Source organism: Podarcis gaigeae (genome assembly GCF_964106915.1).
Source record: "Podarcis gaigeae genome assembly, chromosome: 6".
Lineage (NCBI taxonomy): Eukaryota > Metazoa > Chordata > Lepidosauria > Squamata > Lacertidae > Podarcis > Podarcis gaigeae.
The window spans coordinates 14,562,675-14,706,853 of record NC_139682.1 but is presented as its reverse complement, the minus strand read 5'-3'; the positions used below and the strand labels follow the sequence as shown (position 1 = coordinate 14,706,853).

The 144,179-nt window shown below is 45.8% G+C and overlaps 1 protein-coding gene and 1 long non-coding RNA gene across 7 annotated transcripts; one reads left to right on the top strand and one right to left on the bottom strand.

Annotated features, from left to right (window-relative positions):
* Positions 1 to 34,157: 34,157 nt before the first annotated feature.
* On the bottom strand, positions 34,158 to 116,230 carry PMEPA1 (prostate transmembrane protein, androgen induced 1). Of its 6 annotated transcripts, none has more exons than XM_083744659.1 (4): positions 115,995 to 116,230; positions 43,269 to 43,423; positions 36,989 to 37,042; positions 34,158 to 36,127 (listed from the first exon to the last, which is right to left on the bottom strand). In XM_083744659.1, exons 2-4 carry the CDS (start codon positions 43,380 to 43,382, stop codon positions 35,576 to 35,578), a joined length of 720 nt encoding a protein of 239 aa, XP_083600785.1. In that variant the 5' UTR covers positions 43,383 to 43,423; positions 115,995 to 116,230; the 3' UTR covers positions 34,158 to 35,575. The 6 variants fall into 6 exon arrangements, with proteins under 6 accessions (XP_083600785.1, XP_083600783.1, XP_083600782.1 ...); XM_083744657.1 differs by lacking the exon at positions 115,995 to 116,230 and adding an exon at positions 107,212 to 107,781 and having other exon boundaries at positions 34,158 to 36,124; XM_083744656.1 differs by lacking the exon at positions 115,995 to 116,230 and adding an exon at positions 107,212 to 107,780.
* Positions 50,522 to 56,031, top strand: LOC310847244. The gene is made up of 3 exons (XR_014565718.1): positions 50,522 to 50,625; positions 53,286 to 53,345; positions 55,790 to 56,031. It is a non-coding gene; the product is annotated as an uncharacterized lncRNA (long non-coding RNA).
* Positions 116,231 to 144,179: the final 27,949 nt, after the last annotated feature.

Below are 144,179 nucleotides of genomic sequence, written 5' to 3'. Positions count from 1 at the left end.
ATTCCCCCAGGAAAGCCTCTCAAAACTGCCCTGGCAGTGCCAAAAGCTTTGCCATGCCTTTGACACTACCCCAGCCTGCACAATATTTGCCTAGATTCCCAACTCATTTCTCGTAGTGAATATGGATTGTATCCAATGATAGCCCTACTCAGCATAGACCCAGTGGGTGGAATTCTGCCTAATGCTAAATGGGGTTTGTGCACAGGGAACAAGTATGCACATGCAGTGACAGAACTAGAGGGTAGCTCAGATGGTAGAGCATGAGACTCTTAATCACAAGGTCATGGGTTTGAGCCCCATGTTGGAAAAAGTTTCCTTCATTGCAGGGGGTTGGTGTAGATGACTTATGAGGTCCCTTTCAACCTTATAGTTCTATGACTTTCCCCTATCTCCTCCCTCCGTGTGCCCCCTAAAGTTGTTCTGTGGGTTTCCTCAGCCCCCCAGAGCAGATTTAAGTGGTCCATGAGTGGAGTGAGAGGAAAGCCCTGTTAGAATCATACATTGTAGAATTGGAAGGGTCGTGTAGGAATTAGAATTGGTCATGCAGGCCAACCCACTGCAAATTGACCTCGTTTTGTGCCTGCAAGAACTTAGTTGAATCCTGTCCACCGCAATGAATGAACATGACTAACTTAGGTTCATTAGTTTCAGTGGATCTTTTCCGATTAGGGCTAACATCAAATACATCCCTGCGTGTGCATATCTGTATATCTATATCTCCTTTTTATTTTTGCACTTTATCGGCAAGTGTTCCCTTTTTGAGGGGGCGGTGGAGGAAGAAACGCTGAGTCTGCTGTTTCTCTTGGAGTTCAGATGAAAAGCTTTTCAATGAACCATCATTGATTGGAGCAACTTCTGTTGCCTTCGGTTTGGCCAGATGTTTCCTAATTAACTATCTGTCATGTTTTTTAAGAACAGACATTTCCTACTAAATGAAAAGTAGTGTGTGTTTCTTGTCTCTCCCCCCCCCCCCTGGGTGAAATAGGCCAAACGACTTCGCTCTGGCACTGAGGCTCCCCCCCCCCCTCTCCCACCCCCGCTGGAAGATGGAAGTTAACATCAAAAGCTTGATCCTTTTTTATTATTCAGTGCAACCTCTTAAGGCCAACTTTAACAAGTTGCAAATGGCCCATTTAAAAGTTGGTGTTCAAAACTTTGGGGATGAGCGAGGAGAAATATTAGCAATATGTTGCTCGGGTTACTGCAGAGGCCGTTTTCTGCAGCAACTCCAAATAATAAAGCACACTGCTTGTATTCACAAGAAGGAAAGCCTGTGTTTCCCCATGAAAAGACAGAGCTGTTCGCTCTACTCTTTTACTGGTGCAGAACCAGTGAGATTTGCAAGTAGTCGATGAATAACTCCATGCATGTATTGCTGTGACATTTCTTCAATACCTTCATCCCCTTCTGAAAAAGCTTTCTTTCCAAGGTGGTAAGTTCTGGTGCGGGGTGCAAATTTTACATGGAGGTGCTTTCAAAGAACGCAAGAATCTGCCTTATACTGAGTCAGACCATTGGCTCATCTTGCTCATTATTGTCTACACCAATTGGCAGCTGCTCTTCGGGGTTTCAGGCAATGGTCTCTCCCTGTCCAACCAGGATATGCCACAGATTGAATTTAATACCTTCTGCATGCAAACCAGATGCTCTACCTCTAAGCTATGACCATTCCCTATACAGTGGTACCTCTGGTTGCAAACAGGATCCGTTCCGGAGGCCCGTTCGCAACATGAAAAGCCCGCAACCTGAAGCGCCATATCTGTGCAGGTGTGCGGCATGATTTGGAGCTTCTGTGCATGCGCAAAGCATGATTTAGCGCTTCTGCGCCTGCGTGAGCAGCGAGACCCGGAAGTAACCCTTTCCGGTACTCCCGGGTCGCCGTGGGACGCAACCTGAAGAAACGTAACATGAAGCAAACATAACATGAGGTATGACTGTAGAAGCAACTTGCCTTCTGGGAACCGAGGCAAAGGACTTTAATACTAGTGAAAATGCAGCTCCACTTGACAACAGAGGGAGGATATTTCTGGTAGTGGGCAGTTTGTTGTTTTGAGAGATGCAGCTCTCCCTCTGAGAACTGAGGTAGTACCTTCCCAGAAGAGGGCTATACCACCTTGGACAGTGAAGGTGCATTGCACTTTGGCACATATTGGTGACTTTCCATATGAGGACTGAAGTTGTGTGTTCCTGGGAGAGCAATCAGGCTGCATAAGGACTTTGGTTGTTCCGTAATGGGCAGGGGATGAGGCCATTAATGCTTTTGGTTGCTTAAAGCTTGACAGCTTTGTTATTTTCTTCTTCTTCGGCAGGCACTAAGTAAACCTTTGCTTCTAGCCTCTGTCAAACAGAAGAACTGCTTTGTCAGTGGATTCGTGACAAGCTAATTACAGAGATAATAAATCTCAACAGAAATGAATATTCAAATATACACGCCGTGCCCCCCCCCCCAAGTGTACATTTCAGGGAACACATTCCAATTCTGGAAGCTGTTTTCTTTATATTACACACATTCACCCGCACAGAAATCCTTTCAGTTTTCTTTGTGCCCTGTTAGGATGAAGGTAGGGTTGTTCCGAACCCCTCCAGACATAAATCCCATCAGCGGAGACCCCACTTAAGAATATCTGCGAGTTCAGTGAAATGCCAGGAAGGGAATCCTACACAAAAGGCGTTCTCAACTAAGTGGAGAGCCTAAGCCAGGGGTCCCCAAACTAAGGCCCGCGGGCCGGATAAGGCCCGCGGGACTCGTTTATCAGGCCTGCGGCAACCCCCGCCGCTCGCTCTTACCAGTGCTGCGCTGCATGGCTGCCCACTTCCGGGTCGGAGGAGCACTGGAAATAGCTTGTGCACATATGCAAGCATTATTTGCACATGTGACAGCATTATTTGTGCATGCGCAAGCGTTATTTCCAGTGCACATCCGGGTCGGATGTGCACATGTATACAAGCTATTTCCGATGCTCCTCTGACCCGGAAGTGCACCGGAAACAGCGTGTGTGCACACGTATGGGCACACACTCTCCTGCCCTCCGGCCCGCCGCAGGATTAGCACTGGAGACACCAGTCCGAGGCACGGTAAGTTTGTTGACCCCTGGCCTAAGCACATACTGCTGGGTGTGCAGACACGCCCCTTTCAAGATGTCACACACAATTGGGCGTTACTGTTAAATGTTAAGATACCCCTCACCACCCTCCAACTTAGGAATGGTCATCTTGTAAAGTGGGTAGCCTTTTGTATTTGTTGTGGGACGTTTTTGCAGTCAAACCAACAATTCATGCTTTGCCAGATGGGCACTGAAGCTCACAGAGCTTTCCTGTACAGATTGCTGGAGAGAGAACTCTGTGAGATCACTTCCCTTTGTCTATCCTGGCAGGAAGTTGCAACATGACTTCCTTCCTTCCTTCCTTCCTTCCTGCCTCTCTCTCTTTCTTCATCATGCTTCCAATTTGAGCTCTGCAGCTCAGACACCATTTTTGAACTTACATTTTGTACTTTTGTAACTTGGATAGTAGTTACAGACTGGCCTTTATTTTACTAATGTCACTCCTGCTTTGAGACCTAGATTATTTAAGTAAACACCTCTTTTATTTCTTTACAAAACAATGTCTGTGTGATTGTTGTTTTAAGCCTTAAGGGGAGAAGGTGGGTAATACTAGGGAAAATCTAGTCTGCCTTAAAGCATCCTGGATTATTGTTTCTAGAAGGTTAAATCAACCTTGTCTTAGCTTCCACGTTTAAGCTGCTAAGGATGATATTTTGCTGATAACACTAATGTGAGCAAAGAAGGATAATAACTAATCAATATATCCTCTTCTAGTGTCTAAACTCATTCCTATGCTTGTGAAAGCTCTTCATCATTTTACAACCCCGGGTGCAACAGAGCAGCTTAATGGTGCATGGGGTACATGTAGCTGATAGCCCAGTTCTCCAACACTACACTGCCTTTCCCCACCTCAGCCCCTGCTGCCTGAGGCAGCTGCCTCACTCTACCTAATGGTAGAACCGGCACCGTGTGCCCTGACACTACAGTGGTGCCTTGCAAGACGAAAAGAATCCATTCCGCGAGTCTCTTCGTCTAGTGGTTTTTTCGTCTTGCGAAGCAAGCCCATTAGCGGCTTAGCGGCTTTTAGCGGCTTAGTGGATAAGCAGATAAGTGGCTTAGTGGCTTAGAAAAGGGGGGGGGAGGGGGAAAAAGTCGGAAAAACTCGCAAGACATTTTCGTCTTGCGAAGCAAGCCCATAGGGAAATTTGTCTTGCGAAGCGCCTCCAAAACGGAAAACCCTTCGTCTAGCGGGTTTTTCGTCTTGCAAGGCATTCGTCTTGCGGGGCACCACTGTATTGTATCCCTTTCCTGTGTGCATCTCGCCTGTGGCAGTAGATTGCAAATGGGAGATAAGGTCTTTGTGTATTGCATAACATTCAGAAAAGCATCCCTGTATTCTTTTATACATCAATAGGTGGGATACAGGTCACAACTAGAGCATTGAGATTTTTGCTCGTTTTCATCTTATTATCATTACCACCACCTGTTCAATGAGCTTTGTTTGGGTTATTTTGCTTTATGTGGTTGCAGATACAATCAGCCAGCTTCTTTAAAAGCCCAGCTGCAGAGTTTATTGTACTTTTCATATTTATATAAGACGCCTCTCATTCTCTTCCGTTAGGCACCTGAGCAATTAACCGAAAAACAAAACATCAACAATAATTATCTTACTTAGCCTAATGCCAGGGAGACAAGATATAGGGAAGGAACAACTGGGGCAGGCCAGACATGCCATACTCTGCCTTAATTTTCAGGAGCTGGACTGGGCAGTGCTAACATTTCAGGGGGAAAGAAAGGTGGCCTGTGATTAGGGCTGGATACACACCAGACCTTTGAAAGAACATTTGATGCACATTGTTTCTGCTCAAAGAATTCTGGGCACTGTAGTTCACCCCTCACAGTTATAATTCCCAGCAACCCTTAACAAACTACAGTCCCCAGAATTCTTTCAGGGGTTGGGAGGATGTGCTGTGAGTGTATATACGTTTCCGAGCACAATTCAAAGTGTTGGTGCTGACCTTTAAAGCCCTAAATGGCCTTGGTCCAGTATACCTGAAGGAGCCTCTCCACCCCAATCGTTCTGCCTGGACACTGAGGTCCAGTGCTGAAGGCCTTCTGGTGGTTCCCTCACTGTGAGAAGCCAAGTTACAGGGAACCAGGCAGAGGGCCTTCTCGGTAGTGGCGCCCGCCCTGTGGAACGCCCTCCCACCAGATGTCAAAGAGAAGAACGACTACCAAACTTTTAGAAGACATCTGAAGGCAGCCCTGTTTAGGGAAGCTTTTAATGTTTAACAGACTACTGTATTTTAATACTTTGTTGGAAGCCGCCCAGAGTGGCTGGGGAAACCCAGCCAGATGGGTGGGGTATAAATAATAAATTATTCTTATTCTTATTCTTATTATAATACATAGTTTGTATGCAGCTTCAGCTTGTGTACACACAACTCATTTAAAGCCCATGACTTGCCCGATAGTCCTGAACTTGTAATTTATCCCTCACAGAGCTACATTTCCCAGAACCCTTAACAAAGTACAGTTTTCAGGATTCTTTGAGGGGAAAATGTGCCTTAAAGGTCAAGTGCGTACCCAGTCCAAATCCAGCAAGCTGATACCTCAGGAGTTTTAGCCACACTTTGGGCCCCTTTCATGGCCTCCTGAAAACAACAGCTATGGGGATCACCACAAAAGATGTGGGAAGGTCCAACCCCACACCATCCCCCCTGTTGTTTGCGGGCTGGGACTGGGGAGCTACTTGGTTTTCCTCTGTGATTTCTGTAGAGAGTACTGTAGTGGGAAACATTCCCATTTGGTGAACTTAAATGCTACCTAACGGTTCCCCTGGGGTGAGAGCAGCACATTGCAGCCGTGACTAAGTACAAGTACCGTAATGCATCTTAAGGTGCTCTTGCCTGGGGCAAGCTGACCCGGACTGCAACATAGTGAGCTTACAATGGAGAGCTAATAATACCACACTCCCACTGTGTGCCCCTGTCAGTGTGTTGACAACATGGCCTGTCAACACCACGATTGTGTTGCCTCTTTGGAGTTAGCCTCGGAAAGACCTTGGTGAGACAGCCCACTAAAAAACAGAATCTGCAGGGGCTTCCTGGGGACACTTCCTCAGCATGTTGTGTAGAAGCTCACAACAGCATGTTGTGAATATGGCACGAGGCACAAGACCTTTAAAGCACAATCAAAGCACATTTCCCGCCCTCACAGAATTCTGGGTACTGTAGTTTACCCCTCATGGAGTTAACAATTCCCAGTAATCCTTAACAGTCCCCAGAATTCTTTAAGGGACTAAATGTGTTTTAAATGTGCTTTATAGTCTGTGGGTGAATTCAGACGGTTGCCAAAGACTTCATAAGTTATGAATACAGAATTGATGCAAGGTTTCTCCTAGGCCGAGGGGAAGACTCAGATAGTGCTCAGTGACCTCCACTGTGCTGGAACACAACAGAACCATCAACCCAAGAGCATGAAGAAGGACCATTGAAATGGCTCCAGATTTTTGGCAAGCCTAGGTGCTCCCCAGTGATTATTTGGAGGACTGTCAGTGGATGCTCTGGTGATCACACAGGGTCCCCGGATGTTTCACCACTTTATTTCTCGCTGCCACCACCCAGGCCCTACCTGGGACAATACTGAGTCCAGTCAGGGTTAAATTGAAACATAAACTTTTGATTATTTATTGCAGTTTAAGAAGCGTGTGGTTTCATGAAGAGTATCAGTCAATTACATTCATGGGGTGCCTATCCAGACCTATAACTTCCGCTACCTGCTCTCACTCACTAACCTGCCTCTCAGATATTTACTTGTCTGCCTAGCCCCTAACTGTTCCTGACTCAGCCTATTTCGCTACACTAACTCAACCTACCCACAAACTCTATCCCAATTCACTCCCACTCCAACCAACCACCCAACTCCCAATGAAATCCTCACAAACTCCTCCCAGAGCTGGTTTTATAGTCCCTCTGACTCCACCCCCCTGGGTCCTGACTGGGTAACCTGTTTAACTATTTCACCTCCAGCACTCTCAAGTTAACGTCACAGGTGCTCTCTCCACGTTGGGGCTATCTTGGAATTTAGAAGTACAATCGACTTGGAGATTCCAGAGTACTAGACTGATTTTATTTCAGGGCTTTTACAATGGGGCATATTTTGACACAAGAGTATTCTTGAGATTTGTTAACCCCTGAAAAAAGGACCTATAACTGACAGCTCCATCCCACCCACCACCCACCAATATGCAAGCTATTATATTGCTAGGACCCTTTCAGCCCTTTAGACACTACAGGTAAAGTCAGTGTTCTTTGCATTGTGCCATTTCATCTCTTTGATACTCAGCCCCTTTTCTTCTCCACCACTCATCTGTTAGGCTGAGTGGGGCACTGTCCCACCAAGCTCAGTCTGTCCTTAGCCAGCCCTCACCTGCTTGCCATCTTACTTACAAGCATAGAGGAGAAGTGAGGCAAAACTAGAATGAATTGGCTCTGCCTCTCATCAGCGCCATCTTCTTGCTGTTGGGCTCCCAAACCAGCCTCCACTGGACCTATTACAACTTCTGCTTAAATCGTTTTCTATTTCCATTGCTCACCCTTTGCCACACACATATGGTTCTTTCCTTTACCTAAACATGGGTTGAAGGGTGGTGCACTTGTGTAGGCTCTGTGCAAGTGTGATGTGTGAACGTATGTTGGTTTGGGGCAGAGCCTGGGGGCACGGCCCCAGTGCGCCCCTCCGCATGCTCACATCTGCTTACACTGGAATATGGCTCACAAGCACCAGAAGCCATGCACCTATGAATGTCATGCTAATTAAAAGCAACAAATGCATTAGGTAAAGGTAAAGGGATCCCTGACCATTAGGTCCAGTCATGACCGACTCTGGGGTTGCGGCGCTCATCTCGCTTTATTGGCTCATCTCGCTTTATACTCTCCTTTATAGGGAGCCGGCGTACAGCTTCCGGGTCATGTGGCCAGCATGACTAAGCCGCTTCTGGCGAACCAGAGCAGTGCATGGAAATGCCATTTACCTTCCCGCCAGAGCAGTACCTATTTATCTACTTGCACTTAGATGTGCTTTCAAACTGCTAGGTGGGCAGGAGCAGGGACCGAGCAATGGGAGCTCACCCCGTTGTGGGGATTTGAACCGCCGACCTTCTGATCGGCAAGTTCTAGGCTCTGTGGTTTAACCCACAGCACCACCCGCGTTCCTTAAATGCATTAATCAAATGCATTAACCCATGCATAAAGCACTACTTTGTGGAACAATACCCATAGAGATCAAGATATGGGGAAGGGTTTAATATCTGTCCCTGACAGAAGCTGTTCAGCTCAAATATGGTGGCTGAGGAACACATAGGCTAAAGCCAACCTTCTGCTAAAACCTTCAGCTATTTCCCCCTGCTGCCTCCCCCCAGCCCCAATCCTTCCCCCACTCTCTGTATGCAACAACGGCAGCAAGGATACTCATCGCTAAGAATTGGAAAACCCAAGAACTACCCACACTGGAAGAGTGGCAGATGCAACTGATGGACTATATGGAACTAGCTGAGATGACTGGCAGAATCCGAGACCTGGGAGAGGAGAGGGTCGAAGAAGATTGGAAGAAATTCAAGATTTATTTAAAAAAACACTGTAATTTGGTTGAATGTTAAGAAAGGATGCTAGATCATAAATAATTGTGCACCACTAAATTAGAAGGAATTAAGATGATAAGTAAATTTGAGGAAAAATTATAAACCTATTGGAGAATTTATAGATTATATTTAAATGAATTTGACACAAGAGTGTAAACAAGATGATAAATTGCTGGCAAGAATTGACAATGATGCGAATGGGAGCGGGAGGCGTGAGGGAGTCCAAAGATGTCAAGAAAAGATGTTATGATATATGTTATACTGTTTTTATTTTTGCATTTATGTTTAAAAACCCAAATAAAATATTTTTTTAAAAAAAAATCCTTCCCCCACTCTCAAGTGGCCTGCACCAGCTTCTGATTGCCTTTCCTCCTCACCGGACTAAGCAGAAAAGTTCTCAAAATAATTGAGGTCAAAGAGCCAGCAGTCTCTGAAGCCATTAGAGGGTAGTGTAGCTGCGACCTGGAAAATAAATCCATTTCCAAATGCTCGCGGTATTAAAGGTTGCAGATGGAGTTTATGTGTTTGCGTAAACATTTATCCACTCCCGGCTCGGCTGATTTGCAGGGATATTCTACCTTTATGTGATCTGCACGGGTGATCCATTCACCGATGCCTTGTTCTTCCACTTCGCCTCTTTTCCGTGTGTAGTTCTTACAGGTCTCTAGGTGTTCGATTATGGCAGGGTGCACAGGTTTTGGGGGCCCTTGGGCACATTTGCAGACTGGAGAAACTGCCATGGGCGCATCTCATAAGCACAGGCGCATGTGCTGGAACGATGCAGGTGCCCACTCATCCCCCCCAGGGGGATATGCCTGAAAAGAAGTGTTTTTGCACCACCACCTGACCTAATCATGGGCAGGGGGTTGGACTTTATGGAAAGTGTAGCTGGGGAAGACAGAGTTAACCTTCCCTTCCTAGCCCACATCTGAAGTCTCTAGGAAAATCAACACACACACACTAGACAATAATTAGGCTTTGAAAAAATCCTTCTATTGCCTATAATAGGAGGCTTCATTCAAGCCTAATTCCAATGCAGGGAGAAAGGGGAGCTTGCAGGTGTGAGGAAAGGCCTCTTTGGGTGCATGTTGGTCACTCATGTATGCCGTGTTGGTCACTCATGTGTGCCATGTTGGTCACATTTTATGGGATGGAATCTCTCTCTGGTTTCATTTTTGGATTGTGATGGCCTTCTAAAGTCCAAGGTCTAAGGTCCAGCTATCTTGATGTGGCTCTGTAGAATATCAAATATAATTAATATTCAATCTTAATATGTAATAATTAATATATCCTCATATTAATACCCATCAACATGGTTGCCCAATCTGTAACTAATTACAGTTTCAAGAAAATGCATTTCTTCCCCTTTGGGAGGGGGAATAAAAGTTACCTGGAACTGTTTGTAACATGTAGCTTGGCCTTTACTCATCTCTTTGTGTAGAACCCAACACAAAGCTGAATACCAAACTAAGAATCTGCCATGCCAGATATCTGGACACAAAGTTTCTTGGCTTCCTTCAAAATGCTGAAGTTGTGAAACACTATTAGGAGCAGAAAGTCCCTTTGGTGCAGGGTAATGTAATCAAGAAATCGAAATGTATCAGGCAGAAGAATTTTTGCTGTCATTTAGCTCTATAAGCATGATGTGCAGCCCAGCGATACTATCCAAGAGGAACTTCAATCATCTCTTTAGCAATAGCATTAATTACTGCAAGCACTTGACAGTCAATATCACTGATATGTAGGCTGAGGGGAGAGAAGAGAAAAACCAATTTCCCATGCAGACATTTTTAAAAGTCACCCAAAAAGACTCTTATGAACAATTTAACGTTGCACATTATGTCTTCACCAGAGTAGAAAGAAATATCAGGGTAGACTGGATGTTTTTGGAGTCTGTAATCATTGCTTGGTTTTCATTTAAATTGGGAATAGGAAACCCATTGCCAACCAGTTGTTTCTGAACTACAGCTCCCATCATCCCTTGTCACTGGCCACAATGGCTGGGTCTGGTGGGATTTGGAGTCTGTCAGTATCTAGAGGGCCCCAGGTTCCCCATGTCCTATAATATTTGTAAATGTACAGGTTGAGTCTCCATGACAGGTACAGAGACATAAACACTTGGTTAGATCCTGCAAATTCCAAGGCAACAGCATTCCTTCCCCTGAAACCCCCCAAATCCAAATCAACTGGTCTCTCAGACAAATCTAAACTGCTGCGTATTGCACACCCCATGCAAAACTGGTTTGGAATCTCACCTTGCTGTAGAGTGGCTGCTCACTCATCACCTAGAAAGAGGAAAGACATCACCAGAAAAGGAGACGAAAGAAAATGGAGCGTTGCATAAATGTACATAAGCAAATTTAGAAAAAGTGCTAATTTTTTTAATAGAAATACAAATCTCACCATGGTTTAGAATACATTGAGTCAGTGATAAATATCTATATATCTTTATCTAATCCATATCCACATGTGGTAGCTCCATGGAGCTGTTCTTGGCTGTCACTATGACAGAGAATGGTCCAGCCAAAGTTAAGTGCTTTAAAGTGTTCAGAATTCACGGATGGATGGTTGGCTGCATTATGTAGCAACATTTAGGGCCTCAGGTGCCATGAAGTCCTTCAGTGCCATGAGTAGAACCTCAGGCTTCTAGGATACAATACATAAAGTATTTGGGGCAATGGGCAACATGAATGTGAACACATTTGTGGTATGAAAGTTGCAACAGGGTCTGAAGTTTCTGTGTTCCACATGTGCCGAATATTGTAAACTGCTTTGATATCTGTTCCTTTACTTATTATTCTAAACAGCTCTGATGTTCTTGATGATGAAGTGTCACGGTCTGGTTGGAGGCAGAGGAATAGTGGGAGGAACCAGCTGAGCAACCCCCAAGGGAAGAAGGCTCAGAGCCCAGTAGTGGTGGTGGGACAACAATGAATGGTCACAGGGAAAAGACTGGGAAGAGGAGGTGTCAGAATCTGAAGAGGTAACAGGCCTAAGTGAGTGGGGAGAGTCTGTGGCAGAGAGAAGTCCAGAATCGGAGGCAGAAGCTGAAGTAGGAGAGGACGAAGGCCAAGAGGCAGAGATGGCTCAGGCTGGTGAAGAAGCACAGGCGTCTTCGCCTCCTGCTGTGACACGCTCCCCTTCCTGCTGGTCTCCTAGAACCAGGAGAGGCATGAAGAGGGCAGAGAAGTTAGCTTCACATAGGCGCAGTCTCAGATTGCTTGGGGGGAAACCCTGGAGACGAGGGGACTTAGGCAGTCTCAGCAACTGTTTCATGGGGGCAAGACCTGGCGGAGCTGAGTTGCTGTGCTCATTAGACCCGACACTCCTGTGCAGAGTCTGTTTTTGCTAATAAAGAGTTAACTCCAACTTGCTCAGTGTGATTTACTGCTGGCTCTCTCCTGTCATATAGTGGTATATGAAAATTTTTATTATTAAATACAGTTGACTTGTACCAAGACCCTGCATGCAGAACCACTACTGAAGAGTCTGATATTAATTCATTTCAGACCGGACATGCCCTCTGTATGGTCTGATGTCCAGCCCAAATAAAATCCCATGGGGTTAGAGATGTCCCTACCTGGGACATTCAACAGGGAAAGGAGATGCTCTTCTACTGAGCTACTTCCCTAATTAATGCCCACAGTCTGCTTAAGTAAAAGGCTCCCTTGTTGCAAATCAGAAATCCGTCAGGACACTCTAGAATCATCCCAAACGAGGAAGCGCCAGGCCAGCTGCCCATTTCAATGCTGATGCCCTTACCTGATGCCAAAGGAGGATTTGTAATCATTTGCGTGTGACTTTTGAACATGTACATCTCTTGTTATTGCAAAAATCAGCTAGGAAGAGCCATTAGTTTCTGAGAGCATTGGTTGAGAAGAGCAACATTAGTTCAGAAACATTAATTTTGGACAAATGTTTACAATTAACACATAATTTCGTTTCTAATCGAGTTTGGAATGAATACATACCACATCCCGTCCAATCCAGAGCATAAGAGAAATGATGCTAGAAATTCAAATCAGGCTACAGAAGGAAATGTCTCCCAGATGACTAGTTTATGGTTTTCATCTTTCCAGGAGTGGAATTAAATCCCTTTTGCAGGTGGAGAGTGGGCAAAGGTGGTGGTGCTAACTTGCGTAAGACCTCCAAAACTGTTATGCAACACACCTGGCTGGAGAGATGAGGGAGAAATTTGATCCTGTTCACATTTAAAGGCAAACCTACCAAAACACTACGCGAACCCAAACCCAGCCACACTTTGAAATTCACATTTCTCTGAATTTTGCAGTGCCGTTCTCCAGCCATGTAATGTGTAAAGAAAAAAAAGTGGTACCTCGGGTTACATACGCTTCAGGTTACATACACTTCAGGTTACAGACTCTGTTAACCCAGAAATATTACCTCAGGTTAAGAACTTTGCTTTAGGATAAGAACAGAAATCAGGCTCCAGCGGCGCAGCGGCAGCAGGAGACCCCATTAGCTAAAGGGGTGCTTCAGGTTAAGAACAGTTTCAGGTTAAGAACGGACCTCCTGAACGAATTAATTACTTAACCTGAGGTAACACTGTACTTAAGTGTGCAGAAATATGTCTCTATTAGTCAAAATGACATACAAAAATGCATTACATTCGGGAAAATATAAATATTAGGGAAAACAAGTTCTACTGAATCCATAGGTTTATTTCACACACCCTTCTCCCCCACCCCACCCCTCCTCCCACTAATTTGGCCACACCTGCTGGGGGGGGCAGGGAAACATTCCTAAGAGATGTGTGCTCACATGTGTTCTCCAGGATCAGCGGGAGCTGATACCAGGTCCTGAGCTGGCATGTATTTTGCTGTAGCTCCTGGGCTTCACATGGGCATCTGGCTGGCTACTGTGGGAAAACAGGATGCTGGACAAAATAAGCCTCTGGTCTGATCCGGCAGATCTCATTCTCTTACGAATTGTCCCTTCCTATACAAGCACCTCGGAGGGAGGCAGGTGGCGCTGTGGGTTAAACCACAGAGCCTAGGACTTGCCGATCAGAAGGTCGGCGGTTCGAATCCCCATGACGGGTGAGCTCCCGTTGCTCAGTCCCTGCTCCTGCCAACCTAGCAGTTCGAAAGCACGTCAAAGTGCAAGTAGATAAATAGGTACCGCTCCGGCGGGAAGGTAAATGGCGTTTCCATGCGCTGCTCTGGTTTGCCAGAAGCGGCTTAGTCATGCTGGCCCTATGACTTGGAAGCTGTACGCCAGCTCCCTTGGCCAATAAAGCAATAAAGCGAGATGAGCGCCACAACCCAGTCAGCCATGACTGGACCTAATGGTCAGGGGTCCCTTTACAGTGGTACCTCTGGTTACGTACTTAATTCTTTCCGCAGGTCCGTTCTTAACCTGAAACTGTTCTTAACCTGAAGCATCACTTTAGCTAATGGGGCCTCCCGCTGCTCCACCGCCGCACGATTTCTGTTCTCATCCTGAAGCAAAGTTCTTAACTCGAGGTACTATTTCTGGGTTAGCAGAGTCTGTAACCTGAAGCATCTGTAAACTGAAGCTTATATAACCCAAGGTACCACTGTACCTTTATACAAGCACCTTAAGAACTTTACTCAGACTCCAGGGCCAAACTTCATCTATCTCCTGTTAGATCTAGCTATCTTCTGAGGGTGAGGGTAAGAAAAGAAGCATTTCCCACCATGGTGCCCAAACCATAGTATGATTTTGCCAGAAATGCATACCTGCTCCCCCCCCCCTCTTTGCCAACATTGAAGCAGGCTTTGAAAACTTTATTTCTAGAAGGGCTAGAGCAGGCTTTCTCAAACTTGGGTCTCCAGCTGTTTTTGGAATACAAGTCCCATCATCCTTGATCCCTGGTCCTGCTAGCTAGGGATGATGGGAGTTGTAGTCCAACAACAGCTTGATACCCAAGATTGGGAAACCCTGGGCTAGAGACTTGCTTTATTTTTATTTTATTTTATTTGAAAGCTTAGAATCTGGCTTCCCTGTTCAAGGGTACCAGTGAAGCCCTCCATGGGCATTTGGCTGGTGATCCCCCCAACCTAATGGAGCAGTCTCCCCTGAATTGGATCAGGTATTGAGAGAAATGAAGTCTAGAAACAGTGAAAGGGACTAAAATACTAGAATTCAACAATTCATTGTTTGTAGCCACATTTCAAAGATAATCTCTCGGTGAAAAATGGATAGCAATAATTTGAGGAGGCCCTCAGATGCATTGGGCCCTAATTCTGTGCATACCTATGACTCTACCACTGCCCTGAGCAGGAGCCCAGGCTGCCTCTGTTACACAATTGGTCTAAAGTGATTCTCTCTGCATCGGAGAGGGTCCCTTTTCTCACATCTCCTGAATGTCACTCTAATTTTGCTCTCCCTCAGTGGCTGACAGAGAACTTACACTCTCTGTTGGCAGAAACACATCGATTCTGTCACTTGGTACAAGGAGCATCATCCTTTTTCTGACGGTGTAAACATCTTTTTGTCCCCCGAAGGGACCAAAACTCTTCTGCAATCCAACTTGACTGACAACGTGACCTGGATCCGAAGGATTTTCTTCTGAGGAAAATCCACAGGGATGCTGTGCGAGGAGTGCTGAGGCAGAGGCTCTGTTTAATTCTTTGCTCACCTCAGCAGAAGTGCAGAGTGTCTGAGGAAAATCCTTGTGCCCCAGGAGAAACTCTTGTTAATCATGACCAGACTGGAGAAACACTGCCTTTAGAGGAAAAGAGCAACGGATAAGGCTCCTGGGTGCTTTGGTGGAAAAGACAGAGCGGAATAGACATGATGGGTGCTTCCAGGTGACCTGTTTATTGAGCATTCATCCTGATTTGTTTGCAGGTTAGATGTTGTTGGCTAGTTAATGATCACTCATTCTGATTTGTTTGTTGGGAGGTCAAATGAGGTTGCATCAAGCAAGTGTTACATCCCACTTTCCAGAGCATTTTCCAATCACGCTCCTTATTGCAAAAAGTCTTATGTTTTAGGGAAGCAGGTTTATTGCACAAGACCTCCAAACCAATGGTAATTGCACAACCTGACTTATACTGGATGCAAAAATTAGAGGCTGACCATGGTAAAAAGCCTCCTAGTAAGTGTTTTGCTTGAGATATGTCTATATATTAAGTCGCTTCAGAAGAACACTGCTAGAATATGCAGGTTTACCTAATCAAGCATCCTTGTCCCTATAACCAGGTGTATTCCAACCATAACGTTGGAATAGGAAGGGCTGGGGGAGAAATTAGGTTTATTTGGTGTTAAAGGTGAGCCTACATAATTGACCCTTTCCGAGGTGGAGCTTGGGGGGACGGACACACAAACCAAAACACAGTCATCCTTTGAAATGTGCAGTTCTCTGAATTTTGCAATGCAGTTCTCCAGTGAAGAAATGTGTACAAAATTGCTGCATTATATTAGGGGAAATTGCATGCAATGGTGTCTATATTAGGAGAAATTCACAGTAAGATGTTGAAGAATTTTCACAAGGACTTTTTTTTTTTACAAAATCACAAACTTGATGTAGAAATGTGCAAACTGAATTTTAGATTGCAAAAGTGAGTAATGAAGAGAAACAGAAATTGATTCATCCAACCATACGAGCACGATGTAAAGCCTTCCTATCCTGACCCCTGACCCCCTACAAGTGGCATTCAGAGCTACACTGCCTCTGAACATGCAGGTTCCATTTAGCAAATAGCTCCCTGGAGGCCTTATTATCCATGCAGTTGCCTGATCCCCTTTTAAACCCATCCCTGGGCTCAAGATCACTCAGTGAGCTTGGCTGAGTGAGAAAATGAACCTAGGTCTTCCCAGTTCTAGTCTGACACTGCAACCACCACACCATTCTGGCTCCAATGTGTGGGATATTTAATGAAGTCAAACCAACAATTCATGTTTTGCCAGATAGGTGCTGATGCTCATGGAGCTTTCCTGGAAACTTGCTAGAGAGAACTCTGTGAGATCACTTCCCTTTGTGCCCTGACAGGAAGATGGCATAGCTATATATGCCTGCCTGGACACACTTCTCTTTTCGCCACCATGCATACAATGTGAAAACACCCCTAGACTAAGTAACCGAATTACTATTTTAAGCCTGTTCGGACAAAACTGCTGTATTTGCAGTATACAAGAAGTATACTAAATGAGTAAATGTTATTTTTAGCTTTTTCAAGACTTTTTGTGTGTGACTGTTATTTTAATGAGGATAAAATAGAGTAATACCAGGAAGATCCAGTCTGTCTTAAAGCATTCTAGATTACTAAAACTAAAAGGCTAATACTAGCCTATCTAAGGTTCCCTTTTAAGCGACAAAGGAGTGGCACCTTGCTGATCCCACAAACGTGAGGAAGGAAAGATAATATCTATAAATATGTTGTCTCTTGGCATATAGTCACATCCCAAAAGAATGCAGAGGAAGACCAGACAGCCACAACTACTCACAGCCCTTTCCTCTCTCATCCTATCACAACCTATGTTGTCGCTCATCAGCAAACCTGCAAAGCAGGTGAAGAAAGAGGTGGGGCAACAGATCAGTGATTAGCAGCACGGCCCTATCATTAGGCAGAGTGGAGGGGCCACCTCAGTGGCAGATAATTGGGAACAGCAACAGCACCCCAGTTCCAGTTACAGATAGGTAGCCATGTTGGTCTGCCATAGTCAAAACAAAAAAAATTCCTTCCAGTAGCACCTTAAAGACCAACTAAGTCAGTTCTTGGTATGAGCTTTCGTGTGCATGCACACTTCTTCAGATAGAATTCTTTCGTGAATTCTTCAGATAGATTCTTTCGTGTGCATGCACACTTCTTCAGCACCCCAGTTGTTCCTCCTGAGCCCCCTCAGCCATTTCGCTCTATGGCCTCACCTGGAATTGATACACCGCCCTATACCCAGAGGTCTCAGGGCGGTTCACAGTCTCAGTAATAATAATAATAATAATAATAATAATAATAATAATAATAATAATAATAATAATTTGTACCCCGCCTATCTGGCTGGGTTTCTCCAGCCACTCTGGGTGGCTTCCAACAAAGATGAAAGATACACTAAAATGTCACATATTAAAAACTTCCCTGAACAGGGCTGCCTTCAGATGTCTTCTGAATGTCAGGTAGATGTTTATCGCTTTGACATCTGATGGGAGGGCGTTCCACAGGGCGGGCGCCACTACTGAGAAGGCCCTCTGCCTGGTTCCCTGTAACTTGGCCTCTTGCAGTGAGGGAATCGCCAGAAGGCCCTCGGAGCTGGACCTCAGTGTCCGGGCAGAACGATGGGGGTGGAGACGCTCCTTCAGATATACTGGACCAAGGCCGTTTAGGGCTTTAAAGGTCAGCATCAATACTTTGGTGGCTTCTATATGTGGGATGGAGAGGGAGAACACCTTGTCCTTTGCCACAGGTGGCAAAATGTCTTGGACTAGCCAATGGTTGGACGCGGTATAAGGCAGATTCCTACCTTCCTGTGCACTGGTGGATTGAGAGGTATGCATCTCTTTAAACATTCTGTCTGGTTTCAGTTAAATTAAAGGGGGAGGAAAGTGATTCCTGGGGAGGGAGGGAGGGAGGGAGGGAGGGAGGGAGGGAGGGGGAGTTAGATAAACTTTGAGCTGAAAACCTCATGAAGTAGGCCATGCGAGCAGAGGAGTCAGCAAAGAGCTTCTTAAATCCGGATAGCAGAAACTTCTTTCCCCCTTGCCTGAAGCCAGGAAGCCTCCAGGAATCAGAGGTGATTAAATACAGGCGAAGACAGCTGTGCAGAGAGAAAGTGAATCATAAAGAGATCTGTCAAGAAGCTGTGGGAACGAGGATTAAGCCCAGGCCTGAGGAGAAAGCTACAGAATTGGAAACTCTGCCCAACAACAGCAGCGGCGGCGGCGGAAAAAAGTTTGGGTTTGTGAGAAGGAGAGAAAGGAAAACACACACTTTGAAAAGACCAAAAGGAAATTCTAAGTAAGAGTCAAGAGGCTGAAGTGTAGCTGCTTTCAAGTCAAAGTATGCACCTTCCAGCAAGTGCCAACTGGTGGGGAAGAGAGGAGAAACTCATTAAACTATAAAGAGTCCTGTGGCACCTTAAAGACTTGCACAACTTTATCTTGGCCTGAGCTTTCGTTGGAAAGCACCAACTTCATTATTTCCTGCAACTGTCAAGCCTTTCAGAATTCTTCTCCTCCTCCTTCATTAAATGGTAATTATCCACACCAGGCAGTTGTCAGTCATACTAAACCTCGCTGTTTATATTTCATATGCATCTCTCACATTTTTTTTTAAGGAAAGAAAGCAGTCAACACAAGCAGCAGCAGATGCAATTGTTCTCTTCAATTGGCTCTTCGTCTGCTACCAGTGGAGTCCTGGGTGATGCCCAACTTTTCAGCCAGCCTCTGTAGCAGTGGCTCCGTGGAGTTAGGGTAGCCACGTGCCCTCAGCGTCTGCAGACAAATGATCTTTAGAAAAAGTACTTAAATGGAGGAGGACCCCCATAATGGCCCAGTGGCTGAGTATACAGTGGTACCTCAGGTTAAGTACTTACTTCGTTCCGGAGGTCTGTACTTAACCTGAAACTGTTCTTAACCTGAAGCACCACTTTAGCTAATGGGGCCTCCTGCTGCTGCCACGCTGCCGGAGCCCGATTTCTGTTCTCATCCTGAAGCAAAGTTCTTAACCCGAAGCACTCTTTCTGGGTTAGCGGAGTCTTTAACCTGAAGCGTATGTAACCTGAGGTACCACTGTACTCATTGGCCACATAATTCTGACTAACTGTTGGCTGATGGGAAATAGAAAACAGGAGAGAGTAATGGAATGAAGTCTCCTAAGCAGGAGCACTCCATACTGGAACAGGCACTGTTTGTCATGACTAGAAGGCACTGATGATTTCATCCTTCCTAAATTTGTCTAATCCCCCTTTAAAGCCATCTAAGCTAGCAGACATCACCATCTCTTCTGGCAACAAATGCCATAAGTGCTGTGTTGTGCAAAGCGGTGCCTCCTTTTGCCAACCCGGAATGTGATTCTTCTTCAGCAAGGCTTGTTCTTCCATATGACTCATAATCCTATAACAATGCTTTCCATCAAAGTATCTGGAAAGAGGTGTTGAACTCAATGGGCTATTAATTTCCTGGGCCTCCTCCCGTCTCGAATCTCCCTCCACCTTTAAAAAAAACAAATGTTACATTGTCCACACGTTGTTTATTTTCATGTTTTGAAAAGCTCTGCCTGTAAATTCTTGCATATCAAGCAGCTGTTACACAAGAGCTGCAAACTGGGAACAGTTGTGTTCGTGTCATTCAGCAAATCCTCATTCCATCATTCAAATAAAGCATGTCACATCTACTGATTTCCAGTACGGATGGACCAGTTTTCCCATATGTGGTCACAAAGTGGTTCACACAACAATCAACAAAATAATCTAGCAATCAAAATGCATTTAAAAACAACAACAGCACAGGTAAAAACTGTTATGTACTGAAGTTCTCACCCTGGGCCAGCAGGGGGATACTGTAGATAGTTATGCAAATGAAGGATCGAAAGTGACGTTCAGTGATTGGATAGTTTTATAAAGTTGTTACAGTAACGTGGTACTGGAGCTCTATATAAGCAGGCTGACTGAGCCCTTCAGCTCAGTTCTGTTCTGGCCTCTGAATAAACAAGAGCTGTTTGAAGAATCGCTTTGTCGTCCGATATGTTCACCCACAACTTAACAAAAAGATAAGATGAAAACATAGGAATCTGCTTTATACTTTGGTCCATCTTGCCATGTATTGTCAACATTCACAGGCAGGGTTCTCTCCCAGACCTATCTGGAGATGATGGGGATTGAGTTACAGATAGGTAGCCGTGTTGGTCTGCCATAGTCAAAACAAAAAAAATTCCTTCCAGTAGCACCTTAAAGACCAACACCTCTACTGGAAGGTGTGTTTTTTTGTTTTGACTATGGCAGACCAACATGGCTACCTATCTGTAACTGGAACTATGGAAGGCACCACATTGAGCTGCATGAAATGGAAGTCCATCAACCTCACCAAGAAACTTGCACAGGTACCGACTGATATCTTTTTTCTTACTAAATGCAAGAACCTGGACATTATACCCAAGGGTCTTAGAATTAAGAACCCTCTACAATCCACGTATCCCACTGAATATGCAAGAAAACTATGCAACACTTTCTCTAAGAAGCTGCTCAAACATCTGATCAGCGTTCTCTACTCTAAACAGAAGCTAATAAAGGAGGAACTCAGTTGGTCTTTAAGGTGCTACTGGAAGGAATTTTTTTTTGTTTTGATGGGGATTGAGTTAGGGACTTTGTGGTTGCAAAGCAGATATCCTAGCAGTGAGCCACAGCCCTCCCCTCCAGTTCAATAAATAGGGACCACACTGCAGCAAGAATGCAACCCTCTGATCCAGAGCAGACTAAGAAAATCCACCAGAAGTCTGGGTGACATTTGTCTTGAGTTGGTCACAGAAACTCATCAAAGAGAGAGCCAGCCATTCAAACCTCGGGGGGGGGGGAAATGTTCCATAGCTTTGTGTTTGGTGCATGCACAATCACCAATAAGGTCCCCACATGGCCAACACTACTCTCAGTATGATATGCCCTCTCTGCTGGTATGGTGTTGTAAACAAAAATTGCCCTTTTCCCTTATGGGGTATCTAAGAGCCCATATAGAGTCCTTACATAGGTTCCCTATTGGTAGGAGAGAATAACAGAGGCTAACCAGAGAATATTGAGAAGCAAAGCAGCTAGTAAGCTTGTTCTTTATTGATCTGTTACAACAGGGTGCTCCCCTCATCCGCAGGAGAGTGGAGGAACCCCGAAAAATGGCGTGCAAGGCCTTATAAAGACTTTTGAAATTGCCACACTGTAGATCAACACCACCCCCAGAAACATCATACATACATCACAGAAGGGGTGTAACCCAAGACCTCAGATACATCACACCTACATCACAAAAAAGGCGGTCTAAAACAGAAATTCGAATATTGTTTTTCTCCTGTTGTTGTTTATCTCCTGTCTGGCAGGTTACTTGATTGGATTGCCTGGGGAACCTGGCCATTCTTTTGTAGTGATAAATACCTAGTTCCTGGGCCAGGTCACAGGCTCACACCCTATTCATATCTTAAATGTGTCCTTTAGACAGGATTTTTGAGGAAAGAGACAATGGGGAGGCTTCCCACTTTGACCTTGCAGAGAAAACAGTTGGTCAGTTAAGGAATCAAAATGGTTCCAGGTTGGCCTTCCTGTGCTGATCTATGTACGTGCTTGGTTGGTACACTTATGAACATTACCATATATCTAAAACCACAAAATCCCTATCACAATGGGTAGAGGCGTTACATCAGACACATAGGTTCCAAGTCATTAACTCCTTAAATTGGGCCCAGTAATATATAAGTAGCGAGTTCGGATCCTACAGGACTGTTGTAATATGGCTCCACAACTGACAGTCAGCATTGTAGAAGTTGCATTCTGCACTAGCTACAGAGTCTGGACCCTCATCAAGAGTAGCTCTGCACAGGGTGAGTTGCAGTAGTAAAGATAATTATCTCAATTATCCCCGCAGCTCTGTAAGACAGAATGATTATTCCCATATTTGAGATGCAGGGGTTGACTGAGAGTGAAGGCTAGCGACTTTATAGAAATGATACGAGACTTGAATTGGGGTTTTCACAAATACTCATGGCTACATCACTTTGAGGAACTGCACTCTCTGTGTCATGATAGTGTTCTGAAGTTATATTTCTAGCATTGCAGAACAGCACAGGAAGGGAGCAACTGGAATGTGTGAAGGGAGAAACAGGAAATTTTGAAGGCAGAAAATGCAACAATTGACCAGAATAAAGAAGGAACTCTCCAAACAAAATACTACCTGGCTGGGCAATTGGATCACACAGTTCACTGCCATCAACAAGAACTTTGTTGGGAATAAGGGGCTAACATGGAAGAACTGAAGTACAGTGGTACCTTGGGTTACATAAGCTTCAGGTTACAGACCTCGGGTATAGTACCTCGGGTTATGAACTTGGGTTAAGAACAGATATAGTACCTCGGGATAAGAACTTTGCTTCAGGATGAGAACAGAATTTGTGCTCTGGCGGCACGGCAGCAGCAGGAGGCCCCATTAGCTAAAGTGGTGCTTCAGGTTAAGAACAGTTTCGGGTTAAGAACGGACCTCCGGAACGAATTAAGTACTTAACCTGAGGTACCACTGTACGTGCAATGCACCTGAAAAAGCAGGATAAACGATCAGCTGGAACAAAGAGGCAATGCAGAAGCAGAAACTCTTTTTACAGTCTGAGCCGGAGAAGAATTTCTGGGGGAAAGGGTGCTCAGTTCATAATTCATCCGAGCATTATGAGTTTGTATTTTGAACTGGGTCATTGTGAATGGCAGCTGCATCTTGACTTATTCCTCATCACAAAATCTAGCCTTTCACCACCTTTCCACAATATCAAAACAAACTTTGCCACAATGCTTCATTTTGTCTCTCCCTTTCTCTCTGTGCATGTATATGTGCAAAATGAAACTATCGGTCCGAATATAAGACGCACCCGCAAATGAGCCGCACCTTCAAAATTCAAGGCTTATTTGCGGGTGCGGCCTGCCTCCCAGCTCTACCACCCTAAATGGGGGGGGGGGGAGACCGGCACTGGGGGAGGCTTGGGAGTGGCTGGTGGGCTGTGCGCTGTTGCCCCGCGCTCCCGGGCTGCTTCCTGGGGGGGGGGGGAGCCCGACCACTTTGCTAGTGGCCCTCCTCTCCCTTCCTTACAGCAGCAGAGGGGAGCCTTGGGAGACATGGTTGGGACAGATGCCGCTATTCTGCACCCCCGAACTGCTCTCATGGTCAGCTGTTTCAGCAGTGATACCGTAAGGTCATGAATATAAGCCACACTTTAACTTTTCGCAACCATAATTTTTTTGGGGGGGAGCGTGGCTTATATTCGGGCCAATACGGTACATGTCTATAAAGTGTTCTGAAAACCCACAGGGTTAGGTAAATAAACACCATAGGGATAATTATGACGCGTAAAAAAATAATTATGATGGGAAACCTAAAAAGTATAACTAGGGGACCCTGTAATTCCTACATTCCCTCCTTCCCTAAAAACAACAACTTGTTCTCGTGGACTAATTGGATGTGCTCTGAATGTGAAACAGAAAAGCATATACCCAAATATGAGAATTTTAGCACCTCCCATCTTTCCTGATTTAATGCAGCCCAAGGGATGTTCTTTTGCTTCTTTATTAGTGCTGTAAATCTAAAGGACACAAGACTATAGCAGGACATACCATCCCTACTTCCCTCTATAAACTTTTATAGTTTTATATTATAGAATAAAAAATGGATCACAGTCACTCAGTCGCTTCGTTTCTCAACCTTTTGCCTTTTTGGCCTGCAAGCCAATCCCAGGCATGTGGGGATTCCTCAGGAGTAGCACCCATTATTGTGTTATCAAAGATCATCTCATCCCATAAAGGCCCAACTGATCCTTGCGTTCCACAGGAAAGAGCCTCCCGCAGATACTACCCCAATCTGAATTCCTAGTTATCTCCTTAAAAGATATTACAAGGGATAGATATCAGGAAACAGGGAGTGACACTACCACTGTTGAGGGGAATTTTTTAAAAAAAACTATGGTGGTGAGAGAGGATGGTGTCATAGGCTGGTGCCTGGAACACTTTGTGCTGCAACACTTTGTTGCTCCGCTTGCCTCTCCCAATGCTGAGTGCGTTGGGAGAGTGCATGAACAGTTGCACCTCCTCTGTGTTCTTGTTGCATGTGGCACACTCAGCAAACGCTGGGTGTCCCGTAAATAATGTCAGTGTTAGCCTGACCCACATACTCAGCTGTTAAGTCACTGTGACCCAGAGAAACACTCGGGCTCAAAATACGAGAGTCTTTTAGGCACCCAGATATGGTTTGTGTTCCTCAAAATAGCTCTTGATGGGGTTCAGACTGTGGAATCGGAGTCAAGGGTTGAGAAGTTATTATTTAAGGGATTTGGAGCAGCATAAATCGAGTATATAATAATTGTGTGTGTGTGTGTGTGTTTACAGTGGACCCTCTGGATACGAATTTAATTCATTCCGGGGGTCCATGCGCACCCTGAAAAATCGGTATCCAGAGGCGCCGCTTCTGCACATGCAGTGGGGGGAAACCCAGAAAAATACTTCTGGGTTTGCTGCTTTCGCAACCCGAAGTCTACGTTACTTGAGAGTAATGTAACCCGAAGGTCTACTGTGTGTGTGTATAATCAGCGGTTGATTCCTATTTTAAACAACCAGAGGCAGGAGTTTTGTGCCTGGCTGTTTGAAAGCTTAGGTCTCTCAGTGGTTGCTCAAAAATGGGTAGGGGCAGCACTGAGGGCACTGGGGTGTCCAAGGTGCCATGTTGGGGACCCCAGAACCAGAATTTGAATTATTTATCAGATACAGTTTAATAACGATCCTCTCTTTGGTTTGTAGAACCTCTGGTTTCATCGTGCTTTTACTAAATTGATTTACAGTGGTACCTCGGGTTACAGACACTTCAGGTTACAGACTCTGCTAACCCAGATATAGTACCTTGGGTTAAGAACTTTGCTTCAGGATGAGAACAGAAATTGTGCAGCGGCAGCGGGAGGCCCCATTAACTAAAGTGGTACCTCAGGTTAAGAACAGTTTCAGGTTAAGAACAGACCTCCAGGACGAATTAAGTTCTTAACCTGAGGTACCACTGTATATTTCTTGCATTTCTTGCTTATTGTAACCTGCTTTGAGGGCCCCTTAAGTGGTAGGGAAACGGCGTATAAAATAATGCTGCGATGGTGCTGGTAACCAAAAACTGAGAAGCAGAAGAAAACCAACCATAATGTTCGGTTGCGTTTATTTCTTTCATCCGTACACCCTCTTGAAATCATGTAGGATATTCTTTTAATTGCTTTCATATATGAAACTGTTTGGAAGTGTTTCGTTTTAACTGCTGGCATTTGTATTGCTAAGTTGCTTCAGGCGATTGGGTCCATCAATCTCAATCTCAATTGGGTCCATCAATCTCAATACTGTCTACACGGGCTGGCAGTGGCTCTCCTGTTTTCCAGACAAGGAGTCTCTTCCAGACTGCCACTACTTTCAGGATGGCAATTTGAGGTTGCCTGCTTTAGGATTGCTTTGGTGGTCTTGTGCAACAAACCCGCTGCCCCAAACGTTCATACTTTTTCATGGGGAAATGCACAGGGAAATTGTGGGGTAAGAACACTTGTTTTGACACAGAAGCACTGGAGTCCTGTGGATTGTGGGAGTTTTAGTCCAAAGGAGGGGACCAGATTGAGCCCCATGTTGACACCAAGACAGGAGGAGGAATCTGAGGCCTATGGCACAATGCAGAGATATGGGAGATTGGGAGAGGCTCTGGAAAATAGATTTAAAACTTATAGCATGTTGTACGCTGAAAGAAAATGATATGAAAACGATGTATCGGTGGTACTTGACTCCTACTAAACTATCTAAAATGTATAGTTCAAATATTTGTTGGAAGTGTAAAGAAAAGGAAGGTACTTTTTCACATGTGGTGGACATGTAAGATAACAAAATCATTTTGGGAAATGGTATATAATAAACTTTTGAAAAATGTTTAAAATAACTTTTGTTTAAAAAAAAACCAGAAGCTTTTTAAATTGGGAATTACAGGTAAAGAAAAAGAAGGTACTTTTTTCATATGTGGTGGACTTGTAAAATAACAAAATCATTTTGGGAAATGGTATATAATAAAGTTTTGGGGAAAAAATAAAATAACTTTTGATTAAAAAAAAACCCAGAAGCTTTTAAAATTGGGAATTACAGGTACTGAGATTCCAAAAGACCAGAAAAGACTTTTCATGTATGCGACAACAGCTGCATGGATGCTACTAGGCCCAAAATGGAAAGGAGCAATAACTCTGACGAGGGAAGAATGGCAATCCAAACTGCAGGACTATGCCGAAATGGCAAAACTAACGTGGAGACTCAGGAACCAAGAATACAAGGACTTTGAATAGGAAAAAAATATATAATTTACTTAGGAGACCATTGTAAGCAAATCAAAACTTTAGCTGGACTATAAGAATCACTTGTAAAGTAACGGAGATTATGGATAATTTGGAAAAATGAAAATAGTGGAGAACGTATTGATACGTAGTCTTAATTATGGTAATAAAAAGCCATGTAGGGGATAGGGGGGAAGTCACGAGATTCAGAGAATCTCAGAAAATGATTACACAAATTGTTCAATTGTAAATTTCTACTGATAAAACTAAATTATTATTATTATTATTATTTAAATGCAGCCTCAGCTTGGAAAAAGTTTTGCAGTTTGAACTGATGTAGCTAAAAAGCTAACAGCCAAAACAGAGTCACTTGGGGAATGTGGAGCTCTTGAGGAATGCACTGTGCTCTGCTTATATACTTGTAAACAAATCAGAGACACCATGGATTGGATCTACATTTAGAGGAGACCTATGGCAAGCCACAGATCTACTCTAAGAATGGATGTACTCCCACAAGTCTCCAATGCCCTCTTACCCAATGTAAGTACAGTAATTTTTCATGCTGCTTTTCGGGACCAAAATGCTTCCTAAGGGCTGTATCCAAGCAAGTTCAACTGAGAGTAGATCCACTCAAATTAATGTACCCAAGCAAGTCATGCCCATTAATTTTAAATGGTTCTACTCCTGAGTAGAACTAACATTGGTGACAACCATCAGTGGCTCAAAAACAGCAATAAAAGTAAACATTACCAATCCAGTCATTAAAACCACGAGCACATTATACATGTTTGAAAGCAGTACAAAAACAAAAACAGCCTATATCGTAATTACATTCAAGCTATGCATCATCTGCTACCATTATGCTAACAGTGAAAGAAGTTTAAGACCATACCAACCACCAAAGAAAGATTGCAGAAAGAAATCTAAGTGAAAGAGAACCAAATGAAGCTTAATAAGAAGGGAGCCACCACTAAAAAGCTCCTTGTTCCCACCGGCCGCCATACCTACTGCAGATGCACAAGGCAGGTCTCTCAGGCCAGTCTTAGGTATTTCAGCACCGACCCTAGAACTACTCAGTGTGAACAGTATGCATACAGAGTGGGAGGCATGTCCAGGTGGTCTGAGAAAATCCAAAAGGACATTCAAGAAAACCCTGCAAACAGTTGAGTTTTTCAATCATAACTTTAATGTGATCACTGCAATTCGACCACAGCTTCAGAGAGGAAAAGAAAGTCTCGGGTGATCTGTGCTTAGGACTTCAGTCAATCTGAAACTGTTATTTGAGGCAGGGTTGTGACATGTATACATTTGATGCAATAACGCAAATCAGGAATATTTCTTTTGTTCAAAAGAAAATAAATACTTCATCTGCATGTGTGTGCAAAAGCACACACACACACACAAATATTCCAGGAATGAGATTAATTTACTTGAAGAAGAAAAACCCACACACTTTGTCATAAATTGTTAATTTTTGAGAAGGCTTCGCTTTTTAAAAAATGAATGACCCAAATAGAGGGTTTCCCCCTTCCTTTTTCAAAATCTGAGTGTTGCGTTTCCAAGACATAATATATTCGTGTTAAACAAAGCAAGAAGGTGAAAACAAGCAATCCAAAGTATTGTAAAATTTATTAAGTATTGCAGCTTTTAAAGAATAGAATGACATATCATTGCCACCATCAGTTACTGTTACACAAGAAGCGTTTTACAACGGAGTTGTGGAAATTGGCATCAGAGTACATATTCATACTAAAACAGCAAAATATAGATAAGTACTGCATTGCATGTGCTGTCTATAGTTTACATAAGTTTTTTTTTTATCTGAAGAAAAAAAAAATCAGGATACAGGACTGCCTATAACAAACTCCAAAGCCAAAAGCAATCCAACTGGAAATTGAAGAAAATATTAAAATACAATGAAATGTGACTATAAGGCAGGCAAATTAGGACTTTTAATGTAGTCCTTCATGAGCTTCTATATTACAGCAAAAAATTGAAAAAAGCAGTTTATGGAAATTTTTGTTTTTTCCTCTCCAAACCCTTTTGTTTCGTGTAGTACACGGGAGAAGTACAGGTCTATATATATATCTGAGTGCCACACAGATCAAACAAGAGAATACAAATTAAGTCTGTTCTTGGCTAGTATGTTTATGCTACAATTCTGGCTTCTTTAATTCAAGAGAGAAAAAAGGGTGGTTTTTTTTCTTTCCGTTAAACATAGCATTTAGTGCAATTTTGTAGAGAGATTCAGAAAGAACCATGTTCTCAGAACAATATTGATTTTATTATTATTATTCTTACCTATGACCATCCTTAGTCTTAAGTGAATTGTGGATCAGATTTCTAAACCCAATGCTTACAAGAGTTGAAAGCAAGAATCATGAAAAAGAAACTGGACTACCTAAGGACCACTTGTAACCTGCCATTATTATTTTCAAATACGAATTCATACCTCAGTACATAATATTTTGGTGGAACTGGTTTTTAAGAATTCTCTTTGTTCTACTGTAAAAGTACAGCACAAAAAACCCCCTCCAGATCTACTGGCTCTTCACACTTCTAGCAGTTAGAAAGGAGTTTGTCAACTATAAGTTTTGCCTTGTTTTCTCCCCATAATTTTTGTTTTTTTAAGGTCTTTTCTGGGGCTTGTATCTTCACTCATTTAGTCAGGCACAAAAACGTAGCTTTCATCAATGAAGGTCTGTCCTTCCATCTATTTTTTATCAATGAAGGTCTGTCACTCTGTTTTTATGAAGGCCCACAGATCTCCCTTTGAGTTATGGGGGCGAGAATGGAATTATGATTAATACTGACTACATACAATCCGCTCTGCACAAGTGTGTCATCAATGCTAGCAAGATTCCTAGCAGAATTTCTGTAAAACTGGCAAATGGTAAAGCCAGGTTTGCCATTCAGAAACCATCTAAGAACTTGGCTCATTTAAACAGCCAGCGTGACAGCGTACACATGTTGCAGCTCTGATTGCAAAACTATTACTGGGGGGTAAGGGGGACGGCATATTTCTCACTGCAAACACTTAAGCAAGTGTGAACAAGCTACCTGAGAAACCCCAACGGCGGAATGACTCCTTGATCAGTCCAGTGTTCCTATTGGCACAATTCACTTAAGGTTGCCACTTTTTCCTCCTGGAAGGGCTCCTGGGTCTGTAACAAGTTTACGTCTGGCAGAAGCTCAACAAGCACACCTTTCTCCTGGGATGGAAGTGCTATCAGGGGAAAAACGTTTGCTTGCGGGTCTTTCTGCCTTCCACCCAGGCTGAAAAGGCACAGGAGCCCTGGTAAGTAAAAGGTGGCAACATTAGATCAAAGTTGATGAGTTGTCAACATCATTGATGTCCGCTATGTATCTGAATGCCTGGAGGCTTGGGATAAGGGAGTTCTCCCAGTGGCTCCTGCTTAGACCAATACTATCTTTGATAACTACAACTGGCCATTCAACAAGTTGAGTAGCAAAGCTTAAGAAGGATGATTGCATTAAACACACACACACACACACACACACACACACGGCTATTTTGGTCAGGCAGAGACTCTGGTGGAAAGAGGGATGGGAGTGGACAACAGAAGTGTTATGTTGTGAGTTAAGAAAGGCAGGGAAGAGGGTGGAGCATTGTGGGAAAGCCTCTCCTTTTGTGGATGCACGCCAGCCTTTTGTTAAAAGCAGAGGAGCAAAGCCAGGAACAAAGTTGGCAGCCCAGTGCCAGCTCTAGCGTTTTTGTTGGTTTGTTTTGGTGGGGCGGAACAGAGGATTGGGGGCAGTGGGCCTCCCCCAACAGGGGTCTCCTCCTCACCAATGTCACTGCTGACCCTGTTTGTCTTCTTCCTTTGGGACCGGACCACCCGGCCGCTCGGAGGGAGAGGGGCAAGGCTAGTGGGGCAGGTGCAACTCGTCCCTACTGCTCCTACATGGTCAGGTGTAGGACAGTTACACGGCAAGGAGTAACAGCAGCAAGAGCCAAGCAGCTGAAGGTGGGGGTCAGCAGTGGGCCTCCTGACCCCCTACCCACCATCACACCCCCTCTGATAGCAGACTCCTCCCAATTTATACAAGGCACTCGGAGGACATTTAACAACCACCAACCCCGGTGATGGTTTCGCAACGACAGTAAAGAGTTTTCAGATATGTGATGCACATTCACCCAAAAGCTATTGAGGTAAGCGTTTTTTTGTTTTTGTTTTGTTATCTCTCTCTCTTTTTCTTTCTTTCTGTAGCAAACACACTAGTTAAGACCATAGAACGGAGAAGAAAAAATAATGACGATGACCAACAAACAATTAAAAGACAGAGAACGTTACTAATCACTCGTTTTGGCTCAAGAGGGCGGCAGATATATATATATATTTCGGTTTCGTCTTTTGGTTGGTATTCTCGGTTTGCAATATCCACCACAGTTTTAATACCTACTGGAGTAGGATATGTGCATACAATGTATTTCAAGTTACCTCACAAACAGTCCCAAGAAAAGAGGCGGCAGAAGACGGCAGGAAGGGAGCACCTTAAGCAGCTAGGCACATCAGACTGGGTCTAGAGGGGGCGTCACGGGTACAAGTTCAAAGAAGTGGTACCCCCACCCTTTCAGAAAAAACAAGTAACTAGGGAAACCAGGGATCTAAAAAAGGGAAAAGTGACCAAACCCTGGAAGTTTCCTATCACTAGCAATGATTGGATTCCTCCCCCCCCCCTTTTCTAATTTATTTCTTCAGAAAGGGAGGTTTACTGTTTCTTTTTAATAAGGCACTAAATAGACATGTTACATAAAGGAAAGATACTTTTTTTTCTTTTTTAAAAAAGAACTTCTATAAATTCATATACTTTGTACCTTTCGTAGGAAGCGATATTTATTCCTTTTAGTTCACTTTAAAAAAAAAAAGGTAAATCGCAGGTGTCGTAAAGCTATCGTCAAGGAGCTATGGGTGGGAAAGGCAGGTTACGATGCTGTAAATAATAATAATAATAATAATAATAATAATAATAATAATGGACCAGGAACCTATCGCTAGGCAAAAACAAAAAAAAGCACAAAAATTCCTTAAAAATGGTGAAAACTTCAAGTTCATCTCTTAGTTGTCTCTATTGTCCTTTTTAAAATATATATAAATAGTGTTGCAAATGGTCAGAACTTTAAAAACTGTTCTCTGGTTGGCTGCAGGATTGCTGTTTCCTCCCCCCCTTCTTTCTTCTTCTTCTTCAAGTAATAGAAAAGTCGCATAAAAACAAGGGTTATTGCCTTTATATCTTTCATTTATGTTACCTTACTAGTTAGCATCTGGCAGAAAGCAAAATTACACCTCCTTGTAAAAAATAAAACAAAAAATGGTCACTTGGTACAGTTCCCTCTTCTAACCATTCCCTATTGCTCCAACATGGAGCTCTTGCATCCCCCCAGCTTGGTGGAACTGTGTAGGCGTGAAGGTTGCCAACTTTTCAACTGGCCATTGCAGCTGTGCCTTTATCAGCAGCTAAGAACACGAGACCAAAAGAGCAGAACCTGTTCCACCTCGTCCAGCTTCCCAAAGTGACCAAATTAGATGCCTCCAAGAATCCCACAAGCAGGGGATTCCTATCAACTGGTATTTAGTAGCGTAATGCGTGTCGTGCCTAATAGCCACTGCTAAACCTGTCCTCCATCGTCTGTGCAGGCATGACATGCACACACCAGCAGGCGATCATGTTTGTGTCTCCGTAGAGTTTGGGGGCGGGGAGGAAAGCTCCACTTGCTAATTTCTCACCATCGTGCTACTGTTAAAGACAGAAGAACAGGCCAGGCTGGTTTGTTTCTGTAGAGTTGGCAACCTTTGCAGCAACAGATTAAAATCTACACACAAGATAGGAAAAAAGCGTTCCGTTCCCTTAGACATGCATCTATTCCTTCCTCTTTCTCTCCATAATTTACGTCTCTCACTCTCACTCTCTCGCACAGTCAACGTACAAATTCACCATGAAGGTTAAAGCAACTGATCAGGTCTTTTTTTATATACAATATAAAAAAATGTAAACAATAGCGTTGTAAGACAAAATGCTTTATGAAACAAGAGAACGAGACAACACTCGAAAAGAAAAGATAACAATGACATGAGCTTTTCGAAGGAGGATTAGCGAGCAGAACCTCGACACAGAAGGATGTTGCAATGGTTAGGTTTTGAGCGAAGGCCAACTTTTGGAAGAGGTAAAGGTTTTGCTTCTCAAGCATTAAGCACAACTCTTTAGCCTTTAATACATCACAGGAGTCAACATGTTTCCATCTACATTTGTCCACGACCCACTCCCAGCCCCGCCCCAAATCAGAACCAATTTATCTAGAATAAATACAACACAGTTAATGACCAGAGGAAGCTGAGCAAGGCCTGCCAAAATGGTTGCCCTCATCTTTCAGTCTGCAGGATGGGGCATATGGATGGATTGAATCCCAAGACCAGGGGTCAGCAAACTTTTCCAGCAGAGGGCCAGTCCACTGTCCCTCAGACCTTGTGGGGGGGCTCGACTATATATATATATTTTTTTTGGGGGGGGGGGTTGAACGAATTCAACAAATAACGCAGAGATGCCTTTTAAATAAAAGCACACATTCTACTCATGTAAAAACACACTGATTCCTGGACCGTCCGCAGACTGGATTTAGAAGGCGATTGGGCCGGATCCGGGAGTGGCATTTGGCATGGGGCGAGTGGGTGGTTCTGCAGGCCCCCAAAACTGGGAGCAAAGGAAGACAAGACTCTTGCAATGTTAATACTTGTGTAAACACAAGAGATGTCAATGGACCCATATTCTTGCCCCGACAGAGCAAACTGCACCTGTTTGGCCCTCCTCTTCATTTACACAAGTATTAAGTGCACAGGGACCTTATCCTACCCCATCTGCTCAACCTTCTTTTAAGAGTTTATTCAAAAACTTTATGGAAAATGGAGCTGTCCCAAACCAGGTTTCTACAGAAACATCCATAAGGCAGGTTTGTGGGATCTCCCTGCTTTTATTGCCTTAACTGACAAAAGAGAGCCAGATTGGTTTGGGGTGGAGGTGGGGGAAATAACCCCAACAATTAGAAGTCATCACCTGATCATTAAAAAGAAGGCATTTTAACGACCACTTATGCTTTTATAGTCATCCTGAAGTTAGTGAGACGGTAGCAGCAGAAGGGGCCGTTTAAATTGTTCTCTCAGGGTCTTGGCTTTGCAAAACTCTGTTTAAAGAACACGATGTCTGTGCTCTTCTTAGCTTTGCTCAAAGCAGCAGTTCCCCACCCATTTAAATTTCAGCCATAGTTCTGCATTTTGCCAGCAGGGTCTGTACAATATGCATAGCTATCTCCATATCGATGAGAGCCAGACAAATCTTGTACCAGGGCAACTGTGAAATCATGCAGGGCTAACGCTTTGTCAGGGCAAGCTCCAAACTTTGCTTTTTAAAATATATATATATATATATATATTGCCATGCTTCCAATAACCATAAATGGCCAAACAAATGCACAGTCAATATTTTATTTGTTGATTTTTTTTCTTAAAAAAAAGTCTTTATTTCCAAGGGAATGTACAAGAGTGGAATCTTGCGCTGACTTAACATCCCTGGGAACAGACACCTGAGTGCAAAAAGAAGGGAAACTGTGTCCAATTTTAAAAGGTGTATGCACAAATATATAAATGACCTCTTTCATCTTTAAGTTGAAATCATACCATACCAGAAAAGAAAGAGGGTAGTTTATACACATGCATTAAACACCCTTCAGGACAGATACAGTTCCGTGTACATTCTGCAGTCAGGTATCTTGAGAACACCTGTAGTCAGGCGTCATAGATGTGATGATCAGGTTTGAGACATGGTCGAGTGACTATGGAGAGCAAAAATAGGAAAGTAGGAAAATGTACAAGATGCAGTCTTCACATGATGTTCCTTACTGGTCTGTGGCTATAGTTTTACAGGCATTCCCTCCCTCAATTTCTCTTTTTTAGTCCTTACTTCCACTGCAACCCTATACACATTTACCTGGGAGTAAGTCCCATTCAACTCAGTGGAGCTTACTTCTGAGTAGAAGCATACAGAATTGCCCTGTTATAAACATGTTTCCGTTAACAGTTTTGTGGTAGATGTGATAAGAGGCTTTAGACCAACACAAGCACTGACACATTTATATTAAAAAATAGTGCAAAATTTCAACATTTATATAAATAACTCTAAACCCCTGCTTTTTTTGTTTGTTTTTTTTGTTTCGCTTTTTTTTACAATGTAATACATGCTCTTTTGAGTTGCCTCACAAAAATTGCCATTTTTTTTAAATTCTAGTTCAGAAAAAAACACAACAAAAACTTTTCTTCTTCTTTCCCCCCTCATCAATAGTCTCTTCTAATATAAAAATACCTGCTTCCCCAACACACATACAGTATCTCTTATTTTTTTTAATATATATTTATATTTATATTTATATATATATATATATATTGCAGATCTTTAAACAAATGTTTTTGTGCAAATATTTTTGTCTTTTAAAGTTAAGTGAAATAAACAACAACAACAAAAATATTGTAGCGCCGACACACGCAGCTCAACTAGAAACAAAAAAGGGGGCCGGGGGAGGCGCAAAAGGTGGCAGGTGGGGTGCGGGGAGGGGCAGAGAAAAAGGATTGGGTATTTTTCTCTTAAAAAAACAAAACAGAACACATAACCCCCCCCCAAAAAAACCCACAGAACTCAACAAAGAAATGTTTTGCAAGCTTGGTTGGCTTGTGCATTGAGACCAAACATAAACATGTAAATATTTATACGGAGACGGGCGTTGCGTTTCATACACAGCGCCTCCGCCTCTCGATATCTTCCCCCCCCGACCCCCCACCCCACCCCGGTTAACAAGTGCAGAGTGTTTAATATCATTCTCTTTCTCTCGCTCTTTTTTAAAAGGGATGCCCTTTCTGCTTCTCTTTCTCTTTGTTCCACACTGTTGTGCTCTCAAGGCTGCCAAACTGTGACGAAGGGTGGAGCCTGCCCCCCTCCAGTATGGCGGTCACCCCGCCGCTGTTCTGTTGGTGCTGGTAAAAGGTCGAGCCGGGGAAGTGACCGATCACCTCGCTGTACGTGGGGGGCGGCCCTTCCATCCGGCCGCTGCTCCCGTAGCAGGTGGCGCTGATGCCAGAGTTGCTGCTGGGGGGCCGGGGCCCCCCGTAAACCGAGCTGTCTATCAGGTCGCTGTCAAAGATGGTTCGGTTGGGAGGTGCCCGGACAGACTCCCTGTTGAGTTCCATTTGCTGCTCCGGGTCTCGGAGCTGCAGTGTGCACGGCCCCTGGTAAGGCGGGGGCTCCTCCCCGTCCGACAGAGAGATGGTGGGCGGCAGGTCGATCTCGTGCTGCATGTAAGGGTACGTCGGCTGGAATCTGTTGAAGCGGTCCCTTTGCAAGAAGGACGGGACGGCAAGCCGGTCCGTAGGCCTCGGCGTGTAGACTTGCTGCTGGAGACAAGAAGGGAGACGGGTGTAAGCGGCGCGTTCCATGTGCGAGCCCACGAAATCTGGCCTCTGCTAAGTTTCGACTGTGTGTCGGGCACAGGCTGGGTAAAGAGGAGTAGTGGGAAGCCCCACGGGAAGCCCCAGAGGGGGAAAGCTCAGAGCCAGGTGGTTGGTGGTAGGACAATGAGGAGAGATCAGAGGGAGAGGGTTGGGAGGAGGGGTTGGGTGCTGAAGGGGCAACAGGGTTTAGTGAGCAGGGAGAGCCAGTGACAGGTAGCAGTTCAGACTCCGAGGCTGAAGCAGAGGAGACAGATAAAGAGGCTGCTGCAGAACCCAAGGACTCCCTCTCCTACTGGTCTCAAAGAACATCATGGGGAACAAGAAGGGCAGAACAGAGACCAGAGGTGCACAGACACAGTTTGAGGCTGCTTGGGAAACATCTGGGAAATGTGGAGCCTTAGAAAGGGTAGAAGGGGGGGACCTTCAGTCTTGGCAACTGCAAGAAAGTGGTGTTGGGAATTGTGAAGGGTTGCTGAGCTAGCTATACAGTGGTACAGTACCTCGGGTTACATACGCTTCAGGTTACAGACTCTGCTAACCCAGATATAGTACCTCGGGTTAAGAGCTTTGCTTCAGGATGAGAACAGAAATTGCGGGCTGGCGGTGCAGCGGCAGCAGGAGGCCCCATTAGCTAAAGTGGTGCTTCAGGTTAAGAACAGTTTCAGGTTAAAAACGGACCTCCGGAACAGATTAAGTTCTTAACCCGAGGTACCACTGTACGCAATTTCCTTGCATAAAGAGTAAACTTCACTGGCAACTGTGCTGACTTGCCTCTGACTCCAGCCCTGACACCGTGCTACTTACCTCTGTTACTCCATTTCCCGACACTGTGCTTTCTGAAGGCCACAAGCTTCCTTCCTAAAATGGGAGACAACAGGAAAAGGTTGGATAATTCCTACTGAGCAATGCTGCTCCCCCACCCTGCTCAAACTTATTAGCGACTGCTAGTAACAACGGCAACTTCCAAAGAGCCTAACAGTTTCGAAGAGCTGCACATGTATGATCTGAAGGAGCGTCTCCACCCTCATCGTTCAGCTCTGCAGACAAGGCATGCTGCACCCAGAAGAGGAGGCCAGAAGTGATTTATAGGGAAATGAGATGTTGCTCCAGATGCTTCCCCCTTCCTTCTGTTTTCATAGGAAATCTTGTCTCAATAATGTCACACATAAGATACGAGGCTACTCTGGAGTGAAAGATAACCAATGCCGGTTTCATATGGAATATTAATTGACTTGCACCGTTTGGGTGATGTAACTAATAAACCGGCCATATTTCAGGAGGCTGCTGTGTGTAGTTAGGGAACTTGTCGAGTACTCCTGTGTCAGGGAACTGCCATCGGAGAGTCAGGTGGTGGAAGGGCTCAAGGAGGTTAGGAGACCCTCGGATGCTGAGGAAGGAACCAGCAGGGGGAGAGAGAGAGTTCCCGCAGAAACTCAGTCGGAGGGATGGCTCCAAGATACTTCCAGTGAGAACAGCGGAGAGGTTTCTGGACCTCCGCTGGGGACGCCCACTCCGCGCAGGAAACTGTCACGCAGAGATTCCAAAAGGAGGGGTTCCGTTAAGGAACTCCTATGTTGGCGTAAATTCCGGAAGCGCCCACTGACGGATTCTGCCAGCGATTGAGGCAGCCATGCACCCATGGCTCCGCGGACGGGGAGAGTTTAGAAACTGATTGCAGGAGTTAAGAACTCAGCCATTTACGCACAAGCAGCCCCTTAACCCATCACACCCTGGATCTTACGGTCTACTTTTAAGTCAGAAAGCACAAAAACCACACGAAAGAAAAATTAGAGGCACACGTATAAATGTATCTCCAGATGGTAGCAACAGAGATAAATTCAAAAGGGCATTGTTAAGCTTCCAGGGAAATGTTATTCTGTTGTGTTCTTTCTCTCTCGCTCGCTTCCTTGGTAAGGTTTCATTTAAAGAACAAACAACCATGGCAGAATTATAGATCCACATTTTTTAAAAAACCTTGTGGTGAGATTTCCCAGTTTTTTAAAAAAAAGACGGTGCAAACCTCAACCCACCTAGATTGCAACTTCCCTTGCCAGGGGCAGCGGTTGCATAAGGAAACTTGGAATTAAGAAAAGGCTTTACAAAGCACTTAATATGCACTTCCAGCAGAGCTTCCAAAGACAGGGTAGTGCTGTTATCTCCACAGTGAGTTCCATGGCAGAGATAAGAGCTGAAAAGGGGACTTCCTGCTTCCTCACTTGGTCTCTAAAGTTGCAGGTCTATTGAACCCTTAAAAAGGTAAAGGTGCCCCTGACCATTAAGTCCAGTCGTGACTAACTTTGGGGTTGTGGTGCTCATCTTGCTTTATTGGCCGAGGGAGCCGGCGCACAGCTTCCGGGTCATGTGGCCAGCATGACTAAGCCGCTTCTGGAGAACCAGAGCAGCGCACGGAAACACTGTTTACCTTCCTGCCGGAGCGGTACCTATTTATCTACTTGCACTTTGAGGTGCTTTTGAACTGCTAGGTTGGCAGGAGCAGGGACTGAGCAACGGGAGCTCATCCCGTCGCGGGGATTTGAACCGCCGACCTTCTGATCGGCAAGCCCTAGGCTCTGTGGTTTAACCCACAGTGCCACCCACATCTCTAATTGCACCCTTACTTGAGAGCAAATTCTGCTGAAGCCAGTGGGGGCTTGTTTCTGAGTAATTAGCCACACTCCATGTAATTTGCATAGAATGGTTAGGTCGGAGATGGGGGACCGGTTGACTACAGTCCCTGGCTGGGGTCTTTGGGTTAGATGGGAGCTGAGGCCAGCAACATTTTGGGAGGCCAGAGGTTCCCCACTCTTATATAGTAGTAGTAACTGCAGGACATCTTCGGGAGAAGAAAAGGTTAATGAGCAGACCCTACACTAATCTGGAGTGCAGCCCCTAAGACGGTTGGATGGCGCCTTGTACGCCTCCTTCCAACAACTCCTGCAGCCAAGCTGGTGCCAGACGTCTTGCTCTGCTTTCCATTGGACCACATCAACGAGGCCAAGAGAGGAGTCTTGTCTGGGCAGCCCAGGACCTCCATACACACTGTCCAGGCTTGTGCCCCCAGAGAGGTCACTTTGGTGTTGCTAACACAGCAAAAGCAATGAGGGAGGAGCAAGTTACTGGTCTTTGCAACCACGGCAGGCGCATTTGACTTGTCCCCCGGGAGGTACACTTTGTTGTCTCTCGAGATAAACCGATGCTAACAACTGTGGTTTTATGGTTGCATCTTTTAATGCTCAAGGATTAGCTTGCCCTACGAAGTGGCCACAAGCCCTGGACTTTGGGCTTGCACCTGGGTTGGCAACTGGTCCCGAACGGCAACACCTAATTTTCATACAAGATGGAAGGGTGGGACCCGTTGCTCAGAAGGGGGCAAGGAACTGCTGCAAACAGCCATTTGGAGCAGTCGTCCTTAATCTTTGCAAACAGATTTCATCCGCATATGCCGTTGCGGGAACCCACTAATTTATTTATTTACCCTATATTTGTATGGTGGTTGAGCTGCTGTGGTGACCCACCTTAGGTCAGGCTGTGTCCCAGCAGCAGATCCCAAACCACCAGTTGAGGACAAATGCTTGAGAGCAGCATCTTTGTGCTATGCGCAAGGGCAGCGCTGCACACATGGGATTCCACTTGGCTTGGAGGTCTGCTTGATAACAGTTTACAACACTGGGCAGAGGAGCGAATCACTCCGAGACATACAAATGCTTATTTTTTCATCATCCCATAGGGCATATTTACTAAGTGGTGAGTGTATCATCACCTTATGCTCACTGGTTTATATTTAATTTAGCAGTGGGCAATGCCATTGCATTATGCCATCTGCCGCTCCAAAGTCTTCAGGCTGATGTCTGAACACTACTGCGGGGAAAGAGGTAGATGGAGGCAAGCTGTCCTGCAGCCCCAAGGCCGATGCTTTGAAACATCTACTCCCATCACTCTTAAGATAATCATATGCCTTCTACTGCATACAACAACCTTACATTGTTTTTATTCTGGACAAACGGATCCAGATTAAAATGTCCAGAGCCAGCCTTAAACTCTTCACAGCTGAAAAGCAAAAGGTCAAGAGAATACCTCTTCGTTTATTAATGGATTTTTAGTCTCGTCTATCAAATAAAATTACGCCCAGATATCAAGATTGGGGGCTGGAAAAAAAATAATGGCCCTCCTAGGCCCATCTGTGCTCAAAGCAACTGGTTGCCTCGTTTTCTTTCTTTAGCCAACATGGTGCCCTGCAGACGATATTTGAAGGCTGCCTAAAATCATACTTCCAGGGCATTTGTCCCCCTGCTACTGGTTGCAGATCTCAGTTGCCACCACCCCCAGGACCACCCCAAGATACGCTGCTGCAATGCAAGGCGGTCTCCCCCACCTTCCATGTACAAAAGGCAAGCCACCTTGCAGGTGAAGATTTCTTCAGCAATGGCAACAAGGCAGCTGAGAATACCAGGATAAACTCAGTGGGTGCCACACACAGCCCTGTCCCTCAGCATCTACCTCTCTTGACTAATGGGAGGGCCGGCCCTGCTGCTCCACTTCCCAGTCAGCTATGGTGCTAGACTCCTAAGACCCTAGTAGTCCATCTGGATGCCATGCTCATTTTCATTGTTAAATACCCCACACTTGAGAAGAGATAAGGATGTGAGGCTCCTAAATGCAATACGGCAGCAGCAGCAGCTAAGCTTTGGACCTCTAGATGCTAATGGACTACAACTCCCATCATCCCAAACTTACTGGCCATGCCAACAGGAGCTGATGGGACTTGGAGTCCAATAACAGCTAAAGGGACACAGCTCCCTGCTGAAACATTTGTTCAGAGGGGCACAGCACACATTACACAGAGGCAAACATATGCTCGGGAGGGAGTTGCAGCCGGTCATGTCTCCCTGACAAGCGTGTTTGAATGGTGCATTCACACTTCACAGCTCCTTCACACTTTAGGCTTATATAAAGGTAAAGGGACCCCTGACCATTAGGTCCAGTTGTGACCGACTCTGGGGTTGCGGCGCTCATCTCGCTTTATTGGCCGAGGGAGCCGGCGTACAGCTTCCGAGTCATGTGGCCAGCAAGACTAAGTCGCTTCTGGCAAACCAGAGCAGCACACGGAAGCGCCATTTACCTTCCTGCTGGAGCGGTACCTATTTATCTACTTGCACTCTGACAGGCTTTCGAACTGCTAGGTTGGCAGGAGCAGGGACCGAGCAACGGGAGCTCACCCCATCACGGGGATTCGAACCGCCAACCTTCTGATCAGCAAGTCCTAGGCTCTGTGGTTTAACCCACAGCACCACCCGCGTCACATTAGGTTTATATACGTCCACCTAAATAAAATAATGTGAGCTGCAAAGCCATATGTGCTCTTGGTTTTACCCACTAGGGGGAGCTTTGCTGCCCCTTATAGGACTGCACCCAACATAAGAAGGCACTGCCTTTATTTAACGGAGAGAGACTGAAACCAAGTCACAACTCCTTCATTACTTTCAGATTTTGCACTTTGGAGTGACACATGACAAATAAGCTCCTTCAGTTTCATATTCTGTGGCTAGATCTGCGTATGCTGAAAAACCATGTGTGTGTCAGGGGGAAGCTTTCCCACACAGCTGGGTGTGGAGTAGACTAGTATTTTTGTTCCCTGATGTGCTTGGTTTGATCTTGCAGAGTAATTGTTGGTGAGCTTTCAAAAATGGTAATCCCTGTTTGCTGTTTGGAATGCAGCAGGCCACAGTATCGCCCCAGTCTACAGCCTCCATTTGCAGCAAGGTCAGGTAAAAGGTAAAGGACCCCTGGACGGTTAAGTCCTGTCAAAGGCGACTATGGGGTTGTGGCACTCATCTCACTTTCAGGCAGAGGGAGTCGGCGTTTGTCCAGAGACAGCTTTCTGGGACACCATGAGAGAAACCAGAGCACATGGAAACGTCGTTTACCTTCCCGCCACAGTGGTACTTATTTATCTATTTGCACTGGTGTGCTTTCGAACTGCTAGGTTAGCAGAAGCTGGGACAGAGCAACGGGAGCTCAGCCCGTCACGGGGATTCAAACCAATGACCTTCCAATTGGCAAGCCCAAGAGGCTCAGTGGTTTAGACCACAGCACCACCTCCGACCCATTGCACAGGCTAGACTAGGTGGTTTCACCTAGTCTAGCCTGCTGTAAAGTAACAAAATATTGCCTTAGCCAGGAATGCACAGCTTTGCAGGCACATTTCAGCACCAGGTTTGCCCACAGCAGGGGTGGGGAGCCTCTTGAGATGACACATCCATTGCTCTGAATATTCATATTGGTTTTTAATTGTATTTTTATGGCTTCTTTTGTTTCTTATGTCCGCCATATAGTCTCCTATTTCAGTTTGAATTCCGTAGACTTGCAATTGCTACCACAGGTCGAAAAATCATTAAGCAGACGGCCAAAACCCTCAGCAATGTTCAACCAGTCTGTGGCAGAAAACATTTGGGAACCGCTGACCTTATGTGCTGCTGCTATCTGTATATTTATCGTTTTAAAAAGAATTATACTGTGGAGTATGATTTTCAGCTGTTATCTTAATGCATTGTTGCTTTGGATTTTGTTACCTATCTAACTTGGGGGGCTTTCCTATAGAACAGTGGGATAAAAATATTATTATTATTATTATTATTATTATTATTATACAGGAGTGGGGTAGGGGGAAGTGCCGCAACTTCCCTAGTGTACAGTATAGTACAGTTTTGCCTCTACTCTACTAAGCTGGGGAACAGACAACAAAGCATCATGGGAGGAGGGCCACAGGCCTGATCTTAGGCCACAGACAAGCCCATGGGCCCTAAAAATTTCTAGGAGTATCACAGGTCCCTGCTGCACATGACACCATTGCCAGATAGATTAGCCACACTGGTGGACATTAGAAAAGTTTGCAAGACTACCAGCCCACGTATTTTTATATATGGACCGCTCCAAGTGAGATTGGGAGGGATATAAAAACCAGGTCGAAGTCCTCCCACCATGGCTGTTCCGAAAGCACTCAGGGTCAGCTGGTGAGCACAGCAAACAACGTGAACCAGGCAGAGAAGCAGGAAAGAGTTCGGGGAGGCAGAAACAGGCTACTTACTGATGATAGGTTCTCTTCTCTCCTCCGTCCTTGACTGTGCCGATTGATGAAGGACCGTGCAGAGAGCTTGTAGTGATTCAGCAGACACGTGATGACGACCACCATGACCATCATCACCACCACGATTATGATTATCTGTACAAACTCCAACTCCGCTGCAGGAAAAGGAGACAAGAAGAAAAACAAACACTTATTTTGAAAGGTCCTGAGAGGAAAAGGCACCAAATCAAGAAAAAGCTACTAAGTGATGCTGTGTCACAAAACAAGAGGAGAAGTGCAGGTGCCACTAACATTTGCGGCAGGGCCGTAGCTCCGTGGCAGAGCAAATGCTTTTGCACACACAAGGTCTCAGGTTCGATCCCTGCCTTTTCTAGGCACGGCTGGGGAACACCCCTGTGCAAAACTCTGATGACCCACTGCCAGTTACTGCAAGGTGGAAATGAGCTAAGTGGACCAGTGTCTGGACTTGGCACAAGGAAGCATCTTATGGTTCTAATGGTGGATTTGGCATTTGTCAATGCCTAGGCATCTGCTTAAAGGAAAAGAGATGCAATGCAAAAGGGATAGAAACACCAGCCAAGAAGTCCCATGAGTGAGCAGAACAGTCCAAAAGTAAGAGAAAGATGGAGCATCCATCTCTCCCAACCCAAAAACAGGTGTGCGAATCTTTGCCCATTTGCTCATTCATTTAAAACATGGGCTAAAACTCAAGTGGAGCTTAAAAATAAGAGCAGGTTGCAAATCAAGACTGGGGTGGGTGGTGGTGGTTCATACTAACCATGTTACAACCTGGTTCCAAGAAGGTCCAATCAGTTCAGTTTTGGTACAGTTATTCCGTAGCCAGGCAAAAGAAAACTGAACACTTAAAACTAAATATGCCACAAACAAAAATTGCCCAAAACACGTCAGCTGCACACTCCATGCCATCTCTAAAGTCAGCAGACTTATAAGCCAGTTTCTCTACAACACTCAATAACCACTGTGACTAAGCAATGGGCATCTAGTATGATGCACACTGTGTTCTATGGTACCCTAACTATTCTTCATAAGCTGCAACAATCTAGGCTGCCGAAAGCAGTGTTGGCATAGTACATGGCTTGTTAGTGCCCTACAGAGACTTGCCCTGGGCTCAATGGGGCAGTAGCAATCATTCAGCCAAACTGGTCTTGCATAGGCTCCTGCCTGCCAACATGTAATTAATTTCTGTCAAAGGAAATGCATGGATTCGCATCATAAGCGAGGACTCTAAAGAGCTCTGCTGGAGAGTGTTATTTGTATGGAAGGTATGTGGAGGTCTCACACTGAGTCATGGGTACTCCAGTGCAAGAGAAAGCACCACAGAGCTGCTGCCTAGATTGCAATAACAGGTGGGTGTCACTCTTGTCTTCTGAAACAACCAGGAATCAAGGCAGGTGAGGAAGCAGGTCAGGTGTCCTCTGGCAACCATCCTTTGTCTCACCTGAACCAGTTGAGAGCACTTACTAGTTCATTTCCAAGCACCGCCAAGACATCAGGTAAAGAGTTTTAAAAATTAATTGGTCATCTGCAAGACTGTTGTCAAAAGGTGCCCCACCTTGGGGTTTTTTGGAGACAACACTGAGGAGACAGACCTACTCAGGAAGGAGAGTCCACTGAGGACATCTAATATGAGAGCTCTCCAAAACCTGGGAGTTGGCAGTGATCATTGGCAAGTTAAAGGAAATTGCATATTGCCAGAAACTTGATTATAGGTGCTTTTGCAAGACAAGTTGGAATGCAATCAGCAAAGGGCGCCATATTTGCTGCCAGAAGGGAAAGCCCACCTTTAATCTTTGCTCTGCTATCCGCTATTACTGTAACACACCAGAACAAAAATAGTCCTTAAAAAAAGAAAAGGAAAACAGGTGTGCTTTGAACTGCTTCAACTTTGCTGCCTTACCAAAAAGCCAGTCTGCAGAAAGGTTTCTAAAATATCTCTCAGGGAAACATTGGGCAACCGCATACCTTCGAGAAACATACCTTGCACCCCCCCTTCTGATCCCCCCCTCCAACTCCCCCCACCCCGCATGGCATTTCTCAGACACAAACTTCCCATTGACACTGAGCAAACCCATTGACTGACGCACAGCTGATAGAAGCACACAAAGCGCGCAGGCTTTTCTTAACCTACGCCGATTCCAAACCATTCCCAGTGGCATCCGCATACCAGACTTCCAGACGTAATTTAATTCAGTTCAGCCAGCTGGCAGTTCAGCCAGCTTGAATGGCTTGAGTTGGCACAAAAGTGTATTGCACACAAAAAGGGGGGGGGGGGTGGCTGGGGGTTGAGAAGAGGAAGAAATGCAATCCAAGCCACCAAATAAACAAGAGCAAGCAACAACAGGCTACTAGTTAAAACTTCATTTGAGAAAGAGAGAGAGAGAGAGAGAAGGCAGCTTTCGTCAGGAATAGCTCCACAAGCTTGAGGATACAGTTCCCCGCACTTTGCTTGGAGGGTGGCGTGGTTTTGGAAGGGATAGAATTTGATCCCAGAGACACAACACAGTCATTTGATAGAGACTATTATTCCCAAACAGCTTAGCCCAGGGAGGGATGTACGGTCCCAGGCAGACAGCACAGTGCCACTCCTGCATAGCTTGCTTTTCTGTCTGCCGGCCAAGAGATTAAGGTTGGGGGGGGGGCGCAAGAGAAAAATGCTCACCTGTGCTTTGGGCAGAAAGGAGGAGCCAGCCTTTCCCTCATGGGCTACATTTGCCAGACTTAGGAACTTTCTCGGGAAGAAATGGAGCCACAAATTCATCAGGGCCAGGGCTCAGAAAACAGATACTTAGGGAGACCCCTTATTACATTAAACAGGTAATTTTTCCTTGCATGCCCACTGCAAATCACCCCTCCCACCCCAAACTTCTATTTGGACAGAAGTTGCAGGTGGGGGACGAATAATAATAATTAATAATTAATAATAAAAATAATAATACCGTGTGTGAAATTCAGATCTCCCCGTCTGACTTGTCTCTCCCACCAACAAACAGAACGGACGGCTTCTCCTGTCCCTGGACTTTGGGTGAGCTTTTCCCCTCTGTTATAAAGGGCTGCTGACTGATACTTCACCCCTCTGCCTTGGCCATCCCTGTGAACATCACAACTTATCCCAGAGACTCAGGGCAGCTTGAAGTTGATGGCCAGATGAGCCTAGGGCATGTAAGAGAGTGCATTCATCCATCTATCCATCTATATCTATCTATATCTATCTATCTATCTATCTATCTATCTATCTATCTATCTATCTATCTATCTATCATCTATCTATCATCTATCTATCTATCTATCATCTATCTATCTATCTATCTATCTATCTATCTATCTATCTATCTATCTATCATCTATCTATCTATCTATCATCATCTATGGTATCTATCTATCATCCATTTACCTACCTACCTACTGATGTATAATAGCCCACCCTTCATCAAGTTCCAGGGTGGGTTAAAGCAATCCAAAAATCAGTATTAAAAACAGTTAAAACAAACTGCAGTCACAGGAACAGAGTAATGGATAAATTTCGTCCCACTTGGTGTATTTTTATCCAGGGGAACATAAAGTGCCTTCTACCTACACTTATGCGAGCTCAGGTGTAAGAGAATAATAGCGCTGAACTTTACCATTTTCTTGCCTGGGAAACTAGGAGGGTGGGGTAGCTTGTGAGATGCAGTGCTTAAATCACAGGATCCTGGAGGAAGAAATGACCTGGTCCTTTTTCTGGGATCTGGCTATAAAATGAAGAAAGGGGTTTGTGGAATGAATTCCTGGGCTCCCTGGGTGGCTTTTAAAAGAGAATCTGACAAATTTACTGGGCATAAGGCTATATCCATGGCTACTAAGCTTGATGGCTATGCTCTACCTCCACTCCATCTCATTATTAGGTGAGATTGTGTCACGCATGTTCTGGCACACATAAGCTAGGGTTGCCATACGTCAGGAATTTCCTGGGATTTCAATGGCGGAATTAGCTTCTGGGGGATTTTTTGGAAAATCGGCAAAATGTCCGGGGGGTTTGCCAACTGAACAAGGGAGTGTGTGTTAGAATATCACTCATTGATCTCCTTTGTGGCGGCGGGTAATTTCCCCCAAAAGCTCAAAACTATGATGCTGATTTCCCCCCCCCCCCCAAAAAAAGCAGAATAACTTTTGTTTCCGGATTTTTACTTCTTGAAATATGGCAACCCTACATAAGCACACCCAGAGAGCACACTTCCTCTTCAAGTCGCTGAGTCACTGCAGCCAGTTGCCATGCAGTGGGGATTTAGAGAGCCAGGTGTTTAGAAGATTTGAAACCTGGAGGCTGGGTGTGTCTTAAACAGGTAAGGAGAAATCAGCATCGGGTGGCGAGGAGCACTTTTCGAGAAGGCATCGAACACCACTGCAGACTGTTTTTATCCGAAACTATGTTCACAGACAAGCAGCCATGGAAACCATTTTTCAAAAAGAAGGGGGGAAAGATGGGGGGGGGGGTTATTCTCTCCCAAATCTGCTCTGAGTTCCAACGGTGTTTTTAGCCAAGAAAGGAGCAAGCCCTTGGATCGGGTAGTTGGGAGGGAGACTAGATGACTCTTAAGGGCCCCTTGCAACCCTAAAGTTCTATGATTCTATAATTTCTTTTATGCAATTGGTTGCTAAGTGCTGAATTTAGTGGGGTGGGTGGGAGGGAAGGAAGGGATAAGATGATTGGTGAGAGTTCCTTCTGGCTTCCACACGTGGTTCAGCGCCAGCATAAGCAAAAAAAATGTGAGGCAAACCACCCAGTCCTGCCAGTTACCTTGGAGCAGAGTCTGCTAAGTCGCAGCTGCTCTGCCAGCCACTAGATATTCCCTGAAGTATTACATTTCCTGCATTTCTTCCCAAGGGTGCCCCAAAGAACTTCTATAACCACAAACCAGACCCTTGTAAAAACTTTTATTTGCTTGCTTAACTTTGAATTAATTAGTTCGGGTTCAACAATATTCCCTGATCTGGCCTTGTCAGCTGAATGCGGGGGGGGGGGGGGGGTGGAGAGAGAGAGAGAGAAGTGGAGGAAATGATATTATTTTATGATATGAAATTATTTATTTACAACCTGCTTTCCGTATCATAGCATACACCTCAAATCAGCTTACAAATTAGAACAATAAAACAGCAACTGTATAAAAACCATGATCTCCCATAACCAGTTTCAGCAATAAAACAACTTTTTAAAAGATACACAACGCGATTGGCCAAATAAAAAGAAATGAAAGAATAAAGCCTCGAGCTGCAGCGATGGGCTCAGTTTGTGGGGTTTAGGCCACCCAGCTGTGTGGTGTAGTGGTAAGAGCACTGGTGGGCAACCTGCACCCCTCAACCTAATTTCTTGAACCTCCAGAAGCCTCTGGGGACTGGTGGACAAATCTACCACTGGCCTTGGCCTTATAATTATCAACATATAGCCCTCCACAGAGGAATGTGGTCCTTGGTTAAAGTGTCAAGCTAAGTAGGACTGTGGAGACCCAGTTTCAAACCAGCCTTAAAGCCCATTGGGTGATCTGGGGCCAGTTGCTGTCTTACTAATAATAATAATAATAGTAGTAGTAGTAGTAGTAGCCCGCCCATCTGTCTGGGTTGCCCCAGCCACTCTGGGCAACTTTCAGCATATAGAAAAACATAATAAAACATTAAAACATTGTAAACTTCTCTCTACAGGTGTCTTCTAAGTGTTTCCCAACCTTGGGTCTCCAGCTGCTTTTGGACTACAACTCCCATCATCCCTAGTTAGCAGTACCAGTGGTCAGGGGTGGTGGGAAATGTAGTCCGAAAACAGCTAGAGACCAAAGGTTGGGAAACACTGTAAAGGCTATATAGTTCTTTATTTCCTTGACATCTGCTGGGAGGGCGTTCCACAGGGCAGGCGCCACTACCAAGAAGGCCCTCTGCCTGGCTCCCTGTAACTTTGCTTCTCACAGTGAGGGGAACCTCTGGAAGGCGCTTGGAGCTAGATTCCTACCTCTCAGGGTTGTTGTGAGGATAAAACCATGTTTGGCGGGGGAATCATGCACACTGCCTTAAGTTCATAGGAGGAAAAGCAGGATATAGATGTGATAAACAAGCAAGCCTGGCTACCAGAAACAAGGAACGGGGGGTGGCTTATATGAGACTTACAAAAAAGGGGGCAGATTTGAGCAAAATGTGCATTTGCCAATTTGTATGTATATGCAGCACAATCTATCTCGCCACAGTGAGGAAAGACTGTGAGCATTTGAGGTAGCTCCATCTGTTGCCCAAGTACCACCAGGTGATCTGTGGCAAGTTCAAGGGCTCTGCTCCCCCTTCCCAAGTCTAAAGTAAACTAGTTGCACTATTTTCACGGACCTCTGATGTATTCCCACTGTGAAAGGAAGCCGATGGAGGTGGTGGTGCAGAATTCCCACCCATCTCATTGTGGTTCGTTCACTGTGGTTGGTAGTGATACCTTCCTACTTGCCCAGTGGTTGGGCCACAACAAGTATTGAATGGGGCTGGGCACCCTCAGGTTTTGGCCTGGCTATGGGGGCCTGAGCAGGTCTCAGACACACCTTGAACTGCATTTGGGAATCATTAGGAGGCTAGCACAGCCACTGAATTAAAAAAAAAAGTGTGTGTGTGTGTGTGTGTGTGTGTGTGTGTGTGTGTTACTTCTGCCACCTTCTGCCAACCCACTTCTGCCAGCAGCCAGCCCCCTAAATTTGACGCCAGTCTTCAAGGGCAGCCCCACGTAGAAACCACTGCAGCTATCAACCCTGGGGATTACTCAACCAAGGTTCTTGATGACAGCGTCCTTCTTCTCTGCAAGGGAAGGTTGCTAGTCAATATGTCAAACGCAACCGACAAAACTCGTCCTTCGCCAAAACCCTTGAACTCAGAAAACCCGACAACAAACCCGAGAGGCACTTTACTTAAAGAAGAAAAACAGTAAGAAAAATGGCCAGCAACTGCGTACCGTGCCATGTTCCCCGTCATTCCTCTGCATCCATCCTTTCCAAATTTTGCGGGGTGGCTTGCCCTTTCCCGCATACCCCCCCCACTAAAAAAAAAAAAGATATATAAGCACAACCTTAACGCACCACACACATCAACTCAGCCTTATTTACCGTTTTCCACAATGCCTTCAACATCTATGAGAGCAATCGCTGCCAGCGAGAGTTTCATTGGAACCAAAAAATTTTAGTGGGGGCTGGAGGATAGAATTTTACCCAGCAACAGTATCCAAACTCTCCTCTCTGGCTCCCTGCTGCTTCCCACTGTTGCTGGCTTTTGGTGCTTGAAGCAGAAAGTGAGAGAAAAAAGCGCCAATCTCCATTCAGCGAGCGCAGAGCGTGCATATATATATGTATGTATATATAAATACACACACACACACACACATATATATGGCGTGCCTATTGTCCCAACCATCTCAATCCTCACCACAGGGAATTGTCTAGAGAGCCTGTAAATAAACAGAGGCCTTCAAATCCCCCCCAAAAAAATAAGAGGGGTTGAGTAGAGGAGCGGGGGGGGGGGCTTTTCTTTGTATTGTAATGAGATACATGTCCAGAAAAAATGTGGCTCTGAGGAGGTTGGGGCAGCAGGGGCGATAGCAACAAAGGCCCGTCAGACGCAAGGCCCTCCACCTCATTTGAATGTTTGGGGGGGAGGCGAGAAAGGGGGCATTCAAGGGCTCCCTTTGTAAAGAAAGCCTTCCCCACACAACCAGGAGGTGGGGGGTGGGGAAGCAGAAGGCGCTGGGCCCTTTTTGTTTGGCTGCAGCCATAAGGGGTTAAAGGTAAGAGCAGCCCGGCTTGGGGGGGGGCGCAATCCTCTTGTCCTTGTGTTAACTGCTTTCACCCTGGGTACGGTTGGCTGAATCCTAGACAGCTTTAAGCACTCTGGCAGACAGACAAGGGAGCCTCAAGGGTGGAGTTCAAGCAGGCAGCTTTTGACAGTCACATCACGAGCCCCAGAAGAGGCCGGTGGGAGAGTCGCAGGGGGCCCGGGAGAAGTTCACAGAGGAGCCCATGGAATTGCTCGCCTCCCCCCGCACCCACCCCAAACCCCGTCCTGCACAACCCCTGCCTTGCAATCTCCCTCCCTGCACCAGCCCTGTTTTAGGAGCGCTCGTCTTCCAGAGCAGAAAAGGGTTCCCACCAATGCAATTTTGTGCAGCGCATGTGTGAACGTGGGGCTGGAGGCAGCCAGTGTGTGAGAGAGAGTGTGAGGGGGGAGTCTGTGTTTTAAGATTTACCGCAGGGCAGAAAACGCCCCTCCAAAAGCAGGGCCAGGGATTCTTTCTGCCCCGCTCCCACAAAAGCGCCTGTTTTGTTAATTCGTTTGATGACATTTGCAACGCCGTAGATGTGATTTGTACATTGCCTTGAGTGTCTGTCTCTCTCTTTTTAATGTCAAAAAGAAAGTCAAGGGCAACAAAAGAGGGGAGAGGATGCATATTCCCAGGTATTCCCCCCACAAAACATTTGTCAGCGTTAGTAACAGTAAGAGCAATATGTGCCTTATGAAAGAGAATAAACAATGTCAATATAAGTTGATTATGGGGACCCAGCAGCTGGCCAAGTCCTACAGCTTGAATGTACATTTCCCTAGAATCTGGAAATGAGGTGGGAATACACAAATATTGGTTTGTTTCTCTCTCTCTCTCTCTCTCTCTCTCTCTCTCTCTCTTTTTTTTTCTGCCATTCTTCTTAAGGGACCTTCTTAAGGTCCCATTTCCATCCGATTCCCAGACAGGGACTTTTCAGTGATGGTGCCCCATCCTCAGAAAGGTTCACCTAGCACCAACTTATTGTTTGGGCACTAGATGAAGATGGTTTGGGGTTTTTGTTTTGTTTTTTGGACAAGAAATTTTAGGTATTTTGATATTGTCCAATCTGACTGGTATGTTGGGGGTGTGTTTGGAAGACATTTTAACATTGTTAAAATGCCCTGCTGTTCTTTTGTTTTACCGACGTGGTTATTGTTTTGGAATTGTTGGTTTTAATATTTAGCTGCCCTAGAAACTCCTTTAGAGATCAGAGTAGAAATGTTGGCAAATGAATTAATAAAATCACATAGTCAGATAATTGCTGTGATTTTATACAGGAGCACGTAATGCAAAAGCCATTAAATCAGACGGCAAAACAAACATACCACCAGCTAATCAATCAGTTTATTAAAAGGTCATTAAATCATCTTAACGGTACAGAAAGATGTCACTCGCCCAGCCCTATCATACAAGGAGGCACTTTGAAGATCCAGGTGGTTTGGGAGCACTGATAAGCATCATACCCATAACCTTGGGTGATCAAGTTTCTATCCCTGAGTTATCATTGGGTATCTGTCCCCTTCACTTCTTGTTCCTTCCATTTGACTGGGGTTATGCAATTATCATGCAACCAGGGAGAAGGGGTTCATTTTCTATAACCAATCAACATCTTATGCATCAATAGCTTTTAACTCACACGCACAGGTGAGCTTCATCAGAAGCTGAGAACTCGCAGGAGGCCAGGCACCTTACCGCCCCCCAAAGTGATCCTCTGGCTCCACCTCTATAATTTAGAATCAGTGCAAATACAGAGCAGGCATATTGATGCCTTTGCTATACAAGAGGCCCTTCTCACTCGGATAGAGTGGTACATGAAAGCTTAAGGAGCTCATGGATATATTTTCTTGCATTTCACGTTCACAAAGTATTGTTTTTGAGAAGGCATAAAGAGGAGTTGAATTCACTGGGTCAATTCAGTCTGCTAGTCAGACCTGTTTGGGGAGAGGAACCCCTCAAAATCTAATCTCTGATCAATATATTACTACTATAGTAGTGCTAGTAACCCAATAACAGTGCCTCCCCCCAAAAAATCATTTGAGGAACAGAAACAAACTACACAGATTTATCATTCTGCTCATGCCTATTTATGTATTTTTCGTATATATGCATTTTGTATTTGGCTTCCTAATCATTGTCACTTTTCAATTAGAGGAGACCTCATTCCATTTTTTCCCCTTTGTAATTCTCCCCAGGGAAGAGTGATGGATGCACCAAGCTTTACGCGACGGACAAATGTGGCTTCGAAATGCAAAGTAAGGTCACACTAATTTAATTTAGCATAATTTTTTTTACTCCTGAATACATTTCAGAGGCAGGTTCAGACACTGTGTTGGTGTGACACAACCTGCTTCTTTGTATTTTCTGTCTAGACAAACACAGACGCTTTGGGAATCCGGGGAGCATGAATAGGGAGCAATGCATAGATTGCTTTTACAGATAAATATCCCCACTAAAAAAACACACACACACACATTCCCATAAGCGCTATCAGTTTCAAGGACTGAGTGAAAACTTAGTGAAAGGTCACTAAGTTGCATCCCTACAAATTGTCTCAGGAGTTGGCTTTGTTTTTTGTTTTTTTTTGCAATAGCCAGTTTTCTCAATTATGGCTCCAAACCTTATTCTAGTGGGACTTGATGCGGCCTTTTGCGGAAAATGTGGTTCTTACCTAGCAGCAGAGCATACCGATCACAACTCCAGTGGTGCGTTGGGTAGAATGATGAAAGAGCCAATGCACAAACCAAACACCGCAGGTGTGCATGACCCAAGTTTACAAAAATTATTAATGGAAAAAATAATAATAACTAGCCCTAGCCCTATTCAGTTGTTCTGCACTCTCAAACCCATGCAATGATGGTTGAACGAGGGGGAGAATGGAGACAAACTCATTGGACCCTCTCCATCCTAGGAGCCTCTTCTGCAGTCCCACAGCCCTCCATTTACTGGTGGCTGTGGAAGGAAGCCTGCTGAACCCGAGTAGGATCTCTGCATGATTAAAGCAGTGTTTCCCAACCTTTTTTGGGCAAAGGCACACTTGTTTCATGAAAAAAATCTCGAGGCACACCACCATTAGAAAATGTTTAAAAAATTAACTCTGTGCCTATATTGACTATATGCCGCTTGGGGCGGCAGCCTGTTGTCCGAAGCACAGGGAGCCCTACGGAGGGCTCCCCGTGCTTCCGGCGAGTGTCTGCAACCCTGCGCGCCCGGCAGGAGCTCCTGCCAGGCGCGCAAGGCTTGGGGCGGCAGCTTGTTGCCCGAAGCACAGGGAGCCCTACGGAGGGCTCCCCGTGCTTCGGGCGAGTGTCTGCAAGCCTTGCGCGCCCGGCAGGAGCTCCTGCCAGGCGCGCAAGGCTTGGGGCGGCAGCCTGTTGCCCGAAGCACAGGGAGCCCTACGGAGGGCTCCCTGTGCTTCGGGCGAGTGTCTGCAACCCTGCGCGCCCGGCAGGAGCTCCCGCTGGGCGCGCGAGGCTTGGGGCGGCAGCCTGTTGCCCGAAGCACGCGGAGCCCTCCGGAGGGTGCCCCGTGCTTCGGGCGAGTGTCTGCAAGCCTTGCGCACCCGGCAGGAGCTCCCGTCGGGCGCGCGAGGCTTGGGGCGGCAGCCTGTTGCTCTAAGCACATGGCGCCCGCCTCCCTCCCACGGCACACCAGGCAAAGTCTCGCGGCACACTAGTGTGCCGTGGAACACCGGTTGGGAAACACTGGATTAAAGAACCTCCAGGTTTTAAAGTCATGCAAGGAGTCTTCTCAAGTAGAAAAGGGCTTGGAAAGTCACTTGGAATGGTGATGGGGATGTATGGAAGAGGGCAGGGCCTAACAGCTCTGTCTCTCTGTGTGTCTCTGCGTTTGTGTGTAGGGGATGCAGTGCAAACTGAATGGGCCTGAAATGGATTTGCTCTCCAAAAATCCCCTTTGTGGATTCTGGCAGCAAATGTTACCTGGATATACTCTTAGTTTTATAGCAGGGATGGGAAACCTCAGGCCCTGCCAACGTCTCTGTCTGATCCTTAAGACTCTTCCCAGGCTGCACCCCTTGCTTGGCACCTTCCTTGAGTGCCTGTCCTTGAACTCCAGAGATACTTCTTTGCTTGCCTGGATAGACATGTGCAAAGGGGACTAGCTCACCCTATAAAGGTTAAAACATTCCCTTTTGTTGCTCTGCTCGTTGTTGCCTCTGGCCTGCCCACTATGTGGCCCCCTGAAAGGCAGCCCATAAGGGAATGTGGTCCTTGGTTTATGGGTACCAGTTAGGTACTGCCACTTAACATTAGCACTTGGCACACAAAATATCCCAGAATTGAAACAAACTTTTGTTTTGATAAGATTCTGAGAGCTGACATGCAGAAGGAGCCAACATTTGACGGTATTTAACATCTCAACAGTATTGACAGTATTGAACAGTGGATATGCTGCAGCAGACAGAATTTTTCATCGTGTATTTGTAAAGTCACAACCACTGTTTAATTGTACGGTATCTCATAAGAGGACTTGCAAAAAGCACATAGTTACTCTAACTGAGTTTGCCAAACCAGGGAACGTTCACTGAATCGGCACAATAGCACGGAAAATGCCCCTCCCCCATATGTTATCAAGTTCTAATTTTGGTGAATTTTGGCAAAGATTAGGAAACGAAACCTATATTTCACATTTTGAGAAATGTCTTAGAATATAATCTCAGGGGTTTTTTTTATTCTAGAATCTTTGGAAACTTTGGTATTCTTGCACATAAGAGGTTTTGTGGACCATTTCATGGTCCTTTGGAAGAGAAGCAAGAGTAGGTACATTTCAAATTCTGGAGATCATTACCATGTTTCAATATTCGAGCTACATACTGGAAGGGAATGGTCTGTTTCAATGCTAGCTCCCTTAATTACTTTGAAAATAAAATAAATAACCAGGGGATTTTTGGAAACCCAGAGAAACCCAAACTTCCTAGAAGCCTGTGCACTCTTCCATGAACCATCTTTTTTAAAAAAAGAAAAGAAAAAAAAGAAGCAAGCAAGCAAAAAAAAAAAAAAAAAAAAAGCTCTGTCCTACTAAATCTCTCTCCTCCCTCTTCTCTCAGGCACACACCCTTACTGGCTAACAACCAAATATGTGCAAGACACATCCATGTCTGGACTCCTGGCTGCCCACAAAGATATGAGGGAGGGGGGAGTGTCTCAAATTTATGAAAATCTAATCTTGTTAGTCAATGCAATCTGTGTGACAAGGCAGAGCGAAACTCATTGTCATTCTCACCAGCAACCCCCATGCGGCTGACTTGCACCGGGCATGCAATTTCATTTATCTCTGCTCCAAGCGCAAGCCTAGCCAAGGTTTCCTCCTGATTTGAATGAAGACCTGCTTCTTTAGAATCGCAAGCCAAATTGAAGCAGACATTTAAAGGGATAACTTTGCAAGGGGGAGCCAGGCGCTTTCAAATGCTGTATCCATCCAGCGTTCGTAGACATAAAGAAGGGACAAAATATGTTCCTCTCTCCCTCAAATATTACTTCTCGCCCTTCGTCTAAGGAACTTGGGAAGGGGAGTTCCGCAGCCCTACTCAAGAGATGCCAGGAATTGAATCTGGGACCGTCTACAGCAGCTGCTTTAAGTCTGAGCTACAGTTCTCTCCACAGCACCATGGGAATATGGATCAGAACCCAGCCCAGGTCTCCCTGATCCAAGAACTTCAGCCATTTTCAGGCTGTTCAGGAAGAATTAGTCCATATGTGTGTCTGTGGTTAGGGGAGGATTTCAGCAGCAGTCTCACCACCAACTTACACACATCCATTATAATATTTCAGATATACAGGTCACCCTACAGCCACTGTCACTCCTTTCATTCCCTGCAAATGAACAAACTGAAAAAGCCTCCACACCACACAGGCTCTCAGTCATAGCACATCAACCGAGAAGGGAGCATGCACATATAAGTTTTTTGCTATTTTATCGCACCTGAAAGAGTAGACAATAATGGGATCGGGCTTGCATGTCCAGTGGTACCTTGGGTTACAGATGCTTCAGGTTACAAGTTACAGACTCCGCTAACCCAGATATAGTACCTCGGGTTAAGAACTTTGCTTCAGGATGAGAACAGAAATCGCGCGGCAGCAGTGGGAGGCCCCATTAGCTAAAGTGGTACCTCAGGTTAAGAACAGTTTCAGGTTAAGAACAGACCTCCAGAACGAGTTAAGTTCTTAACCAGAGGTACCACTGTACTGTTTTACCTCCCAGTCCTTGTGGTAAAGTCAGTGACAAGCTGCGTTTCTGAAGAAACAAGTAAACAAATTGATAATCTCATGTTGGGGTTCTTTTGAGAACTCTTGGGTATGTGTTACCCATATCAGAAACTTGTGAATTAGTTTGTCAGTCCTAATACTTCACTCCATGTGACTGCAATTGGACTTAGTTCTTCAGATGCCTTCTCCAAAATAAGTTGTTCAGGAGTGAGCATCTGTTCAACATCTCCCACAGTGAAAAGTGATGCAACCAATTCATTAGGCTTCTTCACTTCCACCCTCTATTCCTTCAAACATCTTTCTTGTCTCATGGCCCAATGGCCTCTGTCCCCAGTTTGACATACATAAAGGCATTTTAATTGATTGCTTTTATTGATTGATCAAATCCTCTTCCAAAAATTGCTTGCCTTATTGTCAATTCACAGTTGTTTTGCCAGTTTCTTTCTGTTCTCATTTAGGCAAGATGCCCACCTTTAAAAGCAAGGCTTCTTGCCTTCTGTAGCTTCACTGACTCTGCCCATTAACCATGCTGGCATCCTCTGAAGACATGTCTGCACCTTCCTTATATTTTCAGTGGGTTTTTGCAGCCAGCCGCACAGGCCCCTGAAGCAAACTGTTTGCACTGTGTGGCTCATTGCTCCGCTCTCTCCAGGAGTCTTCCTGCCTAACACAAACCGAGCAAGGCCTATTTTCATCTGGGGAAAGGGTTTGAAAAACCAGGAAACGAGTCACTTTTTACAAGGAACTAGGTTTGTCTAATAAATATGGAAATTTGTAGCAACTTCCCATTGTTCCCAAGGCCAAATTTTAGCAAGGCGGGGGCAAAACTGGGCATAGGAAATGGAAACTGGGTAGCGGTGTTATGGAACTGCAACTATTTCTCCAATTATTATATCATCAGCACACCAGATCTAACTGGCTTGGGAAAGAGCAGGGAGAAAAAGCAATCAGGATCCAGGACGCCAATGAAGTTAGTAGGAAGGAGCAGCAAAAACAGAGGATCAGGCCATATAGAGATGATAAGGACAGAGTTGGGTTTTCAGGGCTTGGCACAGGAGCTTCCAACATTTTTAGGCCTGTAGGCACATTTGGATTTTTGAGTGAGTGGCATGAGCTCCAACCCTGTGGTTTTCTTTTCTCCCTTGTGTGAATAAGTCCTCTCCCCTGCAGAGACAGGGAAAGAGAAATTGCACGCAAAGTTCGTTCTTCACACCTTTCCAAGGGGTGCGGACATAATAATTAATATGAGCCTTGAAAAACACAACAGAGGTGAAAGAGGAAGTGAGAAAGAATATCACTCTTCCAACTTCCTCCTTCAGGTCTATGTACTTTTCACAGGGCTCTAAATATTATTTAGCATAACTCCAGACCACTGAGATACGTTTTCAACTGGGCTTTCGGCTTTCACACACTGCCAGGCATTTCCACACAACCATTCAAAAGGCATTTCACCATCTAACAATGCCATGTTACTGTTTTGCATGAGGTATGCAGTTTCCCTAACTGGCAACACTGGCTGAGATCCATGCATACGTGTGTGTGTGTGTGTGTGTGTGTGTGTGTGTGTGTGTGTAGAACAGGGGGAAAAAAACCTGGTCTCTCTGGGAACACAGATGCAAACGGCACTTTGCACAGACTTGTAGAGCATCCCATGAGACAAAACAGAAAACCAGGAAGAAACCTGCAGTGTCCTGTTTCCCCCTCCCAATGGTGCACCCTCAGAGGATGTTTCTTTCCAAAAGCTATCTGCAGAATGTAATCCTAAATCAGGATGGTTCCCCCCCCCCCCCTTTGCTGACTGCATTGCTGGAAGCTATCCGGGGTGGGGGTAATCTTGAATGCTAGAGCTTCTCAGCTAAGCACAAACACCTGTGTTGAATTCCAAAGATTATGCTGGATAGTTAGCAGAGAGGGGAGAAAAGCAGAGGGATAAAAGGATTAAAGGAAGATTCACAAAATATACATGAGTTGCTGGGTGGGAGAGATACAAGCTACATGGCAGCAAAAAGCTCGGTTAGGAACATTTGTGAGTCAAGCTGAGCCCAACTTGGTGCTTTCCAGATATTTTGGAAACCACTGATCTAGAGGGCACCAGATTTGGAGAAAACTGCTCTAGGCAAACTTATTTATTGTTGAATTTATATCCCACCTTTCCTCCCAGGATCTCAAGGTGAGTTGCATAGTTCTCATCCCCATGCCATCCTCACAACAAAGCTAGGTTAGGCTGAGAGTGAGCGATTGGCCCATGGTCACCCAGTGATTTTCATGACCGAGTGGGAATTTAAACCCTGGTCTCCCAGTTCGTAGCCCGGGAACTCTGACCCACTACACCAAACTGGCTCTCTTGGGAAAGCGCCCTTCAGTTGTCCATCAGTAAACTGCAGCTTCTACCAGCCCTAACTGAGAGCACTAGGTTGGTGAAGGGCAAGAGCGGGTGCCAATTTCACAACTGGAACAAACCATGTAAATTAGTCACATTGGCATCTACCTACCATGCTGAGCACTGGAACTCTGTAGAGACAACATTAGGAAGTTGCTCAGTGAATGGTTACTCAGCATAGAATCTTGCAACAGATAGATAAATAAATAAATAACAACAGGGGCAGACCTTGGTCTTTCCGATTTCAGCGGTGCCCTGTGTGAGGCCAAAATTCAGTCTCTCTCTCTCCCCCCCCCCCCGCCTTCTGTTAGGTTCAATTCACTAGGTCATAGCTGCATTGCCCTGTGATGTCCCCTAGGCTCAGCACCTGGTGCAACAGCAGAAGCTCCAGAGGCTCCTGGGCTGAGTAGTTCAGTGGGTTTTGTTGGGTGGGGTTGTTGCTGTTGGCTTTTGTATTTGTTTGGTATCTTAATTTTAGACCTTGTTTTGACTGTTTTGACTTACGTGGAAATTGTTTGGTCTGTTTGTGCCTTTTAAAAATGTTTTATTTGCTGTTTATTGCTACTTTCGTTATGTTGTGGCTATGTGGTCTTTTTCCATGATGCAAGCTGCCTTGAGCTTGGTCTGAACTGTGGAAAGGTGGGATACAAATAAAATTATGTATGTATGTATGTATGTATGTATGTATGTATGTATGTTCTAAGGTGCAGGCTTTTTCTGAGGGTAAGGCTAGGGCCTCTGTTATTCCACTTATACAGAGAACATTGCTTAGAACACAGCTAACAGTCAACTTGCAACTTCACATTTATGGGGTTATATAGGTGATTGCAGGCTAGCTGTCTTTCAGGAACATTGGTCCACTACTGCCAGTTTTGCCATCAAGAAATCCCTGATAGGCTTCTGCAGAATTTCAAGGTGTCCTCAAACACGGTTCAAAAAAAATTATCAGAGCAATGAAACATTGTGCTCAGTGGCGTAGCGTGGGTTGTCAGCACCCGGGGCAAGGCAAGTAATTTGCACCCCCTAACCCATGGATTTGCGCCCCCTAACCCTAACCCCCAGATGTTGCGCCCGGTGCGGCCGGCCCCCCCTGCACCCCCCACGCTATGCCACTGATTGTGCTGTTTCCAAAGATCTCAGAGCCTCCACCCACCATAAGAGAGGGCTTAGGCTGAAGAAGTTTCTGTGTTGTAACAACCTCTCAAGCAAGCCGGACGGAAAACATTATTGGTCAACCATTTGCTGTTGCATTAGTCATGGGCAGCAAAGCCTAAAACTAAAAGCCAGGACTTGCTGTGGCCTTGTTTTAGATGCATGGTCTTAATCCTAGTAATGATAGGGAAGAAAGTCTCCTTGACTGTGTTGTGTGTGTGAAGTTCTGAGATGGTTCAAGGGGCCACTGCCACCAAGAAAGCTGGTGCAGGTGGGCAGGCAAGGTTTGTTTGGGTTGTAGTTTAAGGCTGTCATTTTTCATGTTTTCAATCCTCTCTCCCCCCCCCCCATGCTTCCTGCAAATAGAAAACTACCACAGCAAGAAGTGAACTACAACCTTTCCCCCTAACTTTGCTAGCTTTCTGTTTTCAGTGAGACACACACAAACACATCCCCAGCTACAATCTGTTTTTTCCAGGTCTTGGAATTAAAGAATTCAGAAATCCACAGTGAGTGCCCTCATAGTTCAAATTGCCTTACATACGCTTCAGGTTACATACGCTTCAGGTTACAGACTCCGCTAACCCAGAAATAGTGCTTCAGGTTAAGAACTTTGCTTCAGGATAAGAACAAAAATCAGGCTCCGGCAGCGCAGTGGCAGCAGGAGGCCCCATTAGCTAAAGTGGTGCTTCAGGTTAAGAACAGTTTCAGGTTAAGAACGGACCTCTGGAACGGATTAAGTACTTAACCTGAGGTACCACTGTATTTTCTTTTTTAGCATGTTGCTTAGCACCCCCCCCCCGCACCCCCCAAAAATCAACACCTCTGATATCCTTAGAGCTGCACTTATAGCGTGACTCACAAAAGAGGACGCGAACACTGGCGAGAACTGTCCCCAATTCTATTTCAATCTCAGTTTTCTACTTGTGTGGCACCGGATCTCGCTCCCTTCTCTGCTGCAACCCCAGGTGTTTCTCTCCTCTCCCCCCCCTTCCTTTTTTCTCTTTTTTCTTTGGTGGTGGAACATCAAACAAGCTCTTAAGAGCTTCTGCTAGCAGTGCTGATCATGCGATCCAATCACATGTGCAAAAAGGCAAAAGATGAAGTTTAAAAATATAATGAGCAGCTTTCTTTATTACATAAACCGAAAGAGGCAGCAGAAATGTAAAGGCACTTAAAGGACCAGTACAGTGGAACCTTGGGTTGCAAACGTGATCCGTGCAGGAGGCACGTCCACAACCCACAGCATTCGCAACAAGCAGCACCGTGTCTGCACATGCACGGATCGCAATTCGGTGCTTCTGTGCATGCGCCGAAACCCGGAAGTAACCTGTTCCGGTACTTCCGGGTTCAGCACAGTGTGCAACCTGAAATCACGTAACCTGATGCGAAACTGAGGTACCACTGTACTGGGAATTAGGAGAAGCAACGTGCCTCAAAATATACCGTATTTTTTGCTCTATAAGACTCACTTTTTCCCTCCTAAAAAGTAAGGAGAAATGTGTGTGCGTCTTATGGAGCGAATGCAAGCTGTGCAGCTATCACAGAAGCCAGAACAGCAAGAGGGATTGCTGCTTTCACTGCGCAGCAATCCCTCTTGCTGTTCTGGCTTCTGAGATTCAGAATATTTTTTTTCTTGTTTTCCTCCTCCAAAAACTAGGTGTGACTTGTGGTCTGGTGCGTCTTATAGAGCGAAAAATACGAAAATGCGGTATTTAAAAGTTGGCTCTATGCAATTAGGAACCCATAATTGTTTGGCCTCTTCTCCTGTTCTGTCCTATGCACCTTCTCTTCCTTTTCTAAGGTCCTGCTTCATTTTCGCTACCTGACCCATAGTTGACTTCAGGTCAAGTCCCTTAGGTCACAACTCTTGGAAGTCCTTATTTAATGGTAGCACAGCTACATTAATAGGGTGACTTCAAAGTATAGGGTGCTTTGAGGATTATGATTTTCACAGATGGTTCTGTGCTTCTGAAATGTTAAACAGCAGTAGGAAACAGAAAGACACACACACACTGCAGGTAATTGTAACTCCTAAGAGCATTTGAAGATTGAATGAAACGAAGTCTATGGAGGCCAGTCTCTTCTGTAATGGTTTTCTTCCATGGAAGAATATCTGTAGCAGAGTCAACCATCGCAACATCAGAAATCAGATCTATGTGGCTTTTTGTAGGAATGAACGACAGGCAGGGATCCCGTCTCCCAACCTCTGGATCTTGCAGTCAACATCTACTGTATGTCAACGTTAGCCTGCCACGTATTTCACCTTTATCCTCAGCTTCAATGCTAAGTAGCACAAAGCAATATCAAAATGGGTCAGATCCAAGGACACCCTTTTGCAAGCAGGCAAAAAGTCTTGTATTGGCGCAAGAGCTGTTTTCACGTCTCTCACTACGACGTTGCCCAAGAAAAGTAAAGTTACTCTGCTCTGGCGAGAACTTGCACAAGTGCCCACACAGCTTGTGGGGCAACCAGACAATGAGAACTATTATAAACACCTTGTATGTGCAGGTGTTTGTGGAACAGCATTGGCGGCGATTTTCCTTCCGCTTGCAGTTCTTTCAGTCCAACCCAAAATATTTTAAGGTGTCTAGAGGAGTAACCTGCTTTGGAGGATGACACACACACACACACACACACACACATTGCCAGACCTTTTCAGCACTATTAGAAACTCAGTTTTATAATCAAATCATCAAATGGCACCTTAAACATAGCAGCCACAATGGAATGTCTAGGTGCTATCCTCCCCGCAAGTGGAATTAATTTATTATTATTATTATTATTATTATTATTATTATTATTATTATTATTATTATTATTATTATGCCACTTTATATTTTAAAGAACAAATCTCAAAGTGATTTCCAACACAGTAAAACATCAAATAAAACAGTCCAGAATAAAACAAATTGAAGCTTCAAGGAAAATATTTACAAATCCTTTCTTGAGTGACATTTTGCTTTCCTGCAAAATGGTTGTGCAAAGTGCCTGGCGCCGGGCTAATTTCTAGCGCTGCTTTTCATGCACCCAGCCATCAAGGTCAGCAGCAGTGGTGCAGGTCAGGAGGTCATCTTACAAATTTAACACAATAAAAATAGATACCCTTGAGGAAAGTCCAAAAATGCAGACAACTCTGTTGATCCATCATAAGCACAACTCATTCATCCACCAAGGAGCAGCAGTGCATAGCATAACAATCAATTTTATTTGGATCAAATGACTGCAAAAAGCTTCAGTGTTCTGTTTGCAAGTTCTGTGGCTCACCACCTTTCGCATTTCCATAATGTTTACACACTGACACACACGTACATACATCTGGTTGGACTCTCCACAACAGTGATAAATTTTACTATGACAAAAGGTCAGGCTATGGTATTCGGTTTTGCAAATACTTCCATTATAAAAACAGGAGTGCTTCGGTTAGGGGCTGGTTGGGGAAGAATGTTCAGTCATTTGTAAATGACAATGGTTGGGTTTTTTCCCCAGCCTTCCCTTCATGCAAAATTTTCATTGAAGAGAAAGGAAATGCAAAGCCGAAACCAAAACCAAAGAGAGAGAGATTTCAGAAGCCAGGAGCCCAAGGCAAAGATGCCAAGACATGAAGCATTAAGACTGACCTAAAATTCAGGGATTGGTAGGGCTGGGTCAAGGAGCACCTTCAAAAGTTCCTTATACGTAGCCCAGCCCTCAATAACATGGAGACACAGGTGGTGCTGTGGTCTAAACCCCTGAGCTTCCTGGGCTTGCCGATCAGAAGGTCGGCGGTTCGAATCCCTGCGACAGTGGTGTGAGCTCCCTTTCCTCTGTCCCAGCTTCTGCCAACCTAGCAGTTCGAAAGCACGCTAGTGCAAGCAGATAAATAGGTACCACTGCGGTGGGAAGGTAAATGGCGTTTCCATGCGCTCTGGTTTCCGTCATGGTGTTCCGTTGCACCAGAAGCGGTTTAGTCATGCTGGCCACATGACCTGGAAAGCTGTCTGTGGACAAATGCCGGCTCCCTCGGCCTGAAAGCAAGATGAGCGCCACAACCTCATTGTCACCTTTGACTGGACTTAACCGTCCAGTGGTCCTTTACCTTTACCACACACACACAGAAAACCATGCACAATGCCATCCACCAGCCATGTACGGTAGCCCACCACAGGCTCAGCCACTTCTTCCTGCCTGCCTGGGACATCAGAAAGAGCTAGAACCATAGAATTGTAGAACTGGAAGGGGGCGGCAAAGTTTTTGTGGCATGGGCCAGTTCACGGTCCTGTAGGCGCCGCAGTTGGCCGGAGTGTGTGTGCAAGCAAGCATGCGCAAATGCTATTTCCAGCGCTCCTTCCGGAGCTTCCTGCAGCCAATGGGAAGCTGGCCAGCATCGCGGAAGGCGATCCACACTCTGCTCCGTGCGGGTTTAGCACGGTGCATGGGAGCCGACTGAGTGGGCGGCAGGGGTCCATGGGCCGGTTAAACGACCCCTATGGGCTGCTTGTGGCCCTTGGGCCTTAGGTTGGCGACCCCTTATCTAGCCCAACCCCCTGCAATGCAGGAATCTTTCACCCAATCCTTGGGCTGGAGGCCTCCGGTCAGTTTAGAACAGGTCCTGCTCTCAGACATGGCTCCTTTTCAACTAAAGGCAGAACAAGACACAAAAAGTCTGCATTCAACAAAAGCAAGTCTCCTAGTTACATTTCCTGCAAATATTCCCTACCTGGAAGGCATTGTAGGGGTCAGGGAGGAAGCATCAAGTGACAGTCTTCAGTTTATAGCTGCAAGGAGACTTGCTTGTCCGCCTCCCTGATGTTCGCTCCTATGTCCAAAGCCAGGTTTTGGCAGGTTTTAAAAATAAAAATTAACAATGGAAAGTTTCAAACAGCCTGCTACAGGACATCTGTACATTTTCTTCATATGCGCTTTCATATCCCAAGGCATTCAGTAGCCTATAAGAGTGGGAGAGAAAAATTCCGAACTGGGCATTTGACATCCTTCATGTCTTGAAGACAGTGTTACGTTTCCTTGAGAAACACTGGTGAATACTCTGCAGAGTGAAGCAATGGAGGTCTGTTCTTGGCCAGGGTGCATGTGGGTTTTAAGGGAGCCTGGAGCACTTAATTTACTTTTCACATTACCCAGCATAGTACAGTCGTACCTCGGAAGTCGAATAGTGGCTTCAGACTTCTGAAATGTTCTACTCCCAAAGCGCAGCTTTGGATTGGCTGCAGGAAGTTCCTGCGGCCAATCGGAAGCCCTGTTGGATGTTTGGCTTCCAAAAGAACATTTGAAAACCGGAACACTCACTTCCGGTTTTCGATCGTTCAGGAGCCAGAACGTTCGACTCCCAAGGCGTTTGGGAGCCGAGCTACGACTGTACAAGTTTCGCATGACATGTATTTTTTAACTGCCCCAAGAGTTCTTTTTGTATCTGGTTCCCCATTTTGAAAAAACAAGCCCTGGGTTGGTGGAGCACACGCCAAATCCCCTTTTGGACGTCGCTCAAGTCACCAGTTCGAGACCCAGTATGTTTGTGCCATCGAGAACTGTTCTAGGTAACTCTATCACCTAATAGCTCTTCACGCGCACAGGGTATACCCCAAGCAGAATCGGAATATTAGGGTGAGGTCAGCTAAGTAGAGGAAACACAGATGTAATTTGCCAACATGTTGCAGTAGAGTAATTTCTTAAAATAAATAAGGAATAACAGCCCTGGCAGAAGCTCTTCAACAGTGCATGGAATCTGTAAGCATGGAATCAGAATCCATTCTCCAAAGTCAAGGACGTTTTTTATTTTTTTTCTTTCAATTAAATAGTAATAAAATAAAATGCCGTAAGAGGCTGGTGCTATGCTTGCATGGTTTGCAGAATGCAGTCTTCTTCCCCAGCCCCCAAGCCGTCCGAAACTCATGAGACCACAAAGCGTGCTTCACTTTTTTTAGTTTAGCTATAGGATACTTCTGCTAACTGCCATTTAGGAATTTCATTTCCTGCTTGATCAAGTCCTACTGAAAGAGGCAATTACTAAATTTGTTTCTAGTTATAGAAATAGATGTTTGTTGTTGCCCAACCACATCTGTCTCGCCGGCAAACTGTCTGCTCTGGGCTCCCCAAATAATAAAGAGAGAGAGAAATGAAAGCAAGCCCCATTCCATGGAGAGCTTGCTACTGCTGCAGAACATCAGAGCTATCAGTTGGGTAGAATTCCCACTTCTTTCTTTCTTTCTTTCTTTCTTTCTTTCTTTCTTTCTTTCTTTCTAACACCTTGTCCCAAGTTTATATGCTTTTATGTGCATTTTTAAAATGCACTTCTGAAAGCACTTCTCTTTGATGGCTGATGCAGTAACTTTATATTTCATTGCTAGAAAACACTTCAGAAACCAAGCCACATTTTTTGCACTGATCAGCCCCCTTGCCTCCAGCAGGGTGGCGTCTACAAGGTGGGCATTAGGGGTGTGCTTCCATGGGCACCTTCTGAGCCGGCTCATGATACTGGACCTCACTGTTTCTACCTCTTCGCCTTCAAAGAAGCAGGAAGAGGACCAAGGAAAAGCATCAGCAACTTGCTCCTCGCTTGGCCTCCCCCTCTGGAAGTGTTGCGGATCAGGGCCAGAGAGAAAGGCAAGGAACAGCACAGTTGTGGTGAGGAATATGAGCAGAGAATAAAGTAGTTATGGGGAGAAAGAAACTAACAATACTTTACTGATGACAAATTGAACAAGGGCAAGGTATAACTTGGGAAGAATCATATTTAAGATTCCTGCACTGAAGGGGGTTGGACTAGATGACCCTCATAACCCTTTCCCAACAGTTATATGATTCTATGAGTCTAAGGCCCAGTTGAGAACAGGGAGACATATTTGACTACACATCCCAAGGTAAACCACCTTCAGAACAACTTTTCTCTCTTGCTCCATCGACTGTCAAGTCTCAACTGTCTTCCTCGTTGACATGCAGACCAAAAAACCCAGAATTAACCCTGAATGATCTCTGCTGTTGTATATCCAACAAGGATGCACTGAGCCAGGAAAGCCCATGGAGGAAAACTTGCCTCCTGCAATCTGGTACAGTACTAGCTTGCCATCACACTCCACCAGGTGGATAAAAGGTGAGGGAGGAGACCCATGAATGTCCCTCTGAGCATAACCTATGAAGTTGGGGTGGGGAATAATTCAAGGTTAGCTCTGGGAACTTTCAGACCTGCATTTTCTTAGTCTTTCTGGCATGGTACACAGATCACCGCATGGCTGCAGATCAAAGACCAAGTTCCCATTCAGGTGGGGAACATGGTGCTAATAGAATTGAATGTTCCTCATATGAAAACCTCCCTCCATAAAGAAATCCAGGTATCAAGGGGAAGTGTTCTGCCTAGGCCCCATCTGCACTATGCATTTAAAGCAGTATCATACCTCTTTGAAACAGTAATGGCTCCCGCACTGCAAAGAATGCTGGGAAATGTAGTTTGTTAAGAGGTGCTGAGATTTGTTTGGACACCCTTATTCCCCGCACAGATCTACAGATCACAGAGTTAGAATCACAGAACTGTAAGCAATCTTGCTCGGTATTGATCTACTACACTGACCAGTAGCAACTCTCCAGGATTTTGGACAGGGAACATTCCCAGGCCTATCTAGACACACCAGGATTTGAACCTGGGACCAGCTGCATGCAAGGCAGATGAGCCACAGCCTTTCCTCAAACAGCAGCCATTTTGATGTGGAGTGTGTGTGTGGAAGGGTGGCGGGGACCTTATCCAGCATCAAAATGAAAGAATCGTGATTTTGCACAGCCATAAGGAATCTGCCTTATTCCTGGCCACGATATCTGTCCATCTGGGCCAATACTGTCTACTCTTTTTGGGCAGAAGTACTTCATTTCACTTGCTATCTTTACTTCTGCCCTTTCTTTCTTTTTATACTGGAGGTAAGGTAAAGGTAAAGGTACCCCTGCCCGTACGGGCCAGTCTTGCCAGACTCTGGGGTTGTGCGCCCATCTCACTCAAGAGGCCAGGGGCCAGCGCTGTCCGAAGACACTTCCGGGTCACGTGGCCAGTGTGACATCGCTGCTCTGGCGAGCCAGAGCTGCACACGGAAACGCCGTTTACCTTCCCGCTAGAAAGCGGTCCCTATTTATCTACTTGCACCCGAGGGTGCTTTCGAACTGCTAGGTTGGCAGGTGCTGGGACCAAGCAACGGGAGCGCACCCCGCCGCGGGGATTCGAACCGCCGACCTTTCAATCGGCAAGCCCTAGGCGCTGAGGCTTTTACCCACAGCGCCACCCGCGTCCCTATACTGGAGGTGCCAGGGATCAAATAATCAGAATTGGGAGAAGATGCTTAACGCTTTCTCTGCCTCCCAAGTCTCTCTGAAGAAGTTAACTCCCTTTGCCAAGGTGAAATTAAACCCCCTTGGGTGCTTTCTGGCTGCAACAAGGAAGGCAAGAACACAAATGTTGTTGCATTTTTTTAAAAAGAGTTCTGTAAGGTAAAGAGCCATCCCACCCTCAACCCCAAAGGTTTCTCTTTGAAGCAGAAATATTATACCAAAATTCAGTTGTCAATACTTGTGTTGCATTGAACGCCTGTTAAGGCAGAAATGGGGCACTTCTTTTTACATGCATGCCCATGAATTTGGCTTTCTTGTTGCTCCTATTTCCATTGCCTCAGAGTCCTCTTTCACCATAAACCAGAAGGCGGATGGATGGGTTGGGGTGAGGGGGCGGAGGCAAATATTTATGGCTTTTCAGCAAGGTCAACACCAACAATAGCTCTCCCTCCCCAGTCGCCCACAAGGAGGGAAAGAAAAGAAAGCAGAGAGGACAGGCTAAGAAAGCTAGACCCATCCCCTCTCTTCACCCCATCAGCCTTCACAAACGTAACCTTAGCTTTGCTGCTAACAAGCTTACAGGATATCTTCATATTCTCCCTCTCTCTCTCTCTTAGGATGACTATGGTATAAATTAACTCCCCCTTCTCCTTCTAAACCTCTTAATTTCATGCATTCAGTCTTGGCAGAGGAAAACCACAACATTCATGACCTAGGAAATTTTGTCCTGAACAGGGATGGCATAAGGGTATTAGCCCCCCTTTTTTTGGAGGTGGAGAATTGGGCATAGCACAGCCTGTCCCCCCTCCCCCCCTTCTTAAACAATAAAGTAGCAGCTATGGCAACAGAGCTAATTAATGCAGCTCATTTGCATAACTAAAACCCTCCCAAGCCCATTCACAGTTCCTTGTTGTCTCCATTCTTAAAACCTGGTCGGAGGAGTTGTATTCTTCTTACCAGCCACACAAAAATGAAAGCAAAAGAGGAGAGAGGGGGGGGGGTTACAAAGAAGTGGCTATGTTTGAATATAAACACAGCTTTAGAAATGTGATCTGCTTAAGTAACTCCAAATGAGAGCCATTTTTCCAAGCTCGATATCCCCTCCAAAAAGCTTGGGGGTTGGGGGAGAAGAAAGCCCCTCATGACACCAGGAAAACACAGCGGGGGGGGGGGTGAACCCAAAATACAACTGAAACATTCAATTGGTGCACAGTACTAATAATACGATTGCTTGGGAGGGAATACAGGGATAAAACCCATTCTTAAAAGAACAACCAGGGAGTGAGTTAGAAGAGAATGGGTGAAAAGGGTTCGGACTATATCATATAACCAGAAGGAGGGGATACGTCTTTTCACTGCAAACACGTATCTGGATGATGTCTAGACAGTCATAAAAAGGGCAATTAAAGGGAGGCAGGCTGCAGTGCGCTAATGTCTCCTTCTGAGAAATGGAACAATTTTATAAACACACAGGGTTGGCTTTTCATCCCTTCCACCTTTAAAATAAGCAAAAGAGGGCAGGCAGAGTTTGCCAGATAAGAAGTGGGGAGGAGGGAAAAATCATTGCAATCCGTTCATAGATGAAGCCAGTCAAATTCACCTAACCCTTGTCTAGTTGTCTACTCCACCCTCCCTCTGCCTGCACCTTCACACACACACAATCAAATATTCCGCCTGCGTCCTGTCTAGACTGTGATAACAAAGGGCATTTCAGCCCCACAAGATGCGCTGACAGAGAGAGTGGCCATTTAAAGAGGCAGCATTGCCTTTCTCTGATGACTACCATTTGTCAGGTGGCCTTCACAAGAAAATAAGCCATTCTGGGGTCCTGAGGCCACCTTCCTTTCTAAAGTCCATGGTTCACAATGCAAAAAAAAGATACCTGAAACAGCCCTGTGCTTTCAAAAACAACAAATATTCTAACTTGTATATTTTAAAAATAATAATAATAATTTGTTGTTGTTGATGATTATTATTCTTCTGTTCCCACAATGAAGACAGGAATGCTTGCAATTCATTACAGAAAATAAAAAAGATGCTGTAGAAAATTTTAAAACTCGCAAATGTGCTCCTTAATTTACGATTTGATAGTATTATATCGTTTGTGGTTATGTACTGTACTCTGTAGGGTTGCCCCTCCTTAGCTTTTAGCACTGAATTGCTCCTATGTCCCTTCCCATGACCTTTGCTCCCTCCAGAATCCTGGGTAGCTGGGATTGCGAAATGATGGGTTTGGAGGGGGGGGCTCTGACCTGCTCCTGTAACTTTAACAGCAGCTTGATATGCAGAAATCTGGAGCCTCTGCAGGCCTCTCCTGCCCCAGTAGAGACAGTGCGTATTATCATCAACTTCCAATGTATACAGCAGCAGTTACAAAGCACAGGAGCTGGACCTGTTAAAACAAGTTGGCAGTCTTATAAACTACCCTCAAGGTCTCCTAACCTAAATGGTTTCTTAAATGAATTAAACTGCTCAGGACACCCACATGACGGCCATCTCTCTCCCCCCCCCCAAGTCCCTCTTTAGTTCTCACATCCCCACCAGAAATAATGTGCAGTTACTTGTTAACGCCTTTCCCCAGCGGTCAAGGAAGCCATCTCTGTGGCCAAAGTCATTCTGCAACTGTGCGGTCCTGTGTATGTCTACTCCGTCGTTAGTTCCGTGACACTCATGGACAAGTAAATAAAGAATTGTGGACAATATAAAGTTTCATCTATACTGATAGCCTTACATTAATGCTTATTAAAAAAAAATTAATAAAAAAAATGGAAGCATGAATGTTGGGCATGATGAGCGCTGCAGTACAGCTACATTTTCACTTATCTGCACTTCCAGGAGGGTATGGCAATTGTCCAGAACTGTTGCGAATCAAGTACTGTGCAAAATTCTGCAAAAGCAAAGGATTCTGTTCATATAACAGATGGACCACATGGCAGCAATTCATAGATAAACCTAATAAATTAAAACACTGGCGTCCTGCAGCGAGAGAAGTGATCAGCATCGTATAAATGCGTCTCCCGAAAGATAGTGCAAGTGAGCCCATCCACATGCTTTAGAGAAAGACCCAGTTCAGGCATAATATCTCAGCTGTATAAACCATGTTTTACAGAACCAAGAGCAAGTCTCTCTGCCTGCATGCTCCCTCTTATCGTGCACCATAATGCAAAATGTCCAGGGTTTGCCAAACCACAGTTTCCCATTATGTCCGAATAAAAACAACAACAACTGTGGTTTGATCTCTGACTGCAAACCAGGATTTGTGGGAGGAGAAAGGATGTGAGAGCACGACATGCTCATTCTGAGTTTACAGGACCAAGTACAGTGTATTTTAACTGGGTCAGAAATAGCTCTCTCTTGACACCCTAACCTTCCCCCGTTTGCTAGCTGATTAAGGAAGAGAAAAATACTTTAATCCAATTCTATTATTTGATATATGATCCTAGATTGGGAAAGATTAATGTGCCTAGCTTACCTTCTTGAATTACATATTTCAGGCTACTGTGCAACGTTCAGATTCTTAATAGTGATGGGGGGAAAACACCAAAAAAAACAACAACACAAAACCCCAATTGTGTTATATGCACAGATCTAGTGGCAAACCAGGCCGCTTTCTGTGCTGTTTGTGTTGTGTGTTTTCTGTGCTGTTTGCACTGTGTGTTTTCCAGCATGAATCCCTGCCCATTTTGCATGGCACAGTGTTGTCAGAGCACTTCAATGATGTCATGCCAAGTGTGCCCAAGACTCATACAAAGATGACTCAACATAAAAAAGGAGCAGGGTGGAGGAGCAACAGATGACATTGCTCAGCACTAGCGACTCACACACAGCTTCGAACCTTTCCCCTTCTATTTGCTCAGCAATTAAAACACACACACAAAGAGTTAAGCGGTGCCTCAGCTCTCTTAGAAACACCATGTTGCCTTCCAAGCTGCCTACTTAAAAAGCAGCCAACTTTCTAAATGGTAGGCAGCAAACTGATCTTAGCAACTACACCAGCTTTATAAACAAAAGGGCAAATTGTGGGTGATGAAAAAAAAAAAAAACCAACTCTTGAAAAGCTGGGCCAGTACAGGAAACATCCTTCCTTCTCCTAGGGTTAATGAGCTGCGGAAGACTTAAAATATCTTGAACCACACACAAAATCTGGCTTAACAAGATTTAGGCTTATCGTGCATAAAAGAGACAGCAAAGGGTCCTTGGTTTGGGGGAGAGGGAATTAGTTTTTGAGGGGTAAAGTCTCCATGATCAATTTCATGGCATGCTCACCCGGGAATCTGCTCTCAGCATCCCTAGGCAATTGGTTTAGGAGCTGCTGTTTAAGTCCCCGCAATGCTCTGGGGGCAAATGTAGCTAATGTGGTGGTCCTCAGATTTCTTGAGTCTACAGCGCTTCCCTGGCAAAGTTGACTGAGGCTGATGGGAGCTGTAGTCCAGCACCACGTGACTACCCTTTTTGGGGCACTGTGGGAAATTTACATGCGGCTGTATATTGATATTCTGCAATACAGCCCTTGCTCTGTTGTGTCAGAGCAATGGAGCTACAGTAGCAGAGGTGACCAAAGGGCTGTGGTTCAGCGGCAGAGTGTCTTGATCTGTATGCAGAAAGTCTTGGGTTCAATCCCCAGCTGGGAAGGACCCCTGCCTGAAACGCAGGACGGCTGCTGCCAGTCATTACCAACAAATGCTGACCGAGAAGGACCGTATAATAAGCCAGCTTCCCTATGTCTCTTATGCTGAAGAGCTCCAGCCATCATTCAGTCTGATGATATACCTGATAGTTCAGAATGGAAGAGCATGCTCCAAACTCTCTGTCTTTTATACATGTGGATTTCCACAAGTGGCAGTTGACCTGACAAGTCTAAGTGCTACTGCTATTTTCTCTCTTCACCACCATTTCTGCTTCTCTCTCTGGACTGGGTACAACACAGGGTCTTTTCTTCATTTTTTTTGATAGGTTTGGTCTCTTAGTGTGTTGGGTTGGGCTTTTTTCTTTTCTTTTTAAGGCTATGAAGAACAAGGGACTTGGGGGCAGGGAGGAGAAAGAGAATTGGTGAAAAAGAAGTGTAGCTAGAATATTGGGGTCAAGACAGCGGGCCACAAAATGCTGGTGTGCTTGCCAAAACCATGTCTTCCCAAGGACTCACGGCCACCTTTGACCATTAGCTCTTGCTGTGAACAAGAGTTGTCTTCAGGAAAGGCTGGTCAAAGCAAAACAACTATTCAGAATGAGTATGACTTAGACATCTTGTATCTCACCAAACCCAACTGTCCCCATTCCTTGTATTGTGGGCTGTCAAGATACTTAAATGTTTCTTTTCCTTCCTTCCTCCCTTCCTTCCATCCATCCCAGGCAGGCAGCAGACACAGCAGTCTATCAAGCCTCTTAAGGGGCCGCTATACCACAACAAGAAAATATTCACAAAACACATGGCCATGCCAAGAGGAAACGAACCAGAGGGTTGGCTTAGCATTACCTGTGAAACCACAGCTTGTGGTTTATTTCTTACCAAACAAGCCAAAACCAAACCACCAAGACCACCCAATGAGTCCATCTAGCCCCAGTTGTACATGCTAGACCACTCACTCCTGTGCATGTTTTATCAGGTTTAAGTCTCATTGGTAAGTGTAGCTCTGGACACTTGAACACCATTCGAATTGAACACCGCTGGAATTACTTCCAAGCAGACATGCATAACATTGCACTACTCTTATTTCTGAGATGGAAAAATGGGATCAGTAACTTCCAACCCTCTAGCCTTAAACTGCATCATGCAACTGTTGTTACAAGTGATGTGGGAGGCCTGAAAGTTTGTCTCTGAAATTCCAAATTGGGCTTGCTACTGTTTATCAACATTTATTGGGCTGTATGAGCATCAATAATTCCTCTCTTTTTCTTCCCCACCTCCCTTGTTCCTTAATTATTATTTCAATAAGACTGCTCCCAACTTCACTGCTCATTCCACAATAGCCCAAGGGCTACAACTGTTCATTAGACAGAATTTCTCTTTTAATTGCACTGACACAGAGGCGTAGGTGATCTGAAAGAAATTGCTAAAAGGAGCCATGACGGATAGAACCAGATTCTTTTCTTTCCCTGCCCTTTGGAAGGGTTTGCATTATCGCACTGTCCGACTTCCAAAAAAACCCACTTTTACGTTCTACAAACAGCAAGTCCTGAAGTCTACACGTGGGATTTTCCTTAACATATGTAGCCATTTTAAATCCCAGCAAACCCTTCCTCATAAAAAGAGACAGAAGGGCTTTATGGCACCACTGTAAGAACATAAGAACCATCTGTACTGGATCAGATCAAAGGTCCATGGAATCTGTCATTGTGTCCCCAACAGTGGCCAGCCACTGGCCCCAGGATGGGCAAAACAAGATGGAGGGTGTCAGCCGGTGTTGCTTGCCCAAAAAAGCATCTGGTAATAAAAGGGGCGGGGAATCTGCAGATGTCATTGGTAGGCTCTAGCTCCCATCAGTCCCAGCCAGCATGACCAACAGACAGGTATGAGCAGAGATGTAGTCTAGCAACATCTGAAATGGAGTTCACATCCAAAGAGCCATCGCTATAGCCACTTGGGGCCTGAGCATTTATTTACAGGGCCAGCTTGAAAGGTGCAAACTCTAAAACCGATACTTCCAAGCAAGCATGTTTAGGCTTGCAGACTTACTCCTTGTGACAGCCTGGTGGATGAAGCAATGGAGTCAGGATGGACCTCGATAACAAGAGGAACAGATGGTCTCACCACAGCAATTGCAAAGTTGGAGCATTGTTTGAATAACTGGAACACTGTTTTGCATGGTGTGTGTGTGTGTGTGTGTGTGTGTGTGTGTGTGTGTGTGTGACTTTTAAAAATAAGATAAATGCCTTACTATTAAAAAAAAGAGAGAGATAGGTTTGGGGAGAGAGAGAATATGTACCAGCAAAAGTATTGGCTCTGCTTTGTTGCTAAGGGAGTTGTATTTGCCTAGAATCCAACAAAGATATTTAAAATTCTGTTAATATGTTGCAACAACACCCCCTTCCCCAAAGACCGAACATCTTGTGTGTGGAACGCAGTGGAAAGAGGGACGTCAATTGTACCCTTTCCATGAGGCATACGCTGCTGAGACCTGACTGCAGTGTTTTAGCAGTGGAGGGTGGGGTGTTTTTTGTTGTTGTTTTTTTTTTGGTATCTTGGTCCTCAACGCTATTTGGCAGCTTGCTCGAGACTTATTGGCATAGGGTAAAAGGTTTTTATTTAGACTGTGTCAGCTGAGAATCTGTGCATGTAAGAACTGGAGTGGGAGTAATCTTGACTGCGTTTCAAAAGCACGTTTCTCTTCGGGAGCTGCCTTGGCAATTATAAAAATTGAGTGTGCTTAAAAAGAGGGGCCTGCTCTCTGCGGACGAGCCCTGGCTTTATTTCCCAAGCACAACCCCCTATTGTGGGAAAACATCCACTGTTCGGGAGAGAGAAAATTGGCTGGGAACACTATCCTAACCCCGTGACCCCTCCGAACAAAAGGTAGAAAAAGTGTCTAGACCTCCAGTCTGAATGCAGGAGAAGGCAAGTATTGTATTATCGAGATACATGGCTTGCTTCAGAGAACAGAGGCTGGCATATACTTTTCTGGGGTGGGGGTGGAACAGGAGGGAAGCAGAAAACAACTTGGAAAATAAGTCTGCATGGAGATTGGGGAAAGTTAAAAGACTATGCCCGATCCAGTTTCATCATTTTAGAATGCAATTTTGCAGGACACAGTGTAACGAGAGAACCAAACTGTGCTGACTTTTGCACTTAAAACCATTCTGAGAGCCCAGAGTGTGCAGAGACAATACTGGCCTTCACTATGGAGACTGCAGCACACCAGACAAAACATCTTCACGAATTGCTGCTCTCTTTTTGTTGTTGTTCTGAAAGAAGGGCTGTAAGATTTTCAGATTATTCTCGCCATTTTTGCCATATACTTCAATCCAACCTTTTGAAGGCACAAGTCTATGCGTGTTTCCTTTCTCTCTCTTTCTGCAGAGGGAAGGAGTCCCACTGATTTTAGTGGACCCTCCTCTCCAGTAAACAAAGATAGAATCAGGCTGCATAAGCATCATCTGAACATGCTTTGTGCCACAATCAATCCAGCTGAAAGGAATTTGAACCTGCCTCCTTCCATAATGCACCCTGGGCGCTGAATTGTAATACTTTTGGGAACTTTCCTAATGAGCAATTTGGGTTTCTTTCAGAGCAGGTTGTTACAAGACAAGAGGTGTATTTCACATCCTCCCCTGGAATCGTGAGCCTAGGAGGACTGCAGCCAATCGGTATACCCTATTGAGATCACCGGAGTTTACTTTCAATAAGCAAATGCTACAAAACTAAGACAGGATGCAGCAAACGGTTGCTCACTATTAAAAATATCAGATCCTATTTTGCAATCTCACGCATTAAAAATTGTTAAATGTGCAAACGGCCTAGTCCTGGAATCATAGAGTTGGAAGGGGATCCAAGGTTCATCATTGCAGGAATCTCAGCTCAAGCATCCATGACAGATGACCATCCAGCCTCTGCTCAAAAACCTCCCAGGAACACACACTGGAAGTTCCAGGCAGGAGACAGGTGCTTGGGCTTTGTCAAAATACGATGAAGCTTTGTCCTCGCAAAGCTTAGGGAGGTCTAAGTGCCTTGGCTGTGCAGGGCACAAAAGAGTTGTGTGCATGTGCCTGAAACCCCCTTGCCCATCCGGGAGTGCCACAAACTCTTGCTGCCTGTGCCGCTTATGGCAGACTGGCCACCCATCACCCAATTTGGAGGGCAGAGTTTTGTATAGGAAACTTCATTATACCAGGTCAGAACATTTGTCCAGGTACATCAGCATTGCCAGCGTTTTATTAATTAGGGATGCCAGGAATTGCCTGCAAAGCGGGTGTGGTCTACCACCAAGCTACAGCTTGTGTCCACAGACCTCCAATGAACTCACAGTAATTTGATGCAACTCAGGCCCAATGGGCTCCCATAGAGAAGACCAGAGTAGCCACAGCGGAAGAAATGAACAAATAATTGACTGCAATGGAAGACGCACGATGGAGGTCTAATGTCAAGATGTCTTCAGCATCTTCCACCGCGTGAAGCAATCCTGCTCCTGTTAGGGATGTAGTTGAATGGAGGAAGAAATCCCTGACCCGATATAAACCCAGTTATACAAGGTGCTTTGTTGCTTTCCAGTGGCAATTTGCATGAGTGCAGAGAGTCATTTTTTTTCTGCAGTCACAGAGGCAGAACCACCACTAGGAAGCAGCAGCTGGAAATGGAGATTGGGCTTTCTCAGATGTTCTTCTTCCATGTGGAGGTGTCCTTGGGAATTGTTGTTGCTGTTGTTGTTATACTTGGGCAGTAAATTTCTGAACTGGAGTGATGTTAAGATGCGCCGTGGCTGCCAAAAATGAGGAGGATGAGAAGAAGAAAAGGCCACATGTTGCCCATCTCCTTTGGAGAATGAGAGCTGCTCCTTTCATGGGATTTAGTAGGTGCTGCTACTAATGTTTATTGTGCTTGTATCCGCAGACAATGGCCACACATCAGTGTGTAAGCCCCATTGACTTCAAAGGATTTACTTCCAAGAAAACCTATTTTGGATTGCACAGCAGCCTGAGAAACCTCCTCTCCTAAGAAGAGGTGGAAGCCGGAAACTGTGCTTTGCCTGTTGTGTGTTGCGTTTCCTTTGCAGCTGCCTCTAGTTTAAAAGCAATGGGAATATTATTTCTTTTGGTTAAAAATACACCAGTGGGAAAGAAACACTCATTGGTCTACATTATTTACACTTCCACATAAGTCTCAGCAGTGTGTGAGAAATGGCAGGTTATGCACACCATAGTGCCTTAGCGGTCGTGTGTGTGTGTGTGTGCGCATTAATGTGCATGCACAGTTGACACAAGATGCTTCTTTCCTAGTTAGGGATTTACAGCACAATTCCATACATATCTAATCAGAAGAAAGTGTCATTGATCTCACTAAGACTTATGGCCAGGGATGTTGTTAAGGATTGTGGCCTTAACTTTGTGAGGCTGGCGGGGGGGAGTAGCAGCTGTACCCTAAGGAGCAACTAACAAAAAGCAAAGAGTCTTGCATCTGATGCAGTGGGTTTGTGCCCATGAAAGATGAATAGCATAATATATATTTTTAATTGCCACCAGGCTTTTTGTTGTTTTTGCTGCAAAAAACTAACATGGCTACCCATCTGTGAATTGAGCAAACTCTCACTTACAGCATTTTAGCAAGGCTTCCCTAAAATCTCTCTTAAAGTAATCTAAACTGAGGTAGGAGTTTACAAGGAGTAAGTATTAGGATTATTAGGCCTATCCCTAGTCAATAAGGATTTTGGGAGCAAATGCACAATCCACCTGCTAAAATGGAAACCATCGGGTAGACTTTTCCATCTCCTTATGTGAGGGAGTTCATAACCTAGAATACAAGGCTCTAGTGAAGCTACACAACTGTGAAGCTGCCTTATATCTAGCCAAGACCATTGGTCCATTTAGCTCAACTGGGTGATGGGAGCCGTTCAGGATTCAGGCATATACAGTGGTACCTCGGTTTACAAACTTAAGTCTGTTCTTAAACAGAGGTGCGCTTTCCCTAATGAGGCCTCCCGCCGTCGGGAGGACACTACTTCTCGTTTTGCGGAGTTCGTAAACCGAATAGTTCATAAACAGGGCTGTTCTTAAACCGAGGTACCACTGTATCTTAACCTGCAAGCAGAGATACTGGAGGTCTCAGACACTGAACACGTAACGTTCTGCATGCATCACATTGTGTTATTCCACTGAACCTTTTCCCAAAGCTTTGCTCTAAGGTCCAAGCCCTCCTGGCATGTAGTAGGGTGGTCATGGCTCCTAAAGGTCAGTTACTGAAATGGAACTACTGTACGCAGGTGAACAGGGAACTGGAGGAAGACCAGACCACTGGTGTTTTAAGCCTCAGGCAGGTGCCCGATGATGCTAACCCCTGGTGCCCGCCTTGCCATGGCATCTTAACAGCCGTAATCTCTGTAAGGGCTGTAATTCTTCCCTTGTTCCTAGGAAATAAAGCAAGAAATGCCTAATAACGCTGCAAGGGTATGCTGTTATCTTTTGGAAATGTGTAGAGCAGTCTCCTGGGAGGAAGCTTGAAACCTCACAATAATACTAACAAAGCTTGTGAATAAAAAAAGAAAGAAAGCACTTTTGGATTTGAGAGAGCGGCTTTTTCCCCCTACCAATGTACAGGCTGAAGCTGCAGACAAGACCCAGACAACAAAGGCTCCAAGAATAACTATCTGATACAGGGAGGTCTGCCTTAAACCAGCTTTTTGTTTAAAAAAAAAAATCCTCAGAAGCTTCTTATTTTGCTATGCTGTACACTTGCAAAAAAACAAAACACCCCCAAACCCCTCGGACAGAATAAGGAAAAGACGGGAAGGCCAGATTTATGGTATAGGAAGTCTCAAGAATAATTTGGCTCGGGAAGATGTCACTGTGAGGGCCTTTTGTTGCAAAGCGCTCCTTGGAATCTCACATTTCTTTGCAGACCCATCATCTACTGCTATGTTTTAACACCTAATATTGAAGATCACAATGCATGGGGTTCTTTCTTGTCCAGAAACGAGAAACTGGTCAATGAATCCAACATCCTCTCGGCGGATGTTTAAAGGGAAGCCCATGTTCTCGGTACAAACTTTCCCAACCTGGTACCCGCCTGATATTTTGGACCAGAACTCCCATCAGTCCCTGATAGCATGCCCCTGTGGGCTAGGGATGGTGGGGTCTGTGGACCAAAATATCTGCAAGGTTCCAAACTGAAGGCCACCCTACTGAAGGGGCGATGCACAACTAGCGAAATCTCGAAAATGCTGCAAATAAAGCCTTAAATTGCACTTATTGGCCAGGATGTGCCTCAAGCATCTAGCAGTCTTCTTGAAAAGCGGCAGGCATGCAACTGTGAGCAGCACATCCAAGGTAATTTCAAACCATTTTATGAGTCCCGACAATAGCAGCTCTTCATACAGGACAGCATGAAACACAATTAGGTTCTGGCAGCTCCCGAAATACTTAGCCAAACCAGTTTACCTGGTGGGAAAGTTGTGTGGCCAGACATTCAGCGCCTGAAGACATTTGAACGAAAAACAAAACCACCACAAAACAAGCTCGTCTGTCAGCACACCCATTATTTCTGTCTCAGCAGCACATGCAACAACTTCTTTATAATGTGGTTGCCAAATAAATACCTCGTGTGTTGTAGGACATCCTGTTCTGTTCTGGACTGGGAGTAGGTGGGTAAGATAGAGAGAGAAGCCCATGGAAGAGATATCTCATTTGCTAATATTAGGGAAAGGTTGCATATACACACAGGCAAGGAACTTATCGCTTGCTACCCATACCTTCCTGAACAGTTAGGTGAACAGGGACTTATCAAACTTCTCATTCACTAATACTTCAGATACAGCCGTGCTTAAGCATGCAAAGAGTTGAAACTGGCATTTTCTTCTGCAGTCATTGCCTTTTTTCAATGAACATTTTTTTAAAATCCAAAAATTGAAATTGCATCTACAAGCTCTCTCTGTGGGGCAGAAGCAAGAGCTCCCACACACCCCACCAGCACAACTTCTGAAACTAACTTTTGCTTTCCAACAGCTCGTGCGTTCCTCCCTGTGAGAATACTACTGGTTTTCTGTATGCACAACAGTGGAATTAGCTGAGAAAGGATTCCTTTGCTCAAGATAAAAGGGTCACAAAACTAAGCTAACTTTAGAGGGCAATTCCTCTTTCATTTAGCAGCAGCCAGTGTAGACAGAACTCTAGGCTAATGAGTCATAATAAAGACAGAGGTTAATTATTTTCTTGTTGTTATCAGCATGTGAACAATATTGGCCTTGCAGACAAGTGCACAGATGTTCCTAGTCCTCAACATTTCTTGACCTATTGAATATCATTTGTGGCACACCGGAAGAACCAGCTCTCTTCTACTTTACAAAAACTGCCTCATCCGCTGTCTCTCGAGAAGGGGTTATTTACAAGCCAGCATAAGACGTAAGGAACCCAGCCTAGTAAATTAACAGCCCTGTGAAGATACTGTAACTCACAAAATGTGAATTATGGCAAGCAGTGGGCACCAGCCTGCCAATTGTGGGATAGAAAGCAAACTCTTCAGGTTTGCTAACTCCCAGAGGTTTATCCTTAAATCTCACTATTTGACAGACATTTCCAAGCTTAAATTCACAACACCCATGATAACGATCTTAGAAACCTAGGGTTTAAGGAAGAAGAGAGGCAATTGTCAAGCAAGTTCCTCCTGGGAAGTTCTGGCAGATGACACCGGGATTTCCTGTAATAAATGTTTCACAGTCAACTTGCACCCTTGCCCCTCAAAACCATTTCCTGGTGAAGGTAAGTCCATTAAAAGCAGTGGAGTTTGGAGGCAAGCATTCAGAAGACCAGCTCACAACTTTTCTGGTCTTCTGGTTAAGTATGTCTCCATGCCAGTTGCGGGTGTTTTTCTCTGGCAAGCTCTCTTTGCCACCGTTAACTGCAATTGACCATTGTATGTTGGAGTGGGTAAAACCCTGTTGTTGTCCATACCTCATCTCCCTATGCTGGAATTATCGTGGCCTCCAGTTTGGCTGGGCTGAGATCAGTGAAGAACCTGGCAGGTGGCAGTCAGAGTGACAGGCTTCTAGTCCAATGGAGGAAGGACTGGGAGGTGCAAGGAAGGGAAACAGAGCCCAATTTGGCTGTTAGGCAAACGAAAAGAGCCTGAACCTTCTTCCCCTAGGTGAGGGGTTCTCAAGTGCTTTGCATACTCAAAAACCAGTCCCCAAAATGTGGGACTCCCTCCCCATGGAGGTAAACCTGGCATATATGCTGAAAATGCACCTCTTTATTCTGACAACAGATAGTTAAGGCATTTTATTATGCGGAACCCACCCCTTTTGCTGAATTTATACTGTTCTGCTCCATTTGGAACACTGTTCACTGTTTTCAGTTGTTTTTATAATTCTATATTGTATTGCTTGTAACCTGCCCTGGGGTCTTATGGTGAAAAGCTGGTAAGAGATTTCAGAAGTAAATAAAAATATGGTCTGGATGAAGTATTAATAAAATAAATTTATACAATTTAACCAGAAGGATTTAAATAGATGAACAAGGCTCGGACACCCAAAAACAAAAACACAACCTTTTCTCTTGTTCAGGAAAAAATGACAATGCTCCACAGACTTCCTGTGAATTATCAGCCTGGTGCCCTCAAAGTCTTGTTTCAGATGAGCTGCCAGTTTTTTTAAAAAAGTAACACTGATGTACAGGAACGCTTTTGAGACAGGTTGCAAATAAAGCGAACATGCAGAGCACGCATTAGAACATTATCTTCTGGGATGCACAAAAACAAAGCACGTGAACTTCCACTGAATAGCGTGTTAACACTAGACTGCGTGCCTCCGATAAATCTTTATTTAAATGCAAGACCTTGGACCATTTATCAGGAATGCCATGACAGAAGTGAAAAATACCACTAAGATCAATGCCAACAAGTTTATTACAGTCCCTTGCCCTTGGTAACCTACTAATCAGAGGGTGGAGGGGGGGAGACAGTCAATTTGTTTAAACTTTCTAATGCCAACAACGGCAACAGAAATCTACCCATAGATATTCCGTTGCAACCTGAGCCGCAAAGGGGAAGCAGCAAAATGCATCTATGCTCTTCATTTTATAAAGGGTGTGCGTTTGTGTGGGCCACAGCCTATTTCATCAGATGCACAGTGACTTTTGAAATCAGCAAGTTCTAAATTCATGGGCAACGTGATCCCATTTCTTAGAAGATGGTGAGATAACTTGTGTGGGACTTTTGCGGCACTGCAGGAGGGAAGCTGAGACCAGACAGACCTCGTCTCTGTTGAACTTCAGGAGTTTGACAAAGACTTCTCTATTTCAGCAGGCATTTTAAGGAAGTTTTATATTTTTGTGATTAATCTTAATTTTATCCACTATGTACTTTCTGTAATTTTTATGTGCGCTGCTTAGAGAATCGGGTAATTAAGTAGATATTAAATAGATAAATGTTCCGGGGGGGGGGGGGGAGAGGAAAAGATCCAGCGCTATTAGAATGGGGTGCTTCTTTTGCCTTTCATCAAGCGCTTTGCAAAGTACGACAAACAGAGCCTGGTTCCAAACTTGGTAACTCAGAGAATGGCCTTTTACTTCAATAAAACTCAATGCAAAGTAGGTATGATCCTGGTAGTATAGTTAAGCGGTCTTTGCAGCTGAAGTCTGAGGAATGGATTCAGCCAATCTGAAGTCTGAGGAATGGATTCAGCCAAGTCTGAGGAATGGATTCAGCCAATTCCAAAATCCTTTCCTTACAATAAGAAAAATGTTCCTTGGCTTTCTACGCATTGGGCCTGAACTGGGATGCAGAGAGAGAGGCAGGGGCAGAGACTTAGGGTGCACTAAGGCAAGGAGATCATTGTGTAAAACTTCCTGGTTATCATGCTAGTGCTTCTGTCCTGTTTTCTAACATTCCTTTCACACTGCACTTCCTCTTGCACTATGAAACAGTACATTTTTAAAGCAATATTCCACCAGGTCATGCTAAATTTCATTCACACCACTGAGTGTGGTGCGACACAATAGCAGAGGTCATCGGACACCTTTTACGTGCACTTCTGTCCCCCCCACAATTCACCCATGGAAAGAGTGGGGCAAACCTGTGTGCCAGAATACTGCCCCAAATTTCATCACGTGAGCGGCAGTGGTATGATCCATGAAAACCATATTAACATCACAGTGCAGGACTCCTATGATTTTCCAGGTTAATGGGGTTAACTACGGCCTAAGATTTCCAATCCATTCTGAAGGAAATTAGCCCTGAGTGCTCACTGGAAGGACAGATCATGAAGCTGAGGCTCCAGTACTTTGGCCACCTCATGAGAAGAGAAGACTCCCTGGAAAAGACCCTGATGTTGGGAAAGATGGAGGGCACAAGGAGAAGGGGACGACAGAGGACGAGATGGTTGGATAGTGTTTTCGAGGTTACCAGCATGAGTTTGACCAAACTGCGGGAGGCAGTGGAGGACAGAGGTGCCTGGCGTTCTCTGGTCCATGGGGTCACAAAGAGTCGGACACGACTAAACAACAACAAGATTTCCAAGAGCTAATTTGTCGTCGCCATCAGTTGCACATGCAGAAGCATTTCCTGTTCTCAGTTTGAGAATCAGTGGTAACGTCCCAGTATTGTTATTTCTAGCAAGTATCCTTATTTCTGTTTCTGTTCTCCGTCACATTTCTGCTACCAAACATTACAACCCAAAGAGGGTCACCACATACACAACTGAACTCATGCAAAATAATACCTAGAGCATGTTCACAGCACACAACCATCGTAACCTAAGCAAAATGCGTCATGCAAAGCTACAACATTTAATTTACTTCCCTGGAAACGAGCACAGAATCAGTGGAATCAATTGTAGAGTTGAAGGGAGCCTTGAAGGCCACATCCAGTCCAACTCACTTCATGTTGACAGAGATCCAAATCTAAGGCATTCCCAACAGATGTCTTCAAGCAAACAGCAGCCAACCACCCCTCTCAGTACTTGGTTATGTTGCTGAATTGGAACATGGCAAGCTGCCTTTTAATGTCAGGCTGTTGGTCCATCCAGTTCAGTATTGGGCCAGTCAGTGGCAGCAGCAGATCTCCTGGATCTTCAGTTGGAAACGTTTACCTGGCCTACCTGGAGACACTAGGGTTTGAACCTGGAATCATTTGCATGCAAAACATGTGCTTTGACACAGAGCTATGGCCCTTCACACAAGGAAGACCAGCAGTGGCAGGAAAGCTTTCCTGAAAACATTAACTGATCCAGCTTCCATATACATATCCCTGAGAGTTCCAGTCGTGTGGGGCCACCACTGAGAAAGCCATATCCCTAGTGCCTGCATGTGTGTTATACAATTGTGAGGAAACCAATGCCACCCAAAATATCTCGCTCTTCCTTCGAGGTGTTCAGGGCAGAACAACTCTGCAATGCTGCGAGAAAGGGACTTGCCCAAAGCCATCCAATCAGCTTCACGGCCAAGGAGAGACCCAACCTGCATTTTCAAGTCCAAGTTCACCTCTTAATTTGCCATAGGCAAAATTGGAAACCCAGTTCAAAGCAGTACCTGGAGAGCAGACCAAGATTCAGTGAGTGTTACTGCAATGCAGGGAGTCTACTTTCCCATGGTGATGCATGGAATCTGGATCAGCAAGTGCTTCATTATGACACTGGAGAAGTATCCTAGTTTCTAAGTCGTGCAGAGCCGCACCCTGCAAAAAAATGGCTGGGAATTTATGTTTTCCACATGAATCTGTATGGGAAAAGATGACAAAAAAGGTGGGGCCACCCTTGCAAGATATTCCACTGGAGCAATAAAATGCATGACAAAATGGTCAAAATATGTTCATCAGCATCTGCAAGCAGTTTCTCCACTTTCCTGCATAACTCCAAACCCAGAATAGGATATCAAAGCAATTCTTAGCACATCTATTCAGTTTAGAAAGAGTCATAGCACAGATCTTATTGAATTCATTGTGGGGTTTTTAATGGAGAAACTCCAGCTTCAAAATGGTGGGGAAATTATGATTTGATCAAAGCGGCTGACCATTAAAGGATAAAGAAAATGAGAGCAAAATGCCTGTTCTTGGCGAAAGAGGAAGAAAGAGAGCATAGATTGTACTATGTTGAGGCAAGGCCCTTCCACCCATAGCTGTCAACTTACAGATTTGAAAATAAGGGACCAGCAGCCTCGAAAATAAGGGATCAGCAGCCAAAATAAGGGATTTTCCGGGCACATGTATGTTCAACTTCTGAGCCCCTCCGAGCCAAAGGCAGAAAGCCCAGCCAGCAGCCAAACGAAGCCTCATCAATAAGGGACAGCAGCGGGACATGGCACTGGGATAAGGGACTATCCCACCAAACAAGGGACGCTTGCCAGCTATGCTTCCACCACTTGCAGAAACCATAACTGAGACTAAGAATTGGGAACTTATGGCCTTCCAAATGTTGCTGAATGCCAATCCCCATTAACCCAAGTCAGTTAGGCCAATGGTCAGGGATCATGGGAGCAGTGTGAGAAACTCAGATATATAAGTTAGGCACCAAACAGCTCCTTAAACCAAGGTTACGGTCGCCAAAACAGAACGTCTAGTCGCCATTTGGGGGCAAGATGGCTCAAAGTTTTATTTTTCAAATGATGGACTGACAACATTTGGCTATTTCAGATGACAATCTTGAGAACTTTGAGAACTTAAAGAAGAAAAGTCACTTGATCCAGGGACAGCCCACATATATATTGGCCCATTCCTACCTCTTTTCCTTAATAGTGACACCAATTATTCATAACATAAGAATATACCCTACTTCACAACTGTGAGCAGGGCAGTGGGGTGGGGTAAATGAAGACAAGCCACAACAATTACCGGTAACTACAAGGCTGTTCACTGTTCCTGCTCAGGCTGCACAGAAAAGGTATTTTGATTCCTAAAATTCATTCTGATTGTTAAGTCGTGGGTGAACATCTCAGAAGACACAGCGATTCTTCAAACAGCTCTTGTTTATTCACAGGCCAGAACAGAACTGAACTGAAGGGTTCAGCCGGCCTGCTTATATAGAGCTCCACTAGAATGCAACAGTAACCATTTTCTGTAACTATCCAATCACTGAATGTTACTTTCAGTCCCTTAGTTTTCACTCAGGTCCACATATGCAAATATCTACAGTATCCCCCTGCTGGCTCAGGGTGAGAACTTCAGTACATAACACTGATTGTGAAAATAAAACATAACTGATAACAGGATGCGGTATCAGTGTGTGGAAACAATCAAGATCCAATGAACCCCAGATATGCACCTCCAGATGGTGGAGATGTCAGATGCTATCCTGGCGCCCAGGCATCTTCACTTGGTTGCAGGGGGCTGATAGCTAGGTGCAAAATGCGCCTGGCGCCTGGCTAATTTCGAACAGTGAATGGGAGCTGTCATTCAGCAACACCTGGAGGACCACAGACTCTCCATCCCTGATTCAGACCTTCTTCCCTGAATTTGAAGTTCCCACTTGGAAGCAGAGTGTCTTAACAAATTGCTCACATTTTAATATATCTACTTGTATAATAACTCTTATTTCTAAAAACAGATATCCGTGAAAAGCAACAGGAATAGAATTCTTCATAGCATAATATTATAAGACAAATCAGTTCTTCAGCTTTGTTTTCTGCTCAGTTTGCCAGTTCTAATCTTAATATGTAGTTAACCTCTCGCAAAGCATATCTTCCAGATCACACAAGACCTGCACAGAAGCTGAAAACGCATGCGGGTTTTTGCCAAAGCATTTCCTGCTGAGATTGCAGGCCTTTTGAAGAGCTCTGCTTCTTTTGACCAACATGCTTTCCAGTAAACTTTTTCTGCTTATCTAAATTAAATTTGCAGTGCGCTTTTGACATCTCAGTTCTGGCAAAGCTCATCCTTGCGAGCAAGATTCTGGTTGAAAGAAACCACAGTGAGGAAACAAAACGTTGTGTAGAGGAAGTTGACTTCTTTTTAAAAAAGAAAATGTATGGACGGTAGATCAAGTTCAACAGGAAGTCCATCTGCTTTTACATGCAGAAAATCTTGCATGCTTTGATGAGGGAACGAAATGGCTAATAAAATGCTATTTCGTAAGCAATTTCAATAAAGCCACGAACTTTGTGCACAGCCTTACTCCAACCACTTGAATACAAATCAACGCTTCTTTTGCTAGATCTTACAAAGATCCCCGGAGGCACACCAGCTGCAACAAGCTTTGTGGGCCTCACCTTCAACTATTTCAGAAGTTGTCCAAACTTCTTCACATATGGTTCAGTAAGAGGTTTTGAGGTTGATGACTGTGTGTTTACTCATAGTATCAATGGGACACAGAAGGTCTGCCTTGCTGTGTTTCCCTTCTTCCAAAGAAAAGGGTTTTATTCACAGTCCGAAGGGATGGAAGTAGGGACAGAATTGAACAAATCAGGGCGGGCAGGGGGTAGAGATGATGTGTGTGTGTGTGTTTTAAAGACTTCAAATGAGAATTCTGTTTGCACAAGGTTAAACTATGCAGGAGACTTCAGTAAAAATTCCTAGACGGGTAGTCAAAAAGCACACTCAGATTCTGACTCGGCCTACAGCAAAATAGGAGATGACACACACTTCCTTCAAAAGGCTTTTCAGAATAAAGCACATGCACCTTGCCAAGCAGTAAAGTCTCACAGCATGGAAGAAAACAATGGGCTTTCACTAGTCACGACGGTTGCTACCATAAGCATTCAGCATCAGCCAGGGTTCAAGGTACATGTTTAATTTTACAGAACGTAGAAGTCGGCTTGAAAGGAAGGAGTCGCAAGTAGAGGAGATCTGTTCCTGCCAATATGCCATCTGTCTACCATACGGGACTTTCTCAGTCTGAGAGCCACACTCCCTTCTGGGCCCATATGCTAGTGGCGGATGGGACCAGAGGCAATGTGGGTGGAGCGATGTATGTGAGTTTTACCTTTGCATACCCTCCAGCATAAAAGTAAAGGTAAAGGGACCCCTGACCATCAGGTCCAGTCGTGACCGACTCTGGGGTTGCAGCACTCATCTTGCTTTATTGGCTGAGGGAGGCAGCATACAGCTTCCAGGTCATGTGGCCAGCATGACTAAGCCGCTTCTGGAAACCCAGAGCAGTGCACGGAAATGCCGTTTACCTTCCCGCCGGAGTGGTACCTATTTATCTACTTGCACTTTGACATGCTTTCAAACTGCTAGGTTGGCAGGAGCAGGGACCGAGCAACAGAAGCTCACCCCGTCGAGGGGTTTTGAACCGTTGACCTTCTGATCGGCAAGTCCTAGGCTCTGTGGTTTAACCCACAGCGCCACCCACGTCCCTCTACCCTCCAGCATCTTCTCACCCAAATCCAGGGCATCCTGTCCCCACACAAAACGGCTTTCACATCTAAGAAGGGGGGGGGGGGGAGAGGCAGGGCCATAAAATGGTTGCAAGCAGGACCCCTCCATCGATGGGAGGAGACCTACCTCTATATGGCTGCACACACAGAGGGAGGAAGGGGGGAGAGAGAGAAGCTCCTTGTACTTCACAACAGAAGGATGGGTGTTCAATACTCTGCACAAACAACTGGGACAAAGCAAGTCTCTCACAAAACAGAGAAGAAAAGGGCCTGCACATTTTGTCTCTTACCTCAATTTTTTCAAATGCCAGAAGCATACAATTTTTAAAAAAGAAAGGAAGGTGGGGGCGATGGTTCTTCCAGGGGAAGCGGCAGGTCTTACCCCCACCCCGATACCCAAGGGAAGAGCCAACGGGGTCTCATGTATTGTGTATTTTTTTGGGGGGGGAAGATATTTACTGGGACCACTTGGGGGCACCATAGAAGGTGCTGGTGGGTATTTCAAAAGGGTGTATCTTCATTCCACTGATTTCCAGGAGGCTCAGCCTAACCAAGACCACATCATATTCTGAGGGGGGAGAAATAACATAGCAGAACTGCCTCTGCTGAAGACATCACAACCAACTGCAGTGAGGGTTTCCCTGCAAATTCAAACGAAACCCACCCACAGCTTAGGGCCTCGCCTCTGTCAGCCCAGACCAAAGGAATGTTTGGAAGAAAACCCAAAGGCCCATGACTAACTGTTAGTGGACATTCACAGGCATCTAGTCTCTGCAACGGAGCGTGGAATGTGGAACAGGTGTGGCAGGAATGGAAGAGGAACAAGCGCTCTGGAGTATTAGTTAGTTCCACTCCCTGCATCGTACGTTGCATTCCCCAACTAATAGCAAATAAGTCCACTGCGTAGGATAGTAGTCAACAAAGCCCTGCTCCACCATCCTGGAGGATATTTGGACAGGTGGGAGGGGTCACTCTACCTAGCCCTACAGAATATTAGAAATACAATAAAACATCAAACATTAAAATCTTCCCTATACAGGGCTACCTTCAGATGTCTTCCAAAAATCAGATAGTTGTGTGTTTCCTTGACATCTGATGGGAGGGCATTTCACAGGGTGGGTGCCACTACTGAGAAGGCCCTCTGCCTGGTTCCCTGTAGCTTCACGTCTCATAATGAGGGAACTGCCAGAAGGCCTTTGGAGTTGGACCTGAGTATCTGGGCTGAACAATGGGGGTGGAGATGCTCCTTCAGGTATACAGGGCCAAGGCTGTTTAGGGCTTTAAAGGTCCACACCAACTCTTTGAATTGTGCTTAGAAATGTACTGGAAGCCAATGTAGGTCTTTCAGGACCGGTGTTATATGGTCCTGGCGGCTGCTCCTAGTCACCCGTCCACCTGCTGCATTTGGGATTGGTTGCAGTTTCCAAGTCACCTTCAAGGGTAGCCCAGTGTGGTGTAGTGGTTAAGAGCGGTAGTCTTGTAATCTGGGGAACCGGGTTCAAGTCTCCGCTCCTCCACATGCAGCTGCTGGGTGACCTTGGGCCAGTCACACTTCTTTGAAGTCTCTCAGCCCCACTCACCTCACAGAGTGTTTGTTGTGGGGGAGGAAGGGAAAGGAGATTGTTAGCCGCTTTGAGACTCCTGAAGGGGAGAGAAAGGCGGGATATCAAATCCAAACTCTTCTTCTTCTTCTTCTTCTTCTTCTTCTTCTTCTTCTTCTTCTACACAGAGCACATTGCAATAGTCCAAGAAGGAAATAACCAGAGCATGGACCACTTTTGAGAGACAGTGTGGGAGCAAGGTAGGGTCTCAGCCTGCGTACCAGATGAAGCTGGTAGACAGCTGTCCTGGACAAAGAATTGACCTGTGCCTCCATGGACAGCTGTGAGTCCAAAATTACTCAAGGTTGATACTGATAGCCAGCCAATAATGGCAGTAGAGCTTGCACAAGCTGGAACCACAACTAGTTTTAATTATGGGCTTATAGCATCTGGGAGGGCACTACAGTATATAGTTTTGGCAACTACACAGCAACAGTAGCAAAGGGCAAGTTTTCCTTGTCACATCAGTCCGGTGAGGCAGGTGTGATCTACAAAGGGTATACGAGCTAGCTGTTTCCACTAAGCAAGAGAAAAACAAAGAGAAACAGAAAGTAATTACAGCGTCTAGACAGAGCTGTTGCCACATAGGCCATTGTGGAAGTAGGACCAGGCATGACAAAGCAAAATCTTGTTTGGGTTTGCTTAGCATGATAACATTTCTAAGGCACGGCTGCCTTCTTTGGAATTGTAGGCTAGCCTAAAAGCCCATTAAAACCCAGCAGGGCATACATATTCCTTTGGAGTGAAACCAAATGAAAAATCCAACTCTGGCAGCAACTCCAAACAATGTGTATTCCAAGACTGCAAGGTGTTGGGTGCATGAAAAGTGCTGCCGTGTGCAGGATCTTACATAGGACATTAAAATTACGCAGTGCTCCAGTGGTATATATGCAAGTCCCAAGCCAAAGAGATAAGTAACTATACAATATACAACCCTCAGAAGACACCTTAAGGCAGTCCTGTATAGGGACCGTTTTTTAATGTTTAATTATGTTGGAAGCCACCCAGAGTGGCTGGGGCAACTCAGTCAGATGGGCAGGGAATAATAATAATAATAATAATAATAATAATAATAATAATAATAATAATAGAATAGAGCGTTCCCATTTCCATCGGAGAAATATTGGCTGGGAATCCTTATGGTTGTACCAAGTACTACTCCTACACAGAACAAGCCCATTAAAATAAATAAACATGACTAACTTAGGTCCATTAATTTCAGTGTGTCTACTCTGAGTAAAACTTAGTTGGATACCAGCCATGGGAACAGGCCTATTAATTATGGCACTTTTAAGTAAAATGCTGCATAGCATGGGCAGACGTTTTTGTGCATGGGCCCTGCATAAATGAGTCCTTTGTCTTCAAGATAGAGATGCATATTGTTGTATGAACATTACACTTTCACAGTTCTTTTTGCCCCTGATACGGTTCCAAATTAGCCAGGCAAGTCATGTGACTGACAAGGGTCCAACTGTGACCACATGGAGATCTCTGGTTGCCAAGGTGGCGACTGACATCTCCATCTTGATGGCCCCTCCAGCTTTCTTAAGCAGGTAAGTAGAAGGGCCTATTTATTGTATTTATATCACACCCTTTCCCCAAGGGGTATATGGTTCACCACCACCCCAGGTAATCCCTACAATGACCTTGTGAGGTAGGTTAGAAGTTGCGACTGGCTCAAGATCACCCAGTGACCTTCATGACTGGGTGGGGATTTGAACCCTGCTCTCCCAGGTCCTAGTCCAACACTCTAACCACTACACCACACTGGCTTCCTAACATACTTCTGCTATGGGACAGCTATATAAATTAAGTAGGTAAATAAATATGGGGATAGCAAAGTATCATTTAGAGAAGGATCTGAAATATTTTCCTTGAAGCTTGGTATATAAATGAAACGAAGAAAAATAAAATTCGCTGGGGAAAATGGCTCCTGGACATTCCGTTGTGGCGACCATAAGCTAGGTTTAAGTTGGCATTTGGTGACTAGCTTATATATCTGAGTTTCCATCACTGGTTCCCAACAGTCAACGTGTGTCTTTTGTATGGAATATAAACGGAAGGTCTCAGTTAGCAGACTCAGGCCCTGTGGGCACAATGAAGCTAGAAATTTAGCTATTCTCCAACAAAGGAAATTAATCAAAAGCACTTTGGAAAGATACATCAAGGAGATACAATCACGTTTGAAAGTTATCCTTCCAGAGATCACTACCAACATGCATAAAAAGAGATTTATGTAACGGTTGGCATTACCTAACTGGTTTATTCGTAAGGGTAATTGGCACCTCTTCCATCATCATTCATACGCCCACCTCTTTCCCCGGCACCATAAATAGATTTCAAAAGTTTCTGCAGATGATCATGACCCCGTTTGTTAGTGCACTTAGCCATGTATGATTCATTCTTGGCTAGTAGCAGCTTTCTGGAATTACTGAAAGATAACTAGTCGACAGACAAACCAATAAATGAATCATGCTTTCCATAAGGCCATACCTTTGGCCTTCTGCAGACAGCAATCACAAAGTTTTATAAAAGAAAAGGGGGGGGGAGAGAACAAAGAAATTACTCATGCTCTTTGCACAATGCTAATCACAGTTGATTCATGAGCTGCAGATTTATTACTAGAAATCATGTGTGTGTTGGGGCAGGAGATAGCAGAGCAAATCTGTTGACTAGGGTTGCTGGAGTGATTCAGGGGCACGCAGTTCTGGTTGCCCCATCTCAAACAGCTGGGATGCAGAGGAGGGCAACCAAAATAATCAAGGGGGGCGGGAGCATCTTCCCTATGCAAAGAAAGGCTAAAGCATTTTGAGTGTTTGGTTAGAGATGCGTTATAAAGGTAAAGGTACCCCTGTCCGTTAGGTCCAGTTGTGGACGACTCTGGGGTTGCGCGCTCATCTCGCTCTATAGGCCGAGGGAGCCGGCGTTTGTCTGCAGGCAGTTTTTCCGGGTCATGTAGCAGGCATGACTAAGCCACTTCTGGCGAACCAGAGCCATTTACCTTCCCGCCACAGCGGTACCTATTCATCTCCTTGCACTGGCGTGCTTTTGAACTGCTAGGTGGGCAGGAGCTGGGACCGAGGAATGGAAGCTCACTCCGTTGCAGGGATTCGAACCGCCGACCTTCTGATTGGCAAATCCTAGGCTCTGTGGTTTAGACCATAGTGCCACCCGCGCAGAGATGCATTATATAGGTTTATAAAATCAGGCATGGTGTAGATTGTAGCGAAAGTGGGAAGAGGGTTTATGGTTTTCTTTCTTTCTTTCTTTCTTTCTTTCTTTCTTTCTTTCTTTCTTTCTTTCTTTCTTTCTTTCTTTCTTCCTTCCTTCCTTCCTTCCTTCCTTCCTTCCTTCCTTCCTTCCCAATACCAGAGCATAAGGGCCATGCAGTGAAATGGATGACCAAAGGCAAAAGAGACGAAGTGCTTTTGTGCAATGTGTGATTAACTTGCAGGATTCACTGCCACAAGATGTGATGGGACAGCCATTTGCCTGGATGGCTCTATAAAGAGATAGGCAAACGATTGCTTATTCCTCATGACGACAATGCAAAACTTCCATGTCCAGAGAACAGCAGGGAGAAGAGTGGGTATTGCAATCGAAAGCCCCCTAATAGCGGGCTTTCGATTGCCCATATGCTAAATACATATGAGGCCTCGCACCGGGTCTTGTTCCAAAGTCTTAGAACAACTTGATGGGGACTTTTCAGCATGCAGTAAATGCTCCCTTGGTTGTTGCAGGAGATCTAGATACCTTTCAGCAAGGTAACACTCCTGTTGCACCTTGCACATCACCTGCTGGCTGCAGCATGAAGTGACCACTTTCCTCTGTGAATTGGCCATCACAAATAAAATGACACAGAGGAAATAAGTTGGACCAGAGAAGATCGCACCAATGCGACTGTTAGCTGTTGTTCTGGGAATGCTTCACACTTCTTATATTGGCCATGTGCATATTTCTTCCTAGACCGTAATGAACATTCAAGTGCTGTTGTTTCTGGAAACATGTCTTGAGTGTGCTCCTTCCTTTTCTCACATCTGTGAACTAGTTTTCTCTTGCCCCACAGCTGTGGTTATCTCTGTGGAAAGCAAGAGTGACTTAGGGCCATGTAAGCAACTAACACAGGGATCCTGAGTATTAAGATGCTAAAGTAACTTAGGCCAGCATGGTTTACACTGGTGTAACTTGCCCTGTTCCAAACTCTGTTCAGGAACCTCTGGGAGAGGCTACAGCTGGCTGAAATGGCAAGTGATTGTAGGTTCACGTTTTGAGGCCAAGTTGAACTGGGTTTGCAATAGACACAAGTCTCTCCTTCCCTAACCCCTGCCATGCCCCCTTTTGGGGAACTTATGCCAGCAAAGTTCTGCCAGCTGAGCCCCAGCTGAGGGACTTATACCCACCTAGTCCTGGCTCAGCCATGATAACCCAAGAACTTCCAAATTCAAACTCTCTCTTCCTGGTGGATCTTGGGTTTAGACTGTGCTGTAAGCCAGTTAAAATCACAGTGTTGTTTTTAAACAGAACAGAAAAGAAAAACCCAATATACACACAACTCATATGAGTGCACACATAGTCCGGTGGTTCTTTTTCCACTGAAAAGAAATCCTTGTTAACCAATTCTGCAACCTGACCAGAGGCAATTTAGCTCACAAAGCATAATGTGAAGATGACTCCATGGAGCAGGATCCTAAAACTTCTGCCCTTGTGCTATTAAGGAATATTTCACAAATAAGTGCAATTACTGGGGGGAAACCAATCCTTAAAAAGGAAAGAAGCTTGCCCTGTAAGCTGCTGCCTTAGCTTCTAAATTTTAACCTGTAACCTGTAAACTTGCCCTGTAAACTGCTGTCTTAGCTTCTAAATGTTAACAGTATTCACACCCAGAAGGCTTATTCCAACCAATAACATTGTCCAAGAAACTAAATTATAATGACAAGCAACCATTACACTTAATGTTCATAGCAGACAGTAGCCCTCTTCAGGCATCCATTCCCTACATGAGTCATATAGAGGAAAGCGGGGATGACTTTGCTAAACTTCTGTTTCCGTGAAGAAATTTCTGAAACAGGGAGCCTCATTTACGTGGAGGCTCCCGTGTGATTTTGAAAACGGATCTTCCAGAGATCCAAATCCAAAACGTGCAGGGAGCCTCCAGGAGTACAAGACGTTCCTTGCTTCAAACTTTCACTCCCCACCCCAGTCCAGACATTCATAGAGGGTGATAGTGACAGGGGCACAGGGCTGAATACACTCCCCCTCTCCTCCCCCCATAGAACGCTACCAATAAATTAAACTGCGGATACTGTAATGCCATTATACAAATATATATTTGTGTACATTTGAAACACCACTGAAAAAGCCTACAAACACCCCATTCCACCCCACCCTGCTCCGCTCATTTTTGGGATTTTCTGGGTCACTTCTGAGTTTGGCGTATTGAGCGTGTGAGCAGTCGTACACACATCGGACACGCCTAAAACAGTCGCTGCCTGTACCAGTTGCTGGAAACCCTAGGAGGGGAGAATGATCTTGTGCCCAGGTCCTGTTCTTATGTCAACATCACAATGTTCAAAAGGGTATCAACCTAGAAGGAAGACTGGGGTATTTACAAAACCTGCATTCCCATTCTTTATCAATCATACATTCTGCAGATCTGCAGGCACACTCATACTAACACCTTAACTTTACAGGGTGTCATGGGAAATACATATAAAGGTGTTTAGAACCAATGAAAGAGCTATCCAAACCACTTTCAACCAAAGTAGCCTTAGGCTTGACTCACACATACATGTACCTAGAAGGTCTCTTAACTGTGTGATAAAAGTTGACTGGTTGACAGAAGTGCATGCTTCCTGATGCCTTTTGATTACTCAGAGCTATACACTGCAGTTAACTATGTGAGATGCCTCTACTGGAAAGCCGTTTGGCCCGAGGTGATGTACGGATGCTCAGCTTGTCATGTTTCGTCACTGACAGATGTCTACACATGTAAGCCGTCCCTACTTGTTGCAATCATCAAGCGACGAGGTTGCATGCCAAAATATGTGAGTGCTGCACAATGTAACATCAGTAACAGCAACATACAAACTACTGCCCTTGAGAAGCCATAGAAACAAAGCACAAGGTGTCCTGGCAATACTGCAAGGGAATGGGATTCCTTTTTATGCCAGAAGTGGGAACTGACCCTGAATTCTGATGCAGGTGAGCCAAAAGGGAGTTGTGCTACTGATGTAGGTGAAAAATTGTGCAATGGTCAAGCAGGGCAGAAGGAACTCAAAAGATTCTTGGAACGGGAAGGAACCCAGTAACAGGGACACCAGATAAGAGGATCAGGTAGCATGAAAGGAAGGAGCTGGAGCTGTTGATGGTCAAGATAGACAATACTAGGCTAAATGGATAGACATATACCAAGTCAGGCTATGTTCCATTCTGAAGGCCAGAGGTACATGTGCGTCAGAGAAGCACAACCAGAACAAAATAGGGACAGAACACTGAACAAAGAGATAGAAAGAAAACCAAGAACTTTGATGGTGGTGGTCGGTTACTAAGCTCAGCCTCAGTCTGATAAACTAACTCGGCTTCATTTCCAGCTCTAAATCAGTGGGTTATTCCAAAGCACAACTATTTCACTGTTAATCTTTTGAGACAACCCTATCCCTATCTAAAACCACAACTTGGATAAGAAGTATAGCTTACCATTTGCCCAACAACTGATAACCTACCAGGCTGTACTCGTGACCATGCGTGATGCTGGTCAGATGTGCTGTCGACTGCAGTGAAAAGCATTTCGACACGTCCCTGCTATGTGCTATTCCTAATCTCTGATGCGTACAGAGCATGGCAGCACCAGTTCCCCCATGTATATGCAAATTTGGGTATTCCCCACCCCGATAAATGGCTGTCTGTATTTCCCTTTGGTTGTTCTGAGCTGTCCCACAAAAGCCCATTGGAATCAATTCCAGTGTCTCATTTCCAGAAATGACTTAGTCCAAGTCCAATGAGCAGGATTTAAATTTGAAACGCTTTAAGCAAGTCAGGAGACAAATCGAAGACTGAAAGTTGTACTATCGGTCTACTGCAGATCAATCTCATCCTAGAAGTTGAAAATCTGTAATAAGGATTTCTTCTTCTTTTTGCCTGAATGAGTATTTGTGGCAAAGGCTGTTCTTTGATACAGTTGTTTTCAGCAATATTGACTTGTTTTTTACTTCCACACTGCTAATATCTGGTATGGGATTTGTTTCTGACCCCATTGTAACCCATAGCAGATCCCCACAGATTTCAGTGGAGCCTGAACTGTTATCACCTAGCTAGCAATTCATGAGTCTCTTCAATATATACTACATATATCCAGTTACAGATAGGTAGCCGTGTTGGTCTGCCATAGTCAAAACTACATATATTGTTTTTACTACATATATGTTCAGGAACCCACTGAAGATCTACCACTATAGGCACATGTGTATCAAGGGGAATTTAATGTACGGTGCTCTCTCAAAAAAGCACCCTGAGCCTATTCACCTAGACAGGTCCCTCAGGTTAGCAACCCTTCAACTTCCTGCTAATCAAAACAGCAAGCACAGTTGAAGAGAGAGAGTGCAAAGGTATAAAGACATTGCTTGAGGTCTTGAGGAAGAAATTAATATTTGACCACAGAAAAACTGCTGATGTGCATCTGCTCCAGAACAGCTATCTCAGGATATTACAAGCAACACAGAATACCCTAAGCACAACTCTATATATGTAGTCAGGGCTCAGAAAAGACCTTGAAAAGCTGTAAGGCTTTGCTCTGAAACAAAATAGCCTAATTTGGACACAACGGTAAATGCCAAAGCAGTTCACGTAACCCAGTAATGTCACTGGCCTTGTTACGACATAATGCTAAACTATGGTTTAGCCTTTCTGAATGAACATAGGGTACTCCCCGCTTCTTTCTGTCTGTGTGGCTACAGAGATAGGAAGCTTTCGCTTCCACTTTCAATTGGCCGAACTTTAGCATTGCATCTGAGGCTGTGATCCAGTATGGCCTAAACTATGGTTAGGCAAGACTGATGGTCAGGGATGATGAGAGCTGAGGTCCAATAATCTAAAAGTTTATTGAAACAAGCCAGCTTCATAAACCACGGTTTGAAGTTTGATTGTTTGAGTAAACCAAAGCCAAGACTAACCACAGTTTGCCTAGGTTCAGTCGTAACACTAAACTGCAGTTAGTTAAAACGGAAGTTTCTGATCTCCCTCTCATGGCCATATCAGGAGAAGGTGGCTTATTCATGTATTGCTAAGCCACAGTTATGTCTAAATGAGGCCAATGAATTGCATGAACTGCTTATTCAGGCTCCATTTAAAATAACTCCCTAGTGTGTGAACAATCAACATGTGCTTCTAAACATGCATCATCACCCATGTCCACATGTCAGGGAACTGAGCCCTGGATCTCCCTCTTTAATTAAATCAAGCTTGAGTCCTATTTGGATTGACCCCCCATGCATTCACTAAATGCAGAATGGTTGTCAGAATAGAGTTGCTATCTGCTATATATATATGGTTTGCTTCCTGAGATTTTGGAAGGAGTAAACAAGACAACAATGTTAGAGACTGTATTCTCCCTACTCTATTAAGAGAACCAATTTATATTCTGTTGTGTTTGTGGTGGTGAAGCTTCCAGCACCAAAAGGAGGAGCTGGTGAAGCTGCGTGGCATGTTCAGTTGCTCTTGAAACTGAACCACTTGTACTCCAGCTTCTGTGAGAGAAGGGAACATTGTCATTTTAGGTTAAAACCTCGTGGGGTAGAAGACCAGGAAGAGGTCCCAGGACACAGAAAAGCCAAAGGAGATAGAGGTCAGAGATGAGAAAGGAGGGTCAGTGAAGAAGGAAGGCTGCAGAAAAGAATAGAGGAGAAACGGGACTTTTAAGGGGGGAGGCAGAGGGGGAGCTCTGAAGGGATGTCAGAATGCTTACAGTCAGGAGGGGCCTTATATTGTGAGCAAGAGAGGAAGAGGAGTGTTAGGGAGGCTGGGTAAGAGACAGAGCAGCTAAAGGAAATTGGACAATGGAAAGAATGCTTTGAAAAGCAGGAACCAGAGAAAGCAAGGAGTGGTGGTAACATGGAACTTAAAAAAGGAAGAGCTCAGATGAAAATAGAACTGGAGCTGTGTATATTACTGGTTGGGATGTGGGTGGCGCTGTGGGTTAAACTACAGAGCCTAGGACTTGCCGATCAGAAGGTCGGCAGTTTGAATCCCCGCAATGAGGTGAGCTCCCGTTGCTCGGTCCCTGCTCCTGCCAACCTAGCAGTTCAAAAGCATGTCAAAGTGCAAGTAGATAAATAGGTACCACTCTGGAGGGAAGGTAAACGGCATTTCCGTGCGCTGCTCTGGTTCGCCAGAAGCGGCTTAGTCATGCTGGCCACATGACCCGGAAGCTGTATGCCGGCTCCCTCGGCCAGTAAAGCGAGACAAGAACCGCAACCATAGAGTTGTCCGCGACTGGACCTAATGGTCAGGGGTCCCTTTACCTTATATTACTGATATGAAGGATGTGAGTAGGCAAAAAGGGGCCGAGAACTGTGGGGAACATAGTAAGTCTCCTGTCTAGACCTGAGAAGCAAATTGTACCATTTGAGCTTCTCCTATCACTGTGGCATGGTGTCCTGGCAACCCTGATGAGGCCAAAATGCAAGGGAGCGCAAGTACTTTTGGGATGCGGAAGGCAAAGGGCGAAACTGAATTTCACTTCTGTTTTGGACCGGTCATCCAGTTATTTGGCTGTATGCTTCTAGTGTAATATCCCTAAGTTACTAAAGGCAAGCAGCTATAATGAAATGGGGAAAGTATGAATGGAGACAACAGTTGGGGATACGGTTAGTTCATTTATGCCAGGGGTGGGGAAGCTGTGGTCCTTTGGATGTTGCTCAACTACAACTCCCATCACCCCTGGCAATTGGCCAAGCTGGCAGGGGCTGATGGGAGATGGAGTCCAGGACCTGCAGAGCCACAGGTTCCTTCATCCCTGCTTTATACCATGAACACTGTCATTTAATTCTTCTGAATTTGCGCCTGCAAACATTACAGCAGCACATAAAGAGTATAGGATGCCTCCCCATCCCCCAGTATCCTCAGGCAACATCACATTGGGGTACCCAGACAGACAGGACCACCTGTTACCAAAACCCGATGAACTTAAAAAGGTCAGAAGTCTCCAATACCACCCAGAGAAACCGAGGCAGAATGCAGGAAGGCTAAATTGTTACGGATTTGCAGCTCTACTTTACGCAGGCCTCACAAACTACCTTTCAACAACACACACGCTTCTTTAACCCCCGGGAAAACAAACCCATTGACAACACCGAGCAGAATTAACAGTTTTATAGAAATGATCGCAGCAGATGAATGAAGAGTGCGGCGTTACTCTGCCGATCCGAATGATTTGTTATTTACAAAACGCAGCCAACAGTGCGATCTCCCTTGACCTCATTTCACTCCGTCTGACTGATTAGGACCACATCGGGGATGTCTGGCTGTCTCAGAGAGTGTCACGGTGAATGGTTGCTACGGTGGGTCAGAGTAGTCAAGACTTTGAGCTTGGAAGAGGGGGAGCGGGGGGGGGGAAGAGAGAGAGGAAGGCAGAAAACGGACACGCTGTAATCCAAATCCAGGGCTGAAGTGCAGAAACCAAGTTCCTCCTCTATTTCAAATCAGATCTTGTAGGCAAAGATCCCCCCAAATCTTCAAAATTAACCTAAGTGTGGATTAACATGCATATACAGTAAAGATGAGCATTTAAAAAAGAATATTTCATTCCCCATTGTGGAATCCTCCACCTTCCATCAGTTTGCAGAACTACAGGTCAGCATCTCATCGAAATGTGCTTGCAGCTAGATAATTCATGCCCAGGATTATTCAGCGTGGCTCAGTTACTTCTTAACACACTTGGGCTCTTAGCTTTACAAGGAATCAAATAGCTTTTTCACTACTCTTTCCAATGAATGCCTAAGAGTGGGGAAGGGGTTTTAATTCTTCTTCGAGGTGGGATAAGAAACCTGGGTGTAGGAGTATTTTAGATTAATGGATCTGGGGTAAAAAAAATGGTACCAATGACTACATGCATTCAATCATTGAACAGGTGAAAAAATCCTCTCCTGGGGTAGGTATTTAAGTCCCTAAAGAGACACCTCACATTAATCACTAGTTCAAGAAGAGTTAAAAGTTTTTAATAGCTTGGGTTCCACAATATCAGATGATATCATCATTGTGATTTAGCAAGCTGTGTTAGAAGCAGGCAGTGCTTCTTGTTCATACTTACCTGGGAGTAAGTCCCATTGAAGTCAATGAGGCTCATTTCTGAGTAAGTGGTTGCACTCTTCTTAAGAGAGCCAATGTGCAGCTCAACTCTATGAACTTTTATTCCCCAGATGTACCACTAGTTATTCACAGGGCTTACTCTCAAATAAGTGCATAGTACTGTTGAGTAAAGCAGACACTCCTTAACGGATCCCTACCTCATTATTCATAGCTTTTTACCCACAGACTAATTCACCAAGACAAAAAGCAAAAGGAATATTGAAAATTCATATATTGAATAACATTGTAAACTGAGCTCTATCTTCAAAGTGCCAAGGAATCATTTGAAAGAGAACAAATTGTTCCAAACAGGAAACTTTTCCTGTGTGTCATACGAGACTTTCTCTTCCAGCAGAATGTTGAGAGCAGATACTTATTCCCCCCATTTTTTTTGTTATACCTATTTCTATACTTTTTCCAGTGACTATCAATTAAAATAAAAAGTTTTACTTTCTCAGATGTAGGGTGGGGGAGATGGGTTTGGAAGTCCATTCATTTTTTGTGTCAAATGAGAGAATCACAAAAAACTACCCATATTATCTGCAGTATGGAGTTTGCTCAAATCAGGATAGATTAGATTCAGTAATAATAATGTTAGGATAGCCAGGCAAATCAGCTTTGTACTAAAATATACGAATGTTTGGTTTTATATGGAATCAATGTTTAAGTCCTGTTTGAGTTCCAAGTGCAGAGAAGCATGTCAGGTTTTTCAAAATAGCAAAATATAGCTTAAGAATTTTCAGACCTAATCAGTTAAACTCTCAAGTAGTATATGCTGCTGTTAGGGGCCCAGAAATAGCAGAAAAAGCCAGGTATTCTAATATATTGGCATTAATAGGAAGTGGTCCCATTACCTTCCATACAGCTGTATGTTTTGTTATAAAAATGGAAATTCGCTTTGTTAGGAAGACCATAGCCTGACCACTGTAACATGCTTTACAAGATTTTAAGATTGATGCAAGATACTTGGAAGTAGGTCTAAATGATTTTGATGGGGCTTACTCCCAAGCAAGCATGGAATACAGTATGTACAAACTGCAGCCCACTTATATTTTGCCAATAACTCCCAAAGTCCCATACAGTTTAAAATTAAAGCAGATTCTAGCCCTAAAAAATAAATAAATCCATGACACATAGAACTGTTGGGTTTCTGAACAGTCTGAATATCTAGATAGAACATGATAAGTTTTTAAAATAAGACTTTTCCTTTTGAGCCAGACTAGGGTTAATAACAAAAAGGAGAAAATGTCACAGGTGATTTAATTCCTACAAAACGTTTTTTAAAGAAACTGCCCATCAAAATAAGTTTGCTGGGATATTCCCTTCCTCATTTCACTTTGGCCTCTAAAGAACTAAAGAATGTATATATATATATATTGCATTTTGAATGCAGTTAGTACTGATGCTAACCCTTGCAGGTCAAATTGCCCTGAGTATCACTACTTCAGAGGTGAGAAATGAACTCTATTTGGATCAGCAGACAAGTAAATTAACAAGACTGCCTCCATGTCAGCCAAAACATCATTATGGCTGATTAGCTGAGAGAGTAAGGGACTGAAAATAAAAGTGATGAATTTGAGACAGAAAGAAGAAGAAGAAGAAACCATGCATTGAGGGACATGGGAATCTGGCATCCTGTTACACAGTAGACTTAAGTCCCACACATATCTTTTTATGAGCTGGGAATTTTCCAGCAGGTGAATAGTCCAAACCCCCAGTTTAAAGATCAGGAATGAGATATGGGCGGTGGGCGGTGGAGAATCCATCTTAATTGCTGTGGTATTAAGAGAGATAATCAAATTTTCTATGGACATTGATCTTTTTAATTTACGGAAACCGTTTCAGCCTACACCTCCAATAGGAGGAGAAAGACCCCTCCCACAATCAGTATTAGGAAAACGACCTGCGCTGTCTGGGAATCTAGCTAGCTTACCACCAAGGGCACAGGTACATTCACCAGTAATGAGGATATCAGGATCATGTGCTGCTTGGATCTTCTGAACAAGTTCTGTGATTATTTTTTTTATAAAAAAAAAAACACTTGCCAAAACAACAACAACAACAGAGGGGGAGGTGGTAATCATCACAAAAGTGGAACTGTCAAAAATATTCCGGACCTGGGCGTCTCCTAACATTAGAGAATTTAGCTCTTGAGTGTAACATTGCAGAGTGGAAAGGACAATCCCAGACTGTATTTTACTGCTTAGTGATTTAGTTAGTTCGTTTCTCCCACCCAGGCACGTAATAAAAAGATTCTTCTGAAAACTGCTCTCTCTCTCTCTCTCTCTCTCTGAGATACTTTAAAGTACCTAGTCCATAAATACAGGGGCAGAAATCATACTATTTCATTTGGTATCACTGGCTCTTAGACAACACATTTAGTTAGCCAGCTTTATAGGCACTTTATAGACAGAGACACTCAGGGAGTGGGGGGGAGGCAACTTTGTCTGGCTAGACAGAGCTGTAATCTACTTCTCAGACCTAGCGATTACTATTTATAGGCACAAATTCTAGTTCGCTGGACATAACATTTGCATTCTTACCACACAGACACACACACACAGGACTAGGTGATGAGACAACTTAATTGCTGAACTATTATCCTGTAATTTCATGGCGGGGTGTGCCGCTGCACCGTTCCACTAACGTTGCTAATTCACCACCGTCCTCTGCTGTGGTTCAAAAGGCATCACAGCAGCCGATTAAACGTTTTGGAGCTGGTATATGAGAGTTCTGCGTCCTGCTGGATCAGACCAAAAAGGTCCATCTTAAACAACACCCCCCTTCCCCAGTATTCTGTTTCCAGCCACGTACAGTTACCCGCAAACTCGCTGCAGAACACAAGCACCTGGTTGCCAGAGGTAGACTGCTATTCGACACGGGAGCTCTATTTAGCCACAATGCTCAGCCGCTTTGACCGGCCCTCCATTATGATACGGTCTAATCTTGTTTTAGCTTCCTTCCTTTTCAAAGGGTCTCCCGAAAGAGCCTTCCGAATCGTTGCAAAAGGCGGGTGCCAAATGCACAAATGCAACCGGAGGAAGGAAAGGGGCTCAAAGCTTAGGGGGGTTGGAGAAGAGAAACTGGGATGTGAGGAGCGTGTGTGTGATTGCTTGGCGGGGGGGAGGGAGAGAAAAGGGGTCCCGATCTGCAGCGGATTGCAGCAGGGCAATAAACCGCAGGGCAGCCACGGCGGTCATAAGAAAGCGGAGCGCGTTCTGGGAGGAAAGGGCTCCCGGGGTTGCTCGCTGGATTCTCCAGCCGAGCATGTGCTTTAAATAGCCTGAACAGGCTGTTTCACCGTCTGGCTTAGGAAGCAGACAAAAGCTCCTAGGGGCGATGGAGCTCACTGGCTGGGATCGCGCGGCCGCTTCGCTCCTCCCCGGCCCCCTTCGCCTCTCTCTCCGAAGGGGAGACCCGGCCGCGCCGCCGCCAAAGCCGGAGAAGAGGCTGCTCCGCCGTCCGCACCACTTCGGAGGTGGGCTTTACGCACGCGGAACGCGCGGATCAATATTGCACCGACTTCCCCCCGGGTCTCCTTTCGGGTCTCTCGCCGCCCACCCTCCTCACCCCTTCCAGCCGGCGTCCCCGTCCCCTTCCCCTCCCCGGGAGCCTCGCACCGTCCCGCCCCGCCGCCGGCCAAAGGAGAAGGGCAACGTTAAGACGGGAGGAAAAGATGTCGAGTTGAAGTTCAGATCCTAAAGAAGCCAAAAGCCAGCGAACTCCGGGACTCGAGAAAGCAACTCTTGAGGTCCCTGGGAGAGGGTCTCCAAATCGCATTTTTGGGAAGCTGGAAAATTTGCAGGGAGCCACGTTACAAGGGGGGGTGTCTTTTTTTGCAACTGAATAAAGGAAAATAAAACTTTGGGGCACCCGAACATACACACACACACACTAAGTGAGGAAACAGAACATACCCGCAAGTCTTAAAATATCTTGTTTTCAAAAAACACAACAACAACGAAACCCTTCGATATTTTTTTTTTTGCAGCGCGAAATGAAATAATCGCCCAAAGCGCAGAGAAGGCGCCGCGTTTGGGAACCCAGCAAAGGCGAGCGAGGAGAGCCCGAGACGCCGCTTCTCTCTCCGGCCCCAAACAAGGCGACAGGAGGAGAGTTTTCGCACACATGCAAATACACAAAGAGAGATACAGAATGGGAAAGAAGTACTTACTGATCTCCATACTCTGAAACAAAGACCGTTTGCAGTTGCATGTACAGGAGACATTGGGCTGGCTGGCTCCGGTTGTGCTGTTGAGACCCATCAAGTTATACATTTAAAAAAGAAGCGGAGAAACAAAGGACGGGAAGACTTCAGGGGTCTCTCCGGGCAGCACAACATAAAGACGGGATCTTCCTTCCAGGGGTTCGGCGGCGGAAGAAGAAGAAGAGTAGTGGGGGGGGAAAGGGAGGGGGGCAAATATAATTGATTAAAAAAAAACCCTTTGGAGAGGAAGGAAGGAATGGGGGTGGGGGACACGCACCCTCCAAAAATAAATTTCACAGGGTGCGGGGGGGGGGAGGGATTCAAGTTTAAGGGGGAAAATCGGGAGCACTAGAGAGAGGAGATCTCAGCTCTCAGCTCTGCGGCTGGCCCCCTCCCCTCCATTGCCCCCCAGCCCCAGAAGTTCGCGGACAGAGCCGGGTGGGAAAGGGACTTGCTACTTTCTCTCGGTGTGTGCCTCCCTCTTTCTCTCGCCTGCCCAGGCAAGATCTTAGTAACTCCCTCCTCCTCTTCTCCCCCCCCCCCTCGCACTCCTCCTCCTGCTCCTCCTCCTCCAACCCCTCCGCCCCCGCCCTTTGCTCCTCATTCAAGTCCAAGGAGATCCAGTTTCATAGGGGAAAGAGGAGGGGGGAGAGCAGACAGACGGGGTGACGTCAGCGCTAGACTGGTGCTGCCCTTTCCAGCGGGCGGGGCGCGAGCGGCGCAGAGGGGGCGGAGGGAGCCGTAAGGGAAGAGGCGAGGGCGGGCGGGGGAGGTTGGCAGAGGGAGGGAGGAGGCGCGGGAGCGACAGGGCCTGCTACCCAGTCGCAGGCGGCGTTTGTCTTTCAGCCCCGCCCTCCTCCAAGGCTCGGCGCTCCACCTCTTAAAGGCAAACGCGCGCCGAGCTTTTCCCCTTCGGAAGGTGCTTCTCCGAGGAACCGACAGAGGGAGATGGGCTCCTCGCTGGTAGAGCAGCGATAAGGTCCTTATTTGTGAGCGGCGGACGAGGCTTTCTTAAGGTGCTCCAAGTGCTCACCCCCGGCGTCAAGGAGGCACAGTTAATATATTGCTAAGTGATGTGAGCGGTTTGCAAGAGCTGACCATGCCCGGAAATTGGGGATCCTCTGCAAAGTGATTTTTTTGGGTTTTTTTGCACCTCTTCTTAGTTTATGTTAATGAATCTGGTTTCCATCGGGACTGAGCTGGAGCGAGCGAGCCTGTGTGTGTCTTAGAGCGACATGGCTCCTATACATCTTATCCTTGTCTTCTCAGAAATCAGTTCCATTGAGCTTAGGTAAAGGTAAAGGGACCCCTGACCATTAGGTCTACTCGTTACTGACTCTGGGGTTGCGGCGCTCATCTCGCTTTATTGGCCGAGGGAGCCGGCGTACAGCTTCCAGGTTGTGTGGCCAGCATGACTAAGCTGCTTCTGGCGAACCAGAGCAGCGCATGGAAACGCCGTTTACCTTCCCACCGGAGCGGTACCTATTTATCTACTTGCACTTTGACGTGCTTTCGAACTGCTAGGTTGGCAGGAGCTGGGACCGAGCAACGGGAGCTCACCCCATCACTGGGATTCAAACCGCCAACCTTCTGATCGGCAAGTCCTAGGCTCTGTGGTTTAACCCACAGCGCCACCTGCGTCCCTACCTTCTGGGAAATGGGTATGGGGCTAGGGCTAGGGTTATTGCAGCAGTAGCAAGCGAGGCTCTTCGGATGGGCAACCTCCGTCGGCTGGGTTTCGTTTGCAAGGGAGGGGAGGGGAAAAGCAGTCCCGAAAGAGGTTCAGTTGTGACGAGTCAACAGGCATCATGGCCATTTCTTTTCTTTCTTTCTTTTTAAATTCTTTTTATTCAGTTTCAATTTCCATACACACACAGAGAAAAACAAAAACATTTAACAAAACCAAAAAAAGAAAAAGAAAAAAAAGAAAAAAGACTAGTACATACATCAATTGACTTCCTTCCCTACTGATTTCCGGTTTCTAATTTTAGAAATTTCATCTTTTACAGCTGGTATTGGTTATGTGGCCATTTCAGTAATTAAAAAAAAAGGACAAGTGTGGAAGAAACGGGAGGGGGGAGATAAATATTGCACTAGCGACCTGTCCCCCTGTGGATCCAGTTGCACTTGTCCTTATAAAAGCCTTGATCCAGCTTACCTCTAGCTGTTGCTTTTGTTCCTTGGAAAGGCACCCTTTGACTGACTGCAGGTCCTGTATCTTTCTTCCCCCACAAGAAAAGCCTCACACCATACATTTAAAGTACATATTCAACACACGTTTAAAGCACAAGCCTTCCTCCAAAGGATCCTTGGAACCTCAGTTTGCTAAAGGTGCTGGGGATTGTAGTGCTTGTGATGGGGAAACTACAATTCCCAGGGTTCTTTGGGGGAAGCCATGTGTGTTAAATTAATACAACGCTGCCTCTGAAGATGGTTAGGAAACTTCAGCTGGTGCAGAATTCAGCAGGCAGGTTGCTCACTCGGGCAAAACAGTCTAGAAGAGCACATTACGCTAATCCTGGCCAGACTGCACTGGCTGCCAATTAGTTTCTGGGCCCAATTCAAAGTGCAGGCTTTGCATGCAGAAGGTCTCAGGTTCAATCCCTGGTATTCCGTCACTGGTAGGGCTGAGACATCTGCCTGGAACCCAGTAGAGCTACTGCCAGTCAGTGAGGACAGAGGGATCATTAATCTGACTTGGTGTAAGGCAGCTTCCTATGTTTGGCATCAAGACTGAGTGAGTGAAAAGCTGAATGAAAGCTCATGTCACGGGATGTGCATTTGTTTTATGCTGCCACGTGACTCTTTGCTGTAACAACTTGCATTATGCCCCTTACAAGACATCAGAGTATAATTAATGAGGGCAAGTAAAGGTAAAGGGACCCCTGAACATTAGGTCCAGTCGTGACCGACTCTGGGGTTGCGGCGCTCATCTCGCTTTATTGGCCAAGGGAGCCGGCGTACAGCTTCCGGGTCATGTGGCCAGCATGACTAAGCCGTTTCTGGTGAACCAGAGCAGTGCACGGAAATGCCGTTTACCTTCCTGCTGGAGCGGTACCTATTTATCTACTTGCACTTTGACGTACTTTCGAACTGCTAGGTTGGCAGGAGCAGGGACCGAGCAACGGGAGCTCACCCCATCGTGGGGATTCAAACCGCCGACCTTCTGATTGCCAAACCGCCGACCTTCTATTGGCCGAGGGAGCTGGCGTACAGCTTCCAGGTTGTGTGGCCAGCATGACTAAGCCGCTTCTGGCGAACCAGAGCAGCGCATGGAAACGCCATTCACCTTCCCGCCGGAGTGGTACCTATTTATCTACTTGCACTTTGACGTGCTTTCGAACTGCTAGGTTGGCAGGAGCTGGGACCGAGCAACGGGAGCTCACCCCGTCACTGGGATTCAAACCGCCGACCTTCTGATCGGCAAGTCCTAGGCTCTGTGGTTTAACCCACAGCGCCACCCGCATCCCTTGTAATGAGGGCAAGAGGACCTCTTAAAATGTCTCATCTTTCAAAAAGAATTTTGAGCTCTTCAAATTATAAAGTATGCATTTCTCTGTAGCCTAGGAATCGCATTTTCATATTTGGATGCCATAAATGTGTGCATATTTTTTTTTGTCATACAACAACTCACAACCAACATGCAAGTCAAATGTTCAGAGTTCCAACAGCATGGTGCTCATTGAGAGATCCGTTTTTTAAGATAGTTAGCAATGGGCCAACTATGTAGGTATGGCTGGCTTGCAAATATCAGAAGGAAGGTAAATTTAATTCACAGTGGCCAGCTAGCACACTTTGTAGCACACCGGAAACTCCTATCTAGCACAACAGGTACAAGTGATGGGCTAAAGTCCAGCTGTTGTCAACAGCATTGGGTCACACTACAGCACTTTGGGTAATATGTGAGAGCCAATCTATGCCTGAAGTAGAATGAGGGGATAGACTGGAGTGGTAGAATTCTGGGATGAACAGATGAGATGTCATATTTTTGAATCTCCCTGTGTGTGTGTTTTGAGTGGTCTGAAAGTTTATAATGGTGTGATTATATCGTTTTATTTATAACTAGCAGCCACATGCCCAGCATTGCTTGGAAAACTAAGAATCCCCCACCCCCCACCCCAAATCAGTACTGTTTTGAAAGGTTCAGCCTGTCATCTTCATTCAAAATGGGGTCCATTTGCATCCAAACTTAAGATAGCAACCTGCTCTTGATCTCAGGAACCATTATGCAAAATTTGGTGACAATTATCTTAAGAGTTGCCTAAATGCATAGGGAACAGACAAACAAACTTGCAAAATATATAGTAGATAACAGATGCCCTGGGAAAAGCAGTATAAGTAACAACAACCACCACCAACATCTTTTGGAAGCCACCCAGAGTGGCTGGGGCAATTTAGTCAGATGGGTGAGGTACAAATAATAAAAAAATATTAATAGTATTTTTAATTTAGTATTCATAACATTTCCCCTGATATTTACTATACGTGAGGATCATAGCTGTCAAGTGTCCCTTATTTGAAGGGACAGTCCCTTATTCCAATGCCATGTCCCGCCGCTGTCCCTTATTGATGGATGTCCCTTAAATGTCCCTTAAATGATGTCCCTTAAATTTCAAAGGAAGCAGCTCTTCTTCCTCCCTCCCTCCCTGCCGGCCAGGGAGGAGGGAGGCTCCAACTGTGTTGCTTGGCTGTGTTGCTCACCCAATAAGAAGTCTAAGAATGACTGGGGGGTGGAGCTTGCATGCCTTGTGCTGATCAAATCGGCTGCGTTCCCTGGGGACTCGCCTTTGCTCAGCGCTTCCCAGCGGAGAGGTGACAGTGTTTTTTCTTGAGGCTTCGTTTGGCTGCTGGCTGGGCTTTCTGCCTTTGGCTCAGAGGGGCTCAGAAGTTGAACATACCTGTGCTGAGTGCTTGGATCAGAATCGGATGGATATGTCATCGACAGCCCACTCACCCTTGCCGGCGAAAAGTTCTGTCTGGAGCGGGGGCACATGGTGGGGGAAAAGGAAAGGAGATCTCGTGGGAGGGGGGGAGGCTGTGTGTGTGTAGCTAGTTAATGCAAGCTGAGGGGTGTTTTGAATGCTGGATGCCATTTTGTTGCACGTGCTGCTGCAAACTTTGCAGTGCAAAGCCAGGCCGCAGAGCCATCTTAAGTTGAGGCTGCATAGGCCTTGTGGTGCATGTGATTCAGATTCTATTCAGTTGAACCTCTGGTTACAAAGTTGGTTGGACAGTGTTCTCGCAGCTACCAGCATGAGTTTGACCAGACTGCAGGAGGACAGGAAGACAGGAGTGCCTAGAACAGGTGAGGCTGCAGGTCCCTTATTTTCCCTTATTTTGGCTGCTGGTCCCTTATTTTCAAGGCTGCTGGTCCCTTATTTTCAAATCTGTAAGTTGACAGCTATGGTGAGGATGTTTTTTTTTAAGGGCGCAGTCCCATACTCACCTGAAATTGAGCCCCCATTGGTCTCAATAAGGCTTACAGTACTTCCGTGCAGACATATATAACATGGTAGTGTAAATAGGTGTGCGTTTTTAAAAAATGCAAACTCCCATCTACAGTTTTTTTTAGGTGGTGCAGTCCAGAATTCTACTGCCTCAGGCTACCAGCTCGTTCTGTGTAATGTGCAGGTTGGTCAGGGAAGCTAGAGGCAGAAAACTACTGGGACCAGTACTGGCATGGGGTCCCAAAATGCTTTTTCTGGGGGGTGGGGTGGTAGAGCTGTGTGACAGCCTGGTGACAGCCACAGATCGCTGGCTGGAGACATGGGGAGAGAAAGACTGTAGAGAGACCCAGTCTCTTCTTGTAAGTTTAAAAAATAAACAACAACAGAAGCAAACCACAGTTACCTTGCTCTTAGCAGACAAGTGCACCCGGGATAAAATAACCCCGGAAATGATGCCTATCTTTGTGCTAAGATTTAGTCCAAAATTATTTCTGTCCACCCTTAGCTGAGAAATAAACCTGTCGGAAGAAAGGCATGTATAATAAAAAAAAAAATTGCTGATGTAAGCTCAGCCATAGCAGTGCGAACAAGCTGCTAAAATACTTGGCAAATCCTGTTACTCAGAGATAAAGACAGCTTTGGGTTCTCTTGTAAAAAGAAGGGAATGGCTCCTCCATAATTCTTCATAGCTATGATTTGCTGCTTGCAAATAGTTAAAGGGTCTTTATCTTGCTCTTTCTCCCCCTAGAGAACCAACAATGCCAAATGTGCAAAAGTACAAGGTGATTTTTTTTTTTAAAGGGCTCATAATGAAATGGCATGGAAAAACCCCCCAAATTACTTGCAAGCCTACGGAAATTATGAAGCACCAAGCATGGTCTTTCTTAATGTTAAGTGTGAACTTTCATTGCCTTCCGTGGAAAATGGGATTTAAAAATAGTATTAAACAAGTTTCTAACAGTCTCCCAAGTTTGTTTGGAAACTGGCTCTCGCTGATGAAAAGGCTTTTTTGAACATGAACAGACTCCCAGAAGATTGTTTAATCTTCACACTTTTGCCACCTGACAGTCTATGCCCAGCTTCAACAATACTTGATAATCCGGTGGGGATGAGACGAAAAGTCTTGTATCACAGAGAACAAATGTGATTTAAGAAGCTTAGCAGCTGAAAGGTTGTGAATTATCTTAGGGCTAGAGAGCAAAGAGGGAAACTTACTAGGTGACTCTTAACGGGCTCTCAGGTGAGGTTCCTCCACCATCCCTCTGCGGCAAAGCTGAACACCGACTGAATCGAAAGCAACTGATTGCAGTTAAGGCAAAATGTTGGCACTCACATCCACCAACGCTATGCCAATTCATTCCCAACTTATAGACACTGAGAATTAATGGGACATAAATTTGTCAATGCCAATTTGAAATCTAGGTTTGATTTTTTTAAAAAATGGGAAATGTTTGAATTTGAAATTTATTATTTTTAAAATTGTTGTTTATGGCTGGACTTAAGTGCCACACTATTACAAATACTCTGTGTAAGCATATCGGCTTTCCAGACTGAATGATGCTCCCCTTCCGCCCGCTCAGTTTTAGGGGTTTTCCTGACACCCCCCCCCCCAGGCAAGCCAACTGTGGTTGGCACAGAGGGAGGAGAGAGGGGGGGAAAGCCCTTTTGTACAAGCAGAAGCCCTTGCAAGGGGCTTCATTAGGCAAATTCCATCCATGTTTCTAGAAAAAAACCAATCCGTGAACAGAGTTCAGAAAAATGGCAACCAAACTGATCACAGGGCTGGAGAGACTTGAAGGCCTGCAACGTATTGGAGCTTTTTCACTTAGAGAAAAGGCTGAGAAAGAGGAGACCCGATAGAGGTGACTAAAATTGCGCATGATGCAGAGAAAGTGTGTACAATACGCAATAATTAAATCCTGGAGCCATCCAGAGAATGTGGAAAGATTCGTCATTAAAATGGTTGGGGTATATTTGGATCCTCTGGCTCAGGCAATGAAAGGTCTTGGAGCTTCTCTGGTTCACTGGACATACTCATTTCAGGCAGCGAACAGAGCACCGTCCTCCCAACAGCTTCTCACCACTCCTCAGTATCTGCTGCCTGAGGTGGTTGCTGCACCCTGCCTAACGGTAGGGTCAGTCCTGCAGCATGCCAGAACCTCCGGTGCTTTAAGTAGCAAGGTCCGCTGCCCCCCCCCCAGGGGAAAAACTAGGCTTTATTTCACCTGGGTCAGAGACCCAGTTTGGCACACGCCACCATGGGCAGAGGGGGCAGCTGCCCTCCCCAAATCAAGTAACCAAATAAAAATACTGAACTGATCAATTGTGTCGCAGATAGCTTGGTTCTGCCCCCACCCCCCAGCATAAAGCCTGCCCTCCTAAAATAAATCCTGCCCACACACATTTGCGTACACACACATAGAGGCTGGGAGCCTCAGTGGTACCCTTCTGTGGCGTCACCTGGGCCAAAAAATCCAGCTAGTCCCCTTGTATCTATGGCACCCAAAAAACATCCCCATGACAAGAGACGGAAGCTGGTGTTCTCTTTCTGCATTGGTTCTCCACTTCCCAGGACTACTAATTCTTGGAAGCCATGTTGAAAATCTGTCAAGAACAATGGGAACAGGGATTTGTTTCAGTTTGGGGCCAGCTCCCCAAAATGGTTTCTTCAGGCTTGTCCTCTGTGACCATTGCCACCAATTATACTGAATTGTACCATTGGTCTATCTCGCTCAGTACTGTCTACACCAGGCATCCCCAAACTCGGCCCTCCAGCTGTTTTGGGACTACAACTCCCATCATCCCTAGCTAACAGGACCAGTGGTCAGGGATGATGGGAACTGTAGTCCCAAAACACCTGGAGGGCCAAGTTTGGGGTGCCTGGTCTAGACACTTACTGGTAGTAGCTCTGTAGGGGCAAATTGAACCCATGGCCTTCTGTGATCAAAGCAGGAGCTGTACCTCTGAGCTACAGCACACTGCTCCGTTGTATGCAAAACTCTCTCCCCCCCCCTGCACCCTGTCCTTCCCCCTCCCTGCTCTTCATCCTTGGCTTTGACCCCACACCTCACCTCTTGGCTATGCTTGCAATTTAAAGCAATTGGCTGACCAGAGAGCCCCAGGCTAGAACCTTAGAGCAATCGTGTTCTGAGCGAAATCCAAACCATATTAATTCATATACCGCCAGCACATGTCTTCACACTTACAGTATGGGGCTGAGTCATAAATAAGTCACTGTGTTAACAAGACACATTTGCTCACGTTTCATCGGAAACCATTAAACGGTGACCTACTTACACTAACCTTGCCATTAACCATCAAGAAGGCCTCTCCGTCTTCTGTGTGGGGCCTTGTTGCTATTACGCGTGAAACAGGTCCGGGTCGTGCTACAGACCCTCTCTTGCTCCTAAATCAGTGGCAATCCAGAGATTCAGGCAGCAGCATTTCCCAGTCTTATTTGGAGATTCTGGGGACTGAACCCAGATGCACTGCCACTGAGATACAGCCTTCCTCCTGCTTCATCAACCTCTGCGGAGGAAGAATAGAATAATAGGAGCACTGCCATGTTTGAGAGGAGCTCGTGCCCCACCCTGGTCACCCCACCACTGTTACTACGCTTCCTTTTGCCCATGGCCATGGCCAGATTTAGGTTTGATGAGGCCCTAACCTACTGAAGGGAATGGGGCCCTTTATATGTCCAGCTGTCCTTTGTCAACAACAAAGTGTCGCTGTTTTTTGTGTTGAATATATGCTACATGGTAATTTATGGACCTAATATATATCTAAATCCATTTGCAGCTGTTGCTGTATGTAGATTTTGTTTTATTCATTTTTATGTACATCCAGGGTTTTCTTCCTTTAATTTTTTTGGGGGCTCCCAAGAGAGTGGGGCCCTAAGCTATAGCTTGTTTAGCTTATATGCAAATCTGGCACTGCCCATGCCTGCCTCACACCTCTTCGCCCGCCCCACTTTCTCCCCTTCCCACATTGCCCTGATCCCTCAATTTTCAGGTGGCAGCAGGGAAGTATTTTCTTTTCCTTTTCTTTTAAGGACCATATTTCTTCCACATGAACCAACTGGACCCAGCATTCACCATCTGAGGCCCTTCTCTGTGATCTTCCACCAAGGGAGATGCAGAAGGTGACAAGATCCAAATGGGTCTTTTTAGTGGTGGCTCCTCACTTCTGGAATGCTGTCAACAGGGAGGCATGTCTGGCACTATCTATCTATTTTTAGGCACAAGACAAAAAAAAATTATGTTTCTTTTTACCCAGATTTTTGGCCCTTAATTCAGACCTCTTGCTTGCTTGTCTTTTAGTGGTTTATGTTGTATTACCTTTATATGTGTTTGTGCGTTATGAATGTGGTTTTAGGTTTTCAGTTTCTGTTGATTTTCTTAATATTGGTTTTAATGTTTGCATCATTATTGTAAGTCATACCGCATCTACACCAGCCCATTACAGTTGCTGCAACAAGCAGAAAAGCCATTAAGTGGTCAGGCAAGACCCTCAGCAATTTTCTGCGGGTAACAAATCTAGACAATAAGCTATTTCAGACAGCCGGTCTGTTCAAAAACGCTTTTTGACTAATTTTGCTACGTTTGGACTTGGGAAGATGATGAAATATTTCAAGAAGGGGCTGTTTTATGACATCAGAGAAAGATAAACCCACATTTCCTGTGCTTCTGTCAGGTGTGGTGGGACAATCACTGGGTAGCAGATACTGGCAGGCAGCAATCTCAGACAGTTCACGTGTCCAAACACAGAATAGTTGAACAGACTGGTGGTGTGAAAGTGCCATATTTCAGAATCTGCTACTCCTCTGTGCTTTCCCTCCCTTTTCTTGCCAGAAGTGGGAGAGGCAGATGTCATATGTCTTAGTTGTTGTTTAGTCGTGTCAGACTCTTCGTGACCCCATGGACCAGAGCACGCCAGGCACTCCTGTCTTCCACTGCCTCCCACTGCAGTTTGGTCAAACTCATGCTGGTAGCCTCAAGAACACCGTCCAACCATCTCATCCTCTGTCATCCCCTTCTCCTTGTGCCCTCCATCTTTCCCAACATCAGGGTCTTTTCCAGGGAGTCTTCTCTTCTCATGAGGTGGCCAAAGTATTGGAGCCTCAGCTTCACGATCTGTCCTTCCAGTGAGCACTCAGGGCTGATTTCCTTAAGAATGGATCGGTTTGATCTTATGTCTTAGTTACCGACTGATAAAGTCTACAGTATGTACATGTCAGTATCTTTCATAGGAACATAGGACGTTGCCTTATACTAAGACCATTGGTCCACCAAGCTCATTATTTTCTACCATTATTTTCTGACATCAGCTCTCTAGGATTTCAGGGAGAAGACATTTGGAGATGATGATGATGATGATGATGATGATGATGATGATGAAGAAGAAGAAGAAGTTGTTGTTGTTATTTATACCCCGCCCATCTTGCTGGGCTTCCCCAGCCACCCTGGGCAGCTTCCAACAAATTATTAAAATACAGTAATGCATCAAACATTAAAAGCTTCCCTAAACAGGACTGCCTTCAGATGTCTTCTAAAAGTCCGGTAATTGTTGTTCTCTTTGACATGTGGTGGGAGGGTGCCACTACGGAGAAGTCCCTCTGCCTGGTTCCCTGTAACTTGGCTTCTCGCAGTGAGGGAACCGCCAGAAGGCCCTTGGTGCTGGACCTCAGTATCCGGGTAGAACGATGGGGTTGGAGACGCTCCTTTAGATATACTGGACCAAATGCTGTGGATTGAACCTGGGATCTTTGGCATGCAGAGCAGCTGCTACACCACTGACCTAGTTGAATCTCAGCGGGCTGACACAGAGTGAACATGTGCTCTACCAGTGAGCTATGACCAGGGCCACTGTATATATTAATTTATCAGGATTTATAGACCACTTAATCACCAAAAATCTCAAATCCATCTACATAATGGATGGATGGCGGCTAACAGATGGAGGTTGAATCCTGACAAGACAGAAGTACTGTTTCTGGGGGGCAGGGGGCGGGCGGGTGTGGAGGATTCCCTGGTCCTGAATGGGGTAACTGTATCTCTGAAGGACCAGGTGCGCAGCCTGGGAGTCATTTTGGACTCACAGCTGTCCATGGAGGCGCAGGTCAGTTCTGTGTCCAGGGCAGCTGTCTACCAGCTCTACCTGGAATACAGGCTGAGACCCTACCTGCCCGTAGACTTTCTGGCATTCACCAATAGCTAGGCAATAGCTTTCTATTACAGAGCAGTTTCTGAACAGTCTTCAGGGCTACATAGCCCCACATGGAGAACATTACAGTATTCCAAGGTTCGCCAACATTTTTAGGCCCAGGGGCATATATGGATTTTGGGAGGGATGCCATGCACACTGCCCCTTCTGGCCATTTCCCCTCCCCCCCCAATTAACCCCCTTCCTAAGAGGCAGGAAGAGAGAAAGTGTGTCTGCAGACTTTGGTTTTCCAAGGGTTCTGGGTAAAAGCCAGATGCAGAATTCAACCGAACCTTGAAAAGCCCAGAGGTTGAGGGAATAGGGAAAGAGGGTCACTTTTCCTCAACTTCCTCCTTCAGTCCTATCTAGTTCTCCAGAGAGAGAAAAGTAACCAATTTCACCCATCTAATGGCCAGTGAGTGGTAAGGAGTGCTGACCCCCTGTACTATTTCATTACACGGGTAACCATCTCTCACGAAATACGGTTGTCAACTGAAAGCGGATGCCTTCTTCCCCTGCTGCCGTGTCTACAAAATTCAGGGTTTTAATTCTATCTCCGTTTAAAATGGAACTGCCAGATCTAGGCTTTGGATCCACTGACACATCTGCACCACAAATTAAGAATGAATATTTAAAAAGCCACTCTAGATGCTTCCTGTGAAACCATAAAGGCCATCAGAGAATCGTGAATGATTCATTACTATCCTTGTCATATTTCTAATCTCTTGCCCTCCAAATACACAACTGCAGTCACGCCAGTAACCCCGTCTTAAGTACACAGTTTTTTTCTACTTTTCTTGAAGTCAAAAGTCTGAATTGTATTGCACTGTTAAAAGAACCTTAGTTCCCCCTATGCACCGCAACAAGAAAAATTCTGTGTGTCTTATTCTAATACATATTGAACTTAGCCCCCCAGTTATGTGTGGAGAAAGGTTTGTGTACGCAGTGGGGTTTCTGACTTTTTATTTCTGTTACTGTTGGTACTGCTTGTTGTTGTTTAGTTGTGTCAGACTCTTCGTGACCCCATGGACCAGAGCACGCCAGGCACTCCTGTCTTCCACTGCCTCCCACTGCAGTTTGGTCAAACTCATGCTAGTAGCTTCGAGAACGCTGTCCAACCATCTCATCCTCTGTCATCCCCTTCTCCTTGTGCCCTCCATCTTTCCCAACATCAGGATCTTTTCCAAGGAGTCTTCTCTTCTCATGAGGTGGCCAAAGTATTGGAGCCTCAGCTTCAGGATCTGTCCTTCCACTCAGGCCTGATTTCCTTCAGAATGGATACATTTGATCTTCTTGCAGTCCATGGGACTCTCAAGAGTCTCCTCCAGCACCATAATTCAAAAGCATCAGTTCTTCGGCGATCAGCCTTCTTTATGGTCCAGCTCTCACTTCCATACATCATTACTGGGAAAACCATAGCTTTAACTATTTAAAGATGATGTCTCTGCTTTTTAGGATGCTGTCTAGGTTTGTCATTGCTTTTCTCCCAAGAAGCAGGCGTCTTTTAATTTTGTGACTGCTGTCACCATCTGCTGTGATCATGGAGCCCAAGAAAGTAAAATCTCTCACTGCCTCCATTTCTTCCCCTTCTATTTGCCAGGAGGTGATGGACCCAGTGGCCATGATCTTAGTTTTTTTTATGTTGAGCTTCAGACCATATTTTGCGCTCTCCTCTTAATTCCTCCTCACTGTTTTTGACAATTCCCCAAGGTTCAGGAGCTGCAGCGTGTGGAGCTGCTATTAGAAGGGGCAGGGAGAGATTCCCCCCCACACACACAAAAGGTGCTAAAAAAGGACACCTCGGTGTCCGGGCAGAACGATGGGGGTGGAGACGCTCCTTCAGGTATACTGGGCCGAGAATGGTTTTTGTGCAAACAGTGAAGTCTCTGGAAGCGATTGGGTAAGCTGCTTTGGAGTCAGAGTTGGGCAGAGGAAACAGAAGAGGGAGTAGAAGAAGTCTGAGCAGTGGGACCCTAGAAAAGGAAAAACGGAAGAGGGACTAATCTAAGAGGATTTAGGTGGAGGCCAGAAAGAAAGGCAAACTGGGAGAGATAAATTGTCTGACTATGGTGCTGAGGGGAGTGTGGCTCAAACCAGAACTTTGGATCTTCCACCAGCCAATCAGATAAAGCCCTAGAGGGCAAGGGTGTCCTCAAGGCTGCAGTGCTGGCCTGAGTGCTGTCAGTCAGATTACTGTCCATGCTGGCTCTTGGGAGTTGTAGTCCAACACCAGCTGGAGAGCCGTAAGTTTCCCCACATCCCTGCTATAAACCCTGTTCCTTCCTAGTTTGGTCTGGCAGTCTGAACCGCTTTTCCTCATTAACTGCAGCTTGCCTTTATCTGGCTGGAAGTGTGGGGATGAGATTTAGCTTGAATTGGAGGATGATCAGATAGGAGGTGATGGAGAAGACTGCCCTGCTACCACAATGGAGACCGCCCTTGGCAGATCCAAGGTTTTTGCCTCCTAAGGATCCTCGGCACCCTTAAACTACAGTTCCCAGGATTCTTTGGGGGGGCGGTGGTGGCAGGGGGACACAGACCATGGCTGCTTAAAATGGCACAATAGTGCTTCAAATGTACAGGGCAGATGGAACTTTAGCAGCTCAGCTCAGTGGTAATAATAATAGTTATTATTATTATTATTATTATTATTATTATTATTACTCCACCCTCCCCAGCCAAGACCAAAATACAACTAAAAGAACAAGATTAAAATACAACATTAAAACATTAAGAGGAGAAAGGAGGAGAAAGGAAAAAAGAAAGAGGGGGAGGGAATCAAATTGATTCTAAGCCAAAGGCCAGGCGGAACAACTTTTGTCTTACAGGCCCTGCGAAAAGAAATCAGATCCTGCAGGGCCCTGGTCTCATGAGACAGAGCGTTCCACCAGGCCGGAGCCAGTGTTGAAAAGGCCCTGGCTCTGGTTGAAGCTAATCTTACTTCCTTAGGGCCTGGGGCCTGTAGGGTGTTGCTATTTATGGACCTTAAGGTCCTCTGCGGGGCGTACCAGGAGAGGCGGTCCCATAGGTACGTGGGTCCTAGGCCGTGAAGGGTTTAAAAGGTCAAAACCAGCACATTAAATCTGACCCTGTACTCCACTAGGAGCCAGTGCAGCTGGAAAAGCACTGGGTGAATATGCTCCCATGGCAGAGACCCTGTGAGGAGCCTCGCTGCAGCATTCTGTACCCGCTGGAGTTTCTGGGACAGCTTCAAGGGCAGCCCTGCGTAAAGCGAATAACAGTAGTCAAGCCTGGAGATGACCGTCCGCATGGAACACTGTGGCCAGGTCGGGGCGGGAAAGGTAAGGGACCAACTGCTTGATGTGGCGAAGGTGGAAAAATGTCGCCTTAGCTGTTGCTGTAACCTATGCCTCCATGGAAAAGGAGGTGTCAAGGATTACACCCAAACTCTTAACGGAAGGCAATGGCACTAATTGGGCCCCCGCAAGAGAAGGGAGTTCATCCCTCATCCCCGTGCCATCCCGACCCAGCCATAGGACCTCTGTCTTCGAAGGATTTAGTTTCAATCAGCTCCCACAAAACCATCCAGCCACAGCTTCCAAGCATCTGGTCAGTGTGCTTTGCCCACAGAAGGCCCCAGATTCAAATCCTGACATCTCCTGGAAGAGGCCCCCTGCCTGAAACCCTGGAGACTGGCTGCCAGTCAGTGTTGACAATACTAAGCTAGATGAAGCATTGGTCTCCGTGTTGATATAAGGCAGCATCTTAAGGAGGTGGGAAAGATAGGAGACCCTGGAAAGCTGCTGCCCGTGCAGACAGTTCTGCGGTAAGTGGACAAATAACCCGACTGCATCATATTAAATAGGGGCAGCTGCAGGGAGGGCGAACGTGCATCTGTGGAAAGCCTTCTTGTTCCAACCTTGCAGCACACTCAGAAAATGAAAAACGGTGGCACTTCTGAGTCACTCTCATTTGCTAACATATTAAAATACACGCCGCTATAGCTATTTTCAACAGGGATCCATTATCGCTGTAGGTAGGCTGCTCTTCCCCCATTCAGCTGTGAAATTCTCTTTGTAAAAGAGGAGAGAGGAAAACAAGGTCCCAAATTGGCAACAGGTACTTGTCGCGCACACCTTTCCCTCCTGCTTTAATTAACAGCCTCGGCTTTGCAACCCAAGCGCCAAAGAGAAAGGGTGGCGGAGGGAAACTGCGGGGCTCTCTTCTCTTTGCAATTGTCTGGGGCAGCTTTTCAGAGGGGCAGCTCTCGGAGCACCGCGCTCCTCCTTCTCCTCCTCCTCCGGGAGTTATTAATTTAAGCGCCGGGAAGGTGCGAGCCTTAAGTTCAGCTTGCACGGCTGCAAACGGCCTCCTGCAACTCGTCGTTGCTTTTGCACCGGCCCTCGATTTGCAGCCCGAGGGGCTATTCGGAGTTCGCGCTGCTCTGGGGGGGGGGGGGTAGCAAAGACACACATCCCGCCCCAAACAAAAGCAAGCAAACTCCAAACAAAACAAGCCTTATCTGTGGGTGCTTAGCGCGCAGTTTCCTGCTGTCTCCTCCTAAATACCTGGAGAGGAAATAGCGCAAGGTAAACAGTGAGATGGCTCCACTTTGCACCATATAATTAGGGCTCTCTCCGTATCCAAGGGGGGGGGGGACTGGCGGCGGGAGGAGGAGGAGGAGGAAGCGGACCACAATGTCGTCTGTCACTTTAAGGCGTCTCCAGAGACGGCGCAGCGGTGGATTCCAGACGTGGTTTAGATATCGCAGACGGGGCTTTTCCGTCTGGACATGCAAATAACACCTTCTCTATCCCGCCCCCGGGGGGGGGGGGGCAACCCTCCGCCAATGGAAAGTTCAGATCTTTCAGGTGGAAGGTTCTCTCCCCCGCACCGCCGCCGCCCCCCCCCCCGCACGGGGAGCAAAGGGAACTAATCAGCACCGCCGGAGAATGGAAGGACTCAGCTGTCTGGGTGCGGGGATTTTGCAAGCCACGTGGTCGAGGAGGGAGACAGCGGAGGGGGGGGGCGTCTATAGAGGCAGACACAATTCATTACCCAGGCAATCAGAACGGTTGTAAAAAGAGGAGGGGGGTCTGCTAACCTCAGGTTGACCCGATGCTATCACAAAGGAACAAACAGCTTCCCTTTCTTTCTCTCTCTCTCTCTTTCCCTGCCCCACGACAGCCAGGCACGTTAAAGGGCCAGGCCGCAGCGATTTGCTTTTACGTGCATGCAGAAGCTGCATTCTCGCTTTTGTTTGCTCAGCAAGAGAGTGAGAAGGGGGCGGCAAAGATTCCCCCCACCCCCAAAGCTACGACGGTTTCCCAGGTGGCGCGTGAAGTTCAACGCACGGCTGGATCTTCTCGCCTTGCCTTTATTTAATTCGAAAGGAAACACCGTTGGCCTTCTTTTAATACGTCGGTCTCTTTTCTATCTTTAAGATGCACCACCAGCCACAAAAGAAGTCGAGGCTGCTGCGCCTTTAATGGTCTGTCTAGCAGGGGGGCCTTTCCAGCAGGTGTCGTTTGCATGGCAAGCTAGACCTGGCGGAATCAGTGGCGTAGCGTGGGTTGTCAGCACCCGGGGCAAGGCAAGTAATTTGCACCCCCTAACCCGTGGATTTGCGCCCCCTAACCCTAACCCCCAGATGTTGCTCCCGGTGTGCCCGGCCCCCCCTGCACCCCCCAGTAGTGCAGGTGACACCAGGGATGCAATTGCACCAGCCCACCTACCATACTGATGGTCTAAGGGTCCTCCCCATTCAAAATGTATGGCATTTCTGTTTTATGTATGCATTTGAAAAAAATATTTCATCCTGCCTTTCATCTCATAGGTTTCCATGTGAGATGCAACAGGATCAGGCCAGTGGCCCCCTCTAGCCCAGCACCTGGTTCTCTCAGTAGCCAACCAGAAGATTCATCTCCTGTGAAAGCTCAAGATCACTTTGCCCTTCTGTGCTCTGATGTTGGAGGCAGAGCATAGCCTATTCCCCCATAAATTTGCCTCATCCCAAATTGATGGCCTTCGCTGCCTCCTGTGGGAGTCTAGTTTAACTAAATTCTCTCTCTCTCTCTCTCTCTCTCTCTCTCTCTCTCTCTCTCTCTGGTCTGTCTTGAATCCTCTCCAAAATTCAGCTTCCGTTGGATATCCTCAAGTTCTTTCAACACATTGTGTGTGTGGAACACCCCCCCCCCTTTGTTGAAAAACATTGTGTGAGGAGGTGGTGCGGTGTGAAAGGGAAGGGACTGTTACTGCTGAGGCATTTGCTCTGCAGGGAGAAGGGCGTAGATTCTCAGGACTTCCTGCCATCCCCTTCCTGGGTCCTATTGTCAACATTTTCAACTGCATATTATTTCATAATCTATATTTTGTATCTGTCCATATTGTTCACCGTGTTTGTTACATTATAAGTGTTATTAGATTCCTGCTGATGTTTTCCCAGTAGTGATGTATGGAAGTGAGAGCTGGACCATAAAGAAGGCTGATCGCTGAAGAATTGATGCTTTTGAATTATGGTGCTGGAGAAGACTCTTGAGAGTCCCATGGACTGCAAGAAGATCAAAGCTATCCATTCTTAAGGAAATCAGCCCTGAGTGCTCACTGGAAGGACAGATCGTGAAGCTGAGGCTCCAATACTTTGGCCACCTCATGAGAAGAGAAGACTCCCTAGAAAAGACCCTGATGCTGGGAAAGATGGAGGGCACAAGGAGAAGGGGACGACAGAGGACGAGATGGTTGGATAGTGTTCTCGAAGCTACAAACATGAGTTTGACCAAACTGCAGGAGGCAGTGGAAGACAGGAGTGCCTGGCGTGCTCTGGTCCATGGGGTCACGAAGAGTCGGACACGACTAAACAACGTTTTCATCTGCTTACAGTGGTCTCCTAAATAAATAATATTCCCCCCATTCTTTCTTATGGTTTTTGTCTTCTTGGTTCCTGAGCTTTCTGGTGTAGTTGAACAGCTTGGTTTGCTATTCCTCTCTGGTAGGGACTCTTCCTTCTTTCCATCTCTGGGCTAGTAGCATCCGTGCGGCTGTTGTTGCATACATAAAAAGTCTTTTCTGCTCCTTTGGGATGTCGGTACCAACAACTCCTAATAAAAAGGCTTCTGGTTTTTGTTTTTACAAAAGTTATTTTAAACATCTTTTTCAATGCATATATATCATTTCCCAGAAGGCTTTTATTACCGTACACAACCACCACATATGATAAAAGGTACAGTGGTGCCTCGCAAGACGAAATTAATTCGTTCCGCAAGTTTTTTCGTCTTGCGAGTTTTTCGTCTTGCGAAGCACGGTTTCCCATAGGAATGCATTGAAAATCAATCAATGCGTTCCTATGGAAATCGCCTTCAGACCAGGTCCGGGGGCAGTCTGTCCCCCGACCTCTTCTGAAGGCTGGGGGGGGGGCAAGGGCTTTTCTTCCCACCCCAGCATTTTAAAAAACCCCGGGACAGCAGAGGACTTCTCCGCTGTCCAGGGGTTTTTTTAAATGCTGGCGGGCGGCAGCGAAGGCTTCGCTGCTGCCCGCCAGCATTTTAAAATCGCCCCGGGACAGCTGAGGACTTCTCCGCTGTCCCGGGGCGATTTTAAAGCCCCCGGGAAGGCAGGCGGGGGGGGAGCAAAGACTTTCGCCCCCCGCCAGCCTTCAGAAGAGGTCCAGGACCTCTTCTGAAGGCCGGCGGGGGGCAAAAGTCTTTGCTCCCCCCCCGCCTGCCTTCAAAAGCCGTCCGGGATAGCGGGAAGCGCTTCCCTGCTATCCCGGACCGCTTTTAAAATGCTGGCGGTGGGGAGCAAAGCCTTTCGCCCCCCGCCGGCCTTCCTGGACCTCTTCTGCTCCCCACCGCCAACATTTAAAAGAGGTCCCCGGAGATTTCCCTATGGGCTTTCTTCTTGCGAAGCAAGCCCATAGGGAAAATCGTCTTGCGAAGCAACTCGCAAACGGAAAACCTTTTCGTCTTGCGGGTTTTCCGTCTTGCGAGGCATTCGTCTTGCGGGGCACCACTGTACCTTCTTTTTCTTTACATATCCAGCAGGTATTTGTACTTGTTTTATACATTTTATACCTTTCCCAGTCTGAAAGCTGAATAAAGGAAAAGGTAAAGGGACCCCTGACCATTAGGTCCTGTCGTGGCCAACTCTGGGGTTGCGACGCTCATCTTGCTTTATTGGCCGAGGGAGCCAGCGTACAGCTTCCGGGTTGTGTGGCCAGCATGACTAAGCCGCTTCTGGCGAACCAGAGCAGCGCATGGAAACGCCGTTTACCTTCCCGCTGGAGCGGTACCTATTTATCTACTTGCACTTTGACATGCTTTTGAACTGCTAGGTTGGCAGGAGCAGGAAACGAGCAACGGGAGCTCACCCCATCACAGGGATTCGAACCACCGACCTTCTGATTGGCAAGTCCTAGGCTCTGCGGTTTAACCCACAGCGCCACTACGCCCCAAATCTCTCACCCAGTGGCCACCTTCCCATGTTTTCTGTTGCTTCCCCCTTGTCCTTTAAATCATCTAGCCTTCCTTCCTTCGCCCTTGCTTGCACCTTCACATATCGTGTCAGCGTACGCCATGTGTATTGGATAGGAAGGCTTGCCCTGGCAACCTTGTCTGCTGTTCTTTGGTATGCGCTTTCCAATATTTAAATCCAATATTTAAATATTTTTCTACGAAGAGCAGTAAAATTAGCAGCATATGATTCCCCCACTAAACATCAGGCTAAGCTGCTGCCATAAATCTCTCATCCTGCTGGTTTGGGAGATGGGGGGGGGGGGAGCCTAATATTTCATTGGGAACATTTGGTAAATGTGCTTTGCCATTTTCTCAGAAACATCGAGAGATAAATAACTTTGTCTTTAATTTTACTGGTTGTGTAGGATGAATTGACCGAAATGTCAAGCTTGGGGAGTGGGGAACAAGCATTGCATTGCATATAAGCATATGTATTTAAAAATACAGATAGCTCTGCTGAATCAAAGTGGTTTCAGGATATCAGCAAATCCTTATTGTAAATAATGCATTCCAAAACGGGTGCTTTTAGGATATAATAAAAGAGGCAATGTCTTATGAACTTGAATAAAATGACAGGTAATTTTAATGGCAACCTCAGGCTGGATTGTGGGAATTCTACAGCAGTGGTACAAAAGTCATCTTTTTAGTGACGGCAGTGTCATAGAGTAGAGGGGATCACCTTGCATGGCGGATGCTGGAGGGCAAGGAATTGCAGCAAAGAGCTGTGGGTACCCTGCACACCCTAATTTAATCTGCTGCTCTCTCTGTCCCATCGCCAGTATTGGAAGTAAGACTCTACTGTCAATCTGGTGAACATCTGTATGTGGAATTGGGGTGCAGGTGGGGAGCACCGTCTTCTGTCAGGCAGCAAAATATCTTGAGCATTCTCAAATCTTTTCGAAGTCACATTGCAATAAACTTTTTTTAAAAAATGTATTTTTATTAAAGATTTTCTTGATTTACAAAAGTGTGTGCAATGTCTCTCTCTCTTGTATTCCCCCCCCCCCCCATGCAACATTTTTACAAATCAGTTTCATTTTTTGAGACATTAGGAAGAAAAGGGGGAAAGAGGTAGAGGGGGGAAAGATGGGGGGGTCAGGTGGCGATGTTTCTATTTTACTTAATATATGTAGGGTTTTTGAATCAAGGACTTGGGTTGAAGGCTCCACCCCACCATTTCTTAGAACTTTTTTTTTCCTTCCTGGCTTTTGTTTTGCTTAAATCATCTTCAAATAACAAGTGATTGTTTTTCAAGGATGAGGAGAGCTCGCAGAGCGGTGGGGGATAGTTTCAGAAGACAAACATTCATCTGGTTAAATAAAATAAAATTAAAAAAAAATATAGCATTGTCTGAGGCCAGAAGGCTTTACTTCTGGAAATCTCTTTTTGTATATTTGATACAGCTAATACATTGCCAATGTTTCCAAGGAAACGAATATGCTCCTACACTCTCTCAGAGCCAATGTTAAAACAATTCAGAACTTAATCCCAAGTTCTGCTTTTTTTTGGGGGGGGGGTGTTTCACCATACATATAATTAACATAACAATTATGACAATTTATTTATTGTTCGTTTATAAACGCATGCTAGAATTGCACCATTCACCTTGCAGGGTAAACCTGAGGCCAGCATTTGCTAGTTACAATGTAAATCTATTTTCCAAGCAATTGGGTTGGGTGGGGTAGCCTCGATATGAAATAATTGCGATAAATCTGTTATATCTATTATTCATTTGCTCATATTACTCAGCCATTTGCTCATACTGAGATTTAAATGGATGACTAAATCAGAATGGTAGAACTGTAGAGTTTGAAGGGACCCTGAGGGTCATCTAGTCCAACCCTCTGCAGTGCAAGAATCTTTTTGCCAACTTGGGGCTCAAACTCACAACTCTGAGATTAAGAGTCTCCTGCTCTACTGATGTGGTTCTTAACCATGGACAGGCTTCAGGGGGTCTGTGAACTGTGGACACAAACAGACACGTCTTCCTGTTACTTTGAAAATTGTGACAAAAAAAATCTGGTAAGGGGGGTCCATAGCTTTCATCAGATTCTCAAAGGATTTTCCTCACATGTTTAATTGGAGAAAAATCATGACTGACATTTGTTAAGGATTGGAATTTTTTATATGGACTTTTTGCATGAAAGAAAATGAACTGGTAATATCAGGATTTGAAGATTGAAATGATACTGGTTTAAAGATGATAGAATGGTTGGATTTTAAGGAATGAATATTATATGTAGCTGCAGAACAGAGAACTGGAAGTCCTTTTACTCCTTTCAGTTTTTCTTTAGTTCTTCTTTTCTTTCCCTCTTCTCTCCATCTCTCTTTTTCTGGTCTTTTCCTCTTTCTGACTTTGTTCTTTTTTTTAAGACTAAGGAGCTGTTTTATCTTAGTTTATTATTAAAAATATACTTTGTAATGGATTTGTATTTTTCTATAGCTATGAATAAGTATCCAGTGTTTTTTCCCCCTAAAAAAAAATGTTTAGGGGTACTCTTATTTTGACTTAAGAAAATCACCATTTTATAGTTCAAACCAGGAAAAATAAATACAGTAAATGGACAAAAGTACAAAGATTCACAAAATGTTTAGGGGTATGCGTACCCCTGTATCCCCCTAGAAAAAAGCACCCTGCCTGCCTGTCTATCTTTAAAGATTCTCAAAGGGATCCATGACAAAAAAGGGTTTAAAACCACTGGTCTAAATTATTCACAGCAGAAATATTACTAAGAAGTTTGGTTCACACATAGATTAGTCTGACTCAACTTACAAACATCCTTACTAAGCCCAGCCTAGCAGCCATGTATTGTAGCCCATTTGGGACTGAATATAGCTGTTTTTGGTGCTTGCAGGAGAATGCAAAAATGGCGAAGTGATGTAGGAGCTGGCAGGCCTTTACAAATGGGCAGGGAAGTGCTTCTGGCAGGGATGGAGAACCATTTTCATCCAGAGGGCCACAATTAATTTTGGGCAGCCTTCTAAGGACCGCATGCCATTGGTGCGCAGGGGCAAAGTTGCCTGGAGTACTGTGTCCAGTTCAAGAAGGACACTGACAAACTGGAACGTGTCCAGAGGAGGGCAACCAAAATGGTCCAAGGCCTGGAAACGATGCCTTATGAGGAACGGCTAAGGGAGCTGGGCATCTTTAGCCTGGAGAAGAGGAGGTTAAGGGGTGATATGATAGCCATGTTCAAATATATAAAAGGATGTCACATAGAGGAGGGAGAAAGGTTGTTTTCTGCTGCTCCAGAGAAGCGGACACGGAGCAATGGAATCAAACTACAAGAAAGAAGATTCCACCTAAGCATTAGGAAGAACTTCCTGACAGTAAGAGCTGTTCAACAGTGGAATTTGCTGCCAAGGAGTGTGGTGGAGTCTCCTTCTTTGGAGGTCTTTAAGCAGAGGCTTGACAACCATATGTCTGGACTGCTCTGATGGTGTTTCCTGCTTGGCAGGGGGTTGGACTCGATGGCCCTTGTGGTCTCTTCCAACTCTATGATTCTATTCTATGATTCTAAAAGTGAGTAGAGCAAAAAATGATCCCTCCTCCTCTTTCTGTATGAGGCTAATTTCTACACACAGTCTTTCACCCCTCTCTATTTACTATTGGGCAAGCAAAAGTCCTCATCACAGTTCAAAGGCAAGAAGACTCAGCCCAGTGAGGGATGTGGACTGGGAAGAGTTCTGAGGTCCAGAGGGAGAAGGCAGGAAGGCAGCATTTGGTTCCAGGCCTGAAGTCTCCCACCTCTGGCTTTTCGGGCGCATGGGTGTGCAAGCCTGTGGTGTGGTTTCATGTAATTAGCACAAAAATAGAAGAGCAAGATGTGGCAAAAAGCAGCAATCTTAATTCAACCTGTTTTCTTGTATGTATCGGAAGGGGCTCCAACTGCACCAGTTGCACCTGTACCTGTTTATGAAGTAGGCAGGTGGTTGCGTGCAAGTCAACAGTATACAGTGAAATCACTAGCCCACAGGGACTGCTGGATACACAGTGTGCAGGAGTGCCTCCATTCTGAAAAGCCGCTATGCTGAAGCTACAACTTTCCTGAGGTCTCTTGTATAAAAAGTTTGATCATGTTCCAGCAAGATGAAGTTAGTACAGGACAGATCTGTCGTAATGCAAGGTGCTTCTGGACTGGTTGCAATTCAATACACATTGGCAAATTCAGGTGGCACAATTAAAGTGGATTTGGGCTCTTGCAGAGCAAACCTGCTCCTACCTCCCTTTAGACTGGGTATGGCCAAAATTGGGCCTTCAGCTGTTTTGGGACTACAACTCCCATCATCCCCAGCTAACAGAACCAGTGGTCAGGGATGATAGGAATTGTAATCCCAAAACAACTGAAGGCCCAATTTTGGCCATGCCTGCTTTAGACTATTTGTGGGAAGGAAAGTGATGGGGGAAATGTACCTGAAAGTGTGGGATAACCATTATTTGATGTGACATCATATAACCTCCATGCAAACAGATCAGAATGGCTTTTCAGTAAACAGCTGGTGCTATATAACCTCCCAGTGAACTTTGTTGCAAACATTTCAAGATTAATGCTCAACAAACAGGTAGTCTGGAAGCCCTGATTTTGCTTTACCTGGGAGAGCTACTACAGGAGAGAACGTCGTCTTGAGGACCTTGTTTCTCTTTTTGGTAGTGCAAGCCAGGCTGTGATGGGATGATGTCTAACAGCTGCCTTCTCCCCTCCCCCCCAAGGGACATCATTGTTACATCTGCTCCAGCTGTGAAGTTAAAACTCCAAAAGGGATATTAAAGGAATGAAATACATCATACTGAAGGTACCTGGGGTTTCTCCCCCTTCTCCTTTTGGGAATGCAGTTTGCAAAATTCTTTTCAACCATCTGCCTCACCAGTGCGGCGAAATATTTGGAATACATTCCAGTCCCCTAATGAACGTGCAGCAGACAAGAAGAAGAAAATCTCTCTAATGAACAACAAATGCTGTCCAACGACTGTATTGCCTGGAGCAGTGGGATGATGGATGTAGGCAAAAAGAACGAGGTGTTTTCCATCACAGGCCCAACTTCAGAGAGAGCACTTGTGGAATTAACCAAGGTAGTCTTATTTGGAATTCCAACAAAGAACGGAATTGTATGAACTTTGGTGTTGGGGTGGGGTCTGTGGAGGGAAATGTACTGGAAAGAGCCCGGGCACAAAATCCCAGGTCCCATCCCATGGCATCTCCATGAACAATAAATCCCAGGTTGGAGTCAGGGAGGTGAGGGGAGCCAACTTAAATAAAAAGCTGCTACAAGTCAGAACAGACAACAGTGGGCAAACACGGCTTTATTATAACACACGGGCAGGTGGTTGCAGTCAAGCCTTCTAAGGGAGCAGGTAGAGGAAATCCTAACTGCTGCCTCTTGCCTTCGTTTTTGCTGTGTTTGCAGCACTGAGGTGACCTCACTGAGGAGCAAGCCTGGGCAGTGTCTATGCCCAGATGACAAGACTTGCTGATGTGGTCCAAAGGAAAGCAAAGCTATGCATTCGGCACCAGGAGTTGTCAAAAGGAAGCGTACAAGGTGCCGTCCAACAGCCATAGGGACTCTACTTCAGATAAGTTCAGGATCAGCGCATTCTGAGCTTTCTAGTCTTTGTAGAAGGACTACAGGTGACCCAAGCAGGGTTGTCTCAACCCAACTCAACTAAAGCCTGGATACACCTGAATTGCTGTGACGCAGTTTGGAATTCAGACTTTGGCTGAATCTGGTACACAGCCAGCTGTGATCTGAAAGGTTCAGTCCACAATCTTGGGTCAGGGACTGTGCCGAGGAGAGCTGCACTGAGGAGAAGTGGTGGGAGCCAGCCCCTCCCCCTGCTCCTGATCAGGATCCTGAATCTTCCCAGGAGCAGGAGGACAGTATAGATTTGGAACAGTGGTTTGCAGAGGGGCATAGTTCCGAAGGCAGAAGCTGGGAAATACAGGATGGGGAAACAGCTAGCAGAAGGCGGGGGGTGGGGAAGGGAGAGAGTTAACAAATTCACTATCTATGGAAAGCATTCCTCTGCCCAGCCCAAGGACAAGAAGAGCTGATAAGGTGGCAGAACAGAAAGCACACAGAATACGAGCTCAGGTTCCAAAACGCAGTAGTGACATGGGTGACTAAGAAGGAAGGAAGTGGGTGGAACCCTTAATTGGGAGCACCGCCATTCCTAGGAAGGGATTCTTTGTTCCCTCACTGTGATCTGTTTCTAACTGGTAAGAAGACTCCTTTCCCTTTGTTCTGTTTATCTACTGCCAAGGGGGGGCTGGGGGAGAAAGTCGATTCCCTGAAGCCTGACATCTTGATTCAAAATGGCACCCAATGGTATCCAAATATAGACCAAAGCCTGCTTCTTGATCTCAGGGACCATCACACCAAATCGGGTGACAATATCTTCAGAGATGTCCAAATCAGTAGAGTTCGGAGTGGTGCTGTGAGAGACCACAGCTGACGTCAAAGCTCACAGTTTCAATCCCTGAAATCTACAGCTAAAATGATCAGGTGAGGGGAAAGTCCTCTGTTTGAGACTCCAGAAAACTGCTGCCAGTCAGAGAGCCAGCGTGGTGTAGTGGTTAAAGAGACGGACAAGGACCTGGAAGACCAGAGTTCAAATCCCCAATGGGTCACGAAGCACAATTTGGTGACCTTGGGGAGGTCACTGCCTCTCAGCCTAACCTACCTCACAGGGTTGTTTTTGCTGGGGTTAAATGAGGAGGGGGAGAACCATGCCCACTGCCCTGAGGTCCTTGGAGATGGGATATAAATGCAAACAAACAAATGTAACAAAAGTTGAGATTAACAAGCCGTCCAATTCCTGTGTTCCCAAGACAATTAAGTCATGCACTGCAGGGGGCTGGACTAGATGACTCTAGGGGTCCCTTCCAACTCTACAATTCTATGAACACTGAATGTAAGAATCGTATCCAGTTTCCATTTATATTTGTGTATGTAACATGACTTTCATATTGGCCCATCGCAAGCATGCCTGACATTTCACCAGTGCTATTATGCTGTCACAAGACTACTTAATAATCCAAGACTACTGCAAAAACACATCTGCAATGGAGACTGTTTTCATAAAAAGACGCAGCTTCATCCCAGCAGTGAGCATGACTAGTGTGTGTGTGTGTGTGTGTGTGTGTGTGTGTGTGTGTAGGACAGCGGGAAGGGGGAGGAGAGGAGGTGGAGGGGGGGTAAAAGGAGGAGAATATGGAAAATGTAACATATGTGGGGCAGTCACAGCCTGTCAGTATTAGCTAAATCTGTTCCTCAAAGAACACTGTGGTATTCTATCACGTTGTCAGTATTTTATGCATTTATTCTGTGCTGATCAGCAGCCGCAAACCTTGAATACTTAAAAAACACACCCAAATCCTTCTTCATTGACAAGGAAGAACTCAACCTCTCTCCCCCTCCGAAAACTGTCAGTCTTTCCCCTAAAATAAGTCTGAAGTGTGACAAGACCTTTCAGCCTCTTCACTTGCCATCTCAAGTTATGACTTGCACGTGGGAGTGGACCACTGCAGGCTTAGCACTCACAAAGCGTTCGACTCGCGGTATCTCTCCCCCCCCATACCGCCAGCAGATTCAGCTCATGCATTCAGCTGCCAGTCATCAAGGGTACACTAAACAGGGACACATGAAGTTCTGCCCATGCATGTGTGATCCGCAGGGCTGGCAGAAGACACCTCACCATCTGTGCAGCATCTTCCTCGACTTCCTCTTCCTTCCTCCTCCTCTTCCTCCTGGCCTCTTCTGCCACCTGCTGCCTTTGGGGCCATTTTGCTCTGAGCAACAAGAGACCCTTCTTCGCTGCAAGGCAAGGCGGCCTTGGAGAACACCAGCAAGACCTCACACCCACCCTTTTGCAGCAGCAAATACTGTTTAAAGTTTCGCTGCAAAGTTTTAAATAAGTCCCCTCTGAGGAAGTGCTCTTCTTGAGACCAGAGTTAAGTGCTGAAGACAGCTCTTTAGGAGCACAGCTGCCACTTTGTTGCTCTAGCAAAGGAGCCATGATGCTCCTGGAGGCCTGGGGAGCTGCTGCTAGGCTGGGTGTGGTGGCTGGTTGGCCGGTAGCAGCCACTCATCCATCCAGAAAAATGGCAACGGGCAGCTCTGCAGGTGAGAGGCAGCAGTGGACAAGCCTGGGGGTGCCACTCCTTCTTATTTACCGCCTGAGGCCAATGTTTCACCTTGTCTAGTGGGTGGGCCGGTCCTGATTGTGAGAATGTTAAGGATAGTATGAAATGATATATTGAATAAATATTATCCTTCCTTCACTCACACTAGTAAGTGATTCCCCTTAATATAGCAGGAAGCTAGTTTGCAGATTAGTTTGAATCTCTTAGTTAAGGTTATTTCCTGGTGTCCCCTTTGATCCCTCTTAAAAGAATAAAGGCACGGAAGTCTTTCTGAGTAAAGCAACAAAAGGTTTACTCACATTTCAGTTCACAATATGATCCCTGAAAGGCAGGCTTTACTTAATAGTTACACAAAGAAAGAGTGAGTTTATCTCATAGGGAGACTGAACTCATGTGCTGCTGGCTGAGAGCCAGCAGACAGAAAAATTACATTAATAGAATGAAATGGCTGCAGGAGAGCAGCAGGCAACAAAAAACACAACAAGATGATAGAAGGGCAAAACAGTCGAACTGAGAAAATGACTGCATGACTCGGCTCTTTTAAGGAGCCAGCCAGAGCCACACCCATCTCCCAGGTCACATGCAGGGGGAGGAAGCTCCAGACCAGTGGAACAGGAAGTTACCTCAGGGAAATAAGGAATGTTGCATTTACATCCCACACTGATGATCCAGTTCTGAATGTGGAGTGGACATATTTGCAACTTAGTCGAGTGCTTCACTTTCCCTCTTCTAAGCAGTCGAAAGTCCAGGGCAGCCTTTGTAGGAAATGTGTCCAGACAAGGGGGACAAAGCTGGTGAATGGCCTGTTAGGAAGAGTTAAGAGGTGACATAAAAGCCCTCATAGGATCTAAATAAGGTTTATCACATAGGCCAGGGGTGGGGGACCTTTGGCTGCCCAGATGTTGCTGAGCAGTGTCTCCTATCAGCCCCAGGCCAGTGGCAAGGGATGATGGGAGTTGTAGTTCAGCGACATCTGGAGGGTCAAAGGTTCCCCACCCAAGACACAGAGGATGGAGAAAATGCTCTGGGGATAGGACTGACAGGAAGCAATTGCCAGAAAATGGGATTTTGTTGACGAATTTGGAAGAACATTTTCATGACAGAGCTGTTGGGTGGTGGAGCTGACTGCCTGGGATGGTTAGAAGCTTTGAAAGAGAGGCTGGACAATCAGCTGTAAGGAATGCTGTGATCACATGAGATTAGGCAGTTTTACTCAAGCCTCTCTCTCCAGCAACTATTGGTGCAAATGACAGCTTTCTTCCTGCGTCAAACAGCAGCATCAAGGGGAGTCAGACAATTTAGTCAGGACCACAATGAAGGGGGGGGAGGAGAGATTATAAACCCCCTCCCTGCATGCTGTGGTCCTGATCCTTACCCCCTGCAACTTCATGGCTGCTACTTAAATTCATCACATCAATCATGTAAAACTGAAACAACATAGAGTGGTACCTCGGGTTACATACGCTTCAGATTACATACGCTTCAGGTTACACACTCCGTTAACCCAGAAATAGTACCTCGGGTTAAGAACTTTGCTTCAGGATAAGAACAGAAATCGTGCTCTAGCAGCGCGGCAGCAGCAGGAGGCCCCATTAGCTAAAGTGGTGCTTCAGGTTAAGAACACTTTAAGGTTAAGAACGGACCTCCAGAACGAATTAAGTACTTAACCCGAGGTACCACTGTACTTAACATAAGCATGCAATGCAGCCCTAAACCGCAAAGATACAACATGCCTAGTTACTTGAGTTTCCCAAATGAATTAACTTTAGCCCTAATTAACTGTTTATGATTTATTTGAGCATGTGTTCATCTGTATCTCTGCGATATTGGATTGTCCTCCTGTGTGGCGCTTCTAATGTACAACATTTTATTTTCTTGCAATAGCGTCATGACTGGTCTCATTTTTCCCATGAGAAACTGAGGGGTGAATGCAGAGTTCTGCTTCCCACCCTCACTATAAACAGATGGCTTTTCTGAACCACACACTCTTCTTATGGGGCCACAAACTTCCTCAATATGCTACTTAAAATTGCAACTTTATTGGAGGAGAGTTCCTGCGACATCTTTTTCCATCTGAGTCGGGGAAACAGCCGAAGAGTCAAGTACGAATGATGCTCCGGCGCTGGAGGATGTCGGCAAATGGAGTGCATAGCCTAACTAATGCCAAGCAAATGGGGCACAGCATCATAGAGATATGGAGACAGAGCAGCTCCCTCTAGCCACTTTGTGCTCTGCAAATGACTGATTGCAACTGGGAGGTGGGAAATTCAAAGCTGCACTCTGTCCGGATGTGGGGGAACTTTTTCACTCTGGGAGCTGCATTCCCTTAAGAGCAGCCTTCCGGGTTGTCAGTAGTAGGCAGGCAGAGTGGCATAACAACAACAACAACAACAACAACATGCAGCCCATCTGCCTGGGTTGCCCTAGACACTCTGGGCGGCTTCCAACAAATTATAAAACCACTGTAAAACATCAAATGTTTCAGCCATGCAAAAGTCACAAGTTCATCCCCCATCCAGCTCCCAAGAGGCATTTTCACAGGGGTAGGTAGGTGTGACTGTGCAGAAAGCTCTGACTTTTGCATGCCTACTGGAATTACACCTGCTGCTCTGAGCATTGTTTGCCTTTGGCTCCACCCCCCTCATTTGCATGTGCCCCCCCCCCCGTTGCTCAGGCTGAAAAATACCACCCTACCCAATTTGGATCACAACCTTTTATCCACTGGAGTGTCTTTTCTGATTGACTCTATAAATCTTGCCTTCTCCTGTTGATACCTCTTGCCTTGCTGTTGCTTTACTTCCCCAGCAAGAACACAGGACATCATATTCCCAGCACTTTAACTTAGACATTTGTCAGACTGTGATGTTTGAAAAAAACAAAAACAAAACCCAACCTCCTGTCTCCATCACTTCTTTATTTAATGGTCTGACCTAAGTATGTTTGCTTCTAAATATGTGCCAAGCATCACTTCTGCTTATTTTGTGGCTTCTGACTTCTTCTCGCTGTGATTTTGTGTTAGCCCTTCCATCAATCTTCTTTTTACCTATATTTACACAAGTATCAGTCATATTTTATATGAACATGTACATGTTATTCTAATCCTGAACCTGATTTGGTGCTCAGGAGGGAGTGTGGCTTGCAGTTCCAGAGCTCTGTGGGATCCCTGCCTCCAGGTCCTGAACTTGCTATAGATCTAAATCATGTCTGGCAGGCACTGGCCATTGCTAGACTCTGGCAGGAATGGGGAATTTGTGGCCCTTCAGATGTTGCTGGGCTCCAGCTCTTAGCAGTCCCATACCTTGGCCAATGGCCAGGGATTACTGGAGATTCCCTTTCCCTGTTTGATGGCAATGAACCACACTCAATGGAGCAGGTTGCTTTTCCCAACAGGAGCTTTTACAAGTATTATCTATTCTCTTGATGTTCTTTAGAGTTCACAGAGATTCTTTTTTGCACCTATATCACCGATTGCAAATGAGTGCTGTTTGTATTATTAACAACAACAACGAAAACAGTCATGCTTCCTGTAGTCTTGAGGATACAACGCATGAAAGTTCTATCACACTATATATCGTTGATGTGCAGTGTCTGTGAAGTCTTGCTCATGTCTTCAGCAAGATGGCAAATTTACAATTATGCATTGTGATGGAAAGAGAGGTGGTTTCACTGTACAAATGGGTGAATGGACTAGCTTTGGAGCATCCTACTGGGCAATGCAACTTGGGCCAAGTATAGAGGTTCCAGCAGATCATCAAACTTGGCAGTGCTTGCAAGAAGGCAGACCTGTGGAGTATATTGTGGCATTTGACAGATTAGATTATGTGATCCTAAACAGGTTGTATTAGTCTTCATGGTTACAGAAATATAGTTTGTACAATCACTCTTTGCCATTCTGAAGGTTATTAATCATATAGAAAATATTCTTTTGTCTGGTTGGCGTATCCTGTTGCTATCAATTTGCAAATGAATGACACAATAGTTACAACTGCACATACAAAAGTGAGTGCGGGAGAAACCTTGTTAATGGTTACATCCTGATCTGCTCTGCTTCTGGGTGCAGGTGAATCTGGCTATTTTGCAAAGCAGTTTAAGGAAGCTTTGCATGTCAAAGGGGCGAATGACCATGCTTGAAAAGGTGCCTACTAGATTCTCCAAACTAAAAGAGTTTTGATGGTTTTCCCTGGGAAGAGAGAATGCTTCTAGGCATGATGAAATGAAGTTCAACTGAGTTCTTCTCCCCAGTTTATCCTCACAACAACAACAACAACAACCCTATGAGGTAGGTTACTCTGAGAGTCAGTGATTAGCCTTAATTCACCCAGTGATCTTCATGACTGAGTGAGTCTTGAATCCTGGTCTCCCAGGAGTGACAGTTCCACCTTCTCCTGCCCCAATCAAACCCCATCTGGAGTCCTATGTCCAGTTCTGGACACTGCACTCTATGAAAGGATATGGACAATGGCTACTAGCTATGATGCTGAAATATACTCAGAGTCGCAAAGTGATTTCATGCTCTTTATTCAGCTCATAGTGGTGAGGAGGAATGAATGAAAGTCCCCTCAAGGTATCTGCTTTATATACATTATTTACACAATGGGCTGCACATGATTGGCCAATTCCGGAATTCTACTGTAAGCCAATCAGGCCGTGGACTCACTTAAATCTGGAGCATGATTGGGTGGCCCCTGCCAACCAATCACACTGCTGCATTGCTCTAGGACCAATCCGACTGCTGCATTCTGAATCCTATTGTTCTAGGACCAATCAGACTGCTGCCTTTTGGATCCTATTGTTCTAGGACCAATCAGACTGCTGCAGTTTGGATCCTATTCGACTCAGTACATAACACCCCTCCCCTCTAAGTTCCAGTCCTGCCCGGGAGGTCGCATTCATAGTCCTCAAGGTACGCTGGCGGCCTACGTGTCCGTTGCGGCCTGTGGTGTTCCCTGGTCCGGTGTTCAGGTTCTGGCTCGTGTTCCAAGGATGCTGGCTGTGATGGGGCTGTTTGGTCTGGCGCAACCGGCTCGCTCAGTCGTGGTTCTGGTTCCGGTGTCCTTTCGGCCTCACGGGTCCTCTCTGTATTTACTGATTCTGCCTCTCCTGCTGGCCCCTGCTGCTCTATGGGCCTCACTGCCCCACTGTTCCCTTGGGACTCCTCTGCCCTTTCCTCCTCCTGGGTTTCTCCCGGGAATCGTCGCCATATCTGGTCGCAGTGGCGGCGCCAGCATTGCCCTCCATCCGTTAGCACCTCGTACGACACAGGGCCAGTGACCCTGGTGACTGTGGCGGGTACCCATGCTGGGCCTGCCCCAAAATTCTTTGCGTACACTGGGTCCTGGGCCTCGAAGGTCCGGGGGTTCCTGCCTTCCCCCACCACTACCTCATCCTGAGCTCTATCGGGGTGAAGGCGGTCCAATCTGATTGCAAGGCGCCGACCCATTAGTAGTTCAGCGGGGCTCCGGCCAGTCGTTGAGCTGGGGGTGCTGTGCTGTGCTAGGAGGAATGTGGCAAGGCGGTACTCCCAATCCCCTTGCGTCATGCGGCGAAGGGTGTCCTTGGTGGTCCGCACCATGCGTTCTGCTTGGCCATTGGTGGCAGGGTGGAATGGCGCCGAACGGATGTGGCGGATGGCGTTCTGCGCTGTGAAGGTTTGGAATTCTCCTGACGTAAATGCAGTCCCGTTGTCTGAGACGAGAGTGTCAGGGAGCCCGTGGGTTGCAAACAGCCTGCGTAGTACCCGGATGGCTGCGGACGTAGAAGTGGACGGTACCAGTGCGACTTCCAGCCATTTGGTGTAGGAGTCCACCACTATGAAGAATGTTTTCCCCTGAAAGGGGCCAGCGAAGTCCACATGCAGGCGTGACCATGGTGCTCGGGCGGACTCCCAGGACTGGACTGGGGCCCTTGGGGGATCTGGGCGGGATTCTTGGCAGGCCTGGCAGTGTTTGACCCAGGCCTCTATCTCTCCGTCGATCCCCAGCCACCACACATAACTCCTGGCAAGGGCCTTCATTCTTACTACCCCTGGGTGTGTCTCATGTAGGGCTGTGAGGACCCTTTTGCGGAGGGGCTGGGGAACAACGACCCTGCTTCCCCATAAAAGGCACCCCTTGTGGGCCGACAGTTCATGTTTGCGGGTTGTGTAGCCAGCGAATTCTGGCCCAGGCCTGCTGCTGGGCCATCCCCTCCACACCCAGTCCAGGACCCGGGAGATGACCCTATCTTTCTTGGAGTGGTGTGCCACTTCTTGTGCCTGAATGGGGCGGTCGGGAAGCAGCTCCAGGCTCATAACCTCTTGTGCAGGTGCTGGGTCGGGGCCTGTTTCCGGTAGTGGTAGCCTGCTGAGGGCGTCCGCATGGCCCATCGCCTTCCCCGGGCAGTGAATCAGCGCATACTGGTAGCTGGCAAGGAAAATTGACCACCTGAGGACACGAGGAGACAGCACTTGGGGGGTCTGCTTTTCGGGGGCAAACAAGCCAAGCAACGGTTTGTGGTCAGTCACCACGGTGAAGGGCCGCCCGTACAAGAAATCATGGAATTTTTTTACTCCCTTCACAATTGCCAGACCCTCCTTGTCGATTTGTGAGTAGTTCCGCTCGGTTGCGTTGAGTGTCTGGGAAAAGTATGCCACCGGTACCTCTCTCCCATCCGGGAGTTGGTGTCCCAGGACAGCGCCAATGCCATAGGGCGAGGCGTCGCATGCTAGCACCACCGGCAGCCTCTCGTCAAAGTGTGCCAAGACCGAGTTTGAGACAAGCAAGTCCTTGACTGCCTGGAATGCGGCCTCCTGGCGCTGGCCCCACACCCAAGGGGCCCGCTTGTCCAGGAGTCTGTGTAGGGGCTCCGCTACCGCCGCCTTGTGGGGAAGGAAGGAATGGTAAAAGTTCAATAGTCCCAAGAAGGCCTGAAGTTCAGTCTTGCTCTTGGGCGCTGGGGCATCACAAATGGCCCGTACCTTGTCCCCAGTCGGGTGGACCCCTTCTGCGTCCACCATAAATCCCAGAAAGTCCACCTGAGGCACTCCTAGTAGACATTTTTCCCGCTTCACCTTGAGACCCGCTGTCTGGAAACGGTGCAGAACGGTGCGGAGGCGGTCCTCAAACTCCTCTGGTGTGGGCCCGGCAATCAACACATCATCGAAGAAGGGGGTGACGCCAGGAATCCCTTTAAGGAGCGAGTCCATTAGATTCTGGAATATGCCTGGTGCCACGCTGACACCGAATTGCAGCCGCTTTACCCTGAACGCTCCTCTGTGCGTCACAATCGTCTGTGCCTCTGCTGTGGCCTCATCTACTGGCAGCTGTTGATATGCTTGGGCCAAGTCCAGCTTGCCAAAAATTTTCGACCCAGCCAGGGTAGCAAGGACATGGCTGACCACTGGCACTGGGTATGCATGGGCCGTGAGGGCCTTGTTTATAGTACATTTGTAGTCTGCGCAGATGCGGACCGAACCATTAGGCTTGACGGGTGTGACGATTGGGGTTTCCCAGGGGGCATTAGGCACCGGCTCCAGCACTCCTTGCTCCACTAGCCGGTCCAATTCCTCGTCTATACGTGGTTTCAGGGCGAACGGGACCCGGCGGGCCTTGAGCCTGACTGGTCGTACTGCGGGGTCAAGCTGTAGAGCAATGGGGGGGCCCGTATACTGTCCCAATTTCCCATCGAAAACCCCTGGAAATTCCTTGCATATAGCGTCCACATCCACTTGTAAGGTAGTGTGGTTCACTCCGGTGATGGCTAGTCCCAGTGGTCCAAACCATGCCAATCCCAGTAAGCTAATGTAGGGGCCCTTGACCACAAGCAAGTCCAGTTGCCGCGTCCGCCCTCGGTATTGCACCCTGAAGGTCCCCACCCCCATTGTGGGGACCTTACGTTTCTGGAAGTCCCGGAGGGTGAATGGGGCCGGCCTGAGTTTGGGACCCCCAGTAGGACACAGTTTCCTTAAGGTCCTTGCCGAGATTATGGATAGATTTGAACCCGTGTCAAGCTCCATGCGGCATGGGGCCCCCTCTATCCATACCTCTACATAAATTTTCTCTATGTTGGGGTAGGGCAACTGGTATACCTGGAAGTCCGTGAGCTCCGTCGAGTTGCCTTGGTGCGTTGGGCCCCGGGACCTGGGGCTCTTGGATTGGTCATCTGATGCCTGGCGTCGGGTGGGCCGAGCCCGACACACCCGGGCGATGTGTCCCAATTTTCTGCACTGCCTGCACTCTGCATTGCGGAAACGGCAGGTCCTCCTCTCGTGAGTTTCCCCGCAGCTTGCGCAGTTCCCTCCTTCTCGTCGAGGCAGCTGTGGTATGTGGGCTGCTTGAGTGCGCTGCTGTACTCGGTGCACCTCCTCCCTGTCAGATCCTGAGTCGTCAGTGAGGTCTTCGTGGTGGACCCTCGGTTGGGATGGCAGGCTCGGCCGTGCCTCTTGCGTCGACCTCTTGGCAGCTTCCGTTGCCAGGGCCTCCTCCAGAGCGACCTGGAACGTTAGGTCCTTCTTAGCGTAGAGTCGTTGTTGCAGTTTCTCATCCCTCAGGCCACCGACGAGGCGGTCACGAAGCATGTTCTCCAGCTCTGAGAAGTTGCAGAACCGGGCGGCTTGGCGGAGAGAGGTCACAAACCCAGTTATGGTTTCCCCAGGGGCTTGCCGCTTTGCATAGAAGGCATTTCGACGAGCCACCACT

Bases quoted from the DNA above. Each gene is read 5' to 3' on its own strand.
- PMEPA1 (XM_083744655.1), bottom strand. From the start codon at position 50,690: ATGGTTGGGACAATAGGCACGCCATATATATGTGTGTGTGTGTGTGTG. The intron at 43,424-50,488 runs GTAAAATTCTAT...CTTTTCCTGCAG, and splicing joins AGTTTGGATACTGTTGCTGG to CGGAGTTGGAGTTTGTACAG. The intron at 37,043-43,268 runs GTAAGTAGCCTG...CTCCCATTTTAG, and splicing joins GAGAAGAGAACCTATCATCA to GAAGGAAGCTTGTGGCCTTC.